Raw genomic sequence first — 144,179 nt, 5'->3', positions numbered from 1 at the left:
CACTACCGCTGGAAGGGCCTCTGGGAGCACCACGTCCCTAGAACGCATTCCGAGGCGCCCCCCGCCCCTGAAAGGCCCCAAGATCATGGCTGTGTCTGTGAGGGGTCTCCTAGGGTCGCCAGCGCCCCTAGCAGGGCCCGCGGGGCGCCGCCGTCCTTGTGATGGTCCCTAGGAGGTTAAGCCGTCCCTGGGTGAGGGTCCTGCAGTATGCTGCCGTCCCTGAGAGGCCCATGGAAACTCAGCTGTTTCTGGAGGAGCCCCTAAAAACGCCGCCTTCCCTGAGGAAGCCCCTAGGTTTGCCGTTGTCCCTAAGAGAGCCCCAGGACCCAGCGCTCCCCCTGAATGGTCCCCTGGGGGCACCGCCGACCCTGAGATGGCCTTGGGGGTGCCTCCTTGCCTGGCATGGACAAGTGACCCTCACAGGGATAGTGGCGATCCCAGGGTCCCTTACAGGGACGTGGGCGCCTTCAGGGGTGTTCCCAGGGTCGGCGGCGCTCCCAGGGGCCATACCACAGCGGTGGCACATTCAGAGGCCCTTCCAGAGGCGGTGTCTCCCCCACGGTCCTTCTATGGGGCGCCTCTGCCCCCAAGGACCCTGCCAGAGGTTGCGGCACCCCTATAGGCCCTCCTAGGGCCCGTGGCGCTGGTATGGGCCCTCCTAGTCGCAGTGGGTGCCTTTCCAGGGGCGGCAAGGTCTCTGCCAGGGACTACAGCGCCCCCAGGGGCCCTTCCACATGCAGCATCGCCCCAAGAACTTCATTATTTTGTCATACATTTTGCATTCGTCCAGAAATCCCTTACTTAACTGTGATTGGTGGAGCAAGATGTAACGTCATCAAATTACAGCCAATAGGAGAACAGAGCAATCAGTCAGCACAACACCCCAACTTATGCTTTGCTGTTGGATATTTATTCTCCTTTCACTTTTTAAACTCTGGGAGATATGACATTAAATAAAATACACACTGCCCATAGCATTTTCAGTATTATCGCAACCTGAACAATGAAAAGGAGAATAAATATTCAACAGCAAAACATAAGTTGGGGTGTTGTGCTGACTGATTCCTCTGTTTTTCTATTGGCTGTAGTTTGATGACGTTACCTCTTATTCCACCAATCACAGTTAAGGAAGAGATTACTTGAAGAATGCAATATGTACGACACCACTATCCATTGTATTGGGGCGCCGCCTCCCCTAGGAGGACCTATTGTAAGCCACAGGCCTTGGCAGGGTCCCTGGGAGCATTGGCACCCCATAAAGAGGCCTGGGGGGAACCACCGCCTCTGGAAGGGCCCCTGAAGGCGCCACCACCGCTGGAAGGGCCTCTGGGAGCACCACGGTCCCTAGGAACGTACCTGGAGGCGCCCCCGTCCCTGGAAAGGCCCCAAGGATCATGGCTGTGTCTGTGAGGGCCCCTAGGGGCGCCAGCGCCCCTAGCAGGGCCTATGGGGGCGCTGCCGTCCTTGTGATGGTCCCTAGGAGTGTTGCCGTCCCTGCGAGGGTCCCGTGGAGCGTTGCCGTCCCTGAGAGGCCCATGAAAGCTCGGCTGTTCCTGGAGGAGCCCCTGTGGACTCCGCCTTCCCTGAGAAGGCCCCTAGGATTGCAGTTGTCCCTAAGAGAGCCCTTGGTGGATCCAGCGCCCCTGAATGGTCCCCTGGGTGCACCGCCGACCCTGAGATGGCCTTGGGGGTGCCTCCTTGCCTGGCATGGACAAGTGACCCTCACAGGGATAGTGGCGATCCCAGGGTCCCTTACAGGGACGGGGGCGCCTTCAGGGGTGTTCCCAGGGTCGGCGGCGCTCCCAGGGGCCATACCACAGCGGTGGCTCATTCAGAGGCCCTTCCAGAGGCGGTGTCTCCCCCAGGGTCCTTCTATGGGGCGCCTCTGCCCCCAAGGACCCTGCCAGAGGTTGCGGCACCCCTATAGGCCCTCCTAGGGCCCGTGGCGCTGGTATGGGCCCTCCTAGTCGCAGTGGGTGCCTTTCCAGGGGCGGCAGGGTCTCTGCCAGGGGCTACGGCGCCCCCAGGGGCGCTTCCACATGCAGCATTGCCCCAAGAACTTCATTGTTTTGTCATACATTTTGCATTCGTCCAGTCTCTCAGCTATTCAGATGTAACGTCAAATTAATAGTTACAATATCTTCAATCTTATGCTTTGCTGTTGGATATTTATTCTCGTTTCACTTTTTAAACTCTGGGAGATATGACGTTAAATAAAATACACACTGCCCATAGCATTTTCAGTATTGTCGCAACCTGAACAATGAAAAGGAGAATAAATATCCAACAGCAAAACATAAGTTGGGGAGTTGTGCTGACTGATTCCTCTGTTTTTCTATTGGATGTAGTTTGATGACGTTACCTCTTATTCCACCAATCACAGTTAAGTAAGAGATTACTTGAAGAATGCAATATGTACGACACCACTATCCATTGTTTTGGGGCGCCGCCTCCCCTAGGAGGACCTATTGTAAGCCACAGGCCTTGGTAGGGTCCCTGGGAGCATTGGCACCCCATAAAGAGGCCTGGGGGGAGCCACCGCCTCTGGAAGGGCCCCTGAAGGCGCCACCACCGCTGGCAGGGCCTCTGGGAGCACCACGGTCCCTAGGAACGTACCTGGAGGCGCCCCCGTCCCTGGAAAGGCCCCATGGATCATGGCTGTCTCTGTGAGGGCCCTTAGGGTCGCCAGCGCCCCTAGCAGGGCCCATGGGGGCGCCGCCGTCCTTGTGATGTTCCCTAGAGGTTGCTGTCCCCGGGCGAGGGTCCTGAGCGTTGCTGTCCCTGAGAGGCCCATGAAAGCTCGGTTGTTCCTGAGGAGCCCTCAGGACCTGCCTTCCCGAGAAGGCCCCTAGGATTGCAATTGTCTCTAAGAGAGCCCTTGGTGGATCCAGCGCCCCTGAATGAGCCCCTGGGGCAATCACGACCCTGAGATGGCCTTGGGGGTACCTGCCTGGCATGGACAAGTGACCCTCACAGAGGCGGCATCCTGTGTCCCTCAGGACGTGGGTGCCTTCAGGGTGTTCCCAGGGTCGGCGGCGCTCCCAGGGCCATACCACAGCGGTGGCACATTCAGAGGCCCTTCCAGAGTGTGGTGTTCCCCCCAGGGTCCTTCTATGGGGCGCCTCTGCCCCTGGGCGACCCTGCCAGGAGCTGCACCCCCCTATAGGCCCTCCTAGGCCTGTGGCGCTGGTATGGGCCTCCTAGTGGGTGCTCTTTCCAGGGCGGCAAGGTCTCTGCCAGGGACTACGGCGCCCCCAGGGGCCCTTCCCACATGCAGCACGCCCCAAGAACTATTATTTTGTCATACATTTTGCATTCGTTCAGAAATTTTGTGCTTAATTGTGATTGGTGGAGAAGATGTAACGTTTGAAATTACAGCTATTGGGAGAACAGAATAGTCGTTATTAACATTGTCTTATGCTTTGCTGTTGATATTTATTCTCCTTTCACTTTTAAACTCTGGGGAGATATGTCCGATTTAAATAAAATACACACTGCCCATAGCATTTTCAGTATTATCGCAACCTGAACAATGAAAAGGAGAATAAATATCCAACAGCAAAACATAAGTTGGGGTGTTGTGCTGATTGATTCCTCTGTTTTTCTTATTGGCTGTAGTTTGATGACGTTACCTCTTATTCCACCAATCACAGTTAAGTAAGAGATTACTTGAAGAATGCAATATGTACTACACCACTATCCATTGTTTTGGGCGCTTCCTTAGGAGGACCTACTGTGCTTGTGCCTTAAGTAGGGCTGTCCCTTTTCAAGCATTGGCACCCCCATAAAGAGGCCCTGGGGAGCCACCGCCTGAAGGCCCCCTGAAGGCTACCACCGCTGGAAGGGCTCTCCTGGGAGCACCATGCTCCTCCTAGAACGCACCTGAGGCGCCTCGGCTCCCCGGAAAGGCCCCAAGGATCATGGCTGTGTCTGTGTGTGGCCCCTAGGGTCGCTGGGGCGCCTCAGCAGGGCCTATGGGGCGCCGCCGTCCTTGTGATGGTCCCTAGAGTGTTGCCGTCCCCGCGTAGGTCCCGTGGAGCGTTGCCGTCCCTGAGAGGCCCATGAAAGCTCGGCTGTTCCTGAGGAGCCCCTGTGACCTCGCCAGCCTTCCCCTGAGAAGGCCCCAGGATTGCAGTTGTCTCTAAGAGAGCCCCAGGAGACCCAGCCTCTGAATGGTCCCCTGGGGCAGCACCGCCGACCCTGAGATGGCCTTGGGGGTGCCTTGCCTGGCATGGACAAGTGACCCTCTCAGGGATAGTGGCGATCCCAGGGTCCCTTACAGGACGTGGGCGCCTTCAGGGTGTTCCCAGGTCGGCGGCGCCCCAGGGGCCATACCACAGCGTGGCATTCAGAGGCCCTTCCAGAGGCGTGGTTCCCCAGGGTCCTTCTATGGGGCGCTCTGCCCCTGGGCGACCCTGCCAGAGGTTGCAGGCACCCCTATAGGCCCTCCTAGGCCCGTGGCGCTGGTATGGGCCTCCTAGTCGCAGTGCGGGTGCCTTTCCAGGGGCGGCAAGGTTCGCCAGGGACTACGGCACTCTAGGCCCTTCCACATGCAGCACGCTTCAAGAACTTCATTGTTTTGTCATACATTTTTGCATTCGCCCAGAAATTCTTTATTATTCGTAGGAAGATAACGTCATTAAATTACAGCCATTAGAGAATATACAGTTTGTGCTATTAATACCTCACGAAGTGCTTTTGTTGTTGGATATTTATTCTCCTTTTCACTTTTTAAACTCTGGGAGATATGACGCTAAATAAAATACACACTCTCCATAGCATTTTCAGTATTATCGCAACCTGAACAATGAAAAAGGAGAATAATATCCAACAGCAAAACATAAGTTGGGGTGTTGTGCTGACTGATTCCTCTGTTTTTCTATTGGCTGTAGTTTGATGATCACCTCTTATTCCACCAATCACAGTTAAGCAAGAGATTACTGAAGAATGCAATAAATGACACCACTATCCATTGTTTTGGGGCGCCTCCTAGGAGGACCTATTGTAGTTACAGGCCTTGGCAGGGTCCCTGGGAGCATTGGCACCCCATAAAGAGGCCTGGGGAGCCACGCCTCTGGAAGGGCCCCTGAAGGCGCCACCACCGCTGGAAGGGCCTCTGGGAGCACCACACACGCCCCTGTGAACGTACCTGGAGGCGCCCCGTCCCCTGAAAGGCCCCATGATCATGGCTGTGTCTGTGAGGGCCCCTAGGTCGCCAGCGCCCGTAGCAGTGCCTATGGGGCGCCGCTGTCCTGTGATGGTCCCAGGAGTGTTGCTGTCCCAAGTAGGTCCCGTGGAGCGTTGTCAGCTTCCTGAGAGGCCCATGAAAGCTCGGGCTGTTCCTGAGGAGCCCCTCTCTGTGGGATTCCGGCCTTCCTGAGAAGGCCCCTAGGATTGCAGTTGTCCCTAAGAGAGCCCCTTTGGTGGGATCCAGCGTCTCCCTGAATGGTCCCCTGGGGGCACCCTCGCAGACCCTGAGATGGCCCTGGGGTGCCTCCTTGCCTGGTATGGACAAGTGACCACAGGGATAGTGAGGATCCCAGGTCCCTACAGGACGGGGGCGCTTTCAGGAGTGTTCTCCCAGGACGGCGGAGCTCCCAGGGCCATACCACAGCGGTGGCATTCAGAGTGCCCTTCCAGAGGCGTGTCTCCCCCAGGGTCCTTTCTATGGGGCGCCTCTGCCCCCCAAGGACCCGCAAGCCAGGAGGCCAAGCACCCCTATAGGCCCCTTCTAGGCCAGTGGCGCTGGCATGGGCCCTCCTAGCCGCAGTAGGTGCTTTCCAGGCGGCAGGGCTTGCCAGGGGCTACGGCACCCCCAGGGCCCTTCCACATGCAGCATCGCCCCAAGAACTTCATTGTTTTGTCATACATTTTGCATTCTCAGACAGAAATCCTTACTTAACTGTGATTGGTGGAACAAGATGTAACATCATCAAATTACAGCCATTAGGAGAACAGAGCAATCAGTCAGCACAACACCCCAACTTATGCTTGTTGTTGGATATTTATTCTCCTTTCACATTTTAAACTCTGGGAGATATGACGTTAAATAAAAATACACACTGCCCATAGCATTTTCAGTATTATCGAACCTGAACAATGAAAAGGAGAATAATATTCAACAGCAAAACATAAGTTGGGGTGTTGTGCTGACTGATTCCTCTCTGTTTTTCTATTGGCTGTAGTTTGATGACGCTACTCCTTATTCCACCAATCACAGTTAAGGAAGAGACATTTGAAGAATGCAATATGTACTACACCACTATCCATTGTATTAGCCGCTTCCCTAGGAGGACCTATTGTAAAGCCACAGGCCTTGCAGGGTCCCTGGGAGCACAGCACCCATAAAGAGGCCTGGGGAGCCACCGCCTCTGGAAGGGCCCCCTGAAGGCGCCACCACCGCTGGAAGGGCCTCTGGGAGCACCACGGTCCCTCAGGAACGTACCCGGAGGCGCCCCTGTCCCCTGAAAGGCCCCTGGGCGATCATGCGCGAGCTGTGCTCCGTGAGGGGCCCTTAGGGTCGCCAGCGCCCTAGCAGGGCCTGCGGGGCGCCGCCGTCCTGTGTGATGGTCCCTCGGGGAGTGTTGCCGCCCCTGCAAGGGTCCCGGAGTTGCCGCCCCTGGAGAGGCCCATGAAAGCTCTGCTGTTCCTGGAGGAGCCTGTGACTCCGCCTTCCCTGAGAAGGCCCCCTTCTAGATTGCAGTTGTCCCTAAGAGAGCCCCCTTGGTGGATCCAGCCCCTGAATGGTCCCCTGGGGGCACCGCCGGACTTTGAGATGGCCTTGGGGGTGCCTCCTTGCCTGGCATGGACAAGTGACCCTCACAGGATAGTGGCGATCCCAGGGTCCCCACAGGACGGGGGCGCCTTCAGTGCGTTCCCAGGGTCGGCGGCGCTCCCGGGGCCATACTACGCGGTGGCACATTCAGAGGCCCTTCCAGAGGCGGTGTCTCCCAGGGTCTCTATGGGCTTCTGCCCCCATGACCCTGCCAGAGGCTGCGGCACCCCCTATAGGCCCCTTCTAGGCCCGTGGCGCTGGTATGGGCCCTACTAGTCGCAGTGGGTGCCTTCCAGGGGCGGCAGGGTCTCTGCCAGGGGCTACGGCGCCTCCAGGTGCCCTTTCCACATGCAGCACGCCTCAAGAACTTATTGTTTTATCATACATTTTGCATTCGTCTGGTAGTCTTTGCTATTCGTGATTGGTGTGGAGCAGATAACGTCAATAAATTGCTGTTGGGTTATAGTCGAGTAATAGTCAGCACAACACCCCAACTTATGCTTTGCTGTTGGATATTTATTCTCCTTTTCACTTTTAAACTCTGGGAGATATGACGCAATAAAATACACACTGCCCATAGCATTTTCAGTATTATCGCAACCTGAACAATGAAAAGGAATAAATATTCAACAAGCAAAACATAAGTTGGGGTGTTGTGCTGACTGGGATTCTCTGTTTTTCTATTGGCTGTAGTTTGATGAGACGTTACCTCTTATTCCACCAATCACAGTTAAGGAAGAGATTACGAAGACGCAATATGTACGACACCACTATCCACATTGTGGCCAGCGCCGCCGCCCCTAGGAGGACCTACAAGCCACAGGCCTGGCAGGGTCCCTGGGACCATTGGCACCCCATAAAGAGTCTGGGGAACTAATCACTTGGAAGGGGCCCCTGAAGGCGCCACCACCGCTGGAAGGGCTCCTCTGGGAGCAATTCAATGTCCCTAGAACGCATTCCTGGAGGCGCCCCTGTCCCTGAAAGGCCCCATGATCGCGTGGCCAGGTGTCTGTGAGGCCCCCAGGTCGCCAGCGCCCCTAGCAGGGCCTGGCATGGGGGCGCCGCCGTCCTTGTGATGGTCCCTAGGAGTGCTGCCGTCCCTGCTAGGGTCCCGTGGAGCGTTGCCGTCCCTGAGAGGCCCATGAAGCTCGGGTTGTTCCTGGAGGAGCCCCCAGGACTCCGCCTTCCCGAGAAGGCCCCTAGATTGCAGTTGTCTCTAAGAGAGCCCTGGTGGGATCCAGCGCCCCCTGAATGGTCCCCTGGGGGCACCGCTGACCCTGGGAGAAGGCCTTGGGGGTGCCTCCTGCCTGGCATGGACAAGTGACCCTCACAGGATAGTGGCGATCCCAGGTCCCTTACAGGACGTGGGCGCCTTCAGGGGTGTTCCCAGGTCGGCGGCGCTCCCAGGGCCATACCACAGTGTGCACATTCAGAGGCTCCTTCCAGAGGCGGTGTCTCCCCTGGTGGGTCTCTATGGGGCGCCTCTGCCCCCACACCCTTCTGCCAGAGGTTGGCAGACCCCTATAATCTCCTAGGCCCTCGCGGGCGCTGGTATGGGCCCTCCTAGTCGCAGGGTGCCTTCCAGGGGCGGCAAGGTTCCTGCCAGGGACTACGGGTACACCCCAGGCCTCTTCCATTACGCAGCATCGCCCCAAGAACTTTGATATTTGTCATACATTTTGCATTCGCCCAGAAATCTTGAGCACTGTGATTATGGGAGCAAGATAACGTGTCATCAAATTACAGCCATTAGAGAATAACAGTCAGTATTAACACTCATCTTATATGCTTGCTGTTGGATATTTATTCTCCTTTCACTTTTTAAACTCTGGGAGATATGACATTAAATAAAAATACACACTGCCCAGCAGCATTTTCAGTATTATCGCTAACCTGAACAATGAAAAGGAGAATAAATATCCAACAGCAAAACATAAGTTGTGTGTTGTGCTGACTGATTCTCTGTTTTTCTATTATTGTAGTTTGATGATTGCCTCTTATTCCACCAATCACAGTTTAGTAAGAGATTACTGAAGAACGCAATATGTACGACACAACTATCCATTGTTTTGGGGCGCCGCCTCCTCAGGAGGAGTTCCATTACAGCCTTGGTAGGTCCTTGGGAGCAGGCACCCTTCATAAAGAGGCCTGGGGGAGCCACTGCCTTCTGGAAGGGCCCCTGAAGGCGGTGCCACCACCGCTGGAAGGGCTCTGGGAGCACCACGTCCTAGGAACGCATTCCGGAGGCACCCCCGTCCCCGGAAAGGCCCCAGGGATCATGGCTGGTCTTCGTGAGGGCCCCTAGGGTCGCCAGCGCTCTAGCAGGGCCCATGAGGGCGCGCCGTCCGTGTGGATGGTCCCTCGTGGGGAGTGCTGCCGTCCCTGCGAGAGGGAACCGTGAGCGTTGCCGTCCCCTGGGAGAGGCCCATGGAAGCTCGGCTGTTCCTGAGTGAGCCCCCAGGACGCCGCCTTCCCGAGAAGGCCCCTAGACTGGTAGTTGTCCCTAAGAGAGCCCCTGGTGGGATCCAGCGCCCCTGAAACCCCTGGGGGCAACAAGCCGTCCTGGAGAGGGCTCTGGGGTGCCTCCTTGCCTGGCATGGACAAGTGACCCTCACAGGATTGTGGTGGTCCTAGGGACCCCTTACACCGACTTGGGCGCTCTCAGGGTGTTCCCATGGACGGCAGCGCTCCCAGGGGCCATACCACAAGCGGTGGCACATTCCAGAGGCCCTTCCAGAGGCGCCTCCCCAGGGTCCTTCTATGGGGGCGCTCCCTGCCCCCAAGGGCCTCTGCCAGAGGCTGCGGCACTCTATAGGCCCTTCTAGGCCGGCGCTGGTATGGGCCCCTCCTAGCTGCAGGGTGCCTTTCCAGGCGGCAGGCCCTGCCAGGGGCTACTGGCAGACACTCCCCAGGGGCCCTTCCACATGCAGCATCGCCCTCCAAGAACTATTGTTTTGTCGAGTACATTTTGCATTCGTCCAGAAATCTTTAAAGCACTGTGATTGGTGGAGCAAGATGTAACGCCAGGCCGAAATTGCTGTGCCAATAGGAGAACAGAGCAGTCAGTCAGCACAACACCCCAACTTATGCTTTGCTGTTGAATATTTATTCTCGTTTCACTATTTAAACTCTGGGACATATGACGTTAAATAAAAATACACACTGCCCATAGCATTTTCAGTATTATCGCAACCTGAACAATGAAAAGGAGAATAAATATCCAACAGCAAAACATAAGTTGGGGTGTTGTGCTGACTGATTGATCTGTTTTCCTATTGGCTGTAATTTGATGACGTTACCTCTTATTCCACCAATCGCAGTTAAGTAAGAGATTACTGGAAGAATACAATATGTATGACACCACTATCCATTGTTTTGGGGTGCCGCCTCCCCTAGGAAGACCTATTGTGAGCCAAAGGCCTTGGCAGGGTCCCTGGGAGCAGTGGCGCCCTATAAGGAGGCCTGGGGGGAGCCACCGCCTCTGGAAGGGCCCCTAGACGCCACCGACGTTGGCAGGGCCTCTGGGAAGACCACGGTCCCTAGGAACGTACCTGGAGGCTCCCTCGTCCCTGGAAATGCCCCAGGGATCATTTCTGTTCCTGTGAGGGCCGCTAGGGTCGCCCGTGCCCCTAACAGGGCCCAAGGGGGCGCCGCCGTCCCTGTGAGGCTCCCTAGGAGCGTTACCGTCCCTGCGACGGTCCCTTGGAGCGTTGCCGTCCCTGAGAGGCCCATGGAAGCTCGGCTGTTCCTGGAGGAGCCCCTGTCGACGCCGCTTTCCCTGAGAAGGCCCCTAGGATTATAGTTGTTCGTAAGACCGCCCCTGGTGGATCCAGCGCCCCTGACAGGTCCCCTGGGGGCACCGCCGACCCTCAGGGGGCCCTGGGGGCGCCTCCGTGCCTGGCATGGCCAAGGGACCCTCACAGGAGTAGCGGCGATCCCAGGGTCCCTTACAGGGACGGGGGCGCCTTCAGAGGTGTTCCCATGGACGTAGGCGCCCACAGGGGCAATACCACAGCGATGGCGCATTCAGGTGCCCTTCCAGAGGCGGTGTCTCCCCCAGGGTCCCTCTGTGGGGCGCCTCTGCTCCCAAGGAACCTGCCAGGGGCTGCGGCGACCCTGTGGGACCTCCAAGGGCCGGCGGCGCTGGTATGGGCCCTCCTAGTGGCAGTGGGTGCCTTTCCAGGGACTGCAGGGTCTCTTCCAGGGCGACGGCGCCCCCAGGTGCCCCTTCCATTACGCAGCACGCCCCAAGAATTATTGTTTTGTCATACATTTTGTGACAACGAAACTTTATTATTCGTGATTGGTGGGAGTAACGCCGACAATTATTAAGAGAATATAATAGCCAGTATATCATTCTTTCATCTTATGCTGGATATTTATTCTCCTTCACTTTTAAACTCTGGGAGATATGACGCAAATAAACATACACGCCCATAGCATTTTCTGGTAATACCAACTCCTGAACAATGAAAAGGAGAATAGAATATTCAACAGCAAAACATGTTGGGGTAAGCTGTTTAACATCTTCTGTTTTTCTATTGGCTGCAGTTTGGATGTGACGTTACCTCTATTCCACCAACGCTAAAGTTAAGGAAGAGATTATCGAAGAAAATGCAATATGTACCACACCACTATCCATTTATTGGGGCCGCCTCCCTAGAGGACCTATTGTAAGCCACAGGCCGCAGAGTCCCGGAGCATTGGCACCTACAGCAGGCCTGGGGAACCACCGCCTCTGAAGGCCCCGGAAGGGGCGCCACCACGCTGGAAGGGGCCCCGGGAGCACCACGTCCCAGGAACGTACTCCGGAGGCGCCCCCTCGTCCCTGCAGGCCCCAAGGATCATGGCTGGGGCACTGTGAGGGCCCCTAGGGTTTACCAAAGTGCCCCTAGCAGGGCCTATGGGGCGCTGCCGCCCTGTGATGGTCCTTTTAGGAGTGTTGCCACCCCTGCGAGGGTCCTGCTGCGGAGCGTTGCCGCCCCTGGAGAGCCCATGAAAAGTCGGCTCTGGAGGAGCCCTGTGGGACTCCGCCTTCCCTGAGAAGGCCCCTAGGGATTGCAGCCGTCCTTAAGAGAGCCCTTGGTGGATCCAGGGCCCCTGAGAATGGTCCCCTGGGGCACCGCCGACCCTGAGATGGCCTTGGGGGTGCCTGCCTGGCATGGACAAGTGACCCTCACAGGGATAGTGGCGATCCCAGGTCCCTTACAGGGACGGGGTCGCCTTCAGGGTGTTCCCAGGTCGGCGGAGCTCCCAGGGGCCATACCACAGCGGGTGGCACATTCAGAGGCCCTTCCAGAGGCGGTGTCTCCCCAGGGTCTCGCCTCTGCCCCCAAGGACCCTGCCAGAGGTTGCGGCACTCCTATAGGCCCTCCTAGGGCCCGTGGCGCTGGTATGGGCCCTCCTAGTCGCAGTGGGTGCTCTTCCAGGGGCGGCAGGGTTCTGCCAGCTACGGCGCCCCCCAGGGGCCCCTTCCACATGCAGCACGCCTCAAGAACTTTATTGTTTTGTCATACATTTTGTATTCGCCCAGAAGTCTTCATTTTGGTTCGTGATTGGTGGAGTAAGATGTACCCGTCGAGCGTCACTGCTGTTAATAGGGAGAACAGAGTAATGTCAGCATTCTTGTCTTATGCTTTGCTGCTTGGATATTTATTTTCGTTTCACTTTTAAACTCTGGGAGATATACTAAATAAAATACACACTGCCCATAGCATTTTCAGTATTATCGCAACCTGAACAATGAAAAGGAGAATAAATATTCAACAGCAAAACATAAGTTGGGGTAAGCAAAGGACTGATTCCTCTGTTTTTCTATTGGCTGTAGTTTGATGACGCATTTTATTCCACCAATCAAGCAGTTAAGGAAGAGATTACTTGAAGAATGCACATGTACGACACCACTATTCATTGCATTGGGGCGCCCGCCTCCCAGGGGAGGACCTATTGTAGTTACCAGGCCTTGGCAGGGTCCCTGGGAGCATTGGCACCCATAAAGAGGCCTGGGGGAGCCACTGCCTCTGGAAGGGCTCCCTGAAGGCGCTACCACCGGGCTGGAAGGGCCTCTGGGGAGCACCACGCCCCTAGAACTACCTGGAGGCGCCCCCGTCCCCTGGAAAGGCCCCAAGGATCATGGCTCCAGAGGGCCCCTGGGTCGCCAGCGCCCCTAGCAGGGCCTATGGGGGCGCCGCCGCCCTTGTGAGGGTCCCTAGGAGTGTTGCCGCCCCCTCGCTAGGGTCCCGCGGAGCGCTAAGCCGCCCCTGGGAGAGGCCCAGAAAGCTCGGCTGTTCCGGATGAGCCCCCTGTAAATCTTTTCGCCTTCCCTGAGAAGGTCTCTAGGATTTGTGTTGTCCCTAAAAGAGCCTTTGGTGATCCAGCGCCCCTGAATGGTTCCCTGGGGCACCGCCGACCCTGAGATGGCCTTGGGGTGCCTCCTTGCCTGGCATGGACAATTGACCCCTCACAGGATAGTGAGGACCCAGGGTCCCTTTAACAGGACGGGGCGCCTTCAGGGTGTTCCCAGGGTTTCCATGGCGCTCCCAGGGGCCATACCACAGCTGTGGCACATTCAGAGGCCCTCCTGAGGCGGTGTGTCTTCCCCAGGGGTTCATATGGGGCGCTCTCTGCCCCCATGACCCTGCTGGTGAGGCCGCGCACCCCTATAGGCCTCCTAGGCCCGTGGCGCTGGTGGCGGCCCTCCTAGTCGCAGTGGGTGCCTTCCAGGGCGGCAGGAAGCCCTGCCAGGGGCCATGGCGACTCCCAGGCTCCTTCCACAGCGCAGCATCGCCCCAAGAACTATTGTTTTGTCGAGTACATTTTGCATTTTCAATCTCTTTGATGACTGTGATTGGTGGAGAAGATGTAACGTCATTGAAATTGCTGTTGGTTAGAGTAGTCAGGAAATAGTTAGCATTAACACTTGAGTGCTTTTGCTGCTGACATTTATTCTCTTTCACTTTTAAACTCTGGGAGATATGACGCAAATAAAATACACACTGCTCATAGCATTTTCAGTATTATCGCAAACTCCGAACAATGAAAAAGGAGAACATCCAATAAGCAAAACATAAGTTGGGGTGTTGTGCTGACTGATTCTCTGTTTTTCTATTGGCTGTAGTTTGATGACGTTACTCTATTCCACCAATCACAGTTAAGTAAGAGATTACTTGAAGAATGCAATATGTAATGCACACCACTATCCCATTGTTTTGGGGGCGCCGCCTCCCTCAGGAGGACCTATTGTAAGGCCATGTGGCCTTGGCAGGGTCCCTTGGAGCATTGGCACCCCATCAAGAGGCCTGGGGAGCCACCGCTTCCTGGAAGGGGCCCCTGAAGGCGCCACCACCGCTGGAGAAGGGCTCTGGGAGCACCACGCCCTAGGAACGTACCTGGAGGCGCCCCCGTCCCTGGAATGGCCCCAAGGATCATGGCTGTGTTCGTGAGGGCCCCTAGGGTCGCCAGCGCCCCTAGCAGGGCCTATGGGGCGCCGCCATCCTTGTGATGGTCCCTAGGAGTGTTGCTGTCCCTGAGGTCCTGAGCTGTCGCCCTGTGAGGCCCATGAAAGCTCGGTTGTTCCTGGATGAGCTCTGTGATTCCGCCTTCCCTGAGAAGGCCCCTAGGATTGCAGTTGTCCCTAAGAGAGCCCCAGGATCCAGCGCTCGAATGGTCCCCTGGGGCACCGCCGACCCTGAGATGGCCTTGGGGTGCCTCCTTGCCTGCATGGACAAGTGACCCTCAGGATAGTGGCGATCCCAGGGTTCTAACAGGGACGGGCGCCTTCAGGGGTGTTCCCAGGTCGGCGGCGCCCTCCCAGGGCCATACCACAGCGGTGGCACATTTCTCCAGAGGCCCCTTCCAGAGGCGGTGTCTCCCCAGGGTCCTTCTCATGGGGCGCTTCTGCCCAAGGCGACCTGCCAGAGGTTGGGCACTCCCTATATAGGCCCTCCTAGGCCCGTGGCGCTGGTATGGGCCCTCCTAGCTCCAGTGGGTGCCTTTCCAGGGGCGCAGGCAGGGTCTCTGCCAGGGCCATGCCCCCATCGGCCCCTTCCACATGCAGCATCGCCCCAAGAACTTCATTGTTTTGGTCATACATTTTGCATTCGTCCAGAAATCCCTTACTTAACTGTGACAGTGGAGCAAGATGTAACGTCATCAAATTACAGCCATTGTGAGAACAGAGCAATCAGTCACACAACACCAACTTATGCTTTGCTGTTGATATTTACCTTTCACTTTTTAAACTCTGGGAGATATGACGCTAACAAAATATACACTCGCCCATAGCATTTTCTTGTACACGCAAACTTGAACAATGAAAAGGAGAATAAATATCCAACAGCAAACATAAGTTGGGGGTGTTGTGTTAACTGATTCCTCTAAGTTTATTGGCGAAGTTTGATGTGACATTACTCTCTTATTCCACCAAGGTAATCATAGTTAAGTAGATATTTGAAGAATGCAATATGCAATGCATACCACCATCCATTGTTTTTGGGCGCCGCCTCCCTTAGGAGGACCTATTGTAAGCCATGCTCAAGTAGGAAGTCCCTTGGAGCATTGGCACCCCATAAAGAGGCCCACACTGCCTCAGGGCCCCTGAAGGCGCCACCACCGCTGGATGGGCCTCTGGGAGCAATCTTTCAACACGCCCCTGTGAACGTACCCGGAGGCGCCCCCCGTCCCCTGGAAAGGTCCCCATGCATCATGGCTGTGTCTGTGAGGGCCCCTAGGTCGCCAGCCCCTAGGGTCGCCAGCGCCCCTAGCAGGGGCCTGCGGGGCGGCGCCGCCCCTGTGATGGTCCTTAGAGTGTTGCCGTCCCCGCGAGGGTCCCGTGGAGCGTTGCTGCCCTGAGAGGCCCATGAAAGCTCGGCTGTTCCCGGAGGAGCTCCCTGTGACTCCGCCTCCTGAGAAGGCCCCTAGGATTGGAAGCTGTCTCTAAGAGAGCCCTTGGTGGTCCAGCCCCGAATGGTCCCCTGGGGGGCACCGCCGACCCTGAGATGGCCTTGGGGGTGCTCTCCTTGCCTGGCATGGACAAGTGACCCTCACAGGGATAGTGGCGATCCCAGGTCCCTTACAGGACGGGGGCGCTCTTCAGGTGCCCCAGGTCGGCGGTGCCCCAGGGGCCATACCACAGCGGTGGCTCATTCAGAGGCCCTTCCAGAGGCGTGTGTCTCCCCAGGGGTTCTATGGGCGCCTCTGCCCCCAAGGACCCTGCCAGAGGTTGCAGGCACCTCTATAGGCCCTCCCTTCTAGGGCCTGTGGCGCTGGTATGGGCCCTCCTAGTCGCAGTGGGTGCCTTCCAGGGCGGCAGGGAAGTTCTGCCAGGGGCTACGGTACCCCCATAGGCCCTTCCATGCAGCAGCACGCCCAAGAACTTTCATTGTTTTGTCATACATTTTGCATTCGGCCCAGAAATCCCTTACTTAACTGTGATTGCGGAGCAAGATGTAACGTCATCAAATTACAGCCAATAGGAGAACAGAGCAATAAGTCAGCACAACACCCCAACTTATGCTTTGCTGTTGGATATTGCCTCAAGCTTCACTTTTAAACTCTGGGAGATATGACGCTAAATAAAATACACACTGCCCATAGCATTTTCTCAGTATTATCGCAACCTGAACAATGAAAAGGAGAATAAAATATTCAACAGCAAAAACATAGCTGCAGCAGTTGACTGATTCTCTGTTTATTGGCTGTAGTTTGATGACGCTACTTTCCATTCCACCACAATCACAGTTAAGGAAGAGATTACTTGAAGAATGCAATATGTACGACACCACTATCCATTGTGGCTGGGGCGCCGCCTCCCCTAGGAGGACCTATTGTAAGCCACAGGCCTTGGCAGGGTCCCTGGGAGCATTGGCACCCCCATAAAGAGGCCTGGGGAACCACCTCTGGAAGGCCCCTGAAGGCGCCATCACCGCTGAAGGGCCTTCTGGGAGCACCACGTCCCTAGAACGTACCTGGAGGCGCCTCGTCCCTGAAAGGCCCAAGGATCATGGCTGTGTCTGTGAGGGCTCCTAGGGTTTCTGCCAGCGCCCCTGTGGGCAGGGCCTATGGGGGCGCCGCCGTCCTTTTGTGATGGTCCCTAGGAGGTTAAGCCGTCCCTGCGAGGGTCCTGTGATGTTGCTGTCCCTGGGAGAGAGGCCCCAAGCAAAGCTCGGCTGTTCCTGGAGGAGCCCCTGTGGACTCCGCCTTCCCCTGAGAAGGCCCCCTTTCTAGGATTGCAGTTGCCCTCAAGAGAGCCCCTGGTGGATCCAGCGCCCTGAATGGTCCCCTGGGGCACCCTCGCCGACCCTGAGATGGCCTTGGGGTGCCTCCCTCCCTTGCCTGGCATGGACAAGTGACCTCACAGGGATAGTGGCGGATCCCAGGGTCCCTTACAGGACGTGCTCTCTCAGGGTGCGTTCCCCAGGGTCGGCGGCGCTCCTAGGCCATACCGCAGTGCACATTCAGAGGCCCTTCCAGAGGCAGTCTCCCAGGGTCCTTTCTATGGGGCGCCTCTGCCCCCAAGCGACCTCTGCCAGAGGTTGCGGCACCCCTATAGGCCCTCCTAGGGCCCGTGGCGCTGGTATGGGCCCTCCTAGTCGCAGTGGGTGCCTTTCCAGGGGCGGCGCGTCTCTGCCAGGACTATTTATGCCCCCAGGGGCCCTTCATTACGCAAGCATCGCCCAAGAACTATTGTTTTTGTCATACATTTTGCATTCGTCTCATTTTGTCCGTGATTGAGAAGATGTAACGTCGAGTCAAATTCACAGCCAATAGAGAACAGAGTTAGTCAGTCAGTATGAATATTCTGGTCTTGCGTTGTTGAAGACACCTTCACTTTTTAAACTCTGTATATATAATGCTAAATAAAAATACACACTGCCTACAGCATTTTCAGTATTATCGCGAACCTGAACAATGAAAAAAAGGAGAATAAATATCCAACAGCAAACATAGTTTAAAAGGCGCTTACCATCCTCTGCTTTTCTATTGGCTGTAGTTTGATGACGCGCACTTTATTCCACCAATCACAGTTAAGTAAGAGATTACTTGAAGAACATGCACGACACCACTATCCATTGTTTTGGGGCGCCGCCTCCCCTTAGGGAGACCCGCCAGGTTGCACAGGCCTTGGCAGGGTCCCTGGAGCATTGGCACCTTACAAAGAGTGCCTGGGGAGCCACCGCCTGGAAGGGCCCCTGAAGGCGCCACCACCGCTGGAAGGGCCTCTGGGAGCACCATCCCCTAGGAACGTACTCTGAGGCGCCCCCGTCCCCTGAAAGGCCCCATGACGCATGTGTCTGTGAGGGCTCCTAGGGCCGCCAGCGCCCCTAGCAGGGCCTACGGGGCCGTCCTTGTGATGGTCCCTAGGAGTGTTGCCGTCTCTGCGAGGGTCCCGTGGAGCGTTGCTGTCCCTGAGTCCATGAAAGCTCGCTGGCTGTTCCTGAGGAGCCCCTAGGACTCCGCCTTCCCTGAGAAGGCCCCCCTAGGATTGCAGTTGTCCCAAGAGAGCCCCTTGGTGGGATCCAGCGCTCCCTGAATGGTCCCCTGGGGCGTTCTGCCACCCTTATATGGCCTTTTGGGGGTGCTCTTTCCTGGCAAGGTACGGACAAGTGACCTCACAGGGATAGTGGCGATCCCCAGGTCCCTGGCAGGACGGGCCCACCTCGTGTGCCCCAGGTCGGCGGCGCTCCCTAGGGGCCATACCGGCCAGCGGTTGCATTATCCAGAGGCCCTTCCCAGAGGCAGGTGTCTCCCCACAGGTCCTTCTATGGGGCGCCTCTGCCCCCAAGGACCCTGCCAGAGGTTGGCACCCCCGAGAGGCCTCCCAGGGCCCTCGCGTGGCGCTGGTACGGGCCCTCCCCAGGCCGTAAGGGTGTTTTCCCGGCGGCAGGGTCTCGCCAGGGCTACGGCACTCCCCAGGGGCCCTCTTCCACATGCAGCATCGCCCCAAGAACTATTGTTTTGTCATACATTTTGCATTCGTCCAGAAATCTTAGCTTAATTGTGATTGGTGATAAAGATGTAACGTCATCGAAATTACAGCCAGTCAGGCAATATGTCAGCATAATTGTCTTATGCTTTCTGCTGTTGGATATTTATTCTCGCTTACTTTAAACTCTGGGAGATATGACGTTAAATAAAATACACACTGCCCATAGCATTTTCAGTATTATTATCGCAACTCGAACAATGAAAAGGAGAATAAATATTCAACAAGTGTTCATACAAAGTACAAAGACCGACTCTCTGTTTTCTATTGGCTGGTTTTAATACTACTCTTATCTCACCTAATCACAGTTAAGGAAGAGATTACTTGAAGAATGCAATATGTACTAATACCCTCACTATCCATTGCATTTTCAGCTGCCTCCTAGAGGACCCACAAGCCACAGGCCTTGGCAGGTCCTTCCCTGGGGGAGCAACTCACAAAGAGGCCTGGGGTGAGCCCCAGCCCCTAGCCACCAACGCTGGAAGGGCCTCTCTGGGGAGCACCACCTCCCTAGAACGCACTTTCGGGAGGCGCCCCTGTCCCTGAAAGGCCCTAAGGATCATGGTTTGTCTGTGAGGGTTCCTAGGGTAGCTAGCGCCCATAGCAGGGCCCATGGAGGCGCCGCCGTCCCTGTGAGGGTCCCTAGGAGCGTTGCCATCCCTGCGAGGGTCTCTTGGAACGTTGCCATCCCTCAGAGGCCCATGGAAGCTCGGCTGTTCCTGGAGGAGCCCCTGTCGACGTCGCCTTCCCTGAGAAGGCCTCTAGGATTGCGGTTGTCCCTAAGAGCGCCCCTGGTGGATCCAGCGCCCCTGACAGGTCCCCTGGGGCCACCGCCGTCCCTGAGAGGGCCCTCGGGACGCCTCCGTGCCTTGCATGGCCAAGTGACCCTCACAGAGATAGCGGCGATCCCAGTGACCTTTACAGGGACGGAGGAGGCTTGAGGGGTGTTCCCAGGGACGGCGGCGCCCCCAGGGGCCATACCACAGAGTTGGCGCATTCAGTGGCACTTCCAGAGGCGGTGTCTCACGCAGGGTCCCTTTATGGGGCGGGTCTGCCCCAAAAGACCCTGCCAAGGGCTGCAGCGCCCTTATGGGCCCTCCTAAGGCCCTCAGCGCTGGTATGGGCCCTCCTAGTCATAGTGGGTGCCTTTCCAGGGGCGTCCGGGTCTCTGCCAGGGGCGACGGCGCCCCCACGGGCCCTTCCACAAGCAGCATCGCCCTAAGAATTTCATAGTTTTGTCTTACATTTTGCACTCGTCCAGTAATCCCGTACTTAACTGTGATTGGTGGAGCAAGATGTAACGTCATCAAATTACAGCCAATAGGAGAGCAGAGCAATCAGTCAGCACAACTCCCCAACTTATGCTTTGCTGTTGGATAATTATTTTCGTTTCACTATTTAAACTCTGGGAGATATGACGTTAAATAATAGACACTGCCCATAGCATTTTCAGTATTTTCGCAACCTGAACAATGAAAAGGAGAATAAATATCCAACAGCAAAACATAAGTTGGGGTGTTGTGCTGACTGATTCCTCTGTTTTCCTATTGGCTGTAATTTGATGACGTTACATCTGATTCCACCAATTACAGTTAAGTAAGAGATTACTGGAAGAATGCAATATATACGACACCACTATCCATTGTTTTGGGGCAGCGCCTCCCCTAGGAGGACCTATTGTGAGCCACAGGCCTTGGCATGATCCCTGGGAGCAGTGGCGCCCCATAAAGAGGCCTGGGGGAAGCCACCGCCTCTGGAAGGGCCCCTGAAGGCGCCACCGCCGCTGGCAGGGCCTCTCGGAGCACCACGGTCTCTAGGAACGTACCTAGAGGCGCCCCCGTCCCTGGAAAGACCCCAGAGATCACGGCTGTCCCTGTGAGGCCCCCTAGGGTCGCCAGTGCCCCTAGCAGGGCTCGTGGGGGCGCCGCCGTCCCTGTGATGGTCCCTAGGAGCGTTGCCGTCCCTTTGAGGGTCCAGTGTTGCCGTCCCTGAGAGACCCATGGAAGCTCGGCTGTTCCTGAAGGAGCTCCTGTCGACGCCGCCTTCCCTTAGAAGGCCCCTAGGATTGCAGTTGTCCCTAAGGGTGCCCCTAGTGGATCCAGCGCCCGTGTCATGTCACGTGGGGGCGCCGCTGACCCTAAGATGGTCCTGGGGGCGCCTCCATGCCTGGCATGGCCAAGTGACCTTCACAGGGATAGAGGCGATCCCAGGGTCCTTTACAGGGACAGGGGCGCCTTCAGGGGTGTTCCCAGGGACCGCTTCGCCCCCAGGGGCCATACCATAGTGGTGGCACATTCAGAGGCCCTTTCAGAGGCGGTGTCTCAGCCAGGGTCCCTCTATGAGGAGCCTTTGCACCCAAGGACCCTGCCAGGGGATGCGGCGCCCCTATGGGCCCTCCTAGGGCCGGTGGCGCTGATATGGGCCCTCCTAGTGGCAGTGGGTGCCTTTCCAGGGGCAGTAGGGTCTCTTCCAGGTGCGACGGCGCCCCCAGGGGCCCTTCCACATGCAGCATCGCCCCAAGAACTTCATAGTTTTGTCGTACATTTTGCATTCGTCCAGTAATCCCTTACTTAACTGTGATTGTTGGAGCAAGATGTAACGTCATCAAATTACAGCCAATAGGAGAACAGAGCAATCAGTCAGCACAACACCCCAACTTATGCTTTGCTGTTGGATATATATTTTCGTTTCACTATTTAAACTCTGGGAGATATGAAGTTAAATAAATAGATACTGCCCATAGCATTTTCAGTATTTTCGCAACCTGAACAATGAAAAGGAGAATAAATATCCAACAGCAAAACATAAGTTGGGGTGTTGTGCTGACTGATTCCTCTGTTTTCCTATTGGCTGTAATTTGATGACGTTACGTCTTATTCCACCAATTACAGTTAAGTAAGAGATTACTGGAAGAATGCAATATATACGACACCACTATCCATTGTTTTGGGGCAGCGCCTCCCCTAGGAGGACGTATTGTAAGCCACAGGCCTTGGCATGATCCCTGGGAGCAGTGGCGCCCCATAAAGAGGCCTGGGGGAAGCCACCGCCTCTGGAAGGGCCCCTGAAGGCGCCACCGCCGCTGGCAGGGCCTCTCGGAGCACCACGGTCTCTAGGAACGTACCTAGAGGCGCCCCCGTCCCTGGAAAGACCCCAGAGATCACGGCTGTCCCTGTGAGGCCCCCTAGGGTCGCCAGTGCCCCTTGCAGGGCTCATGGGGGCGCCGCCGTCCCTGTGATGGTCCCTAGGAGCGTTGCCGTCCTTGTGAGGGTCCCGTGTTGCCGTCCCTGAGAGGCCCATGGAAGCTCGGCTGTTCCTGAAGGAGCTCCTGTCGACGCCGCCTTCCCTTAGAAGGCCCCTAGGATTGCAGTTGTCACTAAGGGTGCCCTAGTGGATCCAGCGCCCGTGACATGTCCCGTGGGGGCGCCGCTGACCCTAAGAGGGTCCTGGGGGCGCCTCCATGCCTGGCATGGCCAAGTGACCCTCACAGGGATAGAGGTGATCCCAGGGTCCCTTACAGGGACAGGGGCGCCTTCAGGGGTGTTCCCAGGGACCGCTTCGGCCCCAGGGGCCATACCACAGTGGTGGCACATTCAGAGGCCCTTCCAGAGGCGGTGTCTCCGCCAGGTTCCCTCTATGAGGAACCTTTGCACCCAAGGACCCTGCCAGGGGATGCGGCGCCCCTATGGGCCCTCCTAGGGCCGCTGGCGCTGTTATGGGCCCTCCTAGTGGCAGTGGGTGCCTTTCCAGGGGCAGTAGGGTCTCTTCCAGGGGCGACGGCGCCCCCAGGGGCCCTTCCACATGCAGCATCGCCCCAAGAACTTCATAGTTTTGTTGTACATTTTGCATTCGTCCAGTAATCCCTTACTTAACTGTGATTGGTGGAGCAAGATGTAACGTCATCAAATTACAGCCAATAGGAGAACAGAGCAATCAGTCAGCACAACACCCCAACTTATGCTTTGCTGTTGGATATATATTTTCGTTTCACTATTTAAACTCTGGGAGATATGAAGTTAAATAAATAGATACTGCCCATAGCATTTTCAGTATTTTCGCAACCTGAACAATGAAAAGGAGAATAAATATCCAACAGCAAAACATAAGTTGGGGTGTTGTGCTGACTGATTCCTCTGTTTTCCTATTGGCTGTAATTTGATGACGTTACATCTTATTCCACCAATTACAGTTAAGTAAGAGATTTCTGGAAGAATGCAATATATACGACACCACTATCCATTGTTTTGGGGCATCGCCTCCCCTAGGAGGACCTATTGTGAGTCACAGGCCTTGGCAGGATCCCTGGGAGCAGTGGCGCCCCATAAAGAAGCCTCGGGGGAGCCACCGCCTCTGGAAGGGCCCCTGAAGGCGCAACCGCCACTGGTAGGGACTCTCGGAGCACCACGGTCTCTAGGAACGTACCTAGAGGCGCCCCCGTCCCTGGAAAGACCCCAGAGATCATGGCTGTCCCTGTGAGGCCCCTTAAAGTCGCCAGTGCCCTTAGCAGCGCTCATGGGGGCGCCGCCGTCCCTGTGATGGTCCCTAGGAGCGTTGCCGTCCCTGTGAGGGTCCCGTGTTGCCGTCCCTGAGAGGCCCATGGAAGCTCGGCTGTTCCTGAAGGAGCTCCTGTCGACGCCACCTTCCCTTAGAAGGCCCCTAGGATTTCAGTTGTCCCTAAGAGCGCCCCTGGGGGACCAGCTCCCGTGACAGGTCCCCTGGGGGCACCGCTGACCATAAGAGGGTCCTGGGGGCGCCTTCATGCCTGGCATGGCCAAGTGACCCAGGGATAGTGGCGATCCCAGGGACCCTAAAACCGACGGGGGCGCCTTCAGGGGTGTTCCCAGGGACGGCGGCGCTCCCAGGGGCCATACCACAGCGGTGGCACATTCAGAGGCCCTTCCAGAGGCGGTGTCTCCCCCAGGGTCCTTCTATGGGGCGCCCCTGCCCCCAAGGACCCTGCCAGAGGCTGCGGCACCCCTATAGGCCCTTCTAGGGCCGGTGGCGCTGGTATGGGCCCTCCTAGTCGCAGTGGGTGCCTTTCCAGGGGCGGCAGGGTCTCTGCCAGGTGCTACGGCGCACCCAGGGGCCCTTCCACATGCAGCATCGCCCCAAGAACTTCATTGTTTTGTCATACATTTTGCATTCGTCCAGAAATCCCTTACTTAACTGTGATTGGTGGAGCAAGATGTAACGTCATCAAATTACAGCCAATAGGAGAACAGAGCAATCAGTCAGCACAACACCCCAACTTATGCTTTGCTGTTGGATATTTATTCTCGTTTCACTTTTTAAACTCTGGGAGACATGACGTTAAATAAAATACACACTGCCCATAGCATTTTCAGTATTATAACAACCTGAACAATGAAAAGGATAATAAATATCCAACAGCAAAACATAAGTTGGGGTGTTGTGCTGACTGATTCCTCTGTTTTTCTATTGGCTGTAGTCTGATGACGTTACCTCCTATTCCACCAATCACAGTTAAGTAAAAGAATACTTGAAGAATGCAATATGTACGACACCACTATCCATTGTTTTGGGGCGCCGCCTCCTGTAGGAGGACCTATTGTAAGCCACAGGCCTTGGCAGGGTCCCTCGGAGCATTGGCACCCCATAAAGAGGCCTGGGGGGAGCCACCGCCTCTGGAAGGGCCCCTGAAGGCGCCACCACCGCTGGAAGGGCCTCTGGGAGCACCACGGTCCCTAGGAACGTACCTGGAGGCACCCCCGTCCCTGGATAGGCCCCAGGGATCATGGCTGTCTCTGTGAGGGCCCCTAGGGTCGCCAGCGCCCCTAGCAGGGCCCATGAGGGCGCCGCCGTCCGTGTGATGGTCCCTAGGAGTGTTGCCGTCCCTGCGAGGGAACCGTGGAGCGTTGCCGTCCCTGAGAGGCCCATGGAAGCTCGGCTGTTCCTGGAGGAGCCCCTGTGGACGCCGCCTTCCCTGAGAAGGCCCCCTAGGATTGCAGTTGTCCCTAAGAGAGCCCCTGGTGGATCCAGCGCCCCTGACAGGTCCCCTGGGGGCACCGCCGTCCCTGAGAGGGCTCTGGGGGTGCCTCCTTGCCTGGCATGGACAAGTGACCCTCACAGGGATAGTGGCGGTCCTAGGGACCCTTACACCGACTGGGGCGCCTTCAGGGGTGTTCCCATGGACGGCAGCGCTCCCAGGGGCCATACCACAGCGGTGGCACATTCAGAGGCCCTTCCAGAGGTGGTGTCTCCCCCAGGGTCCTTCTATGGGGCGCCTCTGCCCCCAAGGACCCTGCCAGAGGCTGCGGCACCCCTATAGGCCCTTCTAGGGCCGGTGGCGCTGGTATGGGCCCTCTTAGTCGCAGTGGGTGCCTTTCCAGGGGCGGCAGGGTCTCTGCCAGGGGCTACGGCGCCCCCAGGGGCCCTTCCACATGCAGCATCGCCCCAAGAACTTCATTGTTTTGTCATACATTTTGGCCTGTCTTATTAGCTAATTGCATTGGTGGAGAAGAGGTAACGTCATCGAAATTGCTGGGAGAACAGTCAGCACACACTAATCTTGTTGCTGTTGGATATTTATTCTCGTTTCACTTTTTAAACTCTGGGAGACATGACGTTAAATAAAATACACACTGCTCATAGCATTTTCAGTATTATCGCAACCTGAACAATGAAAAGGATAATAAATATCCAACAGCAAAACATAAGTTGGGGTGTTGTGCTGACTGATTCCTCTGTTTTTCTATTGGCTGTAGTCTGATGACGTTACCTCTTATTCCACCAATCACAGTTAAGTAAGAGATTACTTGAAGAATGCAATATGTACGACACCACTATCCATTGTTTTGGGGCGCCGCCTCCCTTAGAAGGACCTATTGTAAGCCACAGGCCTTGGCAGGGTCCCTTGGAGCATTGGCACCCCATAAAGAGGCCTGGGGGGAGCCACCGCCTCTGGAAGGGCCCCTGAAGGCGCCACCACCGCTGGAAGGGCCTCTGGGAACACCACGGTCCCTAGGAACGTACCTGGAGGCACCCGCGTCCCTGGAAAGGCCCCAGGGATCATGGCTATCTCTGTGAGGGCCCCTAGGGTCGCCAGCGCCCCTAGCAGGGCCCATGAGGGCGCCGCCGTCCGTGTGATGGTCCCTAGGAGTGTTGCCGTCCCTGCGAGGGAACCGTGGAGCGTTGCCGTCCCTGAGAGGCCCATGGAAGCTCGGCTGTTCCTGGAGGAGCCCCTGTGGACGCCGCCTTCCCTGAGAAGGCCCCTAGGATTGCAGTTGTCCCTAAGAGAGCCCCTGGTGGATCCAGCGCCCCTGAAAGGTCCCCTGGGGGCACCGCCGTCCCTGAGAGGGCTCTGGGGGTGCCTCCTTGCCTGGCATGGACAAGTGACCCTCACAGGGATAGTGGCGGTCCTAGGGACCCTTACACCGACTGGGGCGCCTTCAGGGGTGTTCCCATGGACGGCAGCGCTCCCAGGGGCCATACCACAGCGGTGGCACATTCAGAGGCCCTTCCAGAGGCGGTGTCTCCCCCAGGGTCCTTCTATGGGGCGCCCCTGCCCCCAAGGGCCCTGCCAGAGGCTGCGGCACCCCTATAGGCCCTTCTAGGGCCGGTGGCGCTGGTATGGGCCCTCCTAGCCGCAGTGGGTGCCTTTCCAGGGGCGGCAGGGTCTCTGCCAGGGGCTACGGTGCCCCCAGGGGCCCTTCCACATGCAGCATCGCCCCAAGAACCTCATTGTTTTGTCATACATTTTGCATTCGTCCAGAAATCCCTTGCTTAACTGTGATTGGTGGAGCAAGATGTAACGTCATCAAATTACAGCCAATAAGAGAACAGAGCAATCAGTCAGCACAACACCCCAACTTATGCTTTGCTGTTGGATATTTATTCTCCTTTCACTTTTTAAACTCTGCGAGATATGACGTTAAAAAAATACACACTGCCCATAGCATTTTCAGTATTATCGCAACCTGAGCAATGAAAAGGAGAATAAATATCCAACAGCAAAACATAAGTTGGGGTGTTGTGCTGACTGATTCCTCTGTTTTTCTATTGGCTGTAGTTTGATGACGTTACCTCTTATTCCACCAATCACAGTTAAGTAAGAGATTACTTGAAGAATGCAATATGTACGACACCACTATACATTGTTTTGGGGCGCCGCCTCCCCTAGGAGGACCTATTGTAAGCTACAGGCCTTGGCAGGGTCCCTGGGAGCATTGGCACCCCATAAAGAGGCCTGGGGGGAGCCACCGCCTCTGGAAGGGCCCCTGAAGGTGCCACCACTGCTGGAAGGGCCTCTGGGAGCACCACGGTCCCTAGGAACGTACCTGGAGGCGCCCCCGTCCCTGGAAAGGCCCCAGGGATCATGGCTGTCTCTGTGAGGGCCCCTAGGGTCGCCAGCGCCCCTAGCAGGGCCCATGGGGGCGCCGCCGTCTCTGAGAGGGCCCTGGGGGTGCCTTCTTGCCTGGCATGGACAAGTGACCCTCACAGGGATAGTGGCAATTCCAGGGACCCTAACACCGACGGGGGCGCCCTCAGGGGTGTTCCCAGGGACGGCGGCGCTCCTAGGGGCCATACCACAGCGGTGGCACATTCAGAGGCCCTTCCAGAGGCGGTGTCTCCCCCAGGGTCCTTCCAGGAGCGGTGTCTCCCCCAGGGTCCTTCTATGGGGCGCCTCTGCCCCCAAGGACCCTGCCAGAGGCTGCGGCACCCCTATAGGCCCTTCTAGGGCCGGTGGCGCTGGTATGGGCCCTCCTAGCCGCAGTGGGTGCCTTTCCAGGGGCGGCAGGGTCTCTGCCAGGGGCTACGGTGCCCCCAGGGGCCCTTCCACATGCAGCATCGCCCCAAGAACTTCATTGTTTTGTCATACATTTTGCATTCGTCCAGAAATCCCTTACTTAACTGTGATTGGTGGAGCAAGATGTAACGTCATCAAATTACAGCCAATAGGAGAACAGAGCAATCAGTCAGCACAACACCCCAACTTATGCTTTGCTGTTGGATATTTATTCTCCTTTCACTTTTTAAACTCTGGGAGATATGACGTTAAATAAAATACACACTGCCCATAGCATTTTCAGTATTATCGCAACCTGAACAATGAAAAGGAGAATAAATATCCAACAGCAAAACATAAGTTGGGGTGTTGTGCTGACTGATTCCTCTGTTTTTCTATTGGCTGTAGTTTGATGACGTTACCTCTTATTCCACCAATCACAGTTAAGTAAGAGATTACTTGAAGAATGCAATATGTACGACACCACTATCCATTGTTTTGGGGCGCCGCCTCCCCTAGGAGGACCTATTGTAAGCCACAGGCCTTGGCAGGGTCCCTGGGAGCATTGGCACCCCATAAAGAGGCCTGGGGGGAGCCACCGCCTCTGGAAGGGCCCCTGAAGGCGCCACCACCGCTGGAAGGGCCTCTGGGAGCACCACGGTCCCTAGGAACGTACCTGGAGGCACCCCCGTCCCTGGAAAGGCCCCAGGGATCATGGCTGTCTCTGTGAGGGCCCCTAGGGTCGCCAGCGCCCCTAGCAGGGCCCATGAGGGCGCCGCCGTCCTTGTGATGGTCCCTAGGAGTGTTGCCGTCCCTGCGAGGGAACCGTGGAGCGTTGCCGTCCCTGAGAGGCCCATGGAAGCTCGGCTGTTCCTGGAGGAGCCCCTGTGGACGCCGCCTTCCCTGAGAAGGCCCCTAGGATTGCAGTTGTCCCTAAGAGAGCCCCTGGTGGATCCAGCGCCCCTGACAGGTCCCCTGGGGGCACCGCCGTCCCTGAGAGGGCTCTGGGGGTGCCTCCTTGCCTGGCATGGACAAGTGACCCTCACAGGGATAGTGGCGGTCCTAGGGACCCTTACACCGACTGGGGCGCCTTCAGGGGTGTTCCCAGGGACGGCAGCGCTCCCAGGGGCCATACCACAGCGGTGGCACATTCAGAGGCCCTTCCAGAGGCGGTGTCTCCCCCAGGGTCCTTCTATGGGGCGCCTCTGCCCCCAAGGACCCTGCCAGAGGCTGCGGCACCCCTATAGGCCCTTCTAGGGCCGGTGGCGCTGGTATGGGCCCTCCTAGTCGCAGTGGGTGCCTTTCCAGGGGCGGCAGGGTCTCTGCCAGGGGCTACGGCGCCCCCAGGGGCCCTTCCACATGCAGCATCGCCCCAAGAACTTCATTGTTTTGTCATACATTTTGCATTCGTCCAGAAATCCCTTACTTAACTGTGATTGGTGGAGCAAGATGTAACGTCATCAAATTACAGCCAATAGGAGAACAGAGCAATCAGTCAGCACAACACCCCAACTTATGCTTTGCTGTTGGATATTTATTCTCGTTTCACTTTTTAAACTCTGGGAGATATGAGGTTAAATAAAATACACACTGCCCATAGCATTTTCAGTATTATCGCAACCTGAACAATGAAAAGGATAATAAATATCCAACAGCAAAACATAAGTTGGGGTGTTGTGCTGACTGATTCCTCTGTTTTTCTATTGGCTGTAGTTTGATGACGTTACCTCTTATTCCACCAATCACAGTTAAGTAAGAGAATACTTGAAGAATGCAATATGTACGACACCACTATCCATTGTTTTGGGGCGCCGCCTCCTGTAGGAGAACCTATTGTAAGCCACAGGCCTTGGCAGGGTCCCTCGGAGCATTGACACCCCATAAAGAGGCCTGGGGGGAGCCACCGCTGGCAGGGCCTCTGGGAGCACCACGGTCCCTAGGAACGTACCTGGAGGCGCCCCCGTCCCTGGAAAGGCCCCAGGGATCATGGCTGTCTCTGTGAGGGCCCCTAGGGTCGCCAGCGCCCCTAGCAGGGCCCATGGGGGCGCCGCCGTCCCTTGTGATGGTCCCTAGGAGTGTTGCCGTCCCTGCGAGGGTCCCGTGGAGCGTTGCCGTCCCTGAGAGGCCCATGAAAGCTCGGCTGTTCCTGGAGGAGCCCCTGTGGACTCCGCCTTCCCTGAGAAGGCCCCTAGGATTGCAGTTGTCCCTAAGAGAGCCCCTGGTGGATCCAGCGCCCCTGAATGGTCCCCTGGGGGCACCGCCGACCCTGAGATGGCCTTGGGGGTGCCTCCTTGCCTGGCATGGACAAGTGACCCTCACAGGGATAGTGGCGATCCCAGGGTCCCTTACAGGGACGGGGGCGCCTTCAGGGGTGTTCCCAGGGACGGCGGCGCTCCCAGGGGCCATACCACAGCGGTGGCACATTCAGAGGCCCTTCCAGAGGCGGTGTCTCCCCCAGGGTCCTTCTATGGGGCGCCTCTGCCCCCAAGGACCCTGCCAGAGGCTGCAGCACCCCTATAGGCCCTTCTAGGGCCGGTGGCGCTGGTATGGGCCCTCCTAGTCGCAGTGTGTGCCTTTCCAGGGGCGGCAGGGTCTCTGCCAGGGGCTACAGCGCCCCCAGGGGCCCTTCCACATGCAGCATCGCCCCAAGAACTTCATTGTTTTGTCATGCATTTTGCATTCGTCCAGAAATCCCTTACTTAACTGTGATTGGTGGAGCAAGATGTAACGTCATCAAATTACAGCCAATAGGAGAACAGAGCAATCAGTCAGCACAACACCCCAACTTATGCTTTGCTGTTGGATATTTATTCTCCTTTCACTTTTTAAACTCTGGGAGATATGACGTTAAATAAAATACACACTGCCCATAGCATTTTCAGTATTATCGCAACCTAAACAATGAAAATGAGAATAAATATCCAACAGCAAAACATAAGTTGGGGTGTTGTGCTGACTGATTCCTCTGTTTTTCTATTGGCTGTAATTTGATGACGTTACCTCTTATTCCACCAATCACAGTTAAGTAAGAGATTACTTGAAGAATGCAATATGTACGACACCACTATCCATTGTTTTGGGGCGCCGCCTCCCCTAGGAGGACCTATTGTAAGCCACAGGCCTTGGCAGGGTCCCTGGGAGCATTGGCACCCCATAAAGAGGCCTGGGGGGAGCCACCGCCTCTGGAAGGGCCCCTGAAGGTGCCACCACTGCTGGAAGGGCCTCTGGGAGCACCACGGTCCCTAGGAACGTACCTAGAGACGCCCCCGTCCCTGGAAAGGCCCCAGGGATCATGGCTGTCTCTGTGAGGGCCCCTAGGGTCGCCAGCGCCCCTAGCAGGGCCCATGGGGGCGCCGCCGTCCCTGAGAGGGCCCTGGGGGTGCCTCCTTGCCTGGCATGGACAAGTGACCCTCACAGGGATAGTGGCGATCCCAGGGACCCTAACACCGACGGGGGCGCCTTCAGGGGTGTTCCCAGGGGCCATACCACAGCGGTGGCACTTTCAGAGGCCCTTCCAGAGGCGGTGTCTCCCCCAGGGTCCTTCTATGGGGCGCCTCTGCCCACAAAGACCCTGCCAGAGGCTGCGGCGCCCCTATAGGCCCTCCTAGGGCCGGTGGCGCTGGTATGGGCCCTCCTAGTCGCAGTGGAGGCCTTTCCAGGGGCGACAGGGTCTCTGCCAGGGGCTACGGCGCCCCCAGGGGCCCTTCCACTTGCAGCATCGCCGCAAGAACTTCATTGTTTTGTCAAACATTTTGGATTCGTCCAGAAATCCCTTACTTAACTGTGATTGGTGGAGCAAGATGTAACATCATCAAATTACAGCCAATAGGAGAACAGAGCAATCAGTCAACACAACACCCCAACTTATGCTCTGCTGTTGAATATTTATTCTCGTTTCACTATTTAAACTCTGGGAAATATGACGTTAAATAAATACACACTGCCCAGTGCCCATAGTATTTTCAGTATTATCGCTACCTGAACCATGAAAATTAGAATAAATATCCAACAGCAAAACATAAATTGGGGTGTTGTGCTGACTGATTCCTCTGTTTTTCTATTGGCTGTAATTTGATGACGTTACCTCTTATTCCACCAATCACAGTTAAGTAAGAGATTACTGGAAGAATGCAATATGTACGACACCACTATCCATTGTTTTGGGGCACCGCCTTCCCTAGGAGGATCTATTTTGAGCCACAGGCCTTGGCAGGGTCCCTGAGAGCAGTGGCGCCCCCTAAATAGGCCTGGGGGAGCCACCACCTCTGGATGGGCCCCTGAAGGCGCCACCACAGCTGGCAGGGCCTCTGGGGGCACCATGGTCCCTAGGAACGTACCTGGAGGCGCCCCCCATCCCTGGAAAGGACCCAGGGATCGTGGCTGTCTCTGTGAGGGTCCCTAGGTTCGCCAGCGCCCCTAGCAGGGCCCATAGGGGTGCCACCATCCCTGTGATGGTCCCTAGCAGTGTTGCCGTCCCTGCAAAAGTCCCTTGGAGCGTTGCCGTCCCTGGAGGAGCCCCTGTGGATGCCACCTTCCCTGAGAAGGCCACTGGGATTGCCATTGTCCCTAAGAGCACCCCTGGTCGATCCAGCGCCCCTGAAAGGTCCCCTGGGGGCACCGCCGACCCTGAGAGGGCCCTGGGGGCGCCTCCAGAGACAACGGCGATCCCGGGGTCCCATACAGGGACAGGGGCGCCTTCAGGGGTGTTCCCAGGAACGGCGACGCCTCCAGGGGCCCTACCACAGCTGTAGATCCTTCAGGGGCTCTTTCAGAGGTGGTGTCTCCCCCAGGGTCCCACTTTGGGGCACCATTGCCCACATGGACCCTGCCAGGGGCTGTGGCGCCCCTATGGGCCCTCCTAAACCGGCGGCGCTGCTATGGGCCCTCCTAGTGGCAGTGGGTGCCTTTCCAGGGGCGGCAGGGTCTCTGCCAGGGGCGACGGCGCCCCCAGGCGCCCTTCCACAAGCAGCATCGCCCCAAAAACTTCATAGTTTTGTCGTACATTTTGCATTCGTCCAGTAATCCCGTACTTAAACAAGATTGGTGGAGTAAGATGTAACATCATCAAATTACAGCCAATAGGAGAACAGAGCAATCAGTCAGCACAACGCCCCAACTTATGCTTTGCTGTTGGATATTTATTCTCGTTTCACTATTTAAACTCTGCGAGATATGACGTTAAATATATACACACTGCCCATAGCACTTTCAGCATTATCGCAACCTGAACAATGAAAAGGAGAATAAATATCCAACAGCAAAACATAAGTTAGGGTGTTGTGCTGACTGATTCCTCTGTTTTTCTATTGGCTGTAATTTGATGACGTTACCTCTTATTCCACCAATCACAGTTAAGTAAGAGATTACTTGAAGAATGCAATATGTACGACACCACTATCCATTGTTTTGGGGCGCCGCCTCCCCTAGGAGGACCTATTGTAAGCCACAGGCCTTGGCAGGGTCCCTGGGAGCAGTGGCGCCCCATAAAGAGGCCTGGGGGGAGCCACCGCCACTGGAAGGGCCCCTGAAGGCGCCACCGCTGCTAGCAGGGCCTCTGGGAGCACCACGGTTCCTGGGAACATACCTGGAGGCGCCCCCGTCCCTGGAAAGGCCCTTGTGATCACTGCTGTCCCTGGGAGGGCCCCTAGGGTCGCCAGCGCCCCTAGAAGGTCACATTGGGGCGCTGCCGTCAATGGGAGGGTTCCTTGGAGCTTTGCCGTCCCTGAGAGGCCCCTGAGAGATTGGCTGTCCTTGGTGGAGTGCCTGAGGACGCCGCCTTCCCTGAGAAGGCCCCTAGGATTACTGTTGTCCCTAAGAGCACCCCTGGTGGATCCAGCGCCCCTGATAGGTCCCCTGGGGGCACCGCCGACCCTGAGAGGGCCCAGGGGGCGCCTCCATGCCTGGCTTGGCCAAATGACCCTCACAGGGATAGCGGCGACCCCAGGGTCCCTTACAGGGACTGCAGCGCCTTCAGGGGTGTTCCTAGGGACGGCGGCGCTCCTAGGAACCCTACCATGGCGGTGGCGCCTTCAAGGTCCCTTCCAGAGGCGGTATCTCCCCCAGGGTCCCTCTATGGGGCGCCACTGCCCACAGGGACCCTGCCAACGGGTGTGGTGCCCCTATGGGCCCTCCTAGGGCCGGCTGCACAGCCATGGGCCCTCCTTGTGGCAGCGAGAGCCTTTCCAGGGGCGGCAGGGTCTCTGCCAGGGGCGACGCCGCCCCCAGGAGCCCTTCCACATGCGGCATCACCCCAAAAACTTTATAGTTTTGTCGTACATTTTGCATTCGTCCAGTAATCCCTTACTTAATTGTGATTGGTGGAGTAAAATGTAACGTCATCAAATTCCAGCCAATAGGAGAACAGAGCAATGAGTCAGCACAACACCCCAACTTATGCTTTGCTGTTGATATTTATTCTCGTTTCACTATTTAAACTCTGGGAGATATGACGTTAAATAAATACTCCGCCCATCGCATTTTCAGTATTATCTCAACCTGAGCAATGAAAAGGAGAATAAATATCCAACAGGAAAACATAAGTTGTGGTGTTGTGCTGACTGATTGCTCTGTTCTCCTATTGGCTGTAATTTGGTGGGTCAAAAGAATAGTTCACCAATCATAATTCAGTAAGAGATTGCTGGAAGTATGTAATGTATGACATAATGTACAAGCATGCCATTGGAACCCTGAGGACCCTTGGGAGGGTTCCTGGTGGTGTGGGGAGGGTGGGGTGGCGCCAGCCCTAGGGGGGCGACAGCCCTTGGAGGATTCCTGGGATGGTTCCTGGACGCCACTGTATCCCTGGGAGGGTTCCTGGGGGCGATAGTCCTGTAGAACCCCTGGGTGCAGCAGTTTTTGCACTATTTAGAACATCACATTTCCAGTAATATAGCATTCTGAAGAAGGTAACAGAGGATAGTATCCAACAGGAAAACATAAGTTGTGGTGTTGTGCTGACTGATTGCTCTCTTCTCCTATTGGCTGTAATTTGGTGGGTTAAAAGAATAGTCCACCAATCATAGTTCAGTAAGAGACTGCTGGAAGTATGTAATATACAGTATGACACAATGAGCAAGCATGCCATATGGACCCTTGGAGGGTCCCTTGGGGGTGTGTAGGCGCCAGCCCTGGAAGGATTTCTGGGAAGGTCCCTGGACACCAGTGTGGCCCAGGGAGGGTTCCTAGGTGCGCTGCTGCCACTGGGTGCACTGCCGTCCCTGGGAGGGTCACTGGGGCCTGCTGTCCATGGAAAGGTCCCTGGGGGGCACCATCGCCCCTGGGGGTGTAACTGGGGGCAGCACCGTTCCTTGCAGGGTCCCTGGAGGTGCCGCCGGCTTTGAGAAGGTACCTGGGGGCGCCACCGCCCCAGGAACATCCCTAGGGCTGTCGCCACCCCTTGGAGGGTCTCTGTCGGCGCCACTGCTCCTGGGGTGTCCCTTGGGGCGCCGCCATCTCTGGGACAGTTTCAGGAGGTGTCGCCACCCCTGAGAGGGTCCTTGGGTGTGTCGCCGCCCCTGGGAGGGTTCTTGGGGGCGCCACTGCCTCTATGAGGGTTCCTGGAGGCGCCGCTGCCCCTGAGAGTGCCGCTGTCCCTGCGAGGATACCTGGGGGCGCTGACGCCCCTGGAAGATTCCCTGGGGGCGTTAGCGCAACTGGGAAGGTCCCTGGGGGCGCTGCCGACCATGGGGGCGCTGCCACCTCAAGGAGGGCCACCAGAGCGATAGATTTATAGAACCAGTGGGTGCAGTAGATTTTGCACTATTTAGAACATTACATTTCCAGTATCATCGTATTCTGAAGATAACAGAGGATAGTATCCAACAGGAAAACATAAGTTGTGACTGCTCTCTTCTCCTATTGGCTGTAATTTGGTGGGTTAAAAGAATAATCCACCAATCATAGTTCGATTATAGACTGCTGGAAGTATGTACTGTAATATATGACATAACGAGAAAGCATGCCATAAGGAACCTGGGGACCCTTGGGAGGGTCCCTGGGGGGGGGGGGCGCCAACCCCAGGAGGATCCCTGCAGGGCGCCGCCACCCCAGGGAGGGTCTCTGGATGCGACCCTGCCCCTGAGAAGGTTCCTGGGGGCGTTGCCGCCCCTGGGAAGGTCTTTGGGTGTGCTTCCGCCCAGAAAGGTCCCTGGATGGGTCATTGAGGGGGCTGCCGACCATGGGAATGTCTCTGGGGAGCGCCATCGCCCATGGGAGGGTCTCTGGGGGCACCGCCATTCCTTTCAGGGTCCCTGGAGGTGCCCTCGCCTTTGAGAGGGCTCCTGGGGGCGCCACCGCCCCTGGAACGTTCCTCCATATCATCGGTTCTAGGATACTTCTTTTCTTCTTAGGATATATAAATAACAATGAAAAATAATAATTATTTTTATATACATGGTACAAATAAGTTACTACAAATAGTTGCAAAATTTTTATTGAATGACACACGAGAGGCTGTGGACCAGGTTAGTTCACCCTTTATAGTGACCTAACCTGGATCATGCAAGGCTACAAGCCTGGTCGACGTGTTTTGCCTACCACTAGTAAGTGCTCAACCAGAGAAGCCTTACCCAGCCCCTGGCAGCTCACAGTGTCTAGTAGTGACAGACAGCCTCTAGTGAGTAAAGGCTGTCACTGCAACTAGTGTCATCTTATGGCATCAAAAGCCCCAACTAGCTGTACACAACTAGCAACCTCATCCAGCCCCTGGTAGTCTCCCACAAGCCCTGGCAGCATCACCGAGCCCCAATGGAGCATCAGGTAGACCTTCGAGGCATCAATTAGCAGCCCCTCAGATGCACAAATAGCACTCTAAAAGCCTCACACATCATCACGTAGTCACGAACAGTACCCTAGTGGCATCACACAGCCGCTGGTGGCCTCACACAACCATGGGATCTTCACACAGCCCCCGGCGGCCTCACACAGCCCTCATGGCCTTAAACAACCTCTGGTGGCCTCTCACAGCCCCTGGTGGCCTCACACAACCCCTAGCAGTGACACACTGCCTCAGAAATTAAAATTTTTAACATGTTCAACATATACAAATATTTTTAATAATACAAAAGTTTGTCCACAGAGGAAAAACTCATTGATTACAAACAGGTTGTATAGATGTAATAATTACTGAAAATTACAGCAAATTCTTTAACTAAGATCTCTCATTCCAGTGCCAGCAACAGGAAAATATTGTATTATGCAAATGAGATGAAACTATTGTCGAAAATAACCTAAGTTCAACCATATTATGACAATGTCAGTAAGTCCTTCCCTCATTCCTACAGTATATAAACTTTCAGTTCACCGTTATAATCTGTTTTAGTACTTATGTGGACGTATCTAACCAACACTTCCTTCTTCACGATACAACTTGTTGTTGTTAGGTAGACTGACTTATTTAGGGCATATTCATCCTTTTCTGTAGTCTTGTTCATTTCTCTTGTCCATATTGATGGTGCTTCATCATCTGGACACCAAGTCATGGTTCTCATCTCCCTGGAGAAGTAGTTTCTATTTCTACCTGTAAAATAAATATTTTATAAGCAAAAAATAATAGTGTTGTTTTCAATTTATTGTAGAGTGACAAGAAATAAAATCCGTCTTTCTTCATACACTCTCATTCAATATTCACACTACCAGGTAGACTCGATTGTTCTGGTATAATACTTCACCCACAACAAGTCATGGTTTACTTCTGTCGCCTCACAAGTAAACATCACTCACCAGTAACAGGTCGCATCCCAAAAATCACTGCTTTGCTATTGTTACGCCGTCTCTTAATTTACTTTAATATCCAGGTTCTAGGCGTAACCAAACAAAAAAATGAAGTAAATCAAAAGGCAATAAAAATAAATAAGGTAAACCTTTAAGAATTTAATTAAATAAAATATTAACACAATAAAGAGCCTCGTAGACTGTCACAACAAATTGATTCATTATCGAAACCTTTAAGACACAAATGATACTAAACATCGAAACATCAAAGAACTGCTTAAATATATAGAATAAAAATAAAGCACTGGATTATGTTAACACTACATAGACATATAAAATAACTAACACAGAAATTAACTAATGTGAAACAACACTGAATTGCTTAAATGTAACTAAGCAAGCACTGATGGACACACAAGAGACATAAATAGGTACTCAAACAGATATACTGTACCACATTGGTGGCGACAGGAACAACACAGTAAAATAAGTATAAGTAACAGGTGACAAGTGTCACTCAAAAGAACGTGAACTGAATGACGAGAGGACTGGACTAAACTCCGTCTACAGGTGGACTACTATATATAGGGTCAGCTCTGGCGCCAATGCGACCCACTGGTGAAACATGGGTCGTTTAACGATGCAGATGGTCGGTAGAGAAACAAAGAATGCTTGTTACAATACTAAATGAAGAAATAAGATGGGCTTGAACAAATAATAACAGTTAAAACCTTAACAGCACAGGGTAAGGTGACTAGATTATATAATAGTAAATATAACACATCATTACAGGAATAATATGGAACAACATGGAAGCAAGTTATATAAAAAAAAATAGAAAAATACGACACGGTCGTAACACTATCCACTCCTTCACACACACCACTGCTTGCTGGCTGTTCCTTCCTTCTTACTTCTTGTGTTGCCTCCACCCCATCCTTCCATCTCCTCACCTCCTACCACACACTTATCAGTCTTTCACTTGCCATTCCCTCAACTTGTTTATTCCACCTGACCATCTATCCAATAATTCACTGCCAATATCATCACTCACTATATATACTGACACCTCTACTCCTTCACCACCGGACTCCCGCTATTTCCCATCATTTGTAATCCTGTACACCGTGAGAGGAGGCAGATGCTCTCCTGGTGTTTTAAATGCTGATCTCTAATTCTATTTCCTAACCATGAAATACGAGTGAAAACTAAAAAAATTGTGTAAATAAATTCCTTGTGATAGCTTCTCGACATACACCACATCACACTCCTCCCTCCCATAAACAGTGTGGCACTCCTGTACACCACCAGACACTCCTGTACACCACCAGACACTCCTGTACACCGCCAGACACTCCTGTACACCACCAGACACTCCTGTACACCACCAGACACTCCTGTACACCACCAGACACTCCTGTACACCACCAGACACTCCTGTACACCGCCAGACACTCCTGTACACCACCAGACACCTGCACCCCTGCCAGACACTCCTGTACACCACCAGACACCCTGTACCCCGCCAGACACTCCTGTACATCACCAGACACTCCTGCACCACCAGACACTCCTGTACACCGCCAGACACCCTGTACACCACCATACACCCCTGTACACTGCCAGACACTCCTGTACACCACCAGGCACTCTGTACACCACCAGACACTCCTGTACACCACCAGACATTTTCTTTCACTGTCAGATTCTCCTGTACACCCCCAGACACTCCTGTACACCGCCAGACACTCCTGTACATCACCAGACATTCTCTACACCACCAGACACTCCTGTACATCGCAGACACTCCTGTACACCGCCAGACACCTCTACACCGCCAGACAACCCCTGCACACCGCCAGACACCTGTATACCGCCAGACAACTCCTGTACACCACCAGACACCCCTGTACACCACTGGACAACTCCTGTACACCGCCAGACAACCCCACACCACCAGACAACCTCTCACACCACCAGACACCCTGTACACCACCAGACACCCCTGTACACCACCAGACACTCCTGTACACCACCAGACACCTCTATACCACCAGACACTCCTCTACACCACCAGACACTCCTGTACACCACCAGACACTCCTATACACCACCAGACACTCCCCACACCGCCAGACAACTCCTGTACACCGCCAGACACTCCTGTACACCACCAGACAACTCCCTGTACACCACCAGACTCCTGCACACCACCAGACACTCCCTGTACACCGCCAGACACTCCTGTACACCACCAGACACTCCTGTACACCACCAGACACCCCTGTACACCACCAGGCACCCTGTACACCACCAGACAACTCCTGTACACCACCAGACACTCCTGTACACCACCAGACACTCCTGTACACCGCCAGACAACCCTGTACACCACCAGACACCCTGTACACCGCCAGACAACCCTGTACACCACCAGACACCCCTGTACACCACCAGACACTCCCCAGACACCGCCAGACACTCCTGTACACCACCAGACACCCTGTACACCACCAGGCACCCTGTACACCACCACACCCCTGCACACCACCAGCACCTGTACAACACCAGACACCTGTACACAACCAGACACTCCAGACACCACCAGACACCCTGTACACCACCAGATACTCCTGCCACCGCCAGACACTCCCTGTACACCACCAGACACCCTGTACACCACCAGACACCCTGTACACAACCAGACACCCAGTACACCACCAGACACCCTGTACACCACCACACTCCTGTACACCACCAGACACTCCTGTACACCACCAGACATTCTTGCTCACTGTCAGATTCTCCTGTACACCACCAGACTCCTGTACACCACCAGACATTCTTGCTCATTGTCAGATTCTCCTGTACACCCCCAGACACCCTGTACACCACCAGACATTCTGCTCACTGTCAGATTCTCCTGTACACCACCAGACATTCTTGCTCACTGTCAGATTCTCCTGTACACCACCAGACACTCTGTACACCACCAGACAATCCTGTACACCACCAGACATTCTTGCTCACTGTCAGATTCTCCTGTACACCACCAGACACCCTGTACACCACCAGATTCTCCTGTACACCACCAGACACTCCTGTACACCGCCAGACACTCCTGTACACCACCAGACATTCTGCTCACTGTCAGATTCCTGTACACCCCCAGACACTCCCTGTACACCACCAGATCTCCTGTACACCACCAGACACCCTGCACACCGCCAGACACCTGTACACCACCAGACACTCCACACCCCCAGACACTCTGTACACCCCACCAGACACCCTGTACACCACCAGACACCCCACACCACCAGACACTCTGCCACCACACTCCCACACCGACACCCCTGTACACCCCAGACACCTTGTACACCACCAGACACTCCTGTACACCACCACACCCTGTACACCAACCAGACATTCTGCTCACCTGCAGACTCCTGTACACCCCCAGACACCCTGTACACCACCAGACACCCTGTACACCACCAGACACTCCTGTACACCACCAGACACCCTGTACACCACCAGACACCCTGTACACTCAGACACTCCTGTACACCACCAGACACCCTGTACACCACCAGACACTCCTGTACACCCCCAGACACTCCTGTACACTGCCAGACACCCTGTACACCACCAGACACCCTGTACACCACCAGACACTCCTGTACACCACCAGACACCCCTGTATACCACCAGGCACCCTGTACACCACCAGACACTCCTGTACCCACAGACACCCTGTACACCACCAGACACTCCTGTACACCACCAGACACCCCTGTACACCGCCAGACACACCTGTACACCCCAGACACCCCTGCACACTGCCAGAACTCCTACACCACCAGAACCTTGTACACCACAGACACCCTGTACCCACCAGGCACTCCTGTACACCACCAGACACCCTGTACACGCAGACACTCTGTACACCACCAGACACACCTGTACACCACCAGGCACTCCTGTACACCACCAGAACTCCCCTGTACACCACCAGACACACCTGTACACCACCAGACACTCCTGTACACCACCAGACACACCTGTACACCACCAGACACCCTGTACACCACCAGACACCCTGTACACCCCCAGACACTCCTGTACACCGCCAGACACTCCTGTACACCACCAGACACCCTGTACACCACCAGACACTCCTGTACACTGCCAGACACCCTGTACACCACCAGACACCCTGTACACCACCAGACACACCTGTACACCCCAGACACCCTGTCACTGCCAGACACCTGTACACCACCAGACACCCCACACCACCAGACACCCTGTACACCACCAGACACCCTGTACACTGCCAGACACCCTACACCACCAGACACTCCTGTACACCACCAGACACACCTGTACACTGCCAGACACTCCTGTACACTGCCAGACACCCTGTACACCACCAGACACTCCTGTACACCACCAGACACCCTGTACACCACCAGACACCCTGTACACCACCAGACACTCCTACACTGCCAGACACTCCTGTACACCACCAGACACCCTGTACACCACCAGACACTCCTGTACACTGCCAGACACTCCTGTACACCACCAGACACCCTGTACACCACCAGACACACCTGTACACCCCCAGACACTCCTGCACCACCAGACACCCTGTACACCACCAGACACACCCTGTACACCCCCAGACACTCCTGTACACCACCAGACACCCTGTACACCGCCAGACACTCCTGTACACCACCAGACACTCCTACACCACCAGACACACCTGTACACCCCAGACACTCCTGTACACTGCCAGACACTCCTGTACACCACCAGACACCCTGTACACCACCAGACACCCTGTACACCCCAGACACTCCTGTACACTGCCAGACACTCCTGTACACCACCAGACACTCCTGTACACCACCAGACACTCCCCAGCCACCACCAGACACACCTGTACACCCCCAGACACTCCTGTACACTGCCAGACACTCCTGTACACCCCAGACACCTGTACACCACCAGACACCCTGTACACCACCACACTCCTGCACACCACCAGACACTCCTGTACACCACCAGACACCCCACACCACCAGACACTCCTGTACACCACCAGACACCCCACACCACCAGACACTCCTGTACACTGCCAGACACTCCTGTACACCACCAGGACACCCCACACCACCAGACACTCCTGTACACTGCAGACACCCCACACCACCAGACAATCCTGCACACCACCAGACACTCCTGACACTGCCAGACACCCTGTACACCAGAGCACCCTGTACACCACCAGACTCCTCTGCACCACCAGACACCCTGTACACCACCAGACACCCCACACCACTGACACCTGTACACCGCCAGACACCCTGTACACCCCAGACACACCCAGTAGACCCCACACCACCAGACCTCCCACACCACTGGACACCCTGCACACCGCCGACACCCTGTACACCCCAGACACTCCTGTACACCATCAGACACTCCTGTACACACCCAGACACCTTACACTGCTAGACACTCCTGTACACTGCCAGACACTCCTGTACCACAGACACCCCTGTACACTGCCAGACACTCCCACACCGCTTGACACTTGTACACTGCCAGACACCTGACACCACTAGACACTCCTGTACACTGCCAGACACTCCTGTACACCACTAGACACTCTGTACACCGCTGAACACTCCTGTACACTGCCAGACACCTTGTACACTGCTAGACACTCCTGTACACCGTCCAGACACTCTGCACACCGCCAGATTCTTCTGTACACTGTCAGACACTCCTGTACACTGCCAGACACTCCTATACACTGCTAGACACTCCTGTACACCGTCAGACACCCCACACCGCCAGATTCTTCTGTACACTGTCAGACACTCCTGTACACTGCCAGACACTCCTGTACACTGCCAGACACTCCTGTACACCACTAGACACTCCTGTACACGGCTAGACACTCCTCAGCACTGCCAGACACTCCTGTACACCACTAGACACTCCTGTACACCACTAGACACTCCCCACACCACTAGACACTCCTGTACACGGCTAGATACTCCTGTACTCCGCTAGATACTCCCTGACACCACTAGACACTCCTGTACATGGCCAGACACCTCACACTGCCAGACTTTTCTGTACACTACCAGACACTCCCATACACCATCAGACTCTGCTATATACTGCCAATCATTCTTGTACACCGCCGGACACTCCTGTTCACTAATTACTGTTTACTAATTACTTCTATAGATTCATGCTCCTGTGCCCCACCTCGAGCAGATGGACTGGTTTGGGGCTGTGTACATGCCGTTAGGGCTGTTAACGCGGTGGCTAATTTTGCAAATCCAGGCACAAACTGTTGGTAAAATGAGACAAACCAAGGAAGGAACGTAACTCCCTAATGGTGTTGGAACCTGCCACTGCCTAACAGCCTCGATCTTCCTAGGGTCTGTCTCAATTCTCTTCTGTGACACTACATATCCAAGATTGGAAACCTTCCTCTGAAATAGGTTGCACTTGGATGGTTTCAGTTTCAAGTTATGTCCCTTTAACCTAGAGAGCACCAGTTCCAGCCTTTCTATGTGCTCATCAAGTGTCTTTGAGAATATCATGAGGTCATCCAGGTACACTAACAAGGCTGAAAATATCTCACTGTCAAAGATGCTCTCCATGACTCACTGGAATGTTCCAGGAACATTACATAATCCCATCAGCATGCGTTTATACTCAAACAGCCCAAATGGTGTACAGAAAGCAGTCTTTCAGATGTCCCTGTCATCCATATCTATCTGAATATCTTGAGGCTAGATTGAATGGGAAAAACCACTTTGCTCCTGTCAATGCATCAATCCTTGGGAGTGGAAAGGCATCCTATAGTCAACACACAAACGCGGTGACATATCTCGTTTCACCAGAACAATCGGGGCTGCGTATGAACTAGTGCTTTTCTGTATGACCCCCCTGCTCCAACAGCTGGTTGATATGATCCCTAACCATTTGGATTTGAGTGGGGGGAACCCGTCTGAAGAGCTGCCTAATGGGAGTTTCATCTACGAGAGGGATGGTATGCTTGATTATTCCAGTGCATCCTAATTTCCTTGCTTTCCAGAAAAACATCGCGGTACTTCAGCGACACACTCCAAAGTCTCTCTTGCGTGCTACTGTGTATTTGCTCTAGGTCAATCTTCAGCCTTATTTGCCTTAGATCTTCTGGCATCTGCCCATCAGCTTGGCATTCTGTCACCCATTCAAAACTGTTTGAGCTCACCTCAGCTGTTTCTTGTTGAGGACACAGATCGGCCCTAAGGCCACTCCAACATGCCAGCTTCACTTTAGCCACGTGCAGAAATTATCCACATTGGCCACAGTGGCAACCCCTCAGTGCCTCAAGCTTGGGACATCTACGTAAGCTTCTCGATGTAAATACTGACTGCCTGGCAACAGTTTGCGGGGATTCTTGTTGGTTTCCACCTGGTAGAGGAGGCAAACCCCACTTGGTCTTTATGCTGCCATATGTGGATGCTCTCACGCTCTTGAAAACACTTAGAAAAAGCTCTGTCTCCCTTTATAATTCTACAGTTAACATAATGGGGCAAAATCCTTCACTAGAACCTCTCGAAATTGGCTAAGTACATTCATCCCTATCAACCCTGGGGCCTTACTAGCAGGGCTCTGTTCCCCTTTCCTCACTCGGACCCCGACCTGTTCTATTTTATGTTCAAGAATCTCAACATCCACCAACATGTAGCCCAGGTAAGTTATTGATCCACCATTAGCTGCTTTCAACAAAAGATCCTCTGGGGAATGTAATCCAACTCCCTAGATTCAAAATCTCTACGATAAACTGTCTCTGAAACAAGAGACGCCTCACTACCGGAATCCAGAAGAGATGTAACCAAGACTCCTCCTATCCTAACTATGGTGACAGGAGTTTTCCCCACCAGCCTATCCTCACTCCACTCTGTGTGACCAGCCCACTTGTTCTACACCTACTGGTGGGCTTCCTGCACCAGGGGTTGGCCATTTCCTTCCTCTACAGAAATTTCTGACACTCTTGTGGTCTTTACTCCACTTCTAGATTGCCAGGGCCCACCTTGGTGGACCTCCTCTCCCTCGACCTTGGTTCTGGTGCCAACAGGTGGCCGCCCTGTGTCCCGCTCTCCCTGGAATGGGAGTGGCCTTTCCTTGTTAAGATGCTTAACTTCCAGTGACCCCTTAATTTGTAAAAGGTCTGTCTTCACAGCCTGAATATCCACTCGTAATTCAACAAGCATCTTCTCCACCCCTCTCTCTTTAGGTACATTCCCATGGGGGTTTAATGTTCCTCCCACTTCCTTAACCACAGGCGAACATTCGTTTATGGCTGAAACCACACCCTTAGATGGGTTGTTTTCCATAATTGGCTGCTTTATCATTTTCTTTGACTCTTCTGCAGCTACCTGTACCAACTCCTCATAAGACAATCCAAGCCGGCCACGCACATACCAACATAGGCCACTCTGCAACCCTTGATCCCTTAAGCCCCTAAGAAAACCCCTCTTCAGATTATCCGACCTCATAGCGACTTGTGCTGGGGTTACTTTAACCATCTCATACAGCAGCTCAAGAGCATCTTCAAAGGTCCACACATTTTCCATTACACCCTTAGTCCTCTGATAGAATCTAAGTTGGAGCTCTGCCAGCGTCAGGTTTTCTCCATAAGTAACCCTTAAAACTGTGAGAATCCCTTCACTATTACAACTGTCACTCCAAAACAGTTTTTCTACCCTTTTCTGAGCAGGACCAGTGAGAAATTTAAGAATATAGTTGACTGACCCTCTACCCTTGTAGCCAAGCAACCTTATGTCACACTTGTTACACTCACCTACATTAGTTTGGTCTAAATTATCAGGTGTCCCTGAAAAAAGTCCTGAAGCTTCACCTCATGGACTACCACTTGGGAAAAAGATCAACACTGTCCTCTTTGTGCGTAGGCTCACCCCTCTGCTCTTACTGTGAGGCCCCAGTTTGGTTTCATTTAACACTCTTAGTGAGACTGCTCACCCCCTGTTCCATCAGGTTTGTGAGTTTTGTACTTGATTATGTAAGGGTAGGATACTCTGGTGATACAATTTATTTATCTCCTGTCGGGGGTCTTGGTCAACCTCACCTTCCGAACTTCTTAAGTTGATCAAATTCTCCTCTGGGCGTAGTGTGGGGATGGGTAACTCATGCTTGGCTTCTAGGTCCGTCCTCCTCTACATAAATAACTGCTTCATCAATCCAAGCTCACTCCATTGCTGTCGATCCTCAGCAGGCAGTGGTGCCGTGCTCCTCCCCAGGTGATTTCTGGTATATTAATTATTGCCTGAGTGCTGCTTGTTCTTTGCTCTGAAGGGTTGAATCCCTACTTACTCATGCAAGCAATTGCAAGTGTAGCTTGAACAGAGGAGCGGGCTCTCATAGCAGGGATAGGACACACACTTGTAATTTTCTCTCCTTTATTTACTCTAGAAATCACCTGAGGAAGGAAAGGCTGGGACCTAGATCAGACATAACTAGTCATGCCATTGTACATACTAACAAGCATCAACTGTTGTCATGATCACATATTGGCACAACACATTAGTAGGAACTAAACAGTACAGTGCATAACAACAAACCCAACCCATCAGCATAACAAGGAGGTGGCAGCTTGGCGCCGACTCATTCAGGGGTGGCGGGGGAGGAGTGTCTGTAGAAAAATGCCTTTATTAGCCTTATTCTGGCTTACAAACTGTCCCACGCATTCATCACATTCTTCACATAACACCCATTATTCTCCACCTTTCAAACACACCCTAATAGAGCTAAAAATACTTGGTACAGTACGCACCTGTTGCTGGGTCGCCCGCGCCTTCTCATAACATAAACAAACCGTGGCGTCTTTTCCCTGGGCTGGGCTGCATTCGCTGGTAGCAAACCCCATTTCTAATCCATAAAATATCTTCCTCTTCAGGATTTACAAAAATACATATCCATATTAAAAAATACTCTAAATCACCAAATAGTTGTCTCTGGAGTTCCTCAAACCACACTAATGCTGTAACTAAATGGAAAAATAAAATTTGAATACATTCCAGAAAATATCTACTGTATACTGTAAACAGTAGGATATTAAGAAAATTGTCACAATTACTTGATAAGAGTTTTCATTGTTCTGATGATTTTTACAATTTTAATGGCTTGTTTACTGATCTTTTTCTTACTATGACAAAAAGATGCAAATACTGTATAAAAATGCATTGTTTAAGTGATATGAATAGCCTTGGTGATATACAGTATATTTCTGACAAGATAAATTTATTTGATATAGTAATTTCAACTGGATAAATACAGCATTCAGTATGTACACTTGTCAAAACCCAGTAAGTAATTCCATATAAAAGAGAATAACAAGTCAATGTTGTCCTTATTTATGGCTGTGCAAACATTTTTATTGTACATTTATTATCTCTTGATAAACAGGATGAAAAATGATAACATACCAAGTGGCAGCGGTTCATCGTCCCCAATGTCAGTGTCTATACGTTGGTACATCTTTGGTAGTAAAACTGCCAGTGTCCTCTACTGCCTGACTGGCTGGAGGACCACCACTTGAGATCTTCTTTCACTGTAATACACAAATAACATTTTTTTTATAATGTTTTATTAACCCAGCACCATATGAACCTAAATAATATGGGAATTATGGTGAAATTGCATACTGTCATTATAAAGGTGGTGAGTTGTCCTCTCCTTCCTCCCACCTCTCCTGCTACACACCAAATGTAGTTTTATACAGTATCTTAATATAATTCATATTCTATTCTAAATTCATTCATCTTAATCTATTTCATAAAATATTCCTATAATAACAATCAACTTTTCGGAACTGTTCGGTTATTTCCGATTCATTATGAATTCCAATACAGTGGTTTAATTCATTAAAAAAAAATTATATATATATATATATATATATATATATATATATATATATATATATATATATATATATATATATATATATATATATATATATATATATATATATATATATATATATATATATATATATATATATATCACTTTTGGTCAATTAGACCCCGGCCGGGCGTAAGTGGACAACATATTTATATGGGATTAATGAAATAGAGACCGGCGCCCCCAAGCTCCACTTTTTCAGGCCTACCTCGTTGTAGTAAAAATAACTTCTTAATTTTATGATGGTATGCATATAAATAAAAATATCAATAATATTAGGTTTTTTTACACTTACATTAGTAGAAAAATGGCTGGGCACAGCGGGATGGGGTTGGTTCGAGCAGAGCAGATTATTGGCCTCACCTGTATCTTGTATCAATTGTATCACTATCCACCACGAGAGCTTGCAGGGCCTCTTTGTCAAACCCTCAAAGTCCATATAAGTCCATATCCTCACTATCATTTCACTATCACTGACTTGGGCGGCTGTGGTGGGTGGCGAGTGAAGAACTTCGTATGTTTTGATGACTGGGTGACCTTGTGTGGGCACCCTGCTCGCCGCTCTCCAGCGTAAAGGGTACACACACTGAGGAAAGTGAGCATGCCGGTTTCGAAGGGTACGCGTAAGCGGTTGAATATATATATATATATATATATATATATATATATATATATATATATATATATATATATATATATAATATATATATATATATATACAGTATATAAATTAAGCCAAAATCTGAATTATAACAATTCACATTAATGAGGGTACAGTTTAGTAACTGTACACTGTATCTGGGATATGAAAATCCAAAGTTTAGAAAAAAGTCCCGTCCCTTCGCGTACCAGACCCAGTGTACAGTATATTAAGAATGGTTATCTAATATAAAAGTAAAAATACCTGGAGCATTTTAGTTATCGTGGCTCACAGAATCACAAGTACTGTAGTGGCAAGATGCTGGTTCAAGGTATTTTGACTGTGGGAACACTGATATGTTTAGTATCTCAGAGTTTGATCTGATGTCAGTGGAAAGAACAAAATGTTAAATGGGTAAATTTAGCAATTCTTCTCCAGATAAAGCCCTCATCAGATGTCAAAGCCATTGAGTGCAAAACATAACAAAATGTACATGCCGTACATACTGTGCAATAGATTTACTGTTGGTGTGTTACTGTGAAGTTAAAACCACATGTCTTGACAGAACCTCAAAGTCTGACACTGCATCACTAGTGGCACAGATTCTCAGTAAATTTCAAGCATTGCAATTTCTTGTACGTAATTAAAAAATTATTATTGTACTTTAAGCGTTGCACTTATTATGTCTATTATTGGCTTATGATCATTATGTACACCCAAATTTTTCATTAAAAACCTATTATGTCTCATTTTAAGACATTTCTACTGGGGGAAGTTTTATATCTGTAGGAACGTATCTCGAGTTTTATATTGAGTCTCTATGGAAAAATATGATCCAATTTACGAAAAATAGAATTATGAAAGGTTTACAGGAACAAAACCCTTTCATGAACTGTGGTTTGATTGGTGTACGTAATTGAAAGGCATCAAAGAGAGTGGTCTGTGCATGTGCAAACATGCATGCAAGAGGGAGATAAGAGAGAATTTTTGAGGGATAATCGTTTGAATAAGACTTTTATTACAACTGATGCTCTGTGTCAATAGACACAGTAAAAATTCTTGTTTTCATTCCTATAACATAATGAAAATTTAATCGTAGTGAAACTTTTCTTTATATAGGATGTCATTCTGTATAATAAACTTTTCAAATTATACCTGATGTAGGTGATGAAATGTTATATTATGTTAGTTACTTTAACAATGATGCCCTTTAATTATTATTTATTTCAAGATGACTGTCCCTGTACAGAATACAGAGATAATTGCTCTTTTGTGATCATCCATAAATATATTATGTATTATAATGGTCAGCATGCTCACTTTACAAGAAAGTGGTTCTAGGTTCAATTCCTGGGCAGGGTGAAACTATGGCAAGCTTCTTTATGCCATTTGCCTGTGTCTACCTAGCATTAACTGGGAACCTGGATGCTAATTGATTCATGAGTCATGTTCTGGGGTGATGGTTAGCCTATGCAGTTGGTGAGTTCTTTGGTCTTCTTGGATTATTCCTTGACACAGGGTTTGGTTCACATCATATGACTGGTGCATACAGGGTTTTGGTTCACGTCATATGATGTATTGTAATTTTGCGGTACGGTTAGAATTACCAAGCAGGCCTGACTAGAATATGTTGTAAAATAGGCGTTTAATTTTCATTCATTAACACATGCAAACCTCATTAGTCTCCCTTTTCAGTAGCTTCTCAGTTTTTGTGATGTAGGAATCTCACGCGTTTCACCACATATTTTCACCCCCCCAGGCGCAAGTGTCATAGGGGTCTCTTAACCATCAGCAGATTTGTGATCAATTACTGCAGGACTTACAATAGACAAGTGATGTAGTATGAGTTGATACACACAATAAATTTGAATGTTTAAAATATTTATTTAACTTTTCCTATAAAAAAATAGGGCAGGCAAATTTCCTCCAAAATTTGTCTGGGAAGTAAAATAATTATCCTGGCAAGTAAATTTCAAAAGTCAGTTGCCTGGAACAAGTAAATATTCCACATAATCTGCACAACCTAGTGGAAAATGGCTGTAAAACGGCGATGATGATAACACAGTACAAGCTCGAGATTCTAGAATGCTTGGGACGAAGCCCTTTCAAAATTTCTGAATAAGAAAAAAAACAAAAACTATTGTACATACAGTACAAGTAGTCCTCCTTTATTACTAGGGTTCTGTTTATGAAGATGCTTGCAATGTGCAGAACTGTAATCTGAAAATGTGGGAGTTTTACCATGAGAAACAATGAAAAGTATTAAGCCTCAAACTGCTATAATTGTCAGTTGACCAAGTGGCAACACCTAAATTCATCTATTTGACGATTTTATGCCTCCTGCTTCCATTTCAACCACCCATGTGCCAGTATGAGTGTAGGCAGGAGCTACCCTGCTCTGAGAGATGTTGCTCTCTCACACTGATTCCTCACCAATAAATATTATAACTTTTCTAAGAAATGCTCCAATACCTTTTTTTTTTTTTTTTTTTTTTTAAAGAAAATACTATACAGTATGCAGCTCATGATAGGTTCTTGTCATTGGGGTTGCTAGAGGAGATACAGTTTTCATCTTAGTATAAGGGACAGATTCTTATTGAAAAGGTAGTTTCCCAACCTTACGGGCTGGTAAGTGGACGAGCTACGAAGATAGGAGTAGAGAATCAGTACGCCACATGTGGAGTTTTCTCCCTATCATGGCTGCTTGTCAATTGATTTTCCTTCACCACATTCATGTTATTTAACATTTACCTTATTTACATATTGGCCATCCACTAGAAGTGGTCATGCCAAGGGAGAGATGCCAGGGGCCTGTGTAGAGTCCCGCCATTGTTCTTGATAATTTGTCAAGGGCTACTTTGAAGCCCAGTACTATTCTTGATTCCACAGGTTGGGCTGGTAGACCATTCCATGGGTCTACCACCCTCTTTATGAAAACGTATTTCCTTATATTTGTTCTGAATGATAACTTGGCAAGCTTGTAGTTATGTCCTCTCGTGTTGGTGATGTGGGACATTACAAAGAAATGTTCCGAGTTCACGTTTTCTATCCCTTTCAGGATTTTAAATGATTCAATAAGACCTGCCCTATTGTGCCATGTCAGAAGGATTGTTAGTCCTAAGGCCCTCCATCTACTTGAATAATCAAGATGACATAGTTCCGGAATCATTTTAGTCACTCTGTGTTGCACCTTTTCTAGGGATGTTAGATCTTTCTGGAGGAAGGGTTTCCATGCCTGTATGCAGTACAGTAATCCAGATTGGGACATATTTGAGATTTGTACAGTTAGAGGAACATTTTCCTATCTTTGTATTCAAAGGTATGCTTTATAATTCCCAAACCTCAATTTGCTTTCCTCACTGCTACGCTACCTTCAGTGAATTATCTATCACAACGCCAAGAACTTTCTCCTTATTGACAGTATCCAGGAAAGAGTTATTAATAGAATAGTTGTGCTTAGGGTTGTTGTATTCTACGTGTAAGAGCATTTGCCAGTCTTGAGACAAATTCAACATCTCATTCAGGTCTTTCTGCATTGTTGTGAATGACTTGACACCTTCTCAAATATCTTCATGTCGTCCACAAACTTGATTATGTGGCTTGATATATTTTCATCTATGTCATTTATGTAGATCACAAACAAGGTGGGTCCAAGGATAGAGCCTTGTGGTACTCCACTGGGAACCTCCATTCTTTCAGAATGTATTCCATTTATGACCACTCTTTGTTGCCTGTCTTCAAGCTAGTTGTTAATCCATGTCAAAATCTTGCCTGTGATGCCCTGAGCCTGAAACTTAGAGGCTAGTTGTGCATGTGGGATCATTGTCAAATGCCTTGGAGGAAACCATGTACAACACATCTACTGGAAAGCCTTGGTCCACATATTCTGTTACTTTTTCAAGGTACATGAGTAAGATTGTCAGACAGGATTTTCTTTCCATGAAACCATGTTGTGATGCGTTGATAAGACTGTGTTTGGTCAGGTGTTTAGTTTCACCCTATTCTTAATATATGGTGTGTTTGGCAAAGTACTGGTAGGTCCTTTTGCCAAAATTTGCATCATTTGAGATGATTTCTAACAAAATTATTAAGTACACATATCAACAACTTTTGCTACACATGTGTAAGACTTAACACAATGGCTACTCATGTACCAGACTGCCATTGTCTTCCACACCATATAATGAAGGTTATGAAGATGAGTAATATATCTCCGTTAGCTGGAATCCCTCTTAACTAGAACTCTCCGATTGCCGGAATTGAAATTTTCTCAGAAAAATGTTCCGAAATCCTTAATTTTCAGGAAAATTTCAGCTTTGGGATTGATTTTCCTAGGGACAAATTTTCTGGAAAATTCCATGAAAATTTTCCCGATACCCAGAAAATTCCGGGGATGAGGGATATTTTTCCGGCTCTGAGAGATGAAATAATGTACCTATCATTCTGAAAAATTCCGAGAAAATTCCAGCACCCTGAAAATTCCGGGGATGGATGATTTCTTTCCGGGTTCGAGAGATGATGCAAGGTGCAATTTCTGGAACTTCCGAGAAAATTTTCTAGGTACTGTACCCGGAAAATTCTGGGGACAAGGTATTTTTTCTTCCGGCTATGAGAGTCGTCTCGTCACCCGGAAATCTCATTCTCAGAAGTGCTCTGCACCAATTGTTTTGGCTAACGGAGATATCACTACATCTCTTGTCGGTTTCTGCTTGGCTTAAAGTAAATTGATTGTGTATAGTTTGAATTTTCAGAATAATGTTGCTAAAGAATTATGCATGTTGCGATAAATTAATATTTCGTTTATAAAGATTGAGCTGCAATACAGTGTTTGAATTTTTAATATATGAAGACTACCTACAGTATATATACAGTACTGCATGTTCTATATACAGTACAGAACCTATATGGTGCAAAGAACTTAAAAAAGGAAAAGCACAATTGCTGTACAGTCGTCAGCATTCAACTGCTGCACAGATGGGTAAGCAGAATACAATAGTTATCCAATAGAAGGACAATTTTACAGTCCTCTGGCAGCCCCATGAAACAGCAGGATGCATGAGCCTCTGATATATAATGGGTAAACCAGACAATTGATTATATTTTGGGTGATCCATACCCTTTTACAATACCTCATAAAGCCCTACATAATTTTCTGCCCTTGAAAGCAAGAGGCTTAACACACTTCCTTATCACAGGTAATTTACATTTATGAATGCAGCATTATTTGCACATCAATAAAATACACACAACCTTTTTCTTAGACTCTTTGATACCATACACCATTTCTCTGCACCAGCAAACATATTATGAGGTAAACCCATCTAAAACTCCCCAGTCTTGTCTGTATGATATTTTAAATTTGTTCAGGGCTAAATCCTTAATCTTTTACTATCTCAGTAAATTCATACATGTACTCTTCAGCACCCTCACCATCAGCTTTTTTTTTATCACCACTAGACTTTTAATGATGAATGCCATGTGTGTCTTCATTCTGTGAACTATTCCCACTCTTTCCAAAATTCTGTGGAGTTTCCAAACATCTGAAATAGCAGGAACCTTGAGAAATTTTTCTGGATAACTGAAGGTTCTTGGTACGACACAATATGGGGGGAAGGGGTATTGTAATGTTAAAGAACAGTGACTACAACAAATACTGTAACTGTAAATAAAAATATCTGGGGTGGCTCTTCTTCTGTCCAACTGTTAGATAGTGTGGAATCAAAGACATTTCATCTTATTAACTCTCCTCCTTTAGTCGATAATAATCTCTCTTCCTTTCTCTTCGCTGTAATGTTGCTTCACTCTCTCTCTTTTACAGGTACTTTAACGGGCTATGTTCGGTAGATTTGGCATATCCTGTGTACCGCTGGCAAGGCCGTGGGCTCGTAACACTCGTCTTGTCCGCGGTGCCCACTGTTTCTCTGTGGATGTCGGTCACACTATAATAACTCGTTATAGTACATCCTTCTTTCCTCACACAGCCAAACTGAGGAATGCTCTGCCTTCTTCTGTGTTTCCATACTCATACAATCTGTCTCACTTCAAAAAGGTGGTTTTCCGGCATCTTCGTGGTGTAGATTAACATAATCTTTTTCTCTTCTATTTTTAACTCTCTTTTTACCCTTACCCCCCAGGCCCCGTTGTGGGTCGATGACCTGTGCCCGAGTGGGCTATTATCCATAAAACAATATACAGTCAACCCTCACTTTACGCAGTCCCACATTCCGCGTTTCCACGTTTACGCAGTACCCTGCCGGAACCCGGGATGCTCACATTCCGAGGTGCGTGTACCCCTTTACGCGGAGAGTGTCCGGCTCGACGCTTTTTTTAGATTCGCCCCTCCCACCTGCTCCCGCCTCCGCCTCCGCCTGGGCAAGCCGCGCGGTAAGGTTGCGCAGTGCATGTCTCTGTTGCGTTATCAGTGACATCATATGACGTATCGGACTGTGATTGGCCATGCATCCCTACCTCCCTCCGCTGCTAGCTGTAATTGGTTTAAAGTAATATGACGTGTCCACCCGGGGGAGGGAGGGAGGGAGGAAAGACGACGCTTGACCTAGCCGCGGCAGTTTCATCCCTCCAGGCCACACCGTGTAATCGTACATCCATTGCTCTGTAAAATGGCTTCCGCGGGACCGCCGCCCCCAGAGAGAAACCTTTCCTTGCATGGACCCAGCCGCCCTAAGCCCAAGAAGACACGACGTTCCTTAAGTTACGAGGTGAAGTACAAGATCATCCAAGAGTTAGAGAAAGGAACAAGACAGGTTAATTTGGCGCGCCAGCATGGTGTGAGCGAATCTACAATCCGGACGAAAAAGAAGGATGCAGCCAAGATAAAGGAGCACATGAAGATCACAAAGTCTACAGGTGTTTCTATGATCAAGTATTTCCACAACCACGTGCTTCTCAAGACGGAAAAATTACTTGTGAGCTACTTGGTGAGTCAGGCGCGGCAGAACATGGCGGTGGACATGCGCTCTGTTAAGGAGTACGCACGTGAACTGTATGCTGCAGTGTCACGAAAGATGGGAATTACAGAGCCCAAACCCTTTAATGCTTCCTCTGGGTGGTCACAGAGGTTTAAGATGAGGAACAAGATCACCAATATCAACATTGGTGGTGAAGAAGCTAGTGCTGACCGTGTTGCGGCTAGGGAATTTCCTCCGTTTTTACGTGAGATTATGGAGGAAGGACAGTACACCGACGACCAGGTGTTTAACATGGACGAATCTGGTCTTTTTTCGAAAAAGATACCTTCCAAGACCTTCGTTGTGAAGAATGCCAGCAAGATTCGGGGCCGGAAGTTGCAGAAGGAGCGCATCACCATCCTGTTTACCACCAATGCCTCCGGTACCTGTAAGCTCAAGTTATCGGTGATCCACACAGCCCACAAGCCGCACGCCTACAAGAGCATGGACATGACCAAGCTAAATGTCCACTGGCTGACCGCACGTAAGGCGTGCATGTTCTCTACACTGTCCCTCTCCTGGTTTGATGACTGTTTCGTTCCCGATGTAAAGAAATTCTGTGAGCAACAGAATGTGCCATTCAAGATTTTGTTGCTGCTGGACAACGCACCAGGACACTCGCCCCTACTGTTAGATCGTCACCCCAATGTAAAAGTGGTCTTCCTTCCTCCCAACACTACGTCTATATTACAGCCCATGGACCAAGAGTTAATCTGTAATGTAAATGCTGCATTCTCTACGAAAAAATTCAAGCTCCTGAACGACTACACCAACACCAGGGAAGAGTTGCGTAACCTGAGTGACACCACCACCGATAGCAAGAGCGAAGACGACGAGGATCAACAGTTGGCAGAGCAAAAAATACTTTTCAAACAATTCTGGAGAATATTCAACATCAAGAAAGCTGTGGACTTCTTGGTGGAGGCATGGGATCAGCTGTCTGTAGCAACTGTTCGTCACGCATGGAGACATGTGTTGCAAGGCATTCCGGCTGTTAGGCAGAGTCAATCTGTGACTGGTGAGGTTCAGACTGTTGCAGTAGCAGTGGACCTTGCCAGAGAAGCTGCGCAGAGTGTTACAGCTGCAGGCTTCTCCGAGACCACCAACGACGACATCCTGGAGGTGATAAGGGATCCTCATGTGACTACCGACGAGATGGTAGATGATGATGACGTCAGTGAAAAGGCAGGTGGTGCGTCATCCCAAGAACACCGCTTATCCCATAGTAATGTTAGAGGTGCCATCGAGTGTATCGAGAAAGTCAAGCTCCTCCTTTCCGACGACCCTGACGCAAACCGGTATGAAATCTTCACTACCCAGCTGTTGCAGACTATGGAGCCCTACTTCAAGGTTTATCACGACAACATAAACACCAGCCGTCAGCAAAGCATAACAGAGTTCTTCGCCCGCAACCCACCAAAGCCAGCCCAAGCCAGTGATAGTGACAGAGGAAGAGACAGTGAAGATGACTTTGAGGGATTTGTCAGGGAGGCCCTGACAAGTGTGGATGACAGTGATGGTGACTCACCTGAGGGCCAGTAGCCTGCCCTCTGCCTCGGAACCAGCCTCCATCCCCGTATGCCGACCCATCTCTTCTACTAACGTATGTGTTAAACCTAACTTTTAGTTTTCCTAACCTAACCTTTATTTTTCCAAACTTAACCTTTATTTGTCCTAACCTAACCACTTCTATATTAATTGTGTGTGCATACCATCATAAAGTTAAGATAAAATTTTTACTACAACATAGTTGTGTGTCGGCCCGGTCTCTATTTCAAGTAATCCCATATGTTATGTTGTTCACTTTACGCGTTTCTCACTTTCCGCGGTACCGTGGGTTGTATTAACCGCATAAAGTGAGGGTTGACTGTATATTCATACAGTATATACAAAGTACAAAGTACTGTATTGTGTTTTTTGCTTATCTTTAATGATGATGGTAATAATACTTTGAGGTGTTCTGTGTAATAGTGATGAGTGCGCTAAACACAGGTTTCGAGAAAGAGTGCATCAAAGCTTTAAAACATAGATAGCCATCCATTATGATATACAAAACAGCATTATATTCTCCTTTTACCACACTTCCACTTGTTTCTGTCTCACATGAGAACAGCCTGACACACAAGGCTATAAATCATTATCAGAAAAAACTCATTATCAATGCAAGAAATGTAAATTCATGACAGAAAAAACAGCACCACTACAACTCTACACATTTAACAGACTGAAGGGGAAAGCGGTCGAGTCTAGCTGTAAACTAAACACTTATTGGTTGACAGAACCACAAGATGCAAACGTGATGTTGATTGGTTGCTGGCTGAGGGAGGCTCATCTCAAACTGACCCAAAGCCAAGCACACAAATTTATAATGACCCAAATCCAAGCGACATTATTATTTTTTCCTGTAATCACCATTAGATTATTAATTCTCAAAAGCACCAAACTGTTTTCTTGAATGCTGTACAGTATACTGAAGCATTTTCCTTAGTAGTGAAAGAGTAGTAACCTGTTAAACTACTTAAATATTCAAAAGTATATGAGTGATACTGTATTTTTCATATTCTACAGGTACAGTTCAGAGTACTGTATATACCATAACACTGTACGTACATCATTTAATTATTAATTTTATACAGCATGCCTTTACAATTCGCAGATTTTTAATTCACGGCCTTCGATTATTCGCGGATGACACCCCGGATGCACCCAAGAATTTGCTCCCAGCCTCGGAAAAAAAAAACTGGATAGTTTCCAGAATTACGGATTATTTCATCCATGAAATTTACTCCAAGACCCGGGAGAAAAAATTTGGAGTTATGGAATTTTCAGACAATTTGCCTGATTATATATTTTCCAGAAAATAAACCTGATTTTCAACTTCGAAAAATCATTCCCAAACCCAGAATTGAGAAAAATTTTCCAGAAAAAATCTGAGCTGATTTAAATTTTGGTTAAGAGGAATTCTGGCTAACAGAGATATTACTTATGGGAAGTACCAGTAAATGTGGTTATTTTCGCTGAAATAAACTTTTGATTATCAACATATACGGTAATGGTGTTGAAGTCCCAAGCTTTATTTATTATTTAGCATGAAGTTATCTATCGGTTATATATCAAGTGCAGCAGTAAATTGAAATACAGTGAGCCTTCAAAGATTCAGACCCGATAAATCTGGATTTTGGAAGATTTGGACAAAATTTGGGTGTTCAAGGGGCTAAGAAGACTCCCTAAGAAGCATTCCCAAAACAGAGCAAATATCATCTTTGGCACGTGCGGGACACAGGTGTCCGCAGACATTATGTTGTCTCCGCTCACATTAGGTTAGGATACAGACCTATCTGGCAGGTATCTGAGGTGGGGGGGATAACCTGCACTTCTCTTCCTGTCCTAACATTAATACCTTTCAACACTACTGTATTACCCTGACTGTCCCACTGTCAGGGACCTCCTACCACAGGGAGTAGTCTAACCATTATATGTCACCACCTACTTATTCGTAATAATATAGATTTAATTCTTGTACGCTACCCATGCTTTGGTGGGTGCTAACTCTCATTGTCCTTAAATCATAGCAATATTGTCTACATATCACAAGTCATAATGACTGAGTCTGACTAAGACTCTCCATAAACTGCCCCTCTGATTGGGAGTGTGACTGTGGTGACGTCATTCTTCGATTCTAATTGACGAGTGGTTGAATTTTTCGCACCAAGGGGGGGAGCAGTGGTACTTAATTATTTAATCAGAATTTTAAATACACTCATTCTCACACATATATAAAAACACGGAACTCTCCGGCTTTGGGAACGATTTTCCGAGGGGCACATTTTCTGGAAAATTTGAGGTACCCTGAAAATTCCAGGGATGGGGGATTTTTATTCCGGGTTGGAGAAATGAAAATCAGGGGCATTTTCCAGAAATTTCGAGAAGGGGATATTTTTTTCTGAGTTTGAGAGATAATGTAATGCTCAATTTTAGAACTTCCGAGAATATTTTTCCGTTACCTGGAAAATGTGGGGATGAGGGAATTTTTTCCGGCTCTGAGAGTCGGAACGAGTGAGTTACCTCTAGTTTGAGCGTCATCTGCTCTTGTAACTCTCCTCGCTTCCTGACATATTTCACTGGATTTACTGTTATTATTAGTGTTTACTGGTATAATAGTGCTTAATTATGGCATTGTAGCCAGGTTAGATGCATCACTGTAACCACCAGGTTACTGGGTCAAGCTGTGAGGCGTTATAATTGTCCTAAGGGCAAACACGTAATGGGAGGAGAGTGCAGGGGATGGGGAGCTTTGCTAGGGAATCGCTGTCCCAGCTAGTCGTTGTAACTATGGTGAAGCAGGGAATGTATGCAAATGGCAACTGTGTTAAATTTTTATTTGGCTTTTATTTACTGATTTGGCAATAGAGTATTTTTTGTTTTAATTTATATATTGGTATTATTCTTATTTATTCCTCACATTTCCTGGTACTGTACACAGTAGACCCTTGCCATTCGCGGGTTTGCGATTCGTGGCAAGCAGACGGTGGCTAGCTTGTGAGCCTTTTCCTGCAGCACAATGAGTCACCCCACACAGCATCTCGTGCTGTAGTCTCAAAACTTTAGTGTTTTTGTGTGAAATGGCCCCTAAAGGACTGCCTAGTGTCAGTGCTAGTTATGCTAATGTAGTGAAATGTAAAAGGCAGAAGTCAGTGATGACCTTGACAAAGAAAGTTGAATTATTAGATAAGTTAAAAGAGAGGATGAGTGCTGCCGTGGCAGGTCAGTTGTTTGGTATAAGTACACAGTAGTGCACTAAGGTAGTATAAGTTGCTATTCGTGGTCTTGCCTATTCACGCCATTCCTTGTAACCTAACCCTCACGAATAACAAGGGTTTACTGAATATTATTTTAAGAAAACTATGGCTACAGGAGGAAAATACGTACAAAAGTTTTTTCCTAAATACTCCCTGTTAAGATGGCAGCAACGGTGCACCTTATATGCCCTTAAATATTGTACTGTATTTTTTGGTGTTTTTATCTCATGTATTTATTGTTTTAATACACTTAGTACATTCACCGGAAGATACGGACAATCGGCTTTCTCAGACAGGTGGTCCCCCCTTTTAGTCCGAATCTTCGAGGGTTCACTGTATTTTAAATGGTTGGTCATTAATATTTTTTATTTTTTAATGTTCAAATATTGAATTTAACATATACAGGGTAGATATCGCCTGTTACCAATGTTCAGATTATGGAAATTCGCACATACAGTGAGTTCTGCTATAACGCGTGTTTTTATAACGCGAATTTGCTCTAACGCGATTTATGAATAGAGGAACGATATTTGTATAACACGAACGCTTGTTTGCTGTAACACGATTTTTGTTTACTATTTCTCCAATTTTGTGGTATTAACTGTGAATATGGTAAAGAAGAATATCTCCAAGAAGCGTTCTGGTGATCGAATTCCCGGTGATGATCGTAAAAGAAAGGCTATAACCCTTGAAGAGAAGCTCGACGTTATCAACCTCAAAATCACCCTTCTCCCCCATCAAGTTACATTCATATTTTTTCAAGGTAAAGTGTTACATTTACTGTATGATTTCATTATTAGATATGAATGTAACATTTATTTAGACTGTGCTATCCTTTGTGTTAGGCTAACTACTAATTTTTTCCGATTTCGAGTAATCTGCACCTAACCCTATTTTCTCCATAAGCCCTGTTATTTCTATTACGCGATTTTCTATAACACGATATTTTACAAGAACACAACTATCGCGTTATAGCAGAACTGACTGTACAGGGTATTTGTACATAAATTTTTAATTATAACCACTAAAAATGGAATATGGAACAAAAATGTACCCTTATGGAAATGTGATTATTTTTCAGAATTTTCATTACAAAATGATTCACAAAAATCTAAAAATTTTGAGGGTTTCATAACATCCTTTTTTACCAGTAGTTTTTATCTGCGAGACTGTGTAACGTGTGATCCTTATACTACTCTATAGGCTCCTAAACCTCCTCTTTTTTTTTTTACATGATCTTTAGGTTCATATTGTTTCAGCAGTTTGTGGGATTTCAGAGTGATTTGACTTATTACTTGTGTTTACCAGATTCTCCAGGTCTTTTCCCTCAGATTATTTGCTGGCAGGCATTTCTGATGAGTTAAATTCAAGTCACTTGTGTAATATTATTGTACAGTCAACCCTCACTTTACGCGGTTAATGTAACCCACAGGGTACCGCGGAAAGTGAGAAACGCGTAAAGTGAATAGCATAACATATGGGATTAAATGAAATAGAGACCAGCTGACCCCCAAACTCCACTTTTTCCAACACAATACCTATGTTCTAGTAAAAATAACATCTTAATTTTATGATGGTACACGCTCACAATTAATACTTAAGAGAAATAGAGAAATACAGTCGCCAAGTTAATGTCCATTCAAATAATGGACACGACTCCCTCCCCCTCTTCTCACACTACACTGCTGGCTCTTCCCTCTGAGAAATTTTGGGGGGAAAACCAGGTATAGTAATAAATAATACCTCAAACTAAAGTTAGGATAATATAATTGACATTGCTGGATTCCTTGTAAGACCAGGAATATTTTGAATATAAATGTCATATATTTTGCACAAAAGATAACATATTTACTCAGAGTGAACATTATATCTAAAAATTTTATGTCTAATGCAAAATATATGATGTTTATATTCAAAATGATCATCAAATTGTAAGAATTCCAGCAATATAAATTATATTCTGGCCGGGTAATTTGTATGAATTTTATGAGCTAAAATAAAAATCTTCAGTTAATAAAAAAAAAATATTCTTCACACAGTAACAGATGGTCGGTCGCCGGTCCCTCCCTCCCCCCACCAACGTCCCTACTAGATAAATGTGTGGGAATACCAGACTGTTTACCTTTTTAGTAATAAATAATAAATCAGACTAAAGTTAGGATGATATAATTGACATTGCTGGATTCCTTGTAAGACCAGGAATATTTTGAATATAAATATCATATATTTTGCACAAAAGATAACATATTTACTCAAGAGTAAACATTATATCTAAAATTTGTATGTCTAATGCAAAATCTATGATGTTTATATTCAAAATGATCATCAAATTGTAAGAATTCCAGTAATGTAAATTATATTCTGGCCGGATAATTTGTAAGAATTTTATGAGCTAAATAAAAAAATTATACTTCACCCGTGTAAAGGGGTACACCCACCGCGGAATGTGAGCATCCTGGGTTCTGGCAGGGCACCGCGTAAACGTGGAAACGCGGAATGTGGGACCGCGTAAAGTGAGGGTTGACTGTACTGTATATAGAAAAAATTTAATCTTCCATTTAATGTGCTTTATTTTCATTTGCAACTATTTCAGGTTTTCAATGGGAAAATAAATTTTGCGTTACAAAATTTACGTTATGAACACTTTTTAAAAAAAGCAACCCTTTCATAATGCTAGGAAGGCCAGCACTAATCATGTGATGGAGGTTAAATTGATAGTAAAAAATAACAATAATGCAATACTGTACAGGTAACCCTCAATAAACCATGTCTTATTCAGCAATATTCCACTTTAACGATGGTCATGAATTAAGACCATCTCGCTATATATGATAAAAAAAAAAAAATTAGCTTTAGTGATATCCATCGAATATCCATTGTAATCCATTGGTTGAATTATATTTTATCTCTACTACGAACTATAGGTTGTATGTGCTCAAATTAATCACCGTCTTCCAAGGATTACAGCATACAAATTATATTTTTCTACGTCAAGTCAGTGACATTTTATAAGCAAACAATATTTAACCCAATAGCACCACGCATCTCTACCTTCACTTGTCAGCCCACCCACGAGCCGCCACACGGCCAACCCACGCACTACAACCCTCTGCTTGGCTTTTTGCCAATCGTAAATCAGCCATCGCATTGGTCCATGATTATTGGTCAGCATCATACATTGTACTTATTATTAGTGGGATTTTTTCTTATAGTGAGAAGGACAGCACTTATGCTTAGATTGAACTGTGTTATGATGACTGTGAAGTGATAATTCTGTGTTTTTGTGACTATAAGGTGCTTAACCTCTGTTGTCGGCTGCTTCCATTATTTTTGTTATCATCGTTCGTTCTGCTTTTGTGACAAGTGCTTTTGCTCTGTTTTTGTGACTGTGAAGTAAGCAGTGTCACTTTGAAAACATCTGGGAAGGCCAAGGCATCCAACACAACTGTGTCTCTGAGGTGAAGCTCGACTGTGATGATGACCAGACTTGTTCATTATGATGCGTTGTGTATTGTTTAGTCGTGATAGTAGTATTGTAGGAATTTTTTTTGTCGGTGATAAACGTGTGTTTGGGGACTGGCTGGGAACATATCCCATTGAACCCCTTGTTATAATGCTCCGTATCTATGATATTTCACTCAGCGATGGGTTTTTAAGGAACCTAACCCCATCGTTTATCGAGGTTTACCTGTACAGTATTGAATAATGAATAACAAATTAAAAAAATATTTTTTTTTTATTAAATTTGAAAGTGGAACACAGAGTATAGGAAGTGATTGTGGGATTATTTGCTGAAATTAAATTTTGATTGTTAATTTGTAACAGAGTTTAAGTGAGCAGCAGTCATCTGGTAAATGTATATGGTGTCAATGTTCTAAACCTTGTTTATTATTTAATATGAAGGTACTGTACTGTATCTATATTTACAGAGATTTAACAAAAGACCTCTCACTCTGCCATATACTTTCACATCGGTGTTGACGTCGATGCCATATTGGTTAATTTGTGGATTTATTACAGAACGAGTTTTCATCTCTTACCCCTAAGCAAAATTCTGCAAACGTGAGTGCATAATACCCGGCAAGTGATGTTGCCTCTGTGTCACAGAAAACTACGAAAATATTTAATTTACGGATAAAAATTATGCAACATTGTGGTTTAATGAAGGAGAAGCTGTGCGCATCAACAGGGTATTTGGGCTAACATATGTTATGGTGACAACAATGCACGATAATACTGATAAAATATAAGGTGCTGACTGTGTGGCCCCATCATGTCCTGCTAAAATAACAAACAGCAGAGATAAGGTGATGGATAATAGTATGATAGTTGGGTGTTTATCCATCATGATGATGATGATGATGACTCTTTTACATCTTTCTGAAATTTTTGATAAGATGCCCCCAGGAATGTATCCTAAAATCTTCCTATTAAGTTAAAGGTAAAATAGCACTCTGCGTATATACAGTAAGTTCTTATTTAATGCTATCCCAAATCATCGTTGTTTTGCATTAACATCAATGAATTAGGGATGTCGTCTCAATTTACGTTACAAATAGCTATTTAGTCATGCTGGGTAGTTAAGAAGTCACTGTTTTCTAATGTGGAGATCACTGCTATCCATTGTATGTTAAAAAGGCATTAATGCTCATTATGGCATCATATCTCAGGCTTTGCCCTTTGCAATTGTGGTAACACTACTGAGTGTCTCACAATGTACCTCTTAACAAGGAAACTAGGAATATACGTGGTCCGTCCCTCTTTCCATTTACAAGTTCTGAGTTCTGACAATATGAGTCTCAAAATAGGGGGTACTCAGTGGTTGCACCATTTGTTTGTTTTCATCTTTCTTCTTTGCATGTCCAGGCAATATCCAAGTTAGTTTTAAAGATAGGAAGATGAAACCTGAATACAATAATGACCACGTTCTTTGGCAATTTTTTCTTAGTTTTTGACTTATATTGTTTCTTATTTTCTTGTTCAAACAATAACTATGGTATTTTTTTATCTTGGAAGGTAAAATGTGGCAAAAAATTCAACCAAGTTATTGCTAATGCTGTTGTTTGGTGATCTTAACATGCCATTTATTTGTCTAAATACTGTATTACAAGTATTCATATTTTGTCCACAGCAGGGCACGAGGAGGCGACGTGAATTGAACGTACCACTTCTAGTTAAATTAGATGTGGTGAGGTGCTTTGATGCTGACAAATTTGCCAAGAATAGCATTTCATATCAACAAGTGTTAACATTAAATATTCTTGATTAATTCATATTATATTTTATAACATTTTATTATACTATATACAGTACAGTATATATATATATATACAGTCTCATATAGGTAGCACCATGCAGTACAATCATTGTATATTATGCCTTAATGTATGTCTTTTGTATTATAGTAAATGTTAATTTAAATTAATAAATTTTTATATTTACTTTTTATTTATCCTCTTTGCCACTGGACAGTTGGTCATGTCTCCTAGCACCTCACAGCAGTGCATTTATGTTTACCAGATGCATGGTTATCACTCAAGGCTGCCAGATGCACACTCCAAAATATCCTTCCACTGTGGTGTTAGTAGGGTAAGTGAGCAGCTGTGAAACTTCTGAAGTTTAATTATTATTGCTGGTAACATACAGCATTACATCATTGCATAGCTCATGGCTGCTCCAAGATATTTAAAACTGGGTAGGAAACAAAAGCCCATATCTTGTACAGTACATGCGCCTGCCTTTGGCATCATGGCCATGAATGACTCAGAGGGAGCACAGTATATCCAAGGATAGGTATGTGTCAATTCTGAGTAGTTCTGGATATTTATGTTGGCTGAGCATATAATGATGACAACAACAATAACACCAAATTTTTACTTTACTGTACTTTTCTTTACCCACTTTGCCACTGATTGGCCTTTTAGCCACTTGGATGGTAGCCCACATCTCAAGTACATACCAATGACTAGTACTTGGCTTATACGTAATGGTTCCAGAATACAGTTTCCAAGAGTTCAGAAAAAATTCTGTGTTAATGCAGTTACGGACGACAGTAATACTGTAATGGCATTAAAATATTAAACGGTGGTGCTAAATATGAATATACGTACAGTATAGGCAATCCTTGGTTTCCAAATCTTCACCATTCAAACACTTGCTCAGAATAACTTTATACTGTAGTTTATGGCCAATTTTAATCTTTCAATCTTTGTTCTGCCAGTACAAATACAAGTATTTTTTTTAACATACTGCCACCGATTGGCGAAACTTGGGAATTTGGACGACTGAACGTGAGAAAATTAAAATTTTATATAATCTTAATCAATTAATAATATTTATTCAATTTATTTTATTTTAAATGTAAGTCCTCGATATATGCGAGGGATGCGTTCCTGAAAACCCTTGCATAAATTGAAATTGAATACCCTGTACACTACAGTATATTGAATGCTTAGTTAAAAGGGAAAAAATAGGATGCGTTCCATAACTGAAAATGAAAATGTTACAGGCCCATTTTCAAGACAAATAAACCATAAAACAAATCAATACAATATTATTTTTAAAATAATAGATAAAGCAAGTGTACAGTACAGTGTACTTAACAATAAAAGCAGATACATCAATTTGTGTAGATGAACTTGTGTAAATGAAATGATGGAGGTGGTGGTAGAGGTTTTACATAGTGGGTGATGGCGTTGGAGTGACATCTGCGGAGTCATCAGAGATGAAATCTTTATCAGGGAGTATGACATCTCACATAAGGCTGAACTTTGCTCGCTTTTATTGAATTGATGGTAAGAATAGGGTCTTCACACGAGTGAATTCGCATGTGCTGAACTCACATACATCGAGGACTTACTGTACAGTACTGTATTATTATTTGTACAGTAATATAAATGTATTCTTTTATATTTTGATAACTGTGTAATCAATAATATTTTTATTTAGAAAAGTGGTTTTCACTTGCATCAGGAGACCAATTAAGTATTTGTATCATTGTTTCAGCTTACGAATATCCAGGTAATTAACACAGTTTCAGGAATAATTAACCAAGGACTCCTGTACTAATACCTTACCATATTTAAGTAAATAAAATATGAGAACACGATGTTTAAACTCATTATAAATACCTTGACCGAGATAAATTATGTTGTTCGCTTTTCAGCAAAAACTCCTCCACATCATCATCAGGGGACTAATGTTTACACACCTTTCCCAATGCCACAGACTTAATGCAAAATATATCTCAAAATGCAAGTATGACAACTTAAAACTAATCAGACCTCAAGCTCCCTCAATAGTTAGCCAATCCATTTTAAGCATTTTTCTCAAAACATTAATCTACATAACAATGGTGTGGATTCCAAACAAGTATTTTTAACAATCTAAGAGTCACTATCTTCATCATCTCCATTTAACAGCTATTTCCATGCTTGCATGGGTTAGCAGTGATTACCCGATAACATAGTGTCCTGTTGCCATGAGACAAATTTGAAGCATGATACACTCAGAAGCCATTCCTCTCAGCAACCCACTTTTAAAGTGTCAATTAGGCATTATATTTGGGTGACTTCCAAGTACCCTCTTAGCTGGCAGGATAATGACGATCTAAGTATCAACATCAAAGACTGATGTTGTAACCATCAATGTACAGTACAGTACAGAACAGTACTTTTCTCTTGGCTATCCTGAGACTAAAAGTCTATACAGGTATATTCCAAATCCAATGTCTCAATTAGACATACGTATACAGGTGTTAAAAATAAAAATCATATTCAGCTCTTCATGAAGATCCATAACATGAAGCAGCATTTTACCTGTCATAAAGGAGTGTTCTGTTATGGTACAGGGTGACCAAGCAGCTGCTGATCCTCTCATCCAGCAATTACTGGATTACCTTACACCCTTCACAGAATGCTAAGCCACTGAAAGGTTGGTCCATCGTCAGGAAGACCACCTGAAAAAGTCCCTATTTACTGCTGAGTGTTGAAAGGTTAATGTACAAGAAGGCATCTCAAACCTCTCTGGCCATTGGTTACAAACACACTCTTTTACCTTTCAGCTACAGGCACTACACTAATATAAGTAATTATGCCGCTTCTGGTTTTGTTAATGAAAGAAAAATCTACTACACACACACACACACAGACTGTAGCCCACAGAGTCATATACACAATTAAAGTGTTCTATATAAGCATGTGTACCGTACAAAGATAATTTACTACACGAGATTCAGAATACTACCTGTTTATTGTACAGTACCTGTACTGTACAGGCATCCCCTGGGTTACAGAATCTCTGGTTACAAAATTTCGCCCTTATGGAATTTTAAAATTATGACCATAATTTCAGGTTAAAAAAAAAAAAAAAAATTCCCCTCCGTATTTTGGTAAATTGAAAAAATAAATGAATAAATGAATAAATAAATAAATAAAAAATAAAAATTAATCCAATTTTTTACCAAAATTGTAACAATTCTTTCGTGTGGATTCTTTGTGGTACCCACAAGCTGGTTGGAATGCAGCTCCCCCTCCCTAGTTGCCAGCAACCACCACAACAATGGCACTGCCCAGTTATAATTCTTTCCCCAGCTTGTGTTCAGTTGTGCGTCTGTGTTCAGGACTGTTGTCGCCCTTACGTAATAATGGTTAATTTAATAAGATAGAAAAAAAAAATCGTGATATAGAAGAAAAAATTTCCCCGAGATTATTAAATTTATTTCGTGTGGATCATGGTGGTAGCTACAGGATGGATGCCGGGTGGCTCACTGCATCAGCTGATAACAAGTCCACAACAACAATGGCATTGCACATTAAACTTGATGTTTTAAAGAGGTAATCCCCAGTAACGCTGATCCCACCTCACCACACCACCTCCAGCAGCACTCAAAACCGATTATGTAAAGCAAAATTCAAATGTTTTTTCATTTATTATCATGTTACATCATGAATGACTCACTGTATGTGGTTAAAGCTGTCTAATTTCATACCTTTATGGTGCCTGTGTCACGTTTTTTGGATTAAAAAATTTCGGTAAGAATACATCTCATCTTTTATAATGTAAGTACTGTACTGTATACGGGAAAAATTGTTTCACATTACGGAAAGACTTTCAGGAACGGAAATCTTCTGTATCCCGGGGTATGGCTGTACTGAATCAGGCGAGTCAAGATTTACTGAATTGTTCTAAAAACAGATGGCCATCCCTGCAACATCTGAGAATTCTTATTATACTCAAAGTGTGCTCCACACTTGAACTTTAGAACACCAATAATGTAGGGCTACATTTAGCATCTCCATAGATAGAGTATTTATGTAAAATAATCCTTTTTTTTTTAATTGAATTTACTAGATCTATCATATCATTTATGCAACCAAATGTACATTTTCATGTTTCTTTTTGAAAGGAGTGGTGCATGTTACCTACACAGTGCACCTGATCTACGGTACAGCATCCCATGTAGGATGCACAACACCTACACTCACTATGTTGCACCTGTGTGGGAGACCACCCACCTCATCCATCTCCTGTATGATGCACCACTCTATTCCACTTAATACGCCTGATCTTTCACACACCTGGTGCACCTGACCCACCCATTCAGATGGAAATAAAAGTAAACTGATAGAGGAGTATGTGTGTACTGTATCTTAATTCTTATAACTGACTGATTTCCTGGTGTACACACAGTAAAAAAAAAAAGTACCGCACGGATTATGCGCAAAGCAATATGACACCACGGAGGAGGGGTAGTGGAATATGCGTGTTGCTCCTGTTTTATGGTGGTAGCCCTGCTTCCTTGCCTGAGGGTGTCCTCACATATCTGTTGCCCTACCATAGGTAGGTGGAAACCTTTGCCATACAGGCATGCATACCAACCCTTCCAGCACATCAGGTGATGTATGGATCATTACTGAAGTCAGCAGACCCCCCCCTGCACAATATTTTTTTTTTACTGTGTATACACTGCCTAGTGAGGGTAACATGCTATGGGCTACATTCCTAATTGGCAGAATTTTTACTAATTACTCCACTTGGCAACTTGTAAATGGTGATAAGAATGAATATTACTGTTTTGTCTGACTTATATGATTTTATCAGTTAGTTGGTGAACTATAGCTTAGTACTCATTACCCTACCTATCTTCATTATAGTATGTTGCTACTTATAAACAAGCCTTAAAGCGGATATCAAACACCTACAGACATGGTCAATTTCATACTAACATATCCAACCTATTGTCATTATTGCATTTGAATATCAGCCATATAGAGAACAAATACCTAAGTTTACCTATGAAATATATTTTATACGTGAAAGCTCAAAGACAATGATTATTTATTAGAATTGTTGCAATATTTATTTTATTACGTGCAAATATTTGTCACTAACCTGTGCAGTACTTCTGGGAGTAGTGACGTGGCTTTAATGTGTAGCTGTCAGAATTTGGGTTATGTTAAAACCTGTGGCTAAATATGTGGCTGCCACAATATTTTTTCAAGTTTGTAAACTTTATTAAAACCTTAAGCACTACTAAAAATTAATTGCGAGCAAATACTACAGCGCTTCAAAACTGTTTAATAAAATTTCTTTTAAATTTGGTTTATCATAGATTTCCATACACAGTACTGTACACGTATCTCTCAATTTATGATATTTTCATTTTATAATTGTAAATAATTTCTATTTTTATTTCTATTTATATATATTTTTTTCGATGATGCTTTTGGAGGAGTAAAAACATGTATACTGTACTCTCGATTTAACCTAATCTGATATAATGAACTCTCGATTTAGTGGAAGGAATTTTTTCCGTTAATTTTCACTCGATTTAGTGAACTAGTTAGCTAAATCGATATTAATTCCGTTAATACGCTCACACTTACGGAGAAACCTCAGACACATGGTATGTACATAGAAACATTTGAATCATTATTCATGGCTTACTTATAAAGGATCTGGTGTTTGTTTTAAATATTTCTATAATTTCCAAACTTTTTCCAATTGATAGCCGCACTCTTTTGACTTTCTCCCCCACACCACTTCCTTTCTGAGACTTCTGAGAGACTTTCGGCACGATGTCTGAGCACAGTAGTTACTTGACCGAGAGGTAGCAGTGAACAACACACGGGGTGGCGGCAGGACACAGACTGAGCGGATGTAAACAAACCCCACGCACCAAGTGGCGCATTTGGTGCAAAATTTAATGGAATCACGCTCGATTTAACGAACTGGTTTGCTAAATCGAGCAAAAATAACGGAAATTCAATTTAGTGGAAATTTTGATTTAACGGAAAGGGGTGGATCGAATTAGTTTATTAAATCGAGAAAATATTGTACTGTATAGAGTAACTACTCATTACATCTAAAAAAAAAATTATGTAAGTTCCAAGGCGTCTGATGCCTAGCGCGTACAGTTTTGTAATCAGAGGTGGACGGTAACAAAATAAAGTTACTTCGTTATTGAGCTAAAATTACTCTTTTGATTAAGTAAGTAACTTGAAAGCAACTTTTCTTTTATTTTAATTAATATTTCAGTCAATTATTAGTACTGTACTCTTTCTTCAGGCCTCCCATTACCTTATTACAGTACCTGTACTTGGTTCTTGGCATCTCAGCAGTGAGTATGATATTTTCACCAGGCAATCAGTACTCAGCAATGATCACATGCTGTGTTCTCAGCCAGTCAAAGCATACCATCGCTTCTTGCCACATATTAAACTTTTGTTAATGGAATGACTCTTCAGCAGCAAGGCCAAAGACAAGTCCCCTTGGCTATAACTGTGGGAACATCTATTAAAATGAAGTGGCATTTTTGTCTACCCAAATTAAGAGAAATGGTGTCTTACAACAACTCTCCTTCAAAATGCGCAATAAATATATAAGTGTAGATGCACCGGTGAATCAGAATTACCTAGCTTGTTAAGTACAGTATTGGCTCTATATTATTATCTTAATCTTTAAATTCTCTTTTATTGTACAGTAATGATATTTTTACTGTGAGTACTTAAATACAGTACTTTATAAATGTATTACTACAGTATTTACAGTACTGTATTTTTACTTAAGTAACAGGAAGAAAGATTACTTCTACTTTTACTTGTTTAAGTTTTCTCAGAGTAACAGTTCTTTCACTCAAACACTGGTAACTTTTTTCAGTACTTCATCCATCACTGATTTTAATGATGTTATTTACAAGCCAATAGAATCATTCAAATTTGGCTCCGTGCTCTGACAGAACTGTCCAACAATTTACCCTTTAAGAGATGTCAGGAATAGCCAGAAAGTAAAATAAGCAGCAGCTACACCCCTAGTGGTGTTTAAAGCCTTAACTTTAGATGTTGCATTGGAAGCAAAAAGGCACATTAAGACTGGCAAAAAGACATAGGTCATTGGTAGAGTTTTTGGACTATTTCAGTCGACTGTGGCAACTATTAAACAAATTAAAATATTGTTATTCATTAAATTATTGCCTTTGTATAGTGTTTTAAGCTTTTATGCTATGAAATATTTGTGTCACAAAAGGACATTTTATTACACATTTGTTGAAGGAGATAATGGTATTCAATGGAGCTTTATGATTTCATTTAAGTTAATTCAATTTACGACAAGATTTTCAAGAACATTACCTCATTGAAAGTCCAAGGATAGAATACTTGTACAGTACTGTATATACAAATATGGACAACTGAATTCTCAAGTTATAAAAATTATTTTCTTGATAAGAAATAATGAAGCTAATAAATAGCCTAACATAACAATTATTTTTATTCCCCAAATCTTCCTGCCAATTTTTTTTAATTTACACTGTAAATGAACAAAACTTTCATAACTCATATAATTACTTATGTAAATTAATTTGTGGACTTGGATAATGCTGTACTGTACAGTAATATCTCCATTAGCAGGGAATCCCTCAAACAAGGAATTGAGATTTTCTCAGAAAATTCCCAAGGGGCAATTTTTTCAGAAAATTCTGAGAACATTTTCCCAATACCTGGAAAATTCCGGGATTGGGGGAGTGTTTTCCGGGTTTGAGAGATGAAAATCAGGCTCATGTTCCGGAAATCATGAGAAAATTTTTCCGGAACCCAGAAAATTCCAAAGATGGGGGATATTTTTCCGGGTTTGAGAGATGATGTAATGGGCAATTTCTGGAACTTCCAAGAAATTTTTTTCCGTTACCCGGAAAATTCTGGGGATGAGGACTTTTTCCGGCTTTCAGAGAGTCGTCTCGTTACCCAGAAATCTCTCATTCCTGGAAGTGCCTGCACCAATTGTTCTGGCTAATGGAGATATTACTGTATTTACATAGGTATAATTATGTAATTACACAGGAAAATATGAATATTTAATATAGTAAATGAAAGGACCAGAAAACATATGATACGATCCAAAATTGATAAGAGGAATGAAAAGTATCAAAACAACTTCTGTACCTGTGTCAGCAAAACTCAAAATAGAAATGAGATGGACATTTAAGTCAAAAGTAAAAGGAACAGAGGAGATGAGGGTTGAAAGGGTTAGATGAAGCAGTAAAAGCAATGTAATGACAACAAACATGGTGTAGAACAACAGCAGGGGTATAAATCAATTTTATACCAATATCACATAAAGGTTGCTTGTGGATTTATTCAAGTCTATGGGTGGCAAACACTGACAACTGGCACTAATTTAAACCATCCATTGCAACCTTCATCCTCTGAGCCAGGTCTGGGAAGCAGAGGTTTATTATTTAAGGCTGTGAGCTAAGTCTTGGTACCACAGCAGCTTGCACACACAGGCTTGTCCATCATCATTCATACTGCATTTCCAGTACCCCGCCATAAGCTGAACTTCATGAAGAACCGACTACACTAGAACCTCACTAATTTGGACCCACTAATACTAAATACCGGCTAATTCGTACATTTTTTTCATGTGGCCAAAATACCTGGTAATTTAAAAGCTTTGCCAATTGTACGTATTACTTGAAGTTTATATATACTATCTTCACAAGCGGTCCAAAAGGTCAGGAGTTTTATTATTAGATAGGTTAAAAGAGGAGCTAAGTGCTACCGCAGCTGGTCAGTTGTTTGGTATAGGTATACAGTAGTGCACTAAGGTAGTATAAGTTGCTATTCGCGGTTTTGCCAATAGTATGCGCCATTTCTTGGAACCTGTCCCTCGCGAATGGCAAGGGTCTACTGTACTCCCAAGCCTTCTTCTTTTTTTGGGATACAGTACCTTATTAACAAGTGTATAAACTTACAGTGGGGTCTCATTTTAGGCAGGTATGGTATATCATACTGGTACATGTCCACGCACGCGATACCTTCAACACGTGTTAAAATTGCTATATTGTGCTGGATTCGCCAGAGCTTTACTCTTAAACGACTTTGGGTAACCAACTTAACTTTCCCAAAATGACACATAATGTCGCATAAACTTTATCTACATTATTGAATAATTATTTTCATAAAGCCCGGGAAGTTAATTATGTGATACTCCACCGAATAGTGGAGGTGTGGGAAGCTCTGGGAGACGATGGGGGTCAGAGGCAGGGGGTGAAGGCAAGGCAGATTCAAAGCCTTCAAAATCGACTGAAGTTACTTGTAAAACGACTTAAGCTTCATTACCAATCTGCAGGGTGGCAGGGTCATCGTCACTGGGTTCCCCTTGATCTTCATCACATTGTTGAGGTGGAAAATAGGCGGCGATGAGAGCTTGGCAGCGATGTTTAATAAACTCCTGGTAATGTTGCCTGTAGGGTTCTACCAAACTGTCTGTGTACTAAGTTGTCACTAATGCAAGCCGGGCTCAGCACCCATTAAAGCATCCTTGAGTTCTTCAACCTTGCTGAGAACTTGCATCATCAGCCAATGAGTCAATTCTCCCTCAGTCTGCTCTGGTTCCATCACACCACCAACACTTCCTGCTACCGCCTCAAACTCCTCACTTTCCTCGTCTTCCATCTCCTAGTCAAGTGGATTCCCGTTGCTCCGACAACTTCCATCACATCGTATACAGTCAACCCCCGCTTTACGTGGTCCCACATTACGCACTTTCACGTTTACGCAGTACCCTGCCGAAACCGGAATGCTCACTTTCCGCGGTGCGTGTACCTCTTTACGCAGAGAGCGGCTGGCGAGCCGCACCATTTTTGGATCTAAACCTCCCGCCATCCGCCATGTTGTGTAAGCGGCGCGAGTAGGTTGCGCAGTGTGTGTCTTTGTTGCATTATCAGTGACGTCATATGACGTATCGGACTGTAATTGGGCCATGCATCCTTACCTCCCTCCGCTGCTAGCTGTGATTGGTTTAAAGTAATATGACGTGTCCACCCGCGGGAGGGAGGGAGGATAGACGACGCTTGACCTAGCCGCGGCAGTTTCATCCCTCCAGGCCACACCGTGTATACGTGATTCCATTGTTCTGTAAAATGGCTTCCGCCGGACCACCGCCCCCAGAGAGAAACCTTTCCTTACCTGGACCCAGCCACCCTAAGCCAACGAAGACACGACATTCCTTAAGCTACAAAATTAAGTATAAGATCATACAAGAATTGGAGAAAGGAACAAGACAGGTTGATCTCGCGCGCCAGCATGGTGTTAACGAGTCTACGATCAGGACAATTAAGAAGGATGCAGCCAAGATAAAGGAGCACATGAACATCACAAAGTCTACAGGTGCTTCTATGATCAAGTATTTCCACAACCAGGTGCTTCTTAAGACGGAAAAATTACTTGTGAGCCACTTGGTGCGTCAGGCGCGACGGAACATGGCGGTGGACACGCGCTCAGTTAAGGAGTACGCACGTGAACTGTATGCTGCAGTGTCACGAAAGATGGGAATTACAGAGCCCAAACCCTTTAATGCTTCTGCTGGGTGGTTACAGAGGTTTAAGAAGAGAAACAAGATCACCAATATCAACATTGGTGGTGAAGAAGCTAGTGCTGACCGTGTTGCGGCTAGGGAATTTCCTCCGTTTTTACGTGAGATTATGGAGGAAGGACAGTACACCGACGACCAGGTGTTTAACATGGACGAATCTGGTCTTTTTTGGAAAAAACTACCTTCCAAGACCTTCGTTGTGAAGAATGCCAGCAAGTGTCGGGGCCGGAAGTTGCAGAAGGAGCGCATCACCGTCCTGTTTACCACCAATGCCTCCGGTACCTGTAAGCTCAAGTTATCGGTGATCCACACAGCACGCAAGCCGCACGCCTACAAGAGCATGGACATGACCAAGCTAAATGTCCACTGGCTGACCGCACGTAAGGCGTGGATGTTCTCTACACTGTCCCTCTCCTGGTTTGATGACTGTTTCGTTCCCGATGTGAAGAAATTCTGTGAGCAACAGAATGTGCCATTCAAGATTTTGTTGCTGCTGGACAAAGCACCAGGACACTCGCCCCTACTGTTAGATCGTCACCCTAATGTAAAAGTGGTCTTCCTTCCTCCCAACACTACGTCTATATTACAGCCCATGGACCAAGAGTTAATCTGTAATGTAAAAGCTGCATTCTCTACTAAAAAATTCAAGCTCCTGAACGACTACACCAACACCAGGGAAGAGTTGCGTAACCTGAGTGACACCAACACCGACAGCAAGAGCGAAGACGACGAGGATCAACAGTTGGCAGAGCAAGAAGTACTTTTAAAACAATTCTGGAGAATATTCAACGTCAAGAAAGCTGTGGACTTCTTGGTGGAGGCATGGGATCAGCTGTCTGTAGCAACTGTTCGTCACGCATGGAGACATGTGTTGCAAGGCATTCCGGGTGTTAGGCAGAGTCAATCTGTGACTGGTGAGGTTCAAACTGTTGCAGTAGCAGTGGACCTTGCCAGAGAAGCTGCGCAGAGTGTTACAGCTGCAGGCTTCTCCGAGACCACCAACGACGACATCCTGGAGGTGATAAGGGATCCTGATGTGACTACCGACGACATGGTAGATGATGATGACGTCAGTGAAGAGGCAGGTGGTGCGTCATCCCAAGAAGAACGCCGCTTATCCCATAGTAATGTTAGGGGTGCCATCGAGTGTATCGAGAAAGCCAAGCTCCTCCTTTCCGACGACCCTGACGCAAACAGGTATGAAATCTTCACTACCCAGCTGTTGCAGACTATGGAGCCCTACATCAAGGTTTATCACGACAACATAAACACCAGCCGTCAGCAAAGCATAACAGAGTTCTTCGCCCGCAACCCACCACAGCCAGCCCAAGCCAGTGATAGTGACAGAGGCAGAGACAGTGATGATGACTTTGAGGGATTTGTCAGGGAGGCCCTGACAAGTGTGGATGACAGTGATGGTGACTCACCTGAGGGCCAGTAGCCTGCCCTCTGCCTCAGAACCAGCCTCCATTCCCATACGCCGACCCATCTCTTCTACTAACGTAAGTGTTAACCCCAACCTTGTTTTTTTCTAACCTAACCTTCAGTTTATTGACTGTTCCCTTCTATATTATGTGTGGGTGAATACCATCATAAAGTTAAGATGTTATTTTTAGTAAAACGTACGTATTGTGTCGGGAAAAAGTGGAGTTTGGGGGTCGGCCCGGTCTCTATTTCAATTAATCCCATATGTTATGTTGTTCACTTTACGCGTTTCTCACTTTGCGCAGGCTGCCGTGGGTTGAATTAACCGCGTAAAGTGAGGGTTCACTGTACTTATAATGATTGGCACACTTATTTTTATAATGTATCAGTATGTACTGTAATGAATAAAAAAAAAAAAACTGATAAACACAGCAACAACCAGTCCTACCCGCCCCCCAACTCCCTCCTCTGCAGAAGGAGGGAAGATATTTTTTATATAATTTAATGTTTTATGTTATTAATGATAAAACATACACCTTAAGAGGCTGATTATATGAGAATATAATACTGAACAAATAAGAACAAACTGGCGAACGTGGCACAGTTAGTCACTAAACCCCCTTATGGAGGGAGGGGAGGAGTAGCAGGAGGGTAAAGATTACCTTCTGATTCAGCTTGTCCTTTTATCTTCAAGTCATATTATATATTGTATTGTTTTCTATTATTCAATACTCTATGTTATATTATTTATGATGAAATATACACCATAATAAACTAATCAAACAAGAATATAATAATGAATAAATAAAACAAACTTGCGATCATGGTAACGGCCAGTATCGCTCACCCTCCTCCGGCACTTTTACACAGGGTGACATCTTTTGTACCTATTAGCTCTTGTTAGGCTGACAGTACAGCTTCTCCCCGACTTACGACCTACTCGACTTCAGACCACCCGGACATACGACCGCCAAATTTGTTTTAAATTACATATTTTCGAGTCCCAACGTCAGTGACTGTGCTGTGTACTGACAATATTTTCGTTAGTAATTCACTTTAAAATGGCTGGCAAGCTTAAAAGTGAGAGTTTTGTGGTGCTGAGAAGAAAAAGAGACTCCCATTTTAGATTTTCTATCTATTATTTAAGCATTTTCGACTTACGACCTGGATTTGGGTCCCTAACCCCATCGTAAGTCAGGGAGGAACTGTATATCAAATCTGATTAGACCACTGTACAGCATTCCACTAAAGACAATACATTACGTATATATTTTAATAATAAGGAAATACATTTTATAAAATAAAATCTTTAATGAATTGTACTACAGTATATTACTTATGGTAGGCACCTATAATTGTGGTAACATTCTCATATGTATTTACCAAACAATGTTACAGTACAAATGAGGCGCCGAGTGCAACAGGGGGCTAAGCATCATCCCCCCCAAAATTAAGTTACCCTGTATATTATTATCTGTACACCCAACCTTTCCTCTATCTGCAGAAAAACAAACTGTCCCGGAAGAGCAATATTTGTAAGGCAGAAAGATTTATTAGTGAAGGTAGGTAAGAGAGTCACTACAGTACGTGATCTGCACCTCAAGGTAGACTGAGAGGGAGAGGAAGACAAGAGCCCACAGCCCCCAATCGTAGCCTCTCTCGCTCACAGTGACTAGTCATTTTTCGGTTTCTTAATTAATGGGAGTCCATGTTTCTACAAAAATGTCATAGGAATGCTATGTAATAACACATGAACCGTTTTTTGATTTTCCAACTGGCAGAAAGGCAGGAGGGAGGGAGGGCCTGTCACGTTATGGGCCTTGTGGCGTTGGCGGCTACAGGACTAGGCTATTGTGTTTATCGTTTTTCTTCTTTACAATATGCCCATTGTAATAAAACAGTGTTTGTAATTTATGCTATGTTAACTCTTTCCCTGTTACTATTAAGGTTTCACAATCAACATGTGGATTAGCCAAAAATATAGTATTACTGATAAGGATCAAAACTGATTGTTTACATGTGCTTGTATTACCAACATTTAATATTGGTTATACAACTCATTGTTGACTGTATTTTTTTTAATAATAACTAAGACCTAAGTACCTGCACTTTTATTTATTATACTTTGGCCCCCCAGTCAAAATATTGGTAATAACTACAGTATTGTTTGCTTTTATGCAAACAGTACAATGATCTTTGACTTTCTGGTGTGATCTTATTATATTATTGCTTTTATGAAATGAAAATTATACCACAACAATGCATATTAATAAAACTACAAACACTACCCATCAAAAACACTGCAATTTATACTATAAATGATCTTTTTAATTAATATGACTAAAGTATCTGTGAAACCAACTTTAAGAGCTCTACACATTGCCACTTGAATGAACTCAATATCTTCATTGGTTCAAAAGTTACGTAATTTTTAATTTTCCAAACTTTAAGAGCATTTTTCTTGATTGTGATTTTTGGTTCTTGGCCCCTTGTCGCACTCGACGCCTCAATTATACTAATCCGTATGGTACTAAATGTTATAAAAAATTCCTTGAGATATATGTACAGTATACACTACAGTAATCTCTCAATTTAACGAACTAATTCGCGCCTCCCCTTTCCCTTAAATCAAGTTGAGAATTCTTTTCCATTACAGGTATTTATTTCCCAATTTAGCGGAATAGTTCGTTAGACTGGGTAGATTTCATTAAAACACTCACACCCAGAGATACACATATCCACACACACTCCACTACTTTCTTCCCACTTCCTTTCTGGGACTTTTGCGACACTTTCGGCAAGATTTCGTAGCACAATTAGGGCAAACAACGATTGCAAGCAGAGAATGGGCAGAGGGCACATGCACAGGACACAGACTGAGCAAGCCGTGCTGCTGTTTCTCGCCTTCTTGGCGGAGTTAGCTGTTAGTGGAATTCTACTTGATTTAGCAAACTAGTTCACTAAATTGGAAAATCAATAACAGAAAAAACTTTTTCTTTAAATCGGATTCCGTTATATCATGAAAATACTGTACTATATCAGGTGCCGCTAAGAGAATTCAAGCTCTCAATTGGCTCAGCCATGTCAATATTGTTATTATTATGCACTCTGAATCTGTATTTTTCCAGCTAAATAAACTTTCAATCAATCAATATCTAAAATTGCTCAATTTGGGGCTAAATAAGCAAAATATCACTAAATTAATGCTATACAGCTGCCAATGGCTTTCTGCACAAGCTACAACTATGGTCACATTTAAAACAATCGTGCAAGTGATAACTGCACACGAAAGACCCCACTGTACTCAAATTTAGATCCAAGTTAGGATACTGGGTTCTGGGTTTTAAAATCCCACACACCTATTAACTATAAATAGTTGCTGAATCCAGATGTTAGGTTATAAAAGGTGTTTGCATTCAAAATTATTGAAATATCTACATGGGCCAGTCTGTACTGTAATATAGTGTATTATTTGGTACTGAAAATATTTTGAGGCTTTACAGTACAATATATCTTACTTTTGGCTTAATTCTAAGAGCAATCATTAAGTCAAGTAGTTTGTACTTTTAATTCAGTAGTTTTGAAGTGGTTATTTTGTATTAAAAAAAAAAATCCCCATGTTTAGAATATTTTTCTAGCAATGCTGAAAGGATAGGATGAGATACTTACACAGTGAGTCGGGGAGTTAACCTTGGTCAAAGAGTGTATGGGTAGGGTGGACGCCACAAACAACCACTGGCTGAACAAGGAAATTAAAAAGTCAATAAAAATGATATAACTCTAGCAACCCAAAGACTGCAATTCTCCTCACTACACAAATAAATAGCACAAGGTGTGTGGCATAGCAATCCACATCTTAAGAGTACTAAATGCAGGGTGTCAGCACAACATAACTTGGTTAAGAAGCAGAGTGATCCAGGGAAAGCCTGCTTCAAACAGGGGGACAGCAGGACTGAGCTCATGTGCTACAAATCCAATACAGTGTAGCCAACGACAAACAAGAAAAGATTTGTGTGTGCAAGCGGTTGTGGTACCAAGACTTCTTTTGCTCTCAGCCTTAAGTAATAAACCTTTGACTCCCAGGACCTTACTAAGGGCTAGGGTCACATCAAGGTTGCATTAATCACTTAAATTAGTGCCAGCTGTTAATGTTGGGCTTCAACCCACAGAATTGATGCATAAAAACATGAGTCTCCTTGGAATGACAACAGGCCATGAATGCAGCAGTAGAGTCTGTGTGAAAGTAATCTATAGAGAGGACAACAGTGGAAAGCTGAAATTAAATTGACAGCACAAAGGATTAGAAGAGGATGGAGAAAAATATTGAAGAATAACATATGCATAAAGAATGAGTGGGGAGGATGAAGTTGGAGTTCAGGAAGGAATATAAAAGGCTGAAAATTTGGGAAGAAAGTATTGTACTGTAATTATAGTATTTTGTTAGTAACTGAAAACTGTATGAATAGAAACCCCAAACAGTCCAGTAAATTGGTGCAAAGACTATTTTGAAGCTAGTGGTACCTAATGATGGAAGAAAAGGCGAAGATCTCATACAGTGGTCCCTCGGTTAACGAGCACAATCCGTTCTAGAAGGTTGCTCGTTAACCGAAACCAATGTTTCAATGGGTTTTTGGGTAATTGGTTCCAGCTCACCGAAAATTGCCTAAATTCAACAAAAAAGGTAGAAAAGTACACTTACTTTGAGGTGTGTATGTAGAAGGCTCCTGGATGATGATGATGATGATGGGAATTAGAATGGGGGTGGAGGAGAAGGGAGAAGAGAAGGCATTGGGGTGGAAGAGAAGTCACCCCATGGTGCCATTTCACCCATAAAATTTTAGTTCTCTTGGTGTAATTCAAGATTATTTTCTTTAAATCAACATTGCACTGCATTATATATTGTCAATATGTAAAATAAATTTCAAAATGACCAATAATTTGCTTGCAAACACAGAAAAAAAGCATTTAGTGAAGAGAGTCTCAAGAAAGATGTTACCTCCACTGAAAAGACACAAAGACTGACGCCTGTATGGTGTGTTGAGAGGCTGGATGGCGTGCCACAAACTATTGACCCTACCTTCAATTATGTTCAATAATTGTTAAAATGACTAAAAAAATTAATATCAAACTTTTAAAATTATTGAATAGTATAAACTTCTTGATATTTAGTAAAAGGGTAAGGAATTTAAGCCCTAGAACCGATTACTGTATTGACAGACTAATACTACAGCTGGTGGACCGCCAAATGCAAGCTAAAACATGTGGAGGTCGGCTCGTAAGAAACTCGTTAATCGAGGATTGCTCGTTAACCGAAATTAAGAATCTTATGGAAGGTAACTCGTTAACCGAGGGACCACTGTATTTAGGGGGAATGGAAAAAGGAGGTAAGATCAAAGTGCAAAAATAAATACATTGTACAGTATTTAAGAGGGAGATACAAGCAGCAGTAAGCATTTTGTATTTTGGGTGAAGTACTAAAAGTGATGGATGGTGTTGAGGTAGAAATGTTCAAGCATGGCAAGGAGAAAATAAAAACTATATAAAATGGCATGGACAACTCAGTCAGTGCTAGATGAGCGGTTAAAGTCTATATTAATAAGTATAAAGGAAAAGGTAATAAATGCAAAAATATTGAAGTACATGTCAGCATAAGTAAGGGCGTAAGTGAATGGGTCAGAAAAGTATCAGAATGTAAAATAAGTGAGAAACAAAGTCACAAAGAAGGTTGGGGATGTACAGACCAAATTTATTTGATGAAAATGCTCACAGAAAAATACAACAATTCCAAAAGAGTAGGAAGTTTGTACAGCATCTATGGATTTGATGAAGGCATAATGTAGGGTGGATACTGGGAGCAGCATGGGGAGGTGATGGGGATTCTTGGAGTAGGGAGAAAACTGTTTGCAATGAAAGTCATAAAGAATAAGTAGAGGACTAAATGAGAGCTTTGAGATGGTAGTAAGAGTGAGGCAGGAATGTGTGTGAAATCCGTGTGGTTGTTCAAATATATAAAATTGGTGTGGTAAGGGAAATAAAGGTAAGGGTGACTTATATACAGAAGTAAATTTGGAACTGGAAGGTAGAGTATGTGCCATGGTGTCTGATCAAAGGAAGTTCAAGTCATATTGTTTGAAAATTAAGGTAATGATATTTAATAAGAAGGAGTCTAACACTGTAAAATTTGGTCGGAGAAACTAAAAAATTTTAAATATAAAGTAATTTAAAACACTGGAAGAGGTTAAGGAATTCAAGTATTTAGAAGTGACACATTACAGTACTTACTATGTAAGAATGGTCTGACAGTGTAATTGGGAAGGGAAAAATATATATGAGTGGAGGAAGATTTGAGGACTGTAAAGTAACATCAAGGAATGGGATGTAAGTTTTGGAAGTGAAGAAAGAACTGAAAGATATTGTGATACTGTACATCTTACTGATTTATGCCACAATTATCTAAAATTGGAGAAATTGGAACTGATGAGAATGTATATTGTAAAGTTGTGGGATGGGCAAAAAAAGATTTGTAAAGATGGTATGGACATAAAAAGAGGGTGCAAGAGAGGCCAGTAGAGAGAACATAAAGGGAAAATGTAACAGATGCAATGAGTAAGAGACAAACTATATGATTGGATGGAAAGGTGCAGTACAGTGGTGTTACATTAAGGAGAGATCTAGGACAGGAATAAGAGATATATAGAGGGCAAAGATACTACTGTGTGTGGTGATAAGGAAGCCTGAAGGCTATTTTGTTTGTATCAGAGATGTTAAGAAAATAAGATTTGGTCTTATTTGGGCCAAATTAACATTCTATTCTACTGGACACATAGAAGCCAGACATCTTCCTGTTTACAGGTGTAATAGTAGCTATGATAAGGTCTACTGCTTAAAGCAGTACCATATAGTTGAATCTATTTTACTGCATTGGCCTTAGCTATATCAATTCCACAGTAGCAATATACTGGGTAGATGAAGTTGTACAATTACAGATCCTCATTAGATGTAGTAGTACCACTAGCCCAATTGATTCAGTATTAATTATTGTTCATTAACTTAATGAAGATCCAGATATAAAAGTCTGATGCTGTCTTCCATAATGTATATAAGTAACTTAAGTAATGCATTTAGGTTGTATGGTGTTAGGTATGTTTGTGAGTAGCAAAATTTTGTATAATGAAATTGAATAGGGCATTGCTTCATTGTAGCTGCATTTTGAGGTATACAGTACCACCTAACTGATGAAATCACATACACTGGGCAAAATAATTAACGCTTGTGTTGTGGCAGAGTTTGCCACACTTGCTCATTAGTCCCATATCAAATGTTATACCTTTTGAACTCGGTTCATTATGCTGTACTTTAATAAGGCCATTAGCTAAGTGGTTAAGCACAACACTCACCAGCAAAAGAAATTACAAATACAGTACAAGTATAGCCATTCCCTGCTCAACCGTCGTTATCATATCCATACAACTAAAACCCTCTTCTTACATCTGGCAGGGGAGGGGAAGGGGAAGCAGCAGCAACACACATACTGTACTCACGCACACCATTCATTAAGTCGCAAATTTCATAAAACCTGCTTTGAAACCTTTCACTGTATTGAAATTTTCATTTTTCAGCACCAATGGCATGGAAATCATTTAGAAAAAAGCAACATCTCAGTGCTAAAAATATATCAGAAACTTAAATCAAGACAAAAAAAAAAACTAATGCAATTATACATCATTAACTCATCCACACCAACTAAACTTTTCCTCATTCTTCCTAATATGGTTTATTTTTCATTTTTAGTTCAGGACAATATCATAATTTACTGTAATCACTTCACAGCAGGTGTTAGGAGTAGGAGGTGGTAGAGAGAACAGAGCACCACAGAAAATGGAGTCAATCAGTATGATCTTGTGGGAGGGTGGACTTCACCAAAACTAACAGAACAAGTTACTACATTAAAACATGGATTCCCTTCAGAAATACAACACAATTTGGATTTAGCACAATGTTAACTGGATCCTGTTACTATGAAGTATCTAGGTATAACTGCATACCTCCCATAATTTGCTTCCTGAACCACACACACATACACACTCAAAATTGCACTAAAAATCCAATCCTTTTGTACATTACAAAACACTCTTTGTTTTTTACTCACTAAAAACTCATCTCATACACCACAGCACTTGTAAAGAGTTGTTGTTATAGATCTATTAGAGGATCAAGAAACACAAAAATTAGACTTACTAACATGTATTCTTGAGAGTAATAACACTAATTTACAATAATTCTCTACAGGGGAAGACCAGTACACCAATACCCCAACCATCATGAAAATTACTACCAAGAATCTTAGTAATTGAACTGGAAACCTGGCTATTAATGGCTTATCACCACAAAACCATGAAATGAACCGAAAACTAAAAATCTAATCTTGACAATCACAATTCTCGTATAAAATAATCTCGAATAATTGAGGTTTTGGTGTATTGACTGCATCTAGCTCTTAATGAGATGCAACATCGTGGAGATCTAATATGGAGTCGCATAATCTTTATACAAAATTCCCACACAAGACAAGTCAAAAAATATCCTTCACACACACACACCCAATATGAAGTGTGTCTGATAATTTACTTCTATGACTAAAACTCATCACCTGAAAGCCGTTCTTTGTAGTAACCAATCATCAGCTCGGTCAAGTGGAGATATAAACATGTCTTGCTTTCTTGTATAGGAGATGACGATATATAAATATACTAGTTGAAAATTTCCAACCCAGAATCCTTCCAAGCCCATACCATTCCATATGTCATCAAGGGAAAAATGGTGTACCTCGTTATATACAGTAAATATATATCGCTTATAAAAAGAAGAAAAAACATGACATCTATGCTGATAAGTCCTTTAGACAGGGCAATACCTGTACACTGTATATCTTGCCCTACCAGTAAAACATTTCTGTGAAGAGATGATGCTTAACAGTAAAAAGAAAATAAATAATTACTTAAGCAGTGGTAGAGGGTAAGCAATCCTCATAACATCATACAACAATCATGATTACAATGACCAGCAAATAATACCAACTAACATTACTCTCTCAAGTTCAGTAAAAAAAACAGAACAAACTATATAATAATAATAATAATAAAATCAAGAGGGGCTTGTCATCCACAACAAACAAGCACACTTTATAGAGGTACTGTATAATGCACCCAGTGACTTACTCATGATCAGATTTTGCTTCATTTAATGACAACCTTTACTTGGGTTCAGTCAAGTGTGAAGTTATTTTCCTATTGACTGTTTCTTTCACTGATAAAAATGAATTACACCTCCTCCTGTGGTGCATCACTTAATAAAAATAGGAAACTAATACAGCACCTGGTGCAGGGCAACACTTGACGAGGAGGAGTTTCAATGGCAGATATATGTACTACTGGTTCACACTAGTAATTATAACCCAGTCAGTGTTTTGGTTTGGCATCAAATGCACTATCATACATGTAAAATATATTACTGAAAAAGATTCACATAATGTTATGCTGTAGTGTCATATAGATAAGGACATACTGTAATGATAGATTTAATGTAAATGAAAAAAAAAGTTTCTGCCATGAATGAAATCATATTATTCATTGTAAAAGGACAGAGTTTTTAAAACCAAAATTATTTCCCTCCATCCTTACAATTTTCACAAACCGGGACATGAACTTAAGAAATAAACTAACATATTCAACTGATAAGTGTCACCTGAACTATAAAGAAATTTTAGAAAAATTTTCCATTGTGTAAGAGCTGCACCCACCTGGGAATAAGTTAGTAGCTTGAGAACAGTTTTCCACAGCATAGTGAGGCAACAACCTGGGAGAGTTAAGAAAAAGGTGTAGGACAGCGGAGAGCTTCAGCAACATGATGACTGAAAATATCTTCTTCATCTCACACCTAGGACTGAACCGGTGTCCAAAATTATATGACACTTGAAAATATCTTCTTCACCTCACACCTAGAAATAAATCTACATTTCCAAAATTATTTGACACTTGTAAATATGTTTTCACAGCTAAATTGTCAAAATAAAATTGATATCTTCTTCAACTCACAGCTCATAATAAACCTGTTTCCAAAATACTTATGACATTTGAAACAATCTTTTTTAAATCTCATAGCTAGGAACAAAATTGTTTTAAAAATGAGAGAGTTCAATATGCACTACATTTACTGATTACACACATCCTGTATGTCTATCTGTATAGTCTGTTAACATATGTTAAATATGGTTAAAAGCAAATAAGCACCTAGCACTGACCACCAAATGCTCATCCTTAGAATAGCTAATTTTGGAAATTCAGACATGATTATGTGCAATGTTAAGTAGAAGATGGATGGCTATTAATTTGGAGCTTTACACATATTATAAAACAAAGGACTGCAGAATGAAATCCCATTCTATGGCTAATGAGGAAGATATGTAACCTCAGAGATCACACCCCCAGAAGAATCCTTGGCAGAACCCTCCTTGACCAGGAAACTGTCTTGAAGCAGGGACATTGTTTTGTTGACATAAATAGTAACTTTTCCAGCTAAACTTAGATTTAGGAAAGATCCAACCCTAACTGAAAAATCAATGAGTCAATAGGTGCACAAGGATGAGGCCTTTACTAGTTTACTTGACTCAAACCTCTTAGGTCATAAAATTAAAAGGTTACACTACCAACAATTTTGAGAAAAGTATCCTTAGAAAATATAAAAGGAGTACAAGGGGGCACAGGTAAAATGTGTTGACAGCAGGCCAGAGGCAGGTGTGTGATCCAAGTTCATGACTTGACATCTTGAAGTAACTACCAAGCTGGGGTATGAGCTTGCTTTGTCAACTATGGTTATCTTAAATGAGTAGTTGTTTACACAGCATTTCCAGATATCAAAAAGGACAGTGTCCATCTCAAGAATACAAACAGCCTCCCACATGACAGATTCTGCCAGGAGCATCTTAATTAGGTGATTTCTCAGGTATATACTTGTTGAACTATCTGCAGGTCACAAAAATACCATATATAGACAGAATCATCTTGATCTACTTTCTCATAACAATTTTATGACCATAATTAAATTTGAACTTTTGCTTCATAAAGATAATTTGTAAAACTTCTGAAGGATAATGGTGAGTATAGTAACAAAGATCAAAATGAAGTTACAGGGTCTGATACACTTTTTGGCTTTACTATGAGAAATACAATAAAAAAATAACAATATAATTAAAGCATATTTTTAAGAATAGTTTCAAATATAATGACTACTGTATCATTAATTTGTTACATTTACAGCATCACAGGGATTTCCAAGTAAAATAAAAGTTTTATAACTGTAAATGTATCAACTTCTATATACCATAACTAACCAGTGATAATTACTCTGATTATATATTAAACTATACAGTACAGTATAATGAAGAAGATAAGTGAGAACTCCTGAAGCACTTTTTATTTACCTAAAGACTTACTTTCTTGAGTCGATGTAATAAACTTAACTGGTAACTGTTAACCTGACCAAACAACTGACATTTCTAACAGTCATACGAAAGTGCAAATAAAAATATATATGAACTTGTACATTTTCCCAATATATTAAAAAATAGCCATTCAAGTAAAGGGTCACTTGTGCTGATATTTAATTTATATATCCAGAGAACATACAGCACTGATAATATATGATAATGAATTCCAATGCAGAGATATCATAAAATGAGTGAAACACACATAGGGGTCCTGGCATTACTAATCAATTTGTATGTAAATAAATTGAGTATGTCATAATATGCTTCTAGTTACATGAGCTGTAGGAGGATGATCTGCATTAAAAAAAAAAAAAATTGAAGTATAATACAATAATATCCTTGTGAATATTCTTCACTACATTCATTTTGTGTCTATGACATGATCAGTTAAGTGGCTGCATCATACAACGTCAAATGTTCCAAAATATAAAAACATTAGTTGTCATCAATACTGATATTGGTTTGACCAAACTTACAATGTTGTCAAGATGATGTGAAGAAAAAATATGTTGAGGAAATTATTCATCAATTAACAGAGCAACCTTACCACCGCGAAGTAATACTATTACCTGAAAGTATAGTTAATGAAACATATCTGAGCCTATTTTAAGTTCAGATTATGCAAATTATCACAACAAAACTGCTAAGAGACCTCACACTGCAAGCTTCAGACTCAGTTTACACACTTAGACATCACAGTACTGTACTGTATAATCAGATATCTAGTTCAAGTCTGTGTATAATGCTTTAATGTATGATTGAATATAAACACAACTGTATTAATCATTGCCATGTTAAGAAGAATTACCACAGCTAAACTATATATAAAATATTGTGGAGAAGATTCTTTTCTGTACTGTATTGGTTTGTACTAAGTGTGCAAAAACTTTCACCATCATCATCCTCCTAACATTTTTTATCCTTGTCAAGGCACACTTTAACCCTTTTTTCTACAATTTTTTTAGTTAGTTCTTCTCGAATTACCTGCTTAAGTTCTTCAACAATTTTTGCCATCACAAGATTAACCGTTACATTTTCATGATCATCGTTCCCACGCACGCCCGACATTTCTTCATCACTCGACTCACCTGGCATTGCTTCACTTGTTAGTTCTAACTCGGAGTCCAGTGAATTTTTCAGAACATAGCCCTTAGAATCATTGATCTTATATGGGTGCATACGGTTGATATTTTTCAAAATTAGCTCTGCTTTAAGGCTACCCTCTTTAATTGCAAAAGGTTCTGTTAGAGAACTCTTGTAGTTTGGAGGGGGAACAGTTGGAAGGTTTTTTGGAAGTGGAGGCATACCCTTTAATGGAGGTATTGACATTAAAACCTGTCCATTTAGTTGTGGCTTAACACTTAGAGTGCTTGTATTAGAATTTACAAAGTCAACACTTGACAGCTTGGATGCTTTTCTTGCTTTGATTGTTTCCTTATGCCAGTAGAGATACATATGTCTAGACACAAATGGAGATGGGGTAGGAGACAGTGGCCTCTCCTGCTCTTCCACTTCGTTCTCCGACTTCGAGTTGGGCGACAACGCGTGGGACAAAGACTTTCTGGCTTTTTTTGACGCATCTTCTTCTACAGTTCCAAACATGATCTTCAGCCGAGTATCTAAGTTTGGTCTGGCAGGAGAGTCTGTTTGTGATTTGTTTATTTTTGAAGAAAATGATACGTCTTTAGAAAAAGAAACTTTCTTTTTCTTGTTGTCACATCTTATTCTTTCTGACGTTTTGAGGGAACTGGAGAAATTCTCAGATGAACGTAATTTACTCGGTTTCCTCACATACTTATTGATAAGAGTGTCTTCTGCACTTTCCTCTAGTGGGGAGGAACCATCACTGGAGGCTGGGGAAAATGTGGCTTCCTCAGGATCATATGGTTCTTCCTCAAAAGTAGTCGGAGAACACATAAAAGGAGGGAAGGGAGGATGTACAGTATCTGGGGGAGGAAGTGGAGGAGGAGGAGGTGTAGAAGCTTGAATAATGGTATATGGGGTAACACTAGGAGGCACCGTAGGGCAAGGGATCCTAGAATTACCATTGCTAGCATGGGGGACGGCAGGTTTGGCAGGTGGACGAGATGAGACAATACTTGGGATGGGTTTTGCATGTTCAATATCTGGAGTACTAGAAAAAAATCTCCTGGTTCCTGACTGCTTTGAGGAGCTTGGGGTTCCTATTTTTGTTGAGTGGGATGACTTGGTAAATGACTCCACTTTTGAGGACTGTGGAGATGCAGAAGGCTCACGAGTCTTTTTGACTGGGATAAATGGTGGTGGTTCATTTGGAGGAGGTGGCTTTGATAGCTCAACCTTAGGTGAAGGCGGTAGAGGAGGCAGAGGAGGGAGTGGAGGTTGTACTGTAAAACTGTTAGGAGGGAGAGGTGGTGGCCGTGTTGTCTGTGTACCTGGGAGCGGTGGTGGACAATGCCTGGGCTGTGTTGATCTTGGAGGGTGCATTGTGGAGTCTGTCCTCTGAGTACTAGGAGGTGGAGGACGATGTGATTTAGCCTCAGTAGGAGGCGGTACTGAATACGGGTTATTGGGTGGTATGGGTAAGTTAGGAATGTGAGGATGTGGAGTAGGAGGAAGCATCGGAGGGCGAGGAGGAGGAATGTGAGGGGGATGTGGAAGAGGAGGGGGATGATGCAGTATGGGACCATGAGGTGGTAGAGGAGGTAGTGGAGGTGCATGGGATCCATCAGGAAGAGATGGCCTACATACAACTGGTGGTCTAGGAAATGGAGGTGCTGGCTGCCCTGGAACAATAATACCCATTCCTGGTAGAGGTGGGCCCCTAGGAAATCCATGACTATAATCAAAATTTTCATGGGTGGGTCTTCTGGGGCCCAGTTGATCCGGATTATTTATGCTCACACTGTTCAAGAAGTCGCAGATACTCAAACGTCCCTCTGTGCCTGTGAAATTGTTCCTGCCCGCGTGCATGTCATCCGACATTTTGGGTACTGTGCAGCAGATGACACCAGCTTCTGCAGCTCCAATCAAAGTTCTGAAAAAATATATTAAATTAAAACACTGTTTTAGAATTAAAATATGACACTAGAATTTTCAATAAATTGATATAAAAATAATACTCAGTCTACAGACTTCTTGACAAAATAAGGTTTATATCACAGTAAAATGTAATATTTTTTCTTAATACATGTACAGGTACTGTATAGGTATTGTACTAAAATATTAATACTGTACTGTATACCGTATATACTCGTCTATAACCCCCCTCGTTTATAGGTCGACCCTGATTTTTTTACCAAGAAATCGTTAATTTAAGATATTCCTCGTTTACAGTTCGACCCACGTTTTTGAGGGTATTGGAACAACAAAACCTTCAGTAAAAACGCTCTACGTCCAATAAATTGAGGCTTGCCGTGCCTGAAACACGAGTGCCGAAGGCAAATTGTTTACCATTTATTATTACGACACTTTACACTGAAACGCGGGTAATTTCAACAAAAATATTGTATAGTATTTCCATTCAAGTATTTATTTAAGTCAATTAGGAGGGAATATTATTGTAATACAGTACAACAGTTTTTTAACTAAACCATTCGAAAAGCGATTACGGTAACATCTTTTGAACGAAAGAAAGCGAAAGTCATTGTTTTCGTCACGATTTTATCCCACTTTCCACTGTAATACGTACGTCATTTCAGCAAAAATATTACATTTCCGTGAATGCATAATATGAAGCACAGTATGAATAGAATACTATTGTAATATAACAATATTTTAACCAAAAACTATTAAAAAAACGAGTAACATCTCACGAACATCGGAAGCTTAGGTAAAGTCTTTTGTTTTCGTCATGTATTTTATCCTATTTTACATTGAAATACATCACATTTCAGCAAAACTACTATTTATTTCCGAGAATATATTCATTCAGGTGCAGTTTAGGTAAAATATACTTGTGATGTAATAGTTTTTTAACTGAAAACGATTCGAAAAACACGTACCCTCTAGCCCTGTTCAAGGAGAGGACTGGGAGAAGCTGTTTGGTGCTGCATACGATGACAAGGAAAATGATTTTCATGGATTTCAATGAAAATATTCAGAAATATGGTATCGTAGTATTTATTCAAGTCAATTAGGATAGAATATTATTGTAATACAACAGTTTTTAACTGAAAACCATTCGAAAAGCGATTACGGTAACATCTTTTGAACAAAAGAAAGCGAAAGTCATTGTTTTCGTCACAATTTTATCCCACTTTCCACTGTAATACGTACGTCATTTCAGCAAAAATATTACATTTTCGTGAATGCATTATATGAAGCACAGTATGAATAGAATACTATTGTAATATAACAATATTTTAACCAAAAACCATTAAAAAAACGAGTAACATCTTGAACATAGGAAGGTTAGGTAAAATCTTTTGTTTTCGTCATTTATTTTATCCTATTTTACATTAAAATACATCACGTTTCAGCAAAACTACTATTTATTTAAGAGAATATATTCGTTCAGGCACAGTTAAGGTAAAATATACATGTGATGTAACAGTTTTTTAACTGAAAACGATTCGAAAAAACAAGTGTACCGTCTAGCTGACGCAACAGCTGGTGGTGCGTCATGCGCCGTTGTAAACAATAGGAGGTTGAAGTAGATTACCGGGTATTATATTAAGTGTGAAATATCGAAAACGTTTTTATTACCGGTATTTTTTGTAGATCAATGAGAACTGTGATACCGTATATGATATGATAAGTTAGCCTGTGCTAAGAACTTCAACATAGACTACTGAAAGCACGTTGTAAGGTAATTTAGCCTATTGTAAGTTGGTGAGCATTTGCTGAAGGAACTGCACAACTTTTCATTACTAATTGGTACATATTTTACATTTCCATTGTTTACTGGCAGTAAATGGTAAATATTTTTCATGTCTGAAGCTAAAAGTTGCCCTTCCCATCATGCACGGGTTCAACCTAACAAAACTATTACGCATGTATAGGACGACCCCCAATTTTTTGCCTAAAAATTTAGTCTTAAAAACTCGAACTATACACGAGTATATACGGTACTTATGAAATGTTTTTTACATTGAAACATAAATTTAGTGAGTGTACAAGCAAGGCAAATCTACAATAGCTGCAGTACTATATATGATAAACAAGCCCATTCATTACTAACTAAAAGCAATTCATTCACACTGAAAACATGATGTTTTAAAATCTATATTTTGTGATTACAGTGCAATACTGTATTTTCATTATGATTATTTATATATATATTTCCACTTTTAAAAGACTGTTCCTGCCTGGAAGACTCTCCCATTACTTAGTCTTTCTAACTTTTATAACAATTTTCAAATGTAATCCCCTTCCACAACATGGCTCCAAGATCTTATCCCCATAAACCAATTGACACTATGATCTCTCACCAGTGCTTGCAGGCTATCCATCTCACTCACTCACAGCCATAATCCCTATTCCCCCTTTCTCTCACCTACTTAGCCATTTCCTATCTTGACTACCTATCATGTAGACCTGAATTAAATAAACTTTGTACCAATTATAAATTCCTTATTATCTTAGCCCACTGGCTGCTCTACTTGACTGTACATTAGTCCACAGGAAATAACTTTACCTATTTTGGTAAGACATTCAACTCGTCACAAAACCATGATAATTGCATATTGACTCCTACCTTATCTAGCTCATTGTACCATGTCTTGAATGTTAGTGGAAATTATTCTTGATATATTTTAATGATATATTGACACTTTTAAGCCATCAAGCCTTAATTTCCGAGTTCACATGTGCATCAATGCTGATTTCAATGCCAGTTAGTGTTAATATATTGTAGTGGGCAAGTAGATACTGTGCTTGCCTCCTGTCCTTAATGGGTAGTCATACTCATTAAATAGAACCTGCAAGGAGAAAGTGAAATATTAAATTAAGGGACTGAACTGGGAAGTCCCATTCTGTTGACAAGTCAGGATAAGGAGTACAGTACTGTGCTGTACCTTACCCATAATACATTTGGGTTGTAACTCAGGCTAATCCTCAACGTTGATGGGTGGCACTAATCAAACTATTGTATTAGTACAACTCTACACAAGCCCCCAGAGATGAGGTGAAGGTCAACACTCAAGGATGAGCCCTAAGCAACAACAGCTTGTACAGTACATCATAGGCTACACAGTAAAGTAGCACCACATTGGAAACACCGCATCTTGTCCGATCAGTGAAGTTAGGCAATGTTGAGTCTAGTTAGTGTACTTGGATGGATGACCACCTGGCCACAAGAACACCAGATGCTGCTGGCATAAGGGCTCTACTGGAAATAAGCATCTCATGGCTTTGTCTGCTGTCCTTGGTCAAATTTACTAAATATCATTTACTGTATTATCATTATTACACTGAATTTCCAGTAACAAGGTTCAGTTCAGTTGAACTCCATAATAAAACCAAAAGGGAGGTGGGAGGGTTCTGAGACTCCTTGCCTAAAGCCAGCAACAAAGCAGGTCTTACAGGATTAACCAGTGATTTACATCACACTGTCAGTCTAAGAAGACTCATATTATCTGAAATTCAGCTAGATCAGCTTAATGAAAAGGGTGGCAAAATAAAACTCCACGGCTTCTGAGCACCTGCACCCCATAAGGAAGGCATTCTGAAAGGTACAGTAGGTAAGTGTAACAGTGATCTTAGAAACTCAGTACCACAATGCTTTTAAACTATTTCCTTACCCAAGCAACTCTCAACAAAGGTTGCTGCCAAAGACAAGAACTTTTTAGAGACATATCTCTCAGGATGGCTAATGACTTATGTGAAACCCCTGAGATCATGAACCAAAGCCTGACAGGTACCAGACTTACTAGTATCACTCATGAGGCTGCCATATGCACATTCCAAAAAACTTCCTTCCGTGTTTGCAGGTTAACCGAACAACGGTGAAATTTTTGAAGGTGAATTATTACTGCTAGTTACAACATAGTATCATTATATGACTCATGGCCACTCCAGGATATTATTTAAAACGTGGTAGGAAACATTAGCCCATATCTCACATGTGCAATTGTGCATACTGCATAGGACTCTGGTCCCAAGTGTATGAGGTATGTGGGCAGGACTGAAAGGGTTGAACTAACAGTAAACCCACAATAACTTGAAAGGGCAGTAAAATATTTAACTACAGTACAGATTATCTTTGAAATATTTTTTATATACCTAACTCGCAATATTCCAAGATAAGATGATGAAAATTCAAAATTGTGTAACACATGCAGGATGAGTGGGAGACTCTACTCCCACTCCATTCCGCCCTCTACAGCTCAAAGGAACATTTCCGGGGCACGTAAAAAATGTTTATTCCCTTTATGTTTTTTACCTTAAAATCATCTTTGTTGCACATTCTGTATGAAAGATTGCCAATGCATTTGACTGGGTAAAAAAAAATATATAAATTACGCATGTCTATCCGTAATTATGAGTTGATAAAACAAAAACAATTATGCAACTCACAGACTTTGTACAATACCAGCACCACTGCTATCTCTTGGTAATTTCCTTCAGCTCATTTGAATAGGATTTTTAAAAATATCTCAAAAACAGCACTTCATTTGCAGCTGGTCAATATGAGGCAGTGGCTAATTGGTAAACTGAAACTATGCCACATGCACCACCCTAAAAAGCAGAAGTGTGATTTGCAATTTGGAGGATATTCTGTATTTATTATTTTTTTCATCTTTACAAGGTTTTACATCTTATCAAATTTACTCCAATTAGATCCTTATTTTATAACAGGTTTAAATGTGAATCATTGCAAGTTGGACCATCAGTTATTACTGTATATCTTTAAATACTGTACGTTTATCATCATCACCACTTATATTTGTTCTAATTGTAGAAAGAATTCATTCTAATTGTGACCTAATGAGGAATGGGTGCTGGCCATCAGCAAGAATTGGTTACAGCTACACACACTTAACATGACTCTTGACACAAGCCAAATCTTAAGGTAATACAGGAGACTGTTATCCAAATTCAGTAATATCTCCATTAGCCGGAATCCCTCCTAACCTAAACTCTCCAATGCAGTAAGGCTGCATTAAAAATGTATTCCAGGAAACAGCTGGTGTGTTTTCATAAATGCACAATGAAGTTCCAAACAAGCCACCGAAAGTAATTTGACTATTTACCTCTGACAGAGAAAAGAAACCAGTGGCTCATTTACCTTTCAAGGATTCAACGTTAATGCAGGAGGATACCGGAGTGCTTGGAGAACACTTGCAATATTTGGTAGAGTCATACTGGACAACACTGTCATCACATCTAACCCGGGGACTGTACCTGAGGCACAGTAGTGGGAGAAAAGCACATTACTGTTCCACCACTCCCGGCTGTATCACTTAAAATGCTTATTTTCAACTTTTGTGTAGATAAGTTGGGAAGCTTTAACTATGAAAGAAGATTTTAGACTAATAAACAATGATATATTTCAGCATATATCAGAATTTTGACCATTCCGAGAAACATAACACAACCAAACCCATCTACCTTCCTTACTGATATGTTACATCTATCTTCTAATTATAAAAAAATAAATATATATAAAGATTTACTATTAAAAAAGCACTTATTATAGCTATTGTACTTGATGGAGAGCTATTAACGTCTCAATCTATTAAATTTCCACTGCCGTGTTCCCAATGCCAGCAGTCCCCGCCAGCAGTGAAGGGTCTTGTACAACTGCATCAATAAACACAAAGGAAATGACTTAACGTCCCTTTCATTAATAAGTTACGATCTTGAATACACGTTTCACTATTTAAAGTCTTACTCGCCAACCTTCTAACACATACCCACTTGTTTTTTCCAGTGTAATTCCCCTGGCGTCTTGATCCTCAGCATGTAAACACAAGACATGAAAAGGAGATACGAGCCTAAGCTAGGATCGCCGTATGAATTCAATATACATTCCATTTTTCTAAGAATTGAGAATAAATTTGTTGACATAAAAGCTGGTTTTAAAAAATATCATTTAAAAATAAAGTAAATATTTGAAAATATGCAATACAGAAAATATTTCAAACAAAAAATAAGTTCGTATTGATACTGATAACGAGCTATTTCTTCGATTTTAGATATTTTTTCCAAATATACTGCTTAATTTTATATTTATAATTAGATTATATATTTAGAATAACAGTAACAAACTAAATAGATTGTTGGTATGACTGCCTCGATAAAACAAGCAATAGTCAAACACAACGCGACACAACGTTCACAGAAAACGGTGTGGACACTAGGGACAACTAATGTTATGTTAGCGGTGTCCGGATCAGTGCTGAAAATCTACCTGTTATAATAAACTCTGCGTTGTTAATTGGGATATCCAAATCTCCCGCATTTATGGAGTTGGCTTTGCCATTCGCCAATCCATCCTACATAGGCTAACTGAAATGCCTGTTAGGGTCAACGAGCGCCTAGTGACACTCCGAGTCCCACTGAATTACTCACGTAATGCCTTCTTCATTAGTGCATACGCCCCAACACTGGATGCAGAGGATGACATCAAAGAGGCCTTTTACGCCGACCTTGACAGAATGTTGACCTCTATCCCCAGAGAAGATAAGGTTGTGCTCCTTGGTGACTTCAATGCCAGAGTTGGCAGAGATGCTGACATATGGCAGGGAATCATAGGGAGAAATGGACTAGGCAAGTGTAATCCCAACGCCCTACTCCTCCTCAGCAAGTGTGCTTCTCATAACCTCACTTGTTTAGGCAGGCCGACAAATTCAAAAGTTCGTGGCAACACCCATAATCCAAACATGAGCTTCTCATTGACTACATCATTGTCAGAGAAAGAGATCGCCGAGATATCATCATCACCCGTGCCATGCGTGGCTCAGACCACTGTGACACTGATCATCGGTTCATCAGGGCAAAACTTCCTCATAATGTCGCCCTAAAATGGCAAAGGCAACACGCCTCCAGAAGAGGTTTTAACACCAAGCTACTGGAGGATCAAGCAGGAGAACATGCTTTCAGCGAGCAACTCGACGATGGGCCGATAAACAACCCAACAATAAACCACCTAAATCCGAGTGCCGAACGGAGTATCATCAACGTTGTCACTACAAAAACCTGCAGCGAGACCCAGGGGCTGGATACTCCAAAACATTTAAGACGCCCCATCTCCCAGAGTTGGTCATAACTTTAGCTACGGCGTGTTTTTTCGTTGTGACTCACTACTCAAAAAAAATTTGCCCATGGGCGTGGCGGCCATATTTGATGAGGTACGGTCGTTCAAGTTATGCCTGCTCAAGGGGGTGTTATCAGTGAGATCACACGCTTTGAAGCCTCATTCTCCTCGGCGTTATTACAACTATCTAAAATATATTGAAAGTATAAACTATAATGTAGACAGTTGCATGTGAAAGTATGTAAAAGCAAGAGCTAATATTACCCAAGAATAAAGTTAAAGTGCGCAAATAACCACAAACTGCAGTTTCCACAGGCTATTGAGTTTCATGCAGACGACACCGACACAGAAAACAGACTACATGAAAACACAGCATCGTGTGGTGTTCATGGAGTTAGTAGCAGCTTCTACACCTCAATTAGGTCGCCCCTTGCCCGTCTGTAGTATAAGATTGGCAAGTTCAGGCGCTCCAATCTCTCAGGGTAGTTGAGGTGCCGAAGTGCAGGCAGCAGTCTGGTGGCCCTCCTTTGAACATTTTCAACCAACTAACAGTCCCTAGCATATCTCGGGAACCAGGCGGGGTGACAGTTCTCCAGATGGGGAAGCACTTCACTTTTGAAGATCGTTTAAAGGAACGGACCGTCTAGATATCTGAACGACCTTTTTATAAGACCCAATAATTTATTTGCCCGATTTACTTTCTTCTCACAATGGCCCGAGAACTTCAGCTCATTGTCAGCATACACACCTAGGTCCTTCTCACATTCAGTCTCAAATAGTGCAGTTTCTTCAGCCCGTTGGGACATATGATACGCCTCCTTACCGTTGGTACGCCCCAGGTGCATCCTCTTACACTTCTTCGACCATTCTTGGAGTTCACAGAGATCCTTCTGCAGCTCTTCACAGTCCGCATGGTTCTTGATTTCCCGAAATAACTTGGCGTCATCGGCAGACATTTGCATGGAGGAGTGTACAACGTCAGGCATGTCATTTATGAAACAAACAAACAACAGCGGGCCCAATACACTGCCCTGTGGTACCCAGCTTTTGACAGGTAAGGGCGATGATTTCGTGCCATTAATCATCACACACTGCTTGCGGCCATGTAAAAAGTCTTTTATCCACGCGAGGAAATTTCGCCGAATTCCGAACCCATCCAGTTGTTTGTGTTTATATATTGATAATATCAGCTGATGTCAGGCCGTTTTTTAATAATATCCAATCATCAATCCTACTTATTCTCTTTAAAAAATTATTTCTTTTCTAAGGATCTTTATATTCTGATCTGCGAGCTTATCTGGGAAATCCCCTTTACTGTAGAATGCAATATTTTCTCGTATACTAGTTTAAGGTGAACTGCCACCATCCAGATTTTTAATTCAAATATGGCTCGAAGTTTAGGACACGTAGGTTCGTGTATTCTCTGGTATAAATTTAGGGGAGAAACAAAGGCAATGCTGTAGTGATAATGATAGCAAAATAAAACATTAAAGATTATTTATTAAAAAGAAGTTTGGTATTTGACTACTTTCAACAATACAAAAATACCAGAATCTTCTCCATGCGTTCACTCACTTGGTACTTATTACTTAGTCAAGCCTTTCAACACAAATCACCATTTGTCTTTCTATATCACGAAAGCAAAATAGCCCCTGGCTTCATACACAGTATTGTACCCTTTCATGTAACACAATTGAGCACCTAAATTACAGGTCACCTGAGTGATTACTTCTTAATTACCATTAGGAATCTTGGTAACAGCACCATAGTACACACCCAATAGCACTGTGACTAGTAGCACACCAGCACTATCTATCCTCACTCGCCAGCACATGAGTGGCGACCCCCACTCACAACCCACATGAGCTCAACTCAGGACAAACACACAACTGAGCTGGTGACAGTTATATGACTCATGAATATTATACCTCATATTTAACCCTACTTATTACTGCTGACACATAATTAGGTGCTATGAGTAGGATCTATCCACTCCTCACCTGAGCCCTAACAGAGACTCTCACACACACTGGACATCTCTCAGCGCCAGGCAGTACTGGGTGAATCCAGTTCACCACCTTGTCACACGACGCCCCCAGACCTTAACAGCCTTCACACAGCTCCATGCTGGTAAACTCCTAGGTCAGTAAAAATAACATGGCCAAGGATCTACATTCATTGCTCAACTCTCACATGCATAATAATCAATTAACTGAGCTCTCATTGTTTCACATTAAATACTCACGAAATACACATAAGTGGAATATGTGTTTCAAACTTTTTAGGTGTCAGCTTATAAACAGCTTGAGAAGAAGTTAGATACGTCTTAGTGATTAAATGCTTAGTCACAAGCTTTGTCAATTCACAGGTTACTTAACTACTTCAAATACACAGCAAAGACGGGATAATGTATGACGGACGCGAAACACTGAGCCTTGTTTCGCTAGCTCAGAGATCTGCTAACTTTACACAATAGATACAGACAATTAAGGTGTTAAACACATACTTAAATAGTCTTGAATATCTCAGTTATCTGATTGCACATACATCTCATTGCTACGTGCACAGGTTTATGGACAACTAAATATTCTTATCTTAACATTTAATAACTTAAGTCTAACACAAACTATTACATCATCTTCGTTTTCTCTGAACTGAGTCTTGGAGACGTGTTTACGGATGACTCACGAAAACAGGATGTTTTATGGACGATGGAGTGTAATATGAGTGAGTATGGACGTTAATAGAATGTTGGCTGTAAATGGTTGAGCAGCAACCCCCAGTAATTGTTAACTGTGTTGGGATTGGTCGACAAACCATGAGGTATATCATCGACTCTGACGTTATTGACTGGGTCGTATTTCTTTTGAGTTTGCCTTAGGCAGGTCACAGCTTCTTTAGTCTTATATCCCTAGTAACCACCCAGCAGGTCATACTTTTTACCACTTTTTAGTATCTCGCCCGTTTTCCTGCTCGTATAAACTGCAGCTTCACCAGTGGCGTGGAGATATTGAAAGCAAGTTACCAATTTTAAAGTTATATGCTCTGAAGGGTATGTACGTCCAACCACAGTTCTGTAATGTTTTGATGTCCATTCGAGTCAAAATATGAGGAGACACGTAGAGTTCCCAGGGCCGTCGATCACTTACCAACCTTGGCAAATCACACAGACTTACCACATCCAAATCTTCAAGTTCTGTTAGTTTAACAATTCTTAGATCTAGTAACTGGGCAAGATATCCCAAGAACATTTCTACATTATACACTCTACCTTGAACATTAAGCGTCTGTAATTTAGGACACAAACTAAGAAGGAAATTTAGAGGCTCGTGCCTTAGCCGGTGCGACTTGACCTTGAGAGAGATCACGTTCTCAAAACGTGGCGCTTCAGGAAGATCAGGGTGGCTACATTTTATTCCATGCTTGAAAGTTAGTGTTACATCCTGAAGAAGTGGAAACACTTGTAACAATGATGCGACATCCCTTAAACATATTTCATCAAGCTCTAACGCTCTGAGTCGCATCCCTATACCGACGAAAATCTCAGCGGGTAGTTCACCCAGACCAACATGTCTCAAACCGTAAAGGTGTAAAGATTTCAGATATGGGAAGTCATCATTAATCTTCAGCATATCACCAATAATGCCATGTATACTTCGTCTCCTGTAGATTATCTTCAGATCCTCGAGCTTGGTTGTAACTTGTGATAAGGTATCAAGGAAATCTTCACCAGCACGAGCATGACAAGTCTTTAAGGAAAGTCTATGCAAATCAGGGACTTCTCTGGTCAAATCATTAAATGCATGGATAACATTTTGCAAGTCTAGTGATTTACTTGATAAATACTGTATTTTTTTAAACATTACAAGAAATAAAACTAGAAAGCTTTCCGACAATTTACAATATCCAGTAGAAAAATCTAAAAGTCGTGGCCATGTTGGTTTAACATCAAGTATTCTACCGCATCGAACATTGTTCAGGAGCTCTGTTGAACTGTGACTTCTGGAACCTAAGATTATATCAATTAAATCATTTTCAGTGACTCGAGGTTCTTTAGCAGCTCGTTCACTTATGTGGAGAACCGTAAGAAAACAACATTTCGCTGCTTGCAGGATATCTGGTGTAGTGTTACCACCTAACTTGAGTACCGTGATCTCTGGACATCTAGGCAACAGCGCTAACAACATTTCCATATCTAAACCAAGGTCAACGCCTGTTAAATCCAGTTCCTGCAGCTGATGTTCTTCATTGTACACTCCACAATCAGAAAACACAACTGGGAAGGAGAGACTTGCAAACTGTCGATCTACCGGGACGATGGCGATCTTGCGAGACTTGACAGCCAGCAGAGTCAGAAGAGGGCGAGTTACATCGTAAACATAGCTGTCAAGGCTGCCATGTAAGAATTGGGCGTGCAGGAGGTGGGCGTGTAGGAGTTGAGTGGCACGACCATGCACAGAAGGCGGCAGGTACCACAGGTCCTCCCACAGGTGACCCACGTCACGCCACACCGCCTGAAACGTAACAGTGAATCATCAGCTCCTATTAGTTGCCAGGAAACATCACACAAATCAACAACGCACATACGTACATAACATGACGGCAACGACCTGGAGTAATAATAAAACCGTTCGGTGTTACCACATAGAGATTATGTTTACTTAGAATGAAATGGTTGTCAGATGAACTAACAGTGAAAGTAACATCCACACAATTCCAAAGGAGGCTTGAGGAATGCTTACAGAAGATATCATGTGATGACTTCAGTATAGGTATGGGTTTGTTTGGTGTTTGGGTATTAGTTGGTAAATATCGTATGTCAAAATGGTGTGGGAGTTAGAAGGAAGCCTTGCGGTTCTCAAAAATTCGCGCCTAAGCACAAGAAAGTTTCATATATGAAGAGTTGATTTGCTAATATCAGTAACATTAAAAAAAAAACCCTGTGTTGAATACTTCTATGACATTATTAGAGTCCCATCTTACTATTAACTGTACCGACTGCTGTCACCATGGAGTAGATTATGACAAATTCTGATAACGTAGTAATCAATAACATACTGTTTATGAGCACGCATCAACATCAGACTATCAAGAACGTCTTACCTCGTTATCAAGACAATACCGCTGGAAAGACACTGTTGCGTCTACCACAAAGTCGACACATATGTCCAGAAGCGACTTGGGATGCATTGTATACCTTAGCGTACTATTAGATGACACAACAAGTAACTATTCTTCCTGCTTTAAGACTGATGTGTGTGGATGTTTATGGTGGACGGGATCACTGATAGTAAACACTGATACCGCGAGATACTCTGACTTATCTGAATTCATGAGATGGTGAATTAAATGATCAGAATATTGTACAGTTTCGTGTTAACAACTAATTACACTCACTGTCTATACATGACAAGAAAAGCCTTACAGTTAGGTATAAATTTATGGCATTGAAAAATTGTAAATTTGTTGGCCAGCAAACAATGTCAGTGGTACCTGATAACATATATCAGGTGCTCAATAATTCCATACAATTATTACTTTTAAAATATACAAAAAGTTTTGCCAATTTTTTACGCCTTCGAATTTATATTTTAATTGCAACAAAAGTTTTACACACACACACACACAGACATATCAACACACGCAAAAATAAGTTTACGTTCTTATGAAAACATTTGACGGATTGTGATAGCTGGAGAAGCTTGATAGTGTTGCCAAATAGCGAGTAAAGGAACTCACACACACTTACTGCGTGAAGTGGCCAAGTCACTGAGAAAAAATGTCTTGATGACACAGTCAACTTGAGCTTATTACGAGACAGCTGCCAAGGTGACTGACAATAAATCTATATCATATGAGCTTAACATCTCCACAGTGACCTGAGAGACCTGATGAGCTACGGGTAATGTATATCAGACTCTAGACTCATAAAGATTCTTACACTGAATATTCCTCATAAGGGTACATGAGAGAATGCACTTGACTGCATCACATGAAATCACTTCAACCATTCAGCTGGTAAGGTCTCGGTGATAACTGTGATGTAAGGATGCAAAGGATTAAGTTTGAACCTAATAAAGGAGTTTATGATGAATGCTGTATTATTGTTAAACTTCACGGTGGTGTTGAAGCCAGGAGTTAGAAGAGTGGATGGGGGTGGTCACTGCTTCTCCCACCACCCTCAGTCCACAGAGACTTTTACTTTTATTACTTTTATCCACTTCGTCACTGATCGGCTCGTGTCGCTTGGGCGGTCGGTCACGTCTCTGTTACGCACTGCACTGTTGGCAAGTAATGGGCATGTACTGGCTCCAGAACGTATCTGTACCTGCGCCAGTGTTGATCAAGTCTGGCCTTGAATGCATCACTCACACTCGGTGCCGTCACTACACTCTCTGGCAGATCGTTCCAAGAGTTTACAACTCTCACTCCGAAAAAAATTTGCCCACAATTTTGCAAACTTGCGGCTTCTTCAACCTTGAACTGTGACCCCTAGAGGGGCGGGCCACCGCAAGCTCCAGGTATGAGCACTCGACTGGGTAATGTTCTCCGAGATGTTCATAAACTTCAATTAAGTCACCCTTTGTACCCACTCTAGCGTCATCTGGAGAAGAACTGTAAGCTTCCCTGATCCATATAATGTATACAAGACATCAGGCACTCGGACTAATTACAGCTTGGCTAATGGGCGCAGTCGAAGAGAAAGGGCAAGAGAGAGAATATGAGAAAAGGGATAATAATACAAAGAAAATAAGTAAGGAAGGATAAGAAATAGATTTAATGCGACAATCAAAGAACAGGGGAGCGATAAAGATAGATGGATACATAGATGGAGATCATTAGTCGGGCAACTTGGGCGCCCCAGGAATGAGATGAAATATGTATACCCTGGAAATTCTTTTATATTATCCTCCTCCATGACAGACCACGGTGTAAGAGACAGACGAACTTAACGAAAACAGCATCGATGAAGAGGATAAGTGCGAGTCATAAAATGTTCCAGTACAGTACTTTATGCAACATGGAGACAGGACAAAGATGGAAGACATATTTTACATATATACAGTAAGTTGGCGTTGGTTCATCATGTAGCTTAGAGAGACACTGTAGGTACGTAAACAAAGGAAATAGTAAGTGATTCAACCTCGAGAACCCCACAAGGCCATTAAAAAGTTAAGTTTCCATTTAAACATATCTGATGTATTTTGTTTTCAGCTCACACAAAACATTAATTTTCCTTATAGTGCCACGTTTTCCTGCACTCAAGAATTTATATTATTATAAATATATGAAATAAGTAACGTGGTAAGGCTTTTAAGTTATGAGATTATGACAGGATTGGGTTAATTCGTGTGGCCTCGTGGCGCAATGGTAGCGCGTCTGACTCCAGATCAGAAGGCTGGGTGTTCGAGTCACTCCGGGGTCAATAGTGTTTTTTTATGTCGACACAATTAATGCCAATAAATTAAAAAAAATCAACACAATATGTATCATCTGATGGATAAAATACGGTTAACAATGCTACTTACGATAACATACTTTTTACCTCATTAGTATTTATTGTAGTCGGATCCGAAGCTAAAGAACACTGGCAGCGGTGGGATTCGAACCCACGCCTCCGAAGAGACTGGTGCCTTAAACCAGCGCCTTAGACCGCTCGGCCACGCTACCGCTGAATACTATTACCAACTAGAAGTACCATCGAAGCAGTAATAAACACCTACATTCTTAATAAGTGTTTGCCCTGGACTGTTAAGAACTACCTGATTTAAATTACTATAGAAAGTGAGAGTTTTAATTCTACTGTAGAGGATTAACAACTAATAAGAAATAAATTAAAATATAAAAAACTAGAACAACAAAGAAAGGGAAAGAAAAGGATCGAGAAAAATAAGTCATAAGATAGTGAGATGAAAAGTACACAGAAGAAACGAAGATCACCGAAGTACAGAAGGAATATATATATAAATGATGGAAAGGAAAAGGAAAGAAACAAGTCGCTAACAAGAGAAAATAAGTAAATGGAGATAATACTAAGAAAACAAAATAAAAAAGATTAAAAAGATAAAAGAGAAGATACAAGAAACATAAAAGATAAAGATAAGATACAAGAAACATAAGAGAAAGCATAAAAATACACAGAAAAAGTAGATACAAAAAACAGGAGATAATAAGAGAAAGAAGGAGTATGCGGAAGAGTAAGAAATGGAAGAGAAAATTCGCAGGAGGAACAAAAAAGAAGGAATTAGAGAAAGAAGAAACAGACGATAGGAGGAAGATGGAAAAAGAAGAGAAAAGGAGGAGGAAGGAAAAGAGCCCTCTCCCCTTATATAACATCAAACACCACAACATCCTGCGTCGCCACAAGCTATAGTATATTTTTTCCTCTGGCTCCACAGGTCAATAAACTCCCCTTCCCTCCTCTTCTACTCTTATTCTCTCTTTCCATCTTCCCTCCTTTATCCTCGTCCCATCTGCCCCCCTCCGTGTCTAACGAGGGAAAGCCGCCCGCACAAGACCACCTCAATAGAGAACCTATAATTCCCTATACAATGGTCCCCTGTCACTGCAATTTTTCACCAACTGACTCTGGAACAGAAGATGTGTGAATGACGGACCATTCCGCTCCACCTCACGTGAATAACAGCCTCGGCTGAATATTTCATTCGCGTCATTGAGGGAGTCTCCTCCCTATAAACCCGGACTTTATTAGTCATTCATTGAGAGGCCGATGGGACATTTGGGACCTGGGAAGCGGCACAGCTGACGCGGCTATAGTGAGGTTTAAGCAACACGTCATTGCGAAAAGTACGTAAGTTATGGAAGTCCTACGACGGTGAAGGAGCCCAGCACCACTAGGGGTTATGACTTAGGAGGGTCGGTGACAAGGTCGACGGGAGGACCGGTGTAGCAGTTTCAGATGAAATGCAGGGAGGTATTATGAAATGCCAGGAGCGGCAGCTGCCAAACGTACGACTCAGTTCGCTTTGGAGTTCACCGGACAGCAGTTGGTTGCTTGGCCGGTGCTCTGCAGTCCACCTCAGTTCACTTGAAACTGTCGACCAACTCAGGCCTTACTGCTCACATGATGGATGTAGATTCCTATGACACGTAAGTGCTTATACGTTTGGTATTGCTTAAATTATATTTAATTAAATTTAAAGGCATATACAAACATTTAAGAATCTTAGCTAGGCTTCTGACTGAAAATTAAAAAAACAAAACGATATATTCGGCAAACATTTCATCTCCACCCGTTCAATATATATTGGGCAGAAGGAGGCCGAATACATATCCAAAAGAAAATATGTTATAAGTTAAAACATATACATACACAAAAAAAAAGGCGAAACACCTGCAGTCTCCTGTGCCGGTTACGTATGTATCAGTCGCCAGCTCTGCACTCCACGGAATCTCAAAGCGAACTGCCTGGTGCGCGGTACGATATGTTGGGCAATCATTTCATCTCCACCCACATTTCATCTGAAACTGCTACACCGGGCTTGTCGGCCACGCACTGGACTGATTTGGCTTGGTTGGCAGACAGAAATGATTTTGTTTTGATTCCTGACAAGTCTTTTGTTGAAAAAAAAAACTTTCGTTCATTCCTTCTTGCGTCGATTACGATTTTAATCTATTAGTTCCCAAACTAACGAAGCGACTGCCACCTGGTGGAGGATGACTGCCTGCACCGAGGAATTCTATTAATATTATTGGTTTATCAGATCTTAGTTTGTATATTGACAGTCTCTCCGCCCGAAGTTGTCTAAACTTCCCTCTTGGGGCTTTTATATAGTGACGGGTCAAAATTTTGTTTCAACAATTTTATGGGATGACAATTATTTGGGAGCTCAGCAGTACAACAATCCACAAACAATATAAAAAAAGTTTTGTATGGACTTGGTAAACACTCCGTCCGAGAGATGCGAAACCAGTGACTTCCACATATGTTAAATGTTATAATGTATTATTATATTTTATTTCATGATTATGGCCTCGTATGACTTAATAACTGCGTAAATAGTTCTAATTTAGGCATTTTTATTACATATCTTCGATGACTTCATACTGGAAATATATAATTTTAAAATAAGCCACATGGCCGTCTTTCATGCCTACACTGACTTCACAGCCATTTTCGTGCTGTGAGACGTTTTGCCAGGTTTTTGAAAGTTTATAAATAAATTCTGAGAAAGTAACTGCGCGTTTTATGATTTTTTAGCATGAGAATATATTAATAATATCAGACTTGAAATCAATGGGTGACATTTACAGAACTCATCTTCCTCTGTAGTCACCATTTACGTCGTTCCTATAGTTATTCATTGCAATCTGAGTCACAATAGTGTTTTCCTGATATAATCTCGGAAACTCTAATCTTCACATGGTCACACTTGCCATTTCTCCAGAGAAATTTAGCCGCAACAGAGACCCCTAAGCCAGTGGCCTTAACTCTGAGGCGACCACCGGATATTGACTTCGCTCAGGTGCAGGCAGGCTAGAGTTCCCCACACTACCCACAATCTCCCGTTCTCCCACTTGTTTTACTCTGAAACGCGGCTGGCCACAGTAACTGCGGCAGTTCATTATCGAATGTGTTATGTTTCTTCAGCTTCTTCGCTCACAAAATAGATATGAAAACATGTATATGAGAGCAATACCTCCCCTGAAATTTGAGGACAATACCGAGAGAACATATTTCATGAGAGTTAGGCAGAACAGTGACGACATAATAGCCAATGAATCCTGCAGAAATATGTCCCCCCCCCCAATTGTCTGGACAACCGCGACACTCCAGTCAGTGATTCCAGTGTGGTCTTGCTCCTCGCCAATGGATCTTCCACAAGACCATTAAAACGTCTGTTGTTGATTTCTTGGACCTAGTTCTACCTTTTCGAGATGAACGGTCAAATATTTCACCCGTAACAAAGCCGGAGTTGCAGACGACACCACCACATATGCCATCTATCTTGGAGGCGGGATCGGCTGTGTTGTTCGTGTCGTCGTCACCAGAAAGACATCCCTTTGTTGTAGTGCCGCCGTTTTCTTGTTCTGTAAACATTGTAATTTATCAAGTGAGATTTATTTCGTTAAAGAAAGGTGATATAGCCAATTTAGAGCCTCGATGTACATGGTTGCCGTCAACAGATGCGACAATACCTCATGGTCCTGTGACGTGACACGGAGAGTAGGGGGGTGTTGTCATGTATCTGGTAATAGTCTAATACAAATTTTTTTTATTTAATTTCCAGACATACAACTCCTCCAGTGAGCCTTTAATGTTTATGTAAATATGCTTCGTGTATCTAAATTGTAAACTAAGGACATAATATTATCGTTATTAGAATTTGTTGTTGTTTTGATATCAATATGGAGAATGAGAAGTAGAACTACAATATTGTACGTACCTCTTTCTCCGCTTCCCAGCTTTCATCGCTCCAGCTGAAGATTGGAATCAAATCTTTAAGTTTCAAAACAATAAACTTAATGATGGTTGAATAATCTTTGATCTTGTCTCCCTAACATTATAATCCGGATTAATCTTGAGCCGTTAAGAGGGTGATGTGTAAAAATATCATCCAGATCAGAGGCAGAATCAGAAACTTGACTCAGGTATATAAACAGAACAATATAGTTATAGCCACATACTACACGTACAGTAAATCCCACGCGGTGACAGTATACCGAAGTTGGTGTTCTGGGTAAGAAAAGGAAGGCATAACAAAGGCTTATTATTCCCAGAAGAACAGAACTTCAGGGAAACCGGACTGGGTAGGGGATTCGGCCTCCACCCACAAGCGACCTTAATATTTTGAATAATGGAACAGGACAACAAGTGGGCGGGGGGAAGGGCAGAGTTAATAGGAAGAATTAATAAACAAGGACGGACGGGGACAATGGGAGACAGAAGGGGGAAGAAACATTACAGAAGATGTATTCGTCTAAAAGGGTGAACTAAATAGTATTTTGACAAAGGAAAACCGAAGTACACAACGATGGAAGGGTGAGTAACGGAGTGAGAGTCAGGAAAGGAAGGAATGAGTAGGTAAGGGGAAGAACCAGAGGAGGACAATTAAGTAAAGGGAACAAAGTCGAGGAGGAGGAGAGGAGAGAATAACAAACTTCTAATTGCTCAGTATTGCTCCAAAGATCATCATACAAGTATACAATGATTTACATTGATTTAGCAGGTATGCAAACAATAATAAGTAATAAGTCGGTTGAACCAAAGGTAGCCAAACAAAGCCATTATATGTTTATTTCCAGTAGTGTTCTTCCATCTTGCATAATTCACACTGAACGAGGCAGCCCGTGCATAACTCACCACCAAACTGAGAACCCGGGAAATTAGTCTAGGCCGCCTAACACACCTGGTAATATTTGAGAACAGGAGAGATAGTATTCACACACACACACACACACACACACACACACACACACACACACACACACACACACACACTATAAAACATACCTAGACCTTGGAATAAACAACAATGCTGCGCCACACAACATAAATCAACTATCGTTTGCCCGAAATTAATATTTGCCTTTACTTCCTGTGCAGATTTTGTGGGAGACAATATAACACAACCGACGAAGGATTTTGACAACCCTACCGAGACAACAGGAGTCAGGGTGATCATTTTGTAATGCATTGGACCCTCAGTAAAGATGTCTTTTTGAGTGAGTGTAGTACATTCATCCACAGCAGCGTTTATGTACTTTTATTATTATGAAGACCGTGTGACCGTAATGGTACTTACACTACCATATATTATGACGTACACTCATGCTCCTAAATCGATAAAATGAACTGAGATGAAATACTCCTCAGTGACGTATATATGTTACAGTCAGAGTGTATAATCAGCCATTTCGTGTAGTTAAGTTAGTCATGGTCAGGTTACACTAAGTTAGGTTAGGTTAGGTTAGTTTCATTAGGATACCTAATTAAACTAACCAAAGTTGGTTTTGCCTCACCTAACCAATCTAATCTTAGGTTAATGTTAGGCTAAGTTAGGTTAGGTAAGGATAGGATAAAATAGGTTTGGATAGGTTAAAATTAGATTAAGTTAGTCTACATCGCACAAGATGGCTAATCATTTCATGAAATGACTAATTACAAACTTTAACTGCAACAGATACACGCGTTTCCTGCATGGTAATAGTTTTAATATAGATTATAAGTAGAAAGTCATTGGCTCCTGGTGGGCGGTGGTGCTACATATCACAAAACACTCCAGCCACTGTACCCGTTATAAATGGAAGCAACTGTACATTATACCTACTATTACACTCAACACAGATAACAGGGCGGCGCTGGCTGGCCCCTCGGCTTGTTTTTAATGCTCCAAGTTGGCCGTTTCACCAGCGGGATATTTAGAGGTTATAACCGGAAAATCCCCCGGGCCCAGGGATAGTTTCAAGCCGTAATTCAGGTTTATGGGCGGCGATGCCATTAGCCGGGGTGGGCTTGAGGCCCGACCAATCATCTGGACAGATTTACAAGAAAACACACTTCTAAACGCGCGCCGCAGCGGCCCCACACTCCTGCATATTTCTCACGGGATACATCGGCGGACGTCACTGATAGGCATCTAGTTATTCAGCTGCGGTTAGGGAGAGGCTGCGTGTATCTTGAAGTTATCTCTCTAGCTACAGTTTATTTATTAAACAGAGGGTTCTGCTGAATCATCGATACATAATACAAGGTTGAAGACAGTGGGAAACTTATACACTGACGCTCGAGCGAATTTATGATGTCTGGGCCAAAAACCCGCCTCAAGCTACCGGACTGTGGTAACGCAGAAAATAATAATTCAATATTTATATAATTTATAGAATAAGTATACCGCCAACGAGATGACCAGAACGATGGAAATATTAGGAATAAATGTGTAAAATTCGAATGACCTTAATACATACCAACACAAATATGAGTTTATCTTTTATTTTTCTTATGATCTTCACTTCAAAATATTTCACTACATTATTGCTAATCTTGAGATATTATGTAGGTACTTGCACCCAAGGATTAAAAGCAGTATTTTATCCTTGCATGCATCTACATTTCTGAATAAAAAGAGTCCACTGATAAGGTTCAAAACTCAGGAAATATAAAGCAAAAAGTTGATTCATTAGATATTAGGAGACTTGAGGAGGAATGCCAAGGCCACCCGAGACAGGTGGGAAGGATCACAGTATATAAATCTCGAGGCAGTAGCAGTGAGTCCCCAGAAAGGTGAGACGTACAGAAACTTCATAAGTTGGGGGAAGTTTATGACCAGCGTACAGTGTCCACCATACCTACCTCACGCTGGGGAGGAGATATCTAAAAAAAAAAAAAGTCAAGATAATCAACAATAATAAAACTATGCGTCTTCCATAGGAGACAACAACCATTTACAAATCAATGAAAATGAAATATATTGATTACTCCAGCAGGCACTTGTGTACTAGGATTACCGACGTGGAATATACAAAACAAAATATAGGGCCCAGCTCAGCGACGCTACTATACTATACTCCTACGTTTGAGAAGAGATGGAGAAGCTATATTATATGACATGTTTTGTTCATTCTTTATACCCAGGAGAACACTGAACTATCCCCATTCATTTTTCGTACCCTATATGAATCTTTTGAATCTGACACCACGGTTTAAAATAAATGAAAATAAATGAGGTTATTTCTCACTCCCGCGGCGTCAGTAATAACTCACCACTCTTCTTTGCGGAAAAATATTTCACGAGGAAATTGGAATTTGCCGGCCAGAGGGAGCGACCAAGGCGGGAATAAATAGTATTTGTGTGTACGTTTCAGGCTATCACCCGAGAGTAGTGTGTGTGCGTGTGTGTGTGTGTGTGTGTGATGAAAATTAAAAATGACTCGCCTGAAACCAAAACAAATCTAATACAAACACACAAACACAAATCCTGCTTTTTTTTAAGACGTTTGATCTCTAAAAAAAAAAATCCTCATTGGTTTAAATACCATGGAAAAGTACCTCATACATATAATTGATTTGTTTAACCGTTGACTTTACAGAACGCTTAAAAAATGAAGAATCAAGAACCGGATTTATTGACACAGGTACGAAAAGAAGAAGACGTAGAAACAGAAGATAATTAATGATCTTCTTCCATCCTCTTTTCATCCACCTCCAACTCATTTCTTTCCTTCTCCCTCTTCCTCTATTTATATTCCTTCCCTCCTCTTTTTTTCTGCCTTTGTTTTTTTTCATTTGTTTCTCTCCCTTTTCCTCCCCTCTTCTCTTTTATTCCATCCCTTCCTCTCTTCCTTTCCCGTTTCTCTCACATTTTCCTCATTTTCATACCTTTTATTCCTCTCTTCTCATTTCTGTCTCTTCTTCTCTATTTTCCTCCCACGCCCTTCATTTTTCCACCCTTCCTCTCTCGTCTCCTCCACCTCAGGGACCAGACCACAACAAATTAGACTGAACGCCGACTTCCACCAGAGGTCCGGCCGGCACGGGGGAGCGACACCTGCAGCTGGTTCACATTGTCAACGAAACTCTCGCTGTGTCCTGACCGAAACATTGTAACAATTTTCCCACGAGGTTTTATGAATAATTTTGAGGAATATAATGAAGAAGTTTGTGTATTTTTTCGTTGACATTGGATTTTTTTTTTATTCTGTTAGGCTATTTACAATAATGAGAGAGAGAGAGAGAGAGACTCAGCCATGTCTCCTTCACATTGGGTAACATTCCCAGTGTTTTTATCGGTGACACAAACCTTGGAAAAAATATACATAATTTTTAAAATACCGAAATATTTACGAGTCTATAGTTATTTCCTCTAAGCAAAAATTACTGTATATATATATATATATATATATATATATATATATATATATTTAGTACTGTAAATTATAGTTCCTCTGATCAGACGACACTCGGGGGAATATTTTTTTTTATTGTACCTGGAGAGCCGTCGTGGTCTGCCTGTATAACGCTCACACTACACCGGAGAAAGATTGTATGAGGCCGCAGGAGCCAGACGAGGATAAGTGGCAGACATACAACTTCCTCTTTGACACTGAGCGCATACGGCAGAGTAAGAGCAACGTTCCGGAGACAGAATACTGTATATGGCTTTAATAAGTTTATGAAAGGATGAAATTACTTCACTCCTCAAATTTTTTATTCGTTTTCTCCAACGGGGTTAAACATATCATGAAATGCTGCAGGAGAATTTTGCAATAACAACTACAGAATTAACACAAACTTTCTGTAGATTAGATTATTTTACCAAGAAAGAGAGGGTGAGTATCTAGACTCCCACCCAGAAAGTTCACTCCTTTTCACCAAACCAGACCACGAGATGAAGAAATTTTTAAAATAAACTTGTGGATGCACTCGTGGAGATAGTGTACATTTACCAAGTACGTGTAAGAAACATCTTCACTCCGGTACCACAAACTTCACTCTCTCTCACCGACAGGACTAACAAATGAAGAAGTATAAAGGTAAAACTAGGGTAAGCCGTGACGGGTATGAGGCCCAGGCACGGTGCGAGGAAAAGCCTGCATTCATAAATATGCCGGGTCACACGCGGCCAGCAAGGAAATGTTTAAAAATCAAGGACATAATTCTCTCCGCAGTTTCCTGTTTTCCTTGGCCAGCACTCTGGACAATATACGAGGCTCACAGAACTTGCCAAGTAATGAAAGTTTTCTTTTTTGCTGGTGATGCTCGTGTGAGAATGTGTGTAAGTTGGTCTAGATGTGATGTTCACGACACAAACACAAGCCGTCACTCTCCTGTACCCCTGGTGAGTGTTGTTAACATCATTGTAAACAAACAAAACGTAGATATTTTCCTCTCTCTCTCTCTTCTTCAGACGACTTTTCTAAAACAGTGTTTCTACAATGATCCATTATCTACATGTCTTTAAAATTTGTAGCATTTGTAAACTAGAAATTTGGATATAGGTTTATTTATTTTCGTTGAAACATATTCTACTTTGATTTACAAGTCAATGCTCAAATATATTTTGTAGGCGAGCTGTACATCGCGGTGCTACTGTAGAGAGAAGTGCCACACACGTCCCAGAGAGGGTGAGAGAAGGGAGCATAGTGTTCACATGTTGATGGCAGTGCAGGACTTACTATATATTTTACTTCCAAACTACTGGAAGACATAGTTGTTTGTATATTGTGCGCGGAAACTACTGTCGCATACTGACTCAGGAAAGACCCAGAGACCCAGAAAAGACCCAGAAAAAGACCCAGAAAAGGACTCATAAAAAGACCCAGAAAAGACCTACACATACATACTATATACTTCAAGAGAAAATACATAATTGTGTTTTGAGTGTAGATTGAATGCAGCATGTTTACAGAACTAGTGTGTGTGTGTGTGTGTGTGTGTGTGTGTGTGTGTGTGTGTGTGTGTGTGTGTGTGTGTGTGTAAAACATGTTAGTGTACAAGTGTATTGGTGTGAAATATATAAGGGGATATTGTAGGGGTCCATGTGTGCGTGTTTGTAGTGTGTATGTGTAACTGTGTGTGTAAGTGTAACTGCGTGTGTAGGTGTATAGTGTGTGTAAGTGTATAGTGTGCCTTCTCCTCTCTCACCTCTCCTCTCTAGATACATTTTTTCTTCTCTTTCTTTTCTGCTCCAGTTTTATCTCTTCCTCCTGTCTCTCACCCCTCTATCCTTCTCTTTCTCTCTCTCTCCTTCTCTTCTCCTACTTTACTTTACTATGTCTACACACATCTCCAATCTAATTCCTCTTTCTCTTTCATCTCTTTCCCTTTCTCTTCCTCTTTTCACACTCCTCCCTCCTCCTCTCCCATCCTTCCCTATTCCTTCACATCACCCTATTCTCTCTCACCTTCCCTCCTCTCCAGTCATCCATCCCTCCTTTCTCACCCCTTCTTCCTCCTCCTTCTCTATCTCTACCCTAGCATCTCCCCCCTGTACTATTACCAGAGCTTCACCCTGTACAGTATTGTGGTAGGGTGTGACAAGGTAGAGTGTGGTATGGTAGGGTGTGGTAAGGTAGGGTGTGGTAAGGTAGGGTGTGGTAAGGTAGGGTGTGGTAAGGTAGGGATGTGGTAAGGTAGGGATGTGGTAAGGTAGGGTGTAGCAAGGTAGGGATGTGGTAAGGTAGGGTGTGTGGGTAGGGGTGGGGTAAAGGTAGGGATGTGGTAAGGTAGGGATGTGGTAAGGTAGGTGGGAGAACTAGTTGATATATGAGCCCCATTTGAGTCCCTCCACGTCACTTGATTAACAAACTCTACGTAACTCATTATTCACACACACACACACACTCTCTCTTGGGACGCTTCTATCTAACTGGGGGAGAGGAATGTTGGTCCAAACTAGGGAAAGGAGGGGAGGGGGAAATGGAGTAGGGAAGGAAAGAAGGAAGGAAGGGTGAAGAGAAGGAAGGGGTTCGAGTCGGAGGAGGAAATGAGGGGAGGGGGAGAGGATGGAGGGGGAGGAAGAGGGTGGAGGGTGGGAAGGGGTGGGTCGGAGGAGGGGAAGGAAGGGAAGAAGGTGAGGATGGAGAGGGAGAGAGGAGGGTAAGAGAGGAATGAAGGGTAGGGAGGGAAGGAGTGGAATGCAGAAAGAAGGGGGAAAGGAGGAGTTTGAGAGATGGGTGAGGGAATTTTTAATTTTAGGTTCCAAGTGGAGGTAATAACAGGAGTAGTTAATTAATTTAGCCCAAACCATTACAAGACCACACATTACTCACAGTCGTTTGATAATATCGTCACCGGTTGTAACACTGTCCAAGAACATTAACAGCGGGACTAACAGAGCTCTAACAAAGTGTGGTAACTGATCATGACACCCATGACAGAGTTGGTGATTAATTGGACCCTATATCTCACTCGTGATAATCAGAGAGGTAATAATAATACTGTAAAATTAAAAACAATATTAGGATATACTCTTTCTTATGTCAGGTGAGGATCAAAGGAACTTATATTTAACTCACATGTAATATTGATAGAACTATTTCTGCCCTAAGTACTACACAGCTGATGGTGAAGATACAACAGAAACGACTAATTTTTTTTGTTTTACTTTGCCTATGAATGTTGTACAGTGTTGAGAAAATAATCCACCAGTCTCAATTATAGTCTAAATGTAAACGTGTGCTTGATACATCCATAACCATAAACTTATTTGTCTGTTCTTGTACATTGTTATTGGATTAGTAACCCCAACCCCTCATGAAGAAAATGAAGCTTTAATTTTGTTTTGTCTGAACTGTTTATATACATTTAATACCTGCACTATCTATGTACAATGTTTGTATACCTGAACTGTCTATATGCATTGTTTGTATGCTTGCACTGTTTATGAACATTATGATCTAGCATGACTAAGACACCGTGTAAAACAGGTAGGCTACTGTGTTTGGAAGGAGAGGCCCGTGGGGGGTGGAAGAGGAAGGCATTGACGAGGAGTGTCTGCTCAGCTGAGGTAGAGGAGGCGGCACTCGGACTAACCAGGTAGAGGGGGCGCTTTACAGAGGTGTAGGGAAGGGAGTTTATGTACACGGCCACTCTACCTAGCTTAGGGGAAAGAGAGGCAGGACAAGGAGTACTTTTCCTATCCCGGGTAAAGGATCACGCGGCGCTACCTCGGTCTCTAGAAGCAGGAAGGAAAACTATTCTTTGTTCTCGTGAGGGGGATATAGTGAGAGGGTGATCACCTTTCTTTCTCCTTCTGGGTGAGAGAACCTGGAGAAGAGAGTGTGGCTGTGTTTGTTCTCTTGGTTTGGGAGGGCAGTGGTGTTCTCTCTCAGTATACGGGAGAGAGGGAATTTGGACGAATGAATATGTAGTAGACGGTTGTTAGGGAAAATCTTACTCAATCCCTCCCCGTTTGACACAATCCAGATTTACTTAACCTAATATTATTTTTTAGTATTCAATTTCACGAAGTTTTTGGCGACCTGACGACTCTCTCTCTCTCTCTCTCTTTTTCTCTCACTCTTTTTCTCTCACTCTTTCTTTTCTCACCACATCTTATCTCTCTCATCCCTCTCTCTTTTTATCTACCTCCCTAATATTTCACTTCTCAGCCCTTCTCTCCTCCTAACTCAGCACGCCTTTCGAAGACTTACAAGGTGGTCTCTGGGTCGTAGTTTGTGGCCCCCAATGGTGTTCTCCGCCACTATTTGCCCCGTTATTTATGTCCCCCCTCCCCCCACCACCACGCTGCCTGGCCCTCCTTTATGCTAAAATATATATACTTGGTGCTGAAGGATATCTGGGTATAGGGCGTCTTATGTGCCTCGGGGGGTGAAGAATTATATATATATATATATATATATATATATATATATATATATATATATATATATATATATATATATATATATATATATATATATATATATATAGAGAGAGAGAGAGAGAGAGAGAGAGAGAGAGATCACACAGGAAAAAGGGAAACAATGGAGCACCTCGGTACAGCGGGAATTTTGCTGCCTTTCACGACTGCGTCCCAGGGTGGATGTGAGAGAGGTGTTATACTGTAAGTCTACCGACCATCGTGAGTCTCCTCCCGTAGTGACGCTGGACCCATGACTGGTGAAGGACAAACTCATCAGGAACAATGAGGGATTAACAAAGCACCGACTCCCTCTACTCGTCAAAGCAGTAAATTAATAATACAGTGAAACCTCTATTTAGCGGACTATATGGAGAGGAAAGTCCATTATATCGAGGGTCCGTTAGATGTGAAATCCCCATCTTACAAATTGTGGAGATAAAAGTCCGTTATATGAAGGTTTCACTATAAATGAAAAGGTCATCTACTTTGTCAAACTCTTGGAAACTTTCTCTCGTCACTTTCCCCTTAAATAATATATCAGTCTGGGTTAAGTTTCGCTAATTGTAAAATATATAAGAAAAATTCAGCGAGTGACGAGTTGCCATGGAGCTGCTCCTAAGAAAAAAAATTCCACCCTCACCTTCGAGTTAGTTCACAAGGGCCTCTCCTCCCTTCATCTCCCTCAGGATTCTCGACCATCTTCCAGGTTCAAAATCCCTCTTCTGGCATCCTTTTCTTCTTAAGTCTCCGACGAACATTTTCCCTCCTTTTTTTTTCGTAAATTAACGCCAAGTCTTAGGAAAATACACAACTTTTCCCCCTGAAAGAGATTAGTTAATGTGTTTAATGAATAGTCTGGAGGCTCTCCCGCCGGCTTCATGCTCTCTTTTATTGTGAGGTTAGAGGAGAGAGTGAGCGGGGAAATGTAACAAATCCTGGAGATACACTCACGTTGTTGTGGTACATCAGACTGGGGAAGGCTGGGGTACACTGGGAGAGGCTGGTGGTACAGTGGGGAAGGCTGGGATACAGTGGGGTAGGCTGGGGTACAGTGGGGGAGGCTGGGATACAGTGGGAGTAGGCTGGGGTACAGTGGGGGAGGCTGGGACAGTGGGGTAGGCTGGGGTACAGTGGGAGAGCTGGGGCACAGTGGGGTAGGCTGGGGTACAGTGGGGGAGGCTGGGATACAGTGGGGTAGGCTGGGGCACAGTGGGAGAGGCTGGGGTACAGTGGGGAAGGCTGGGGTACACTGGGAGGGCTGGGGTACAGTGGGGAGGCTGGGGTGCAGTGGGGGAGGCTGGGGTACAGTGGGGAGGCTGGGGTACAGTGGGGAGGCTGGGGTACAGTGGGGGAGGCTGGGGTACAGTGGGGGAGGCTGGGGTACAGTGCAGTGGGGTAGGCTGGGATACAGTGGGGGAGGCTGGGGTACAGTGGGGGAGGCTGGGGTACAGTGGGGGAGGCTGGGGTACACGGTGCACTACAATTATCTTCTATTAAATTATCTAAAACTTAACCCTGAAATAAAGAGAGTTCCTGAGATACACATTACCCACAATTTACTTCTCACTCGTAACTTAACCTAACCTACCCTAACCTAACCTTAATGAGGGGTTAATTACCACCATAACAGTTAATTTGTTTTTCTTGGGTCATTTAGTGCCGTCCACCGGGTCAGTTTCTACAGAAGACCAAAATAAAACCTTCACCCACCCCAAAAAAAAAATCGAAACGGGAAAGAAAGTTATATACATATTAAAAAAAAACTTTCGACAGTTCTCATGGCGTATAAACGTTTTCCTTTAATAAAAAGTAATTAGAGATATATTTCATGGTATAACTGTGTGTTGTTCTGACTATACCCCTTAGTCGTTAGTTAGTAGAGAAGGAGGGAGGGAGGGGGGAGAAGGAAAGAACGAGGGAGAGAAAACGAAGGGTGAATGAAAGAAGGAGGGAAGTAAGAAATGAATGAGGAGGTAGGGAGAGAGGAGGAAAGAATAAGGGAGGGAGGAGAAAAGGGGGGAATGGAGGAGAAAACAGGAAGGAGCGAATGAGGGAAGAATAAGGGACAAGAGATGGACGAAGAAATGACTAAAAATAGTAGAGACTTTGAGAAGAAAGAGATAGAGAAGAGAGAAGGAGAGAGAGAGAGAGAGAGAGAGAGAGAGAGAGAGAGAGAGAGAGAGAGGTCTCCAGCTGCATGGTCCTAAGTGCTGGACGGCAGCTATGAAATGCTTCCACTGTTATCTTAAAAGCATCACTTATTAAATAAAGTATTAAGATGCTTTTATTTCTCCCTGTTCTTCACCCCTCCCGAAAATTATCTTCCTCCCGTCTTCCCCTCCTCTTCTCTTCCTTCCGTTTCTCCCGTCTCCTCAAAACCACACTTCTATCCCCCATTCTTTCCCTTATTCTCCCCTTCCTGTCGCTCTTTCCCTCATTCTCTCTTTTTCTCCTCTCCTTACCCACCTCCCGTCTTCCTTACCCCTCCCTATCCTCCACCTTTCCCCCTCCTCCCTCAGTGAGTGGTTTGGGCTCACTTGGTGAACCCTTGGAGGAGTAATTGCTCAAGTGAGAGGAACTTGGCCTAACTTATTCAACTTGTCACCGAATGATCGCTACACTAAGCCGCCTTCCTCAAGTACTTGTGAAATTATTCATAGGTGTGTGTGTGTGTGTGTGTGTGTGTGTGTGTGTGTGTGTGTGTGTGTGTGTAAGGGACCGCTTCTGAAATTAGTCATATGGCAATTTCTAAAATGTCCCCAGTGATATTTCTTCTCCCGCCCTCCCCTTGCCGAGGAAAAATTTACGTTATTGGGATTCCACCATTATTTGGCAAAGTATGGCCCGTTTCCCAAATAGATTTTCAGGTAGGTCCGAATTTGAAGGTATTAGAGGATGACAAATATCCTTAACAGCAGAGGTACAGGTCTCTAATTGTGGTGAGATGGGAGACATTCAAAAAATTTCACCAGGTCATCTACAGTGTGGGGTTGTGGATCTTCTAGTGCTGCCTCTCGTGGACTTGCGACTGATTCTTTCTTTTATCACTTGAGACACCGACACACATAACAACGCAGATACAAATATTGTAAGAGAATCAAAGTACATCATCAACATTCTGCAAGGATAATGTAGTTTACTCCAACACTATGTACAGCCACGCATGAACTTTGATTTGTGGCGATAATGAACGTTTGTTGTGGCGACCAAGAGGCGAGACTATACTGCTGTTGCTCTCTATTGTGGCTACGTTGTTACCACGGCTACCATCATTTATAAAGTGACTCAGTTCATGGTAACCAAAGCTTCAAAGCTATGCTACCATGAAACCTCTGAAATGAACCTTAGATATGGGAAGCTGGGGTGTGGTAGCCTCAACAACTGAAGGGTTACTGACGACTCGGACTCTCCAGCTACCGTAGATGACAGTTAACTCAGTTTAGTTCAAGACAAAGGTTACAGGGAGTTGTGTCTCATTTTAATTTAGTTGTTGATGGACTAATGTAGCCTTGTTTCACGCTGAAATATATTAGTTGTTGATGCACAGTGATAACATGGTTAGCGCGAGACGACAGTGTTCGTTATGGCCTCTTGTACACAGACAATGTTTGTTCTAATTACCTGGACAAACTACATTAAAATCTTTCTTTATGGTTAATAATATTTGTCATATTTTTGGAGCATTTATAAAGGAGATGACACATTCACAAAATAATTTGACAGAAAATCTACCAAGGTAAAATATTCTACAGGATTTTGAAAAACAAAAAGTCTGACGTGAAAAGCTGTGACTACAGGAAGTCTCTGAATGTCCATTATTTTACGTGATATCTCGGACGGAATGTGATTTGGGTAGTTTGGAATGTTTAATGAGCCTTCTGCAGTAATCAGAGCATTTAACTGGTCCTGCTCACACGAGTCGGAGAAAATAAATTTTTAATCCAGTACTTGGTAACTGAATAACACGTCTACTGTACTTCCATTAGTCAAATAATTCTTTTATCCATCTTGTGTACGGGGTCGTCTCTGAGCCGAAAAAAATGTCTAGCTTTAGTAATATGAAAGAACACCACGTTATTTCCATGATATATTTCAATAGATACGTTAAGTAATACTCACTGCGTCACACAAGAAAACGGAGAATATTTTCACCGTAACTTTGTTGTTTACGGTGTATACACAAACAGCTGCAGTGCTCGGTACGTGGGACGCATCTCAAGTGCTATAAAATCCTGCCACACTTTATTGGTTTCCTCATAAGTAGGTTGTCGTGGTGTAGCGTCTTATGAGCGATGTAGACAGTCTATCAGCTGACCACAGTAGCTTCTTTCACAAACTGATTTCATTCATTCGTAGTCTACCTTCCACCCGTACACCCTCCCCCCCCCACATCACCATCCCTACACCCTCCCCCCCTTCACATCACCACCCCTACACCCACCCCCCTCACATCACCACCCCTACACCCTCCCCCATCCCCACAGTGAGGTACGTGGAGTCATTAAACACTAGTGCTTTAGTCTGCAGGAGGACTCTGGTGAAGGTAAACTATTCATATATTCCTCGTCAGGGGGGCGACACACCCACCACTTGCCTGAAGTTACCCACCAAATTCTGACAAAAATTACATACGTTGTATTTTATCCCAAAACTAAATAAGAAAGAATTTAATATGATTGAAGTATTTAATCGATTACTTAATTATGTCTAGGAAAAGTGGCATTAGAATTACACTGACGCTTTACATAGGAGGAAATGAACAAACGAGGCTTTGAGAAGAGCTAAAACGATTTGACCCCCGTCGTGTTTGGTAATTATTCACTACATCAGTAAGACAGAAAAGCGTTATAAGTGAGTCAGCTATACACTAATTACGTAAGTAAGTAATCTTTCCTGTGTAAATAGTGGTGATGGAAAGCGTCAAATTACGGTAGAACTTATACATTGTGATTCTTAATGTCGTAGTTCATGGCCGCGTTGACACAAAACAGACTGCCAGTGTGTGAATCTCCTAATATTAAAAATTCGGGTAAAATATAACAGATATCTGGCGTCTTGGACCACAGGCGGGAGGTCCTAATGAGGATCTTTACTCTGACGTCTTGTGGACCTCCTCTCGCTGCTTCTGCTACTGCTGATACTACTTCTCTTCCTTCTCCTGCTGATACTCCTCCTCTCCATTCTTCCTCTAGCTCTTCTGCTCCTCCTCCTTCAGGTCCTCGTCATCACACTCCTCCTCATCCTCCTCCTCCTCCAGCCTCCCTCCTCCTCCTCCTCCCCCAGCCTCCCTCCTCCTCCTCCTCCAGCCTCCTTCCTCTCCCCCAGCCCCTCCTCCTCCAGGCCCTCCTCCTCCAGGCCCCTCCTCCTCCTCCAGGCCCTCCTCCTCCTCCCCTCCCCCAGCCTCCTCCTCCTCCTCCTCCTCCTCCAGCCTCCTTCCTCTTCCCCAGCCCTCCTCCTCCTCCTCCAGCCTCCTCCTCCTCCTCCTCCCCCCAGCCTCCTCCTCCTCCTCCCTCCAGCCTCCTTCCTCTTCCCCCAGCATCCCTCCTCCTCCCCCAGCCTCCCTCCTCCTCCTCCTCCAGCCTCCTTCCTCTTCCCCCAGCCTCCTCCTCCTCCTCCAGCCCCCCTCCTCCTCCTCCTCCAGCCTCCCTCCTCCTCCAGCCCTTCCTCTTCCCCCCAGCATCCTCCTCCTCCCCAGCATCCCTCCTCCTACCCCAGCCTCCCTCCTCCTCCTCTTCCCCAGCCTCCCTCCTCCTCCAGGCCCTCCTCCTCCTCCTCCAGGCCCCCTCCTCCTCCTCCAGGCCCTCCTCCTCCTCCTCCAGGCCCTCCTCCTCCTCCAGGCCCTCCTCCAACTTTACCTCCCCCTCTACTCACAAGTAGAGAGGAAATGACGTGTTTTATTTATGATAGAATCATAGTATATATATTGTTTTCGTCATTTTGGCCGCCATCTTGAAGTCGTATTGTAAGTCAGTCTTGGGAATCAAAATGGAATCAGTATTACACTGCGACTCTACCATACTTTTTTTTTCCGCCGATTATGACAAATTCTCAAAAGTTCGTAGATATTAAATTTGTCTCAAGTATATGGTCGTATCTATCTCATAGTCTACAGTTATGGCAAAGGATAAGGGGGAAAATTTTATGTTGAAATTGCACTTAAAACTTATTGATTCAAGTCACACTTAAGTCACACTCACCTCACACTTACCTTCTCCTGATTCCAGAGGTATAAATCTCATTCTAACAAGCACGAATGTATATGTAATGTACACACACACACACACACACACACACATTTTGCTTTGTATCGTTTAACTCCATTGTCACTTATTATGTGTCGTTTTGTTTATGTTTACGACTTTTGTTTTTTGTTTGGTTAAGTTAGTCATTTTATATTTAACATGTACGAATGGGTAAACAGATCCAAGTATTGATGTTAAGGTGATATCATGGTACAAGTGGGTTACGATTGTCTACAGTAGGATGATAGTTGACTGTGTGTGTGTGTGTGTGTGTGTGTGTGTGTGTGTGTGTGAGCCAGTGTATGTCTGCGTGGATACATGTACAAGAGAGTGTGTGTATGTGTAAACAAATGAATACAGGTGTGGTGTGAGAGTATGTGTGTAATTACGAAAAAAGAAGCCTCAAAGCCATTGAATTATGCACACATAAAATGCTCCTTCACATTAAGTAGTCAGATTATCCAGTGTCCCTTTACATAACGTTTAACATCGGCCTCGTGGCGCAATGGTAGCGCGTCTGACTCCAGATCAGAAGGCTGGGTGTTCGAGTCACTCCGGGGTCATAAGCATTTTAAACGACTTCAAGTGGTACTCAGGACTTACAAGGATGGTAATAACGAATCATCGATTGGGGGGTTGCTTGTGTTCCATACTAGCATGTGCTTCAGAAGTTTCGCTATAATTTAATTTTTCTTGTAATTGGATTTGATTGAGAGAGAGAGAGAGAGAGAGAGAGAGAGAGAGAGAGAGAGAGAGAGAGAGAGAGAGAGAGAGAGAGAGAGAGAGAGAGAGAGAGAGACTTAGGTGGCAGGAGTGGTGGAGTAGTGTGGAGTGGGATAGTGATGGGCTTGTCAAGGTAATAATTAAGACGGGTGGGAGGGCGAGGGGCTTAGAGAACGCAAGAGAAAAGTACTACCATTATCATCACAACAGAGAGAGTGTGTGTGTGTGTGTGTGTGTGTTGAGTTTATAGAAAAGTGTTCTCTGTAAACTATTGCGTTGCCAAGCCCCTGAGAAATTTGTTTTTGTTTTTCAGACATAAACAACTACGTCACATGTTTTTACACACATATACGACAATGTGTTTAGAGTTCAGAAAACACGCAAAAAGACATCAAGTTTTAGACGACAGAGTATTTTTATTTTCAAGCACAACAGAAAACTCTCAACAGGAGATACATTCATTTTTTATCCATAAATTTCCTCCCGTTTTACAGTCAACGGGAGGGTGGAGGCTTAGAGTCTCCAACGCTATTAAACCAGACCTGGATAACGAACCGTAAAGCTGAAATCAGAATAAAAACAAAAAATAAAAACTAAAGGAAATCTTGGTCTACTTCTACAGTGTTATACTCGCTAATGAAGGAAAAACTGAGTTAAACCGATGAAATATTCAGTACACTAAACAACTGGACGAGACGGGGCCCTCCTCCACACCTTAACTTCACTTTAACACTATTAACATCCTTCTAAATGTTACTCATGCGTAAACCACATCCTCCCCTCTCCCTCCCTTCACAGACACTGAGCATGAGTGTCCACTACTACATCCGGGTTACACACAAGCACTGCTCAGGCACGTAAGACCAGCCTCGGTAATGGACTGCTTCCCTTAGTCAATTTATCTTTGTTTCGTAATCTCGCCATCACTAAAATACAGTACACTGCCTAGACACGGTTATAACTGTGTTATTTTAGAAGGTAATCAGTGACCACAGGGAGTGAAAATACTTAGGATATGAAATTATTCGTATACACAAACACACACACACACACACGCACACACAGTGGCTTGAATACTTCACATTTTGCATCATTAAATATACAAAAGTAACTCCCAGGATTTTTCCTTTAATTCTCTCCCTGACGTATTTTCCATGGAGAGAGAGAGAGAGAGAGAGAGAGAGAGAGAGAGAGAGAGAGAGAGAGATTAAATCTTCACCCATCGTTTTTCCAAGTGTCTTATTATTATTATTATTATTATTATTATTATTATTATTATTATTATTATTATTATTATTATTATTATGAAAAGCATTAATACAATACTAGGAGACATTGCAAATAGGAAAAACATTATGAAAACTTGGTTAAATTTTAGTGGTGCCGTACGAGGGCCAAATTGCTACGGTATTGGAACTCTCGGAATCCAATGGTTTTAATTAGATGGGTCCGTTTTTAGGGGGGGGGGGGTTAGGTCTCACGTGTGCCAATAATTACGTCCAGAGTTGAGGAGAGTGTTGAGTTTGTTACAACTACCTAACACACACACACACACACACACACACACACACACACACACACACACACACACACACACACACACGAAGTTAACCCAAATCATTGTTAAAAAAAATCGACATACTAATAAACAAATACATTCACAGACACAACTACAGGATAAAGTACACATTATAAAACTCCCAACAATTACAACCTATCCACACGTTACCATCTCCCGAAACAAATGACTATCGCCTTTAACACTAGGAGCACTGGGTAGTATATTAAGAGTGTACGGCGGCCATTATAGAAGCATCGTATCCCACTACCACATAGCTTTCCGTCTCAGTCTGTGATAAATTGAAAACTTTATACAGAAGGTCGTCTGCTAACAACTACTGCATGTTTATTTCTTACTTAATTTGCCATGGAGAGAGAGAGAGAGAGAGAGAGAGAGAGAGAGAGAGAGAGAGAGAGAGAGAGAGAGAGAGAGAGAGAGAGAGAGAGAGAGAGAGAGAGACCTTCCCTCACTCGTGGTAAACACTTCGAAATACCCTATGCACAAAATAATCCCCCATGAACTGGTTATGGGTCACCTAACAGCGAGTAAACATTGACTTAAAAATAAATAAATACCGTTTGTTATTTAGTTATCTCTCAATACGTTTCAGGTTGAAGGCTTTGTATCGAGGTGGCGTAATACCTTGTAGACGCCTATGTAAACAAAAGAATCAATTCAATTTCAATTTCAATTGTATATTCCTTGATAGAGGAAGCGGGATCCTAGTGCTGTCACTAGGTACCCCTGTACAATGACACCAGAATCATCTGGCAAGTGTTACAAGTATATACAGTATAAATATTATAAAGGGGCTTACTAAAGCCTAAGGAAGGAAGGATACTCCTTTAACACATACTCAATATTATTTACAAAATATCTGGCCAGTATGGGGAGGATCATCGTGTCTCCGTCAGGGGGTCGTGGAGTGGTGGTCCAGCAGGCGTCACGGAAGCGTTGTGTGTGGGGACATCTTAGGAGGTAGTGGATAAGGGTGCTGCTGTCGGGTCTTCTGCATAATGCACAAGAGCGTTGCTCAGGGGATGCGGGGATACCAATCTCCCAAGCAAAGTCATACCCAATGATGGTACGGGCAGCAATCACGTCCCCTTTCCGCGACCCTTTCACATAGACGTACGAGAGGTACAAAAGAATCCTCGACGTGTTTCCTCATATTGCTGGTGAACATTGTGTAAACACCCTCTCTCTCCTCACCACTGCTTGCCAAACTTCACAACACGAGTACCCATAAATATCATACAATATGCTATTCAGTTTCCGAGTAATATTATTAAAGAAACATATAAAGATTTGAAACATAGAACAAAATTTTAATCACTAAAAGAAATATAAGACTTTTTACTCTTCCCAGGTGTTCACAGGTGGCGTAGACCTAACCTCATGCCTTATCAAATTGGTTCATAAATTACCTCCTTGGGGATCTACTCACAGGTATATCATTTCCAACTAATTATCGTAAAAACCTAACTAATTCTCAATTTAGTGTATTTACCATGAAACACAGAGCGATAATTTTCTTTTATTTTCGGCTCCACCAAATCCCTCCCAAATTGAAGCTGATTTACCGTAAGTTCTGTGGCAGGAATAAATGGCCTCTTGCAGCGAGTAAATCAAGAGCTTTACCTGTCAGAGGAGAACTTGAAAAACTACTTTGAAATAGAGGAGTTTGGTGACCCTGTGTAATGTCTCTGTAAGCTGTGTGTGTGTGAGAGAGAGAGAGAGAGAGAGAGAGAGAGAGAGAGAGAGAGTGCACTATCACATACCAAAATCATATATATATATATATATATATATATATATATATATATATATATATATATATATATATATATATATATATATATATAAATCATTGGTTGTTCATCACATTACCTCATAATCTTCACTAATTACCTACCAACATAATGGGAACCAAATTAGAGAAACAACCTTTTCAACTCTCCGTTAATGAGCAGCTGCAGTTCACTCTCTCTCTCTTAATAATACCAATTTTACATTTATCTCTTCACTCTTAAAACGAGGCTCACGTTCCTGCCAAGAATTTATACGACAACGGAATATAAAACATTACTTTATTTATTTTCTAATTTTCTTCTTATTTTCGTTTTTTTCATTCTCGAACGTATTGAAAAAAAAAACTCGTAAATTTTATCATTATGAAGGAGGACAATGGATGATGTTATAAAATAAAGATATTAAACGAAATAAAAAACAAAGTACAAACGAATGAAAAACAAAAGTATAAAAGAATGAAAATAAAAAAGTATAAGCGAATAAAAACAAAAAACAAAATATAAACGAATGAAAAACAAAACAGTATAAACGAATGAAAACAAAAAAGTATAAGCGCCACTCGCTGTAAACACGACCCGATACCCTAACTCGTATTCAGAGGTTCAGAATCCGATGGTTTTAATTAGATGGATTCTGTTTTTTCCTGTCTATTTTATTTTTTTCGTAGAATCAGTTTTTTCAATAATGAAGTGAGGAATCTGTGGAGTGTGTGGGAGGAGGAGGAGGAGGAGGAAGAAGATGACGAGGCGAAGTAGAGAGATATGTCAACTGTGAATATTCTTACTTCAACTTCAACAATAACAATATACTGGGCGTCTACTGTACATGGCTAAAATTCTATTACAGTGAATAATTAAGTGATGTAGAATAAAAACACAAGAAAAACAATGAATAGGGCCCCAAAGAATGAGTAAAAAAATAAAGAAAATGAGAGAAAGTATGATAAAACAAAATAGAGCGTACATGCGTAAAATAAACACTGTAATGGTTTTTCCTTCCAACAAGAAAAATAATTCCCTAAACACATTATATTTTTTCCTCTCTAGGGAACAGACTTTTTTTTCCCTTCATTTCTGTAGCTAGATTTTTAACCCCCCCCCCCCCCTTTTCTCAGTTGTAAAAGTTTTCCCTGTCCTTGTCGCAAAATTCTCCTCGGCAGTTAGTAAAAATTTTTCCTTCGCGTCAACAAATTTTTCCCTCTTGTTTTTCCCTCTGGCAGCAATATTAATCCTCCCGTTAGTATAATTTTTTCCCCCTCGGCTGTAGCAAGATTATTTTCTCCCCTCTCAGCCAGTGAATTTTTTCTTCCCATTTGTACAAAATTTCCCTCCCTCCTTGGTAATATTTTTCCCCCGCCGGTAGTGAATATTTCTCCCTACCCAGCAGCAACAACAGTAGAATTTCCCCGCAAGGTAGTAAATATTTCCCCCCTGTCCTGTAACACAATGGTAGTCAAGTTTACAAATAAAAGTGGAATATCATGTGTCAAGATAGTTGTTGATTAGTGGCCAAAAGTTCAGGAAGGAGAGAAAGAGAGAGAGAGAAAAGAAGAACAAGAACAAGAAGAAGAACAAAGAGAGAGACATAAACAACAGAGGCGGTGGGCGACCGTAGACCCATGACAGAACACAAAGACGCTCTTTAGAATATTTCATACATAGAACTTGATTATACTTACACATATTTTGCTGGGAGGAAGGAGATGATAAGTTCACAAAATCAGATTGATAAGGGAACTCAATCGTTGAAGAAAGTGGTTTACTGAGGCGGCAGGTGTTGTCTTGAATACGTAATGTTAAATTTTCTCGTCTCGTGTGTTTTATTTTCTTCCCTGTGCTTAGTCTTGTTGTCTTACTGGAGCAGTAATTGTGTATCTTTGTTCGTGTGTCCTGTAGGTTTTGTTTTGTTGTTTTAGAAGTGTTTTATTGTCTTGTTTTAGCACCGTTTTGTTTCTTTAACTTGTTTCATTCATCTTATTTACCTGCTGTTTTGTTTCACCTTTGTTTTACTTCGCGTGCAGGAACAAGCAAAAAAAACGAATAGGAAGATACGAACAGAGGAAAACAGTAAAAAAAAAAAAAGAGCGGAATGTGAAGAGAGAAAATAAGATACGGGAGAACAATTTGGAGTAGGTATGGGAACTAACATCAGATAATGTTACTAACGTTATAGGAGCCACTGGATGTTGTATTTCCATTACCATTCTTAAATCCCTCGTGTAGAAGATCAACACTGGTACCATGTTTGTATATTAATGAGTCTTTGAATAAAAAGGACAAGAGAAAATAGGTTCTTGGCTGGACTAGACGTGCCCTGGGGAAGAACCAGCGACCCCCCAAAGTAGTAATATTTTACTTTCAATGTTTCTGAAATAAGACGACAGTATAAATTAAATAAAAATCTATAAGTAAACTGACAAGCGGTGAAGAAGAAAATTTTAAGTAAATGTAAGTAATTTTCTTTGTTAGATTATTTTTATGTTTGTTGGTGAAAAACGTTAAGTTAGTTTAGGTGTTTCTGAACCTCGACACGAACACTACGAAAAGTGCCTGAGGGAGGTGACCGCCTGTTTCTAGGGTCGTTTACAAGATGTATTGTCTATTTGGCTGTCAGTTAACACCTCCCCTGGCAGTAGCTGGGTGACGAGATGGAAGAGAGAGAGAGAGAGAGAGAGAGAGAGAGAGAGAGAGAGAGAGAGAGAGAGAGAGAGAGAGAGAGAGAGAGAGAGGACATATTGTATGCTCTAAGTCTCTATCCTTTCCTTATCTTACTTAACCTAATATAAAATATCCTCACATTTTATCTAATCTAACCTATGCTAACCTAATCTATTCTTTACCCGGTGTAAAATGAATCACTCGGGGTTCACTTTGGTAGGATTTTGTCCAGTGGGAAATTGTCTCATGGAATATTCTCCAGTTTAATATTTGTCAGACGGGAATATCTTTCTGTTATGTGGGATATCGTCCGGTGTAGCCCTAGTCACGGAATGAATATCTTTTATCTGCATACCTGAGCTAACGCCCTAAGGGTAGGTGGTGGGGTGGTGGTAGGGTGGCGGGTGGCAGGGTGGTGGGTGGCAGGGAGCTGATGAGCGGGTGGCGTGCCTGGCCGGGTGTGCTGGACAGGGGGTTGAGAGTGGGTGATAGACACTGCATAAAGCCGAGCTAAAGGAGCACTGCATGATACCTTACTTAGTTTACTGCAGTGATGGATCATGTTCTCTGGCGCAGATCATTGGGGCTTGGCAAGGTTGAGGAAGATTATAAGATTATGCAGGCAGTAAGTCACAAGAAGTATGACGCAGCAGTAAAGTGGTGTCTTGTTTGTTTAAGGAAAGAAGCGCTGGATGTTGGGAATAAATAATGATAAATTGATTTGTACAACGTGTGTATGCATGTATGTATGTCTATGTGATAATGGAAATAAGACTATGTAAGCAATTGAAGTAAAGAGACCTTGTTAGTGATGATGTTGAATTTTCAGCAATAAACTTTGCTATGTGCAAATAGCGAAGCACAAAACTGTCGTAGACCAGAGTTACAGCGCGTAGATATGCAAACGTTTCTTAAATCAATTGATTCCAGCGGATGGGATTAACGTTTTCTGGGAGAGTAGAACATTGACGCGGAACAATACACAGGAGTTCCATGGACTGAGAGGCAACAGTCAGATAAAGAATCCAGGACTACATAACCGAATTGAAGCTACTAAATCTTGAATACAAATAGCGAGTGTGTGGGGATATTTAATGGGTACTGGCCGTGGTGGTGCTCGCTGACGCTGCAGGGATGGGATATAATGCTCTGTATCACGCCGACAAGAGGATTTGACTGCAGCAGCGCCCCCGCAATCAATTCTGTATCTCACGTGAACCAGCCGATCGGATCCATCTAACTCAGCCCTGGAGCGAAACACTGGATTCTCTTGTTTTCCCGCGTGGTGGAAATTGTGTTATAGTTTGGTTGGTTGGCCCGATGAATTTGTCTTTTCATTTCCCTGTAATACAAGACGATTTGATGTAGGGGTAATACGTTCATCCTGAAGACTGATTTTTTTTGGAGATATAAACATTTCAAAATCTCTGTATGATGTTATTAGAATACAATAAAGTGATATAAAACGAGTAGGAGGTTATATCGTGAAACTCGTTATAGACGCCGAGTGATGAACAAGTTGATATTCTCAGTTTGGTTCGTGATCGTATTTGCAAACAACAAATGCGATGCGTTAACACCAGGTGACAATAACAAGGACTGGAAGTGTGTGTGTGTGTGTGTGTGTGTGTGTGTGTGTGTGTGTGTGTGTGTGTACCTGTCTGGTAGTTTTCTCTTAAGAGTCTGTTGTCCACGAATGCACTAACGTGAACGAGTTGGAAAAAAAACAGGTGAAAGTTGAGGATTTCTTTTTCTCTGGTTAAGGTTTTCAATACTACTCTTAAGTGTCTCAAGAGTTCGAGAAGTTGGGAAGCGGTTCTCGTTTTCTCCCTGACTCACCGTTCCTAGTTCTCGAGATTTTTTTTTCCGACACACAAAATCTACTTTAGAATTCAGAAAAAACTTAATGGCGAGATAAATTTGTTCTACAGTTATTATTATTATTATGGTGATGGCATAACTTAGTATGACTTTTCCTTAGTAATAGACAGTCTACCTCAGATAGTCTACTGCATATTCCAATTATATTTCGAAAGTAGTGTAAAAATCTACGGTGACCTGCCACACATCAACGACAGAACACAACCACATTGGTAACAAAAATATCCTCAAACTTGTCCTCTGAAATATTTGAAAATGATTGCTGTGAAAACTGATATTGAAAACATGTTCATTTTGTGAGGTCGCTGCTCATGAGGTCATCCCGTGGTTGCTGGGAAATGTTATTGTATTTTTCTTTAAACTTTTAGAACATCGAGAAAGCAAAGTACATCCACACCCAAAGTTTTTATTTTTTATTTTTTAAGCGTTTGTCCTGGTGTGTCCCTTTATCTTGCTCTGGTATTCTAGAGGTTTTATCACATTCGTATTATTGTAAATTTGATAAAGAAAATTCCCTGTGTTTATATAGTCCAGTCAGTGTTCTTGAGAATATATAAGCTAAAACAGCCAGGCATGGTATATCCCAGTGGTTCTCAACCTTGTTTGCCCCATGCACCCCTTTCACCATATGTCAGACTGTCATCCCCCTCCTCCTTTCCAAGATTGTCTGCCTCAAAAAGTGCATTCCAAATAATATGCATATAATACTGAAAATCCTTTATTTATTCCATATTAGTATCAGTTTTCCCCCCCCCTGAAAACCTGAGGGGGGGAAATTCCCCCCTGGTTGAGAACCCCTGGTATATCCTTTACACCATCTCCACCACTGCTTACACCACTCGGCTTGTCAACAATGATTTAAATAAACGTGTAAAAATTAAACACAAGGAAAAGAGCATGAAGCAGAGAAGCAACGCCGAGTTCCTCCGAATTGCATACCTTTACAATGTTGTGGTATTTCAAAATTAGATCTCGCTTGATTTTTTGTTTGCTCCGAAAGACTAAAAAGATTGTAGGAGCTGCAAACTTCCACACTTTCTCCTGAAATTCTTTCCTGACTGTGGGGTGTGTGGCGAGGGGTCAGCATCACCAAAACACCAACACTTTCTTGTCACACTCCGTTATTTAATACATTTAAGTAACAAATGGTTTATTATTGTGATTAAGTAAGTAAACTAGCTTGTTATGTTCTTCCTAATAGTATCTAAGGTGTTAGTTTACATTTTATGATATAGAGAATACGTTATATACAGAATGTGAGTAATTCTGCCAACACCCAGAGAGAACCAGAGCTACTAGCTGTGAGAACTCTACCCCTAACACCCTGGGTACAGTGCCCCCCCCCCCTACACACCTGAACACAAAATAAATCCGTAAATTGAGAAAAAAAGATACTGAATTCACTGGAGATATTGTTGAGTTACATCCGCTTACCCAATTCCATAAGATTTCGATTTTATTTGAGTTACAGCGTTCCTAACTTGACCAAATGAACACACAATCTGAGAGCATTTTCAAGAAGCAAGGCAATATAGTCTTTGATTATATTAGAGACGAACTTCTGCTGCAATAACCTCACCTAACCCCAAAAATGTTTAATAGAGTTTAACACAAAGAAAAGACAAACACACAAATAATCAGAGATACAACTTAAGACACCCAGAGCTACTAAGACCACCCCCCATGTGCTTCTCTCAGTCTCAGACCTCCATAAAATATCACGGTGTGAAGGTGTGGAACAACTTACCCCCACCCATCCGAGCAAAGACTACGCTCCCTTCATTTAAAGCATCTCTTAAAAAAAATATATAATGTCTAAGTACTCATATTTTTTGTAATACCTATTTTACATTCCTGCTTTTATTGTACCATCAAAACCGTTTTATAAAAAAAATATCATGTAGATAGATATAAATTACCATTGCGATAATTATATTTGCCAACTTGACATGATACTGACAGCTTTGTCCTCTTGTTCCACCTTAATACAACCCGTGTTGTACTGCTTCCCTCCCTTATCATATTTATGTATATCATAACGAAGTGATAACTGTGACAACATTCTGAGATGTTCTTATTACCACCACGCTATTGTACTATTCCAAATGATACTAAATGTTACATAATACTTCATTGAGATAAATGTACAGTATATATCAGGTGCCTTCAAGAGAGCTCAGGCTCTCAACTAGCTCAGCCATGTTAATATTATGATTATTATCGACTCTGTATTAGTGTTCTTCTGGCTAAATAATCTGTTTCAATATCAATATCAATATATATATATATACATATATATATATATATATATATATATATATATATATATATATATATATATATATATATATATATATATATATATATATATATATATATATATGTGTGTGTGTGTGTGTGTGTGTGTGTGTAACATTTACATCCAACCCCGAACATTGTTACTACACAACATCCCATTGTTCCTATTTGTCAGATATATAAACAAAGACAAAAATAAATAAAAGACAGACATTCCAGATATCAGTAACTTTACGACAAGGATCTTTATAATGAGATTATCTGCAGCCTCTCGTGCACATCGACTGACTGGGAATCGGTTTTCAATACCAAAAGCCGACGACTCATGAGAAATTCTGAATGAGGACACGGCAGCAATACCTAACCTAACCAAACTCAACCCAATCCCAACCTAGCCTAACCTACCTTGATGCAATGTGTCCTTACCTGTGCCAGTGGGATTTCACCTTTGTTTGTGTAACCTTGCTTATGTGTCTGGAAATTTCCCTGTGTTTATGTGTGTGTGTGTGTGTGTGTGTGTGTGTGTGTGTGTATAGGTCGCTCTTCTAAGGGATCCCGACACAGGTGAAACTTCCACGACAGTATTTAAGCTTTTCAGTTATTAAAACTTCCTGCGCCGTGTTTCAGGACTTTAGCCATCGCAAAGTTTACCCAGCAGGTCCTCCAGCATTAAGTCCTCCCACCGCAGGCATCACCCTAACTCTGTGTTGTTGAGATCTTATCCCGGCGCAACGACATCATTGTGTCAAGGGCGGCTTTCAGTTAAATGTTCCTTACCTAAGACTCACCTAAGATTCCCCTAACACTACCCTACTGGTACCCCCAACACTACCCCTAACACTACTCCTAACACTACCCCAACAGTACCCCCAACACTACTCTAACACTACTCCTAGCACTACTCCCACACTACCCTAACAGTACCCCCTAACACTGCCCTAACACTACCCTAACACCAGCCCCCCAACACTACCCTAACACTACCCTAACAGTACCCCCTAACACACCCCCAAACACTCACTCCCTAACACTACCCTAACAGTACCCCTCTAACACTACCCTAACACTACCCTAACAGTACCCCTAACACTAACCCTAACACTACCCTAACACTACCCCAACACTACCCCTAGTACCCTTAACACTACCCTAACACTACCCTAACAGTACCCCTAACACTACCCTAACACTACCCCAACACTACCCCTAACACTACCCTAACACTACCCTAACAGTACCCCTAACACTACCCTAATACTACCCTAACACTCTACAGATTGAGACAGTTTATCCAATACGTGTTTTGCTCTTCTCAGTCTAGGCAAGAATCTCTAACACGGACACAAAGAGGTCTAACAAGTCAGTGCTCTCTGAACATATATTAAAATAAACAAGACGAAATTAAATAAAATAAGAAAATATATGATGTGTTAACACCAGAGCCTACTAAAACACAAAGACGAAATTAAAAAAAAAAAATTAAAAAAAATAAATAGTGGTTGGATTCTCCCAGGCGAGTGAACATAAGTTTGAGGCTTTTACAACTATCGTAACTCTTCTCTCTCCAGTGAAGTCGAAACTGTGTTAGTAACTTCTCCCTAAATGTAAGTAACGCAGGCAAGACCACACTCTATAAAGCTTACAAATCTCTATTAGTTTCACGAGTAAAAGGCAGTTTTTTTTCACTTTGGGAATGCGTGATTGGAGGAAAGCGGGGGGTAAAAGGGGGAAGAAGTTATCCTTCCCCGCTAAAATATACTGCCTAGTGTTGATGTTTCCTAGAAGTTAATCCCTTGAGTACGATGACCGTGTATCCAAAAGCTTAAGTTATCGTGGTTAAGGAGTTAAGTCATCGTACTCAAGGGATTAAATCATTGTACTCAAGGGGTAAAGTCATCTTCCTCAAAAGGTTAAGTCATCGCATTCAAGAGATAGTTATCGTACTCAAGGGTAATTCCTTCTTATAAAACCTAATAATTTAGTTGCCTGATTCACCTTCTCGCAATGGCCCGAGAACTTCAGCTCGTTGTCAACATACACACCTCGGTCCTTTTCACATTCAGTCTCAATTAATGCAGTTTCTTCGTCCCGTTGGGACATATGATACACCTCCTTACCAACGGTACGTCCCAGGTGCAGTCTCTTACAGTTCGTGACATTGAATCTTAGGAGCCATTTCTTCGACCATTCTGCAGCTCTTCACATTCTGCTTGGTTCTTAATTTCTCCAAATAACTTGGCGTCATCCGCAAACATTTGTATGGAGGAGTGTACAACGTCAGGCATGTCATTTATGAAGGAAACAAACAACAGCAGGCCCAATAGACTGCCCTGTGGTACCCCTCTTGTGACGGGTACACATGATGATTTCGTGCCATTAATCACCACACACGGCTTGTGGTAATGAAGAGTCTCAGATCCACGCCATTAAGTGCATCTTTCTGAAGGGCTCACTTGATAATTACTTAGGATACACCGTAAAATATGCATGCAAAATAAAACGTATATACTAAAAAAAAAATACGCAAAAGATAATACGCAACTACCGTAAAACTGAAATGTAAAAGAATGATAGCATCTGTAAATGTGTATCCAGGGAGAACATTCACTCAACAGAAAAAGGATGCCTTAAAGAAAGCGTATCTAAGAGAAAATGCATATCTAAACGAGTGTGTGTTCAACAGGAAACTTATATATATATATATATATATATATATATATATATATATATATATATATATATATATATATATATATATATATATATATATATATATAAAGAAGTGAATCCAAAGAAAAAACGTGTGTAGAAAAGGAAAAGTGTAGCTAAAGTAAGACGTGTAACTGAAAGAAAACACCGTACATCTATCTTACGGTGGTGTAATAGCGGAGTGGCAGCAGTAACACACACACACACACACACACACACACACACACACACACACACACACACACACACACACACACACACACACACACACACGAGACAGTAACTTCATTGTGACTGACTCACACATGCAGTAACTTGTCACACCGTCAATAGCCTAACCTAACCTCCCTATTTAGTGTTAAGGTGTTAATCATCAAGAAAAAATAGGCGGGGGAGGGGTAGGGAGGTTCCATTATGAATTTCATGAAAATTATTCGTGTACGAACAGTGTTGAATAATATCTTCATTTCAGATTCTGGCGAGACAGAGATAGAGAGAGAATAGACAGAGAGAGAGAGAGAACAGAGACAGACAGAGAGAGATAGAACAGAGAGAGAGAGAGAACAGACAGAGAGAGTGTGTACAGGGACCACGGTTTATCATCGTCTGCCCTAGTTCATTATCTAGTACTTCGTGATAACAGACCTTGTACTCATCCTGTGTGGTAACCACGTGAATAGATACTGTACGTGATTACACTTATTAATATACGACAGGTACACAGTTTCGGGGTGGGCAAGGGAGAAGGGTAAAAAGTCATAGCATAAGTAGGTTTCGAACCGAGGCTGTCGAAGGCCCCGAATACAAATCCAGCGCCCTTGACCGCTCGGCCACCTACTGCAGAAAAAAATGTGATGAGTATATAGTTATATATCCTTCGTTTTTTCCTATTTATATTTCATCCTTTGTTATGTGGATATCGTAAGGTTTTAAATGTGTGTGTGTGTGTGTGTGCGTGTGTGTGTGTGTGTGTGTGTGTGTGTGTGTGTGTGTGTGTGTGTGTGTGTGTGTGTGTGTGTGTGTGTGTGTGTGTGTGTACAAATAATATCTATCATATAATATTTTGAACAATTGAGCCAGATGTGTGGTGTATGTACGTAGCAACACGCCTACTCTACAACACCACTATCTGCTACCTCTACCCCACACACACTGTCATGGTTTTGGGGTGGATCGGTGGTAGTATGAGTGGATTATATTATATAAAGATAATAATATGTCGTATTTCTTATTTCTTACCGTAGAGTTCGATACCTTCACACTGATTACTTACAGGAGATTATGGCGTATCTACGTAGAAGTTCACTCCACCACTCGACATTCCATGATTTATACTTGATAAATGATGATTTAATGAATTCATTTAATTTTCAACATCCATCTAAGTTATTGGTTATACTATGTCATAACCAATCAGTCATTACCTTTAGTAATAATAAGATAGGATCACAGATACGGGCAGATAATTGCACTTACATTTATTTGTCAAGCTTCCATACAATGATTTACAATTTGCATGGATATATGATTCACTCACGTTCACGCTGTAATAAAATTAATCTTCTAAAACAGGGAATTTCCAACTTGGGGACACATGTGATTACTCTACTGTGGGTATGACCTAACAGAGCCTTAATTCTTCAAGTGATACATTTACTGCCAGCCTGGATTGCTTTGTTACAACCAGGCTTCATCATAAGAACTTCTTTCCACGGCCATAACAACAAAAAGTACTCTTGGGTTACCACACATAGTCTCGCGTCACTGACAGTCACTATAGACGGTTGTCGCGGCAAGGAGAACTGGTAAGCGTGACTTGAATTAACCATTTAGGTGCAATAGACCAGCCTGGATTGCTTTTGTCGCAACCAGGCTTCCACACGTGATATTTCCACGGGGATAACAAACCTAGGTTAACACACTTAGTCTTGTGTCGATCACGGTCACTGTAGACGGGTGTCGTGCAGGAGAACTCTGTAAGCGTGAATTAATTAACCATTTACTGTAGGTTTGATAGGCCAGCCTGGATTGCTCTTGTCGCAACCAGGCATCCACACGTGATATTTCCACGGGGATAACAACCTAGGTTAACACGCTTATTCTCGTGTCGACGACGGTTCACAGGACAGAGTGGCGGTGGAGGACTCTGTGTGGTGTGGTGTCCCTCCCCCTTTCAGGAGGGAGAGGATGGAGACGACGTCTTAACTAACCCATGGCTCAGGGGATACTACTTAAAATGAGGTTTTTGGGTGTGAAGCTATGAACAGTACAACACTGTTTCACTGCCCACCCCCCACTAAAGGCTGGCTAACATACACTAATTGAAAAATACATGTCCCAGTTATGCCTCGCCGGGCGTCTTATCTCTAGTAAAACAAACTTTGGAGTTGGTTGCGTGGGTAAGCCTAACGCAACCCATGACACACACACACATTTCATTAAACCTTAACTTCAATGTTTACGACATAAAATCAGGTATGTCTCCAGATCTTACCTGACTCTACATAAAAAAAAATTACTAAAAGGTACAAATTTCATTCTTTTGACCAATAAGTAACGATACACTGCAACAATGAACAAAATCTTTAGACGACAATGAAACAAGCTAAAAAAAATAGATAAGAATAATAATAAAGAAAAAATAATAACTGAGAATTGATAAATTTGACGAAAAATTAAAATAAATAAATGATGTTACGATTTAGTTTTGAGCAAAATACCGAACAGTTATAATACGGTGGGAATTATTACGAACGACCATTGCTGTTTGTTGTTGTTGAGAGGGAGAGAACACAGCCGCTAGCTCTGAAGATGCAAGAGAGTGTAGAAGGAAGGTAAAGTTAGGAAGTGGGAAATAAAGTGAGAGATTTGATAGCATGGGTGGGTGGTGGGGGGGGGAAGAGCATCAATATAATGTGGTTCGTTCTGTTCCGTCCTCACTGTTCCTTTGCTAGTTTTTGATGTGACTTTGAATTCATATTTAGTGACAGGACATCAGAATTCAATGTTATTTATCCCTTTTAACTATTTTTTTTTGTCAGTTGCACCATTTCTTCTTTATTGTTATATCATCCAGTACTTCTTATCTTCTGTGGTCACTTGTCTACGTTCTTTATTATATTCTATCCTATTCCTTCTCTTCCTTCCCTGTCTCCTTCAATACCCGTATCTACTTCTCTTCCGTATCCTGGTTCTCTCCATTGCTACCTCTCCCCCTACTGGTTTCTTTTCATTCTCCATCATTATTCCTCTTTCATTCTCACTGTCTTTTCTTATCCTTTTTCCCATACTTATTTCGTAAATCTTTTCTGACTCGGCCCTCCCCCACCCAGTTTATCTCGACACACTGTACACAATAATACTCGACATAGCTGCGTGGGGGGACCTGACGCGTACTTATACTTTATACATGAGGGCGTACAGGTCGTTGCTAAGTGGGTGGTGTTGAGCAAGTAGTACATGTCCTCTCGGTGATGACTTCTTGGGAAACTAGAATCGTTTATTAGAATTATTATGCTTGGGTTCGGTGACTAAGGATAATATCTCTCTTGACTTATAAGACTTTTTCTACCTCTAGTATTCTCGTCATGTATTTGTGTATGAGGTTAATTTATATGAGAAAAATAGTATATTTATACATTATAGGAAGTAAGAAGACAGCCTTTTGTTTTTTCCACCTTTGCTGTGTTGATTGTTGTTGTTTTAAACGTGAGGAGTTACTATGTGATAGCATTATGTAAAGTATCGCTGTAATGGTTACGTGTCGTCCCTTCCTCCGCCTCTCAAAAGTTCAAACGAAACAACTTTCCGCGTAAGACAACGTTTAGTGCACTGCAAGAGAATAATCCAGAGTTTTAGGGAAGACAGGAAGGAGACGCCTGGCCGCTTTATCTCGACAGAATGTAGTTTCATTAACATTAGAAAATCAAACACAATTATACCTTCTATCGTAGTAACTGGTCATTAGTGTTGTTTACGAATTGAATGGTCATATCTCTCTGTTGCACATCTGGAGCCATCCACATGTGCAACATCTGTGAGCGACTCTGCCGGTCCCGTATCGGCCTGTTTAGTCACCTTAAAACTCACCAACGAAGGTGACATCCTTAGTAACTCATATCATTGTATCATAGCTGGATGATCGTCATACTCGACTCCGAGTAACAGCAAAGTAGTAGTAGTAGTAGTAGTAGTAGCAGTAGTAGTAGTAGTAGTAGTAGTAGTAGTAGTAGTAGGGGTGTGTGTGTGTGAGAAAAATCCATTCAAAATGCCCGTGACCATCGCCTTAATATTTACCCTGATATCCAATAAAGGTTGTCG

At 44.2% G+C, this 144,179-nt stretch overlaps 3 protein-coding genes and 3 non-coding genes across 20 annotated transcripts; 2 read left to right on the top strand and 4 right to left on the bottom strand.

Moving 5' to 3' along the window:
- Positions 1-9,416: 9,416 nt before the first annotated feature.
- LOC121861943 (basic salivary proline-rich protein 1-like) lies at positions 9,417-14,203 on the bottom strand. The gene is made up of 4 exons (XM_042359906.1): positions 14,164-14,203; positions 11,490-11,826; positions 10,327-10,494; positions 9,417-9,462 (listed from the first exon to the last, which is right to left on the bottom strand). The coding sequence occupies exons 1-4, from the start codon at positions 14,201-14,203 to the stop codon at positions 9,417-9,419; spliced, it is 591 nt and encodes a 196-aa protein (XP_042215840.1).
- A 21,665-nt stretch (positions 14,204-35,868) lies between these two features.
- LOC121861945 (uncharacterized protein C6orf132 homolog) lies at positions 35,869-98,377 on the bottom strand. 15 transcript variants are annotated; one of them, XR_006088144.1, is made up of 9 exons: positions 98,311-98,368; positions 97,679-97,794; positions 95,147-95,369; positions 92,353-92,485; positions 87,724-87,779; positions 68,444-68,583; positions 47,745-47,869; positions 46,388-47,187; positions 35,869-37,021 (listed from the first exon to the last, which is right to left on the bottom strand). XR_006088144.1 is itself a non-coding variant. In XM_042359912.1 (5 exons), the coding sequence occupies exon 1, from the start codon at positions 92,251-92,253 to the stop codon at positions 90,376-90,378; it is 1,878 nt and encodes a 625-aa protein (XP_042215846.1). In that variant the 5' UTR covers positions 92,254-92,346; the 3' UTR covers positions 35,869-37,021; positions 46,388-47,187; positions 47,745-47,869; positions 81,594-81,663; positions 87,724-90,375. The 15 variants fall into 15 exon arrangements, 7 of the variants coding, with proteins under 7 accessions (XP_042215846.1, XP_042215845.1, XP_042215844.1 ...); XR_006088137.1 differs by lacking the exons at positions 68,444-68,583; positions 97,679-97,794 and having other exon boundaries at positions 46,388-46,760; positions 46,881-46,951; positions 98,307-98,376; XR_006088139.1 differs by lacking the exon at positions 68,444-68,583 and having other exon boundaries at positions 98,307-98,370.
- A 2,752-nt stretch (positions 98,378-101,129) lies between these two features.
- On the bottom strand, positions 101,130-104,930 carry LOC121861944. The gene is made up of 2 exons (XM_042359908.1): positions 104,753-104,930; positions 101,130-104,163 (listed from the first exon to the last, which is right to left on the bottom strand). The coding sequence occupies exons 1-2, from the start codon at positions 104,837-104,839 to the stop codon at positions 102,640-102,642; spliced, it is 1,611 nt and encodes a 536-aa protein (XP_042215842.1). The 5' UTR covers positions 104,840-104,930; the 3' UTR covers positions 101,130-102,639.
- A 2,073-nt stretch (positions 104,931-107,003) lies between these two features.
- Positions 107,004-107,075, top strand: Trnaw-cca. The gene has a single exon. It is a non-coding gene; the product is annotated as a tRNA-Trp (tRNA).
- A 163-nt stretch (positions 107,076-107,238) lies between these two features.
- Positions 107,239-107,320, bottom strand: Trnal-aag. Its single transcript has one exon. It is a non-coding gene; the product is annotated as a tRNA-Leu (tRNA).
- Positions 107,321-126,709: 19,389 nt separating this feature from the next.
- On the top strand, positions 126,710-126,781 carry Trnaw-cca. Its single transcript has one exon. It is a non-coding gene; the product is annotated as a tRNA-Trp (tRNA).
- Positions 126,782-144,179: the final 17,398 nt, after the last annotated feature.

This window comes from Homarus americanus, unplaced genomic scaffold (assembly GCF_018991925.1).
Source record: "Homarus americanus isolate GMGI-L3 unplaced genomic scaffold, GMGI_Hamer_2.0 scaffold6392, whole genome shotgun sequence".
NCBI lineage: Eukaryota > Metazoa > Arthropoda > Malacostraca > Decapoda > Nephropidae > Homarus > Homarus americanus.
The sequence above is the reverse complement of the archived record's forward strand: the minus strand, read 5'-3'. Positions and strand labels throughout refer to the sequence as shown.

What these genes read in the sequence shown, in the direction of transcription:
- LOC121861943 (XM_042359906.1), bottom strand. Translation starts at nt 14,203, where the DNA reads ATGATCCTTGGGGCCATTCCAGGGACGGGGGCGCCTCCAG. An exon ending in GGTGGTTCCCCAGGCCTGCT is followed by an intron (nt 10,495 to 11,489) that starts GTAGGTGCCAAT and finishes TGGGCCTCTCAG; the next exon opens with GGACGGCAACGCTCCAAGGG. An exon ending in AGGGACGAGGGAGCCTCCAG is followed by an intron (nt 9,463 to 10,326) that starts GTACGTTCCTAG and finishes GGCCCCTGGGAG; the next exon opens with CGCTGCCGTCCATGGGAACA.
- LOC121861945 (XM_042359912.1), bottom strand. Translation starts at nt 92,253, where the DNA reads ATGGGTATTATTGTTCCAGGGCAGCCAGCACCTCCATTTCCTAGACCA.
- LOC121861944 (XM_042359908.1), bottom strand. Translation starts at nt 104,839, where the DNA reads ATGCATCCCAAGTCGCTTCTGGACATATGTGTCGACTTTGTGGTAGAC. An exon ending in GGTATTGTCTTGATAACGAG is followed by an intron (nt 104,164 to 104,752) that starts GTAAGACGTTCT and finishes GTTACGTTTCAG; the next exon opens with GCGGTGTGGCGTGACGTGGG.